The sequence below is a fragment of the Podarcis filfolensis genome, assembly GCF_964270895.1.
Source record: "Podarcis filfolensis genome assembly, chromosome: 12".
Lineage (NCBI taxonomy): Eukaryota > Metazoa > Chordata > Lepidosauria > Squamata > Lacertidae > Podarcis > Podarcis filfolensis.
The window spans coordinates 11,944,498-12,086,794 of record NC_139614.1 but is presented as its reverse complement, the minus strand read 5'-3'; the positions used below and the strand labels follow the sequence as shown (position 1 = coordinate 12,086,794).

The following is a 142,297-nucleotide window of genomic DNA, read 5'->3' as shown; positions in this document are numbered from 1 at the left end:
TCTCCCAAGTGACCTAGAAGCAGCCTGGCATTAAAACAACAACAACCAGCTCCACACAAGGCAAGGAAAATCCTGCTGCCCATGCAAACTCTAGCAGATGGCACTTCGAAATAGGTGAGCTCCAAAATCCCAGTTCTTTATTTAAAGCAATCTTTATTGTTGAAGTTTTATCAGGCAGAAGGGTTATTATTATTATTATTAATCCAATGCACAACAAGAAAATATTTAAGAAAATCATAATAGTGATAATAAAAGATTTCAGGCAGGATCTCTCCCAGTCCCACCAGGAGATGCTGGGGACTGAACCTGATGCCTTCTGCATGCTAAGCAGTTGTTCTACCACTGAGCTATGGCCCTAGCTCACAATATTGCTGTCAGGATAAAATGGAGAAGGTGGAGGCAGAAGTGTATATGCTCTGTGGAGGAAAGGTGGGATAGAAGTATAAGAAGGAATAAAGTATGTAAACTAGCCTATAAGTGAATAAACTACAGTATATTTTTAACTTACTCTCCTAATAATTTGTATATAAATTATAAAAGTGGCATATAAATTTTGTTAAATAAAAAAAGAGGAAATGTTCAGACTCTCAAACAGTATGTTATGCCTGAGCCTTCATTGCTGAAACTCCTAACAGCATTTTCATGCTCACAAACACCTGATGAAGGCTTAAGGAACCATTGTGACATAACCCATTCAAGCAGATTTAAGGGGCAACAGGCTGTCAACAGTGGCAGTAGTTGGGAGCTCCCCGCTATTGAAAAGCCACATAGAGACTTTTCATACTGCCTGAGGAATTAATTCCTTATTTAACGTTCCTAATTGCTGGATCGATTTAACAGGACTGGAGCTAACATCTGCTTGGATTTGGCCCCATTGATAGGGAACTGCCTGCTGCGTCCTCCGCTTTGAAGTCACCCTGGTCTTTGGGCCTCCAGCACCTTCTTCAGCATGTCCAACCCACCTAAGAGGCGTATGATACTGGTGTTCCACTGGGTTAGGAAGATGCCCCTGACAGAGGAGCTGTGCTCTACCATCTTGGCCAGACCTTCTGCCTCTGCACCGGCTTGCAACACTCCTCACATTTCACCCTACTTCACGAGGAGCAAGACACAACCCGCTCCGCTCCGGAGGTCCAGCAGGCGCAAGGTGCTGCGATTTCCAAATTTCAACGACACCAAGATTTTAAGATCTGTCATTGGCAGCGTTGGCCAGAAGAGAGCCCGCAGGCGTGGCAAGCCAAAGAAGACTCCAGCGTAAACAGGAAAAGGGGAAGCGGCCTACTAGAGTTGCATTGACAACCACTCTCAGCCTCCTTTTCCCCCTTCTGGCCCAGCATGCTTTGCGCGCACCCAACATGGCGGCGCCCAGCCCCAGCACGTCCCGACCGGCGCCTGCTTTCCCTTTCCCCTTCTCCGCCTCGACGGCCAGGGCTGAAAAACCCGCGGAGGGGCAGCCGAACCGAATAAGAAGAAGCCGCCCTATCGGGCCTGCATGGACTTCAGGAGTTGGAATATTGTCTAATATTGTCTTTATTACTGTTCTGTTTGTATTGTATTGTTTTTTCTTTTTTTTGAGTATCAATTAAATAAATAATAATAAAAAACAATACCCTGGACCAATCACCAATCCATGGCTTTGAAGGAGAGGAGGAGGGTGGATGCTGTCACAAAAAATAGTGGAGAGTAGTAAGAGAAAATTCTGCAAAGTGGCCTTTTCTCTTTTGGGGAGAGAAAATGAAAAATCTCAGGCATTTTCTTAGAAAAATTTCCTCTGAAAATCTAACCTTTGTTATCATGGTCAATGATCATCATTAAGAAACTGGGATAAAACAACTCTATTGTGCCTTTGATGTGTTTATTGATAAATACTAATTCTGCATCAGCACAGTACAATACCATTAGCTCCTTAGATTAAGTGTTCATTGAGCAAGAGAATGTTAAAAAGCTCAGATACATCACATTGCCAAAGCAGAGCCAACCATCAGTGGACCATGTTGACGTTAGCCTTTGGCAGAAACTGAACACGGAGTCAGAAGTGATGTTGACCAGGCAGTTTTAGTGCCTGACATGTAACAGATGGCTGGATGCAAATATTTATCTCACTAGTAAGGTATACATGGGGGTTGTGCACTAGACTGGGCTGAATCCTGAACTGAATGGGGCCTATTCTGGGGGATCCATGGTTCACCTCAATCAGATGGAGGCAGCCCCGGATTGCTGTGGGTCAGGTGAGGTGACCCAGAGAGATCCAGGACTGTCAGAGGGTGGGGTGTTGGATGAGCAGAGGCAGGAAGAAAGAGGTTGGGTAGCAAGAAGGAGAAGCAGTGAAAAGGCCTAGGAGGAGAGAAGATGGACGTACTGGGCTGACTGTATCTTCCCAGGAGAAGTTAGGGGTGGGGTGCCTTTGGGTGCAGGGTGCAAGCTGCTCCTTCTCAAAGTGGCTTTCCCTCCTGATCTCCCCTGCTGCCTGCCCACGCTCTGCAGCAGAACCCACACGAATGTCCTTTCCCACATGGAAGCCACTTGTTAAGAAATGACACACTGGACCAAACACCCCTGCTCTCGGCTGGAAGAGGGCAAGGAGACACAGCGTCTCCCAAGTGACCTAGAAGCAGCCGGGCATTAAAACAACAACAACCAGCTCCACACAAGGCAAGGAAAATCCTGCTGCCCATGCAAACTCTAGCAGATGGCACTTTGAAATAGGTGAACTCCAAAATCCCAGTTCTTTATTTAAAGCAATCTTTATTGTTGAAGTTTTATCAGACAGAAGGGTTATTATTATTATTATTATTATTATTATTATTATTATTATTAATCCAATGCAGAACAAGAAAATATTTAAAATAATAATAATAATAATAATAAAGATTTCAGGCAGGATCTCTCCCAGTCCCACAAGAAGATGCTGGGGACTGAACCTGATGCCTTCTGCATGCTAAGCAGTTGTTCTACCACTGAGCTATGGCCCTAGCTCACAATATTGCTGTCAGGATAAAATGGAGAAGGTGGAGGCAGAAGTGTATATGCTCTGTGGAGGAAAGGTGGGATAGAAGTATAAGAAGGAATAAAGTATGTAAACTAGCCTATAAGTGAATAAACTACAGTATATTTTTAACTTACTCTCCTAATAATTTGTATATAAATTATAAAAGTGGCAAATAAAAAAAGAGGAAATGTTCAGACTCTCAAACAGTATGTTATGCCTGAGCCTTCATTGCTGAAACTCCTAACAGCATTTTCATGCTCACAAACACCTGATGAAGGCTTAAGGAACCATTGTGACATAACCTATTCAAGCAGATTTAAGGGGCAACAGGCTGTCAACAGTGGCAGTAGTTGGGAGCTCCCCGCTATTGAAAAGCCACATAGAGTCTTTTCCTACTGCCTGAGGAATTAATTCCTTATTTAACGTTCCTAATTGCTGGATCGATTTAACAGGACTGGAGCTAACATCTGCTTGGATTTGGCCCCATTGATAGGGAAGTGCCTGCTGCGTCCTCCGCTTTGAAGTCACCCTGGTCTTTGGGCCTCCAGCACCTTCTTCAGCATGTCCAACCCATCTAAGAGACGTATGATACTGGTGTTCCACTGGGTTAGGAAGACGCCCCTGGCAGAGGAGCCGTGCTCTACCATCTCGGCCAGACCTTCTGCCTCTGCACCGGCTTGCAACACTCCTCACATTTCACCCTACTTCACGAGGAGCAAGACACAACCCGCTCCGCTCCGGAGGTCCAGCAGGCGCAAGGTGCTGCGATTTCCAAATCTCACCAACACCAAGATTTTAAGATCCGTCATTGGCAGCGTTGGCCGGAAGAGAGCCCGCAGGCGTGGCAAGCCAAAGAAGACTCCAGCGTAAACAGGAAAAGGGGAAGCGGCCTACTGGAGTTGCCATTGACAACCACTCTCAGCCTCCTTTTTCTCCCCCCTCGAAGGGGCGGGCCCCTTCTGGCCCAGCATGCTTTGCATGCATCCAACCTGGCGGCGCACAGCCCCAGCACGTCCCGACCGGCGCCCGCTTTCCCTTTCCCCTTCTCCGCCTCGACGGCCGGGGCTGAAAAACCTGCAGAGGGGCAGCCGAACCGAATAAGAAGAAGCCGCCCTATCGGGCCTGCATGGACTTCAGGAGTTGGAATATTGTCTAATATTGTCTTTATTACTGTTCTGTTTGTATTGTATTGTTTTTTCTTTTTTTTGAGTATCAATTAAATAAATAATAATAAAAAACAATACCCTGGACCAATCACCAATCCATGGCTTTGAAGGAGAGGAGGAGGGTGGATGCTGTCACAAAAAATAGTGGAGAGTAGTAAGAGAAAATTCTGCAAAGTGGCCTTTTCTCTTTTGGGGAGAGAAAATGAAAAATCTCAGGCATTTTCTTAGAAAAATTTCCTCTGAAAATCTAACCTTTGTTATCATGGTCAATCATCATCATTAAGAAACTGGGATAAAACAACTCTATTGTGCCTTTGATGTGTTTATTGATAAATAAAATACATTTGCTGAGGGAGCTGCATTGTGTTTTGATATGTTACTGAATGTAGTTCAAGGTTTTGCATTTAAAACTCTAAACAATTTGGAACCAGATTTCTTAAGGGACCACTTCTCCTATGACGACGACGACGACGACGATGATTTCTTTACCACCCTATACCCATAGGTCTGGCTGTCAACCACACTCCTCAGATGCAGCACTACTGATAGAACTGTATGCCCCAGAGATGTGCTCGGCTTTTACCAAAAACTGGGCTTTTAGTGTTGCAAAATTATTCATTACCAGCTGATATTAGGTTTGTGCAGCTCACCAATGCATCTCTTTGAGCTGTACTAGGCCATATAATAGGGACGTGGGTGGTTCTGTGGTTTAACTTGCCGATCAGAAGGTCGGCGGTTCGAATCCCCACGACAGGGTGAGCTCCCATTGCTCGGTCCCTGCTCCTGCCAACCTAGCAGTTCGAAAGCACGTCAAAGTGCAAGTAGATAAATAGGTACCGCTCCAGCGGGAAGGTAAACGGCGTTTCCGTGCGCTGCTCTGGTTCGCCAGAAGCGGCTTTGTCATGCTGGCCACATGACCCGGAAGCTGTACACCGGCTCCCTCGGCCAGTAAAGCGAGATGAGTGCCGCAACCCCAGAGTCAGCCACGACTGGACCTAATGGTCAGGGGTCCCTTTATCTTTACCTTTTAGGCCATATAATGCCCCTTTGGGATCAATGGAAGCTCGGTGGGACAGTATGGAGCCTTCATACTGGCAAGAGGATGCTTCTCTCCTTAGCTCCTTTTTGAGGTTTTTTAATTGCTTATTAGATTTTCTCTCTCTATATATAAAAAAAATCAGTATGTTATGCAAAATAACAATGTAGAAAACCATTAACAACCGTGTAGAGCATTTATTGTCCATGCAGGTAGGTAAAAAGATCCATCTCAATTATGCACATTTTAGTGAGAGGAAAATTCTTGAAGGGACCCACAATAAGTGTGCCTAATACGGCTGTAGAAGCAGGAAATCACACGCTAACCAGCTTGCCTCACCACAAAATGGTGTGTGTTGTTGGGGTTTTGGGTTGTGTGCTAGTCATGTTTAGGGAACATATGAAAGGGAACCGTATAATGTCAAAGGGGTTGTGTTTCATTGCCTGCCACCACCACCCCTGCTATGTACCCTCTGATGATGTGTTAAGTGTGACCCCACACTTTCTTAAACCCCCTTCATGAGAGGGGCTGGGGGAGGGAGACGACTTTCCTGTGCTGAGCGATCTCAAGTCTGGCCGCAGCTAACAGCCATGCTACCAATCTTTCATGGAGAAGAGTGGGGTTTAAACAGCTTTCAATGGCTAGGTGTGCCAATTCTGTATCTGGAGTGTGGGGCTGAGAGATCAGCTAATATTGATTGCTAAGGTCCCCATGGAGGACCTCAAGGTCCATAAACAGCAACACCCTAGTGGTCCCGGGCCCTAAGGAAGTTAGATTGGCCTCAACCAGAGCCAGGGCCTTTTCAACACTGGCTCCGGCCTGGTGGAACGCTCTGTCTCATGAGACCAGGGCCCTGCAGGATCTGATTTCTTTCCACAGGGCCTGTAAGACAGAGTTGTTCCGCCTGGCCTTTGGCTTGGAGCCAATTTGATTCCCTCCCCCTTTTTTTCCCCTTTCTCCTCCTGTGATAAGGCTGCATTTTAATGTTTTAATGTTGTATTTAACCTTGTTTTTTAAGTTGTATTTCAATCAACTTGTTTTTACTATTGGTTGTTAGCCCCCCTGAGCCCAGCCTTGGCTGGGGAGGGTGGGGTATAAATAAAATTTATTATTATTATTATATGCTACTTTCTCCCACCACATATGGAAAAATGTGCCCTTATAGCCACAAGCTCGTCAACATAGTGGTTAGTGGTGAAGCTATTTCTTCGCATATGCGATAGCCTCACGGAAGTCCAGTGCCAATGCAATAGAAGCTTGAGTGAAGCTTCTTGTGTAGATTCAGGCAGATTCATCTATTTGTATACCCAGATCACCCTCACAAGCTCCTCAGTGATGGTCCCACAGAGATGTTAAACAAATAACTTGTACAACAGGGATGCTGATATCTTCAGATGCTCAGATGACTGCATTCTCAAATATTCAAATGTTTGAGAATGAAGGTCCTTCCCCCTTGTCAGCAAAGCATTCATAGAAGATCTGACTTGAGTCATGGTTTCTAATTTATCACATCCCTCACACAGAACAGCCCTTGGGTTTCCTCTCCCTGTACTGGAGGTATCTATTGTCATCTCAGAACTGCAGGTGATCAAGAAAAGGAATGGGGGGGGAACCCCCAAGACTAGGTTTATTGTGCCAACTCCCCCACCTCTGAAAAGTCACTCTAAGAAACGGGTTATCAATTTTACGAATAGCTGCCCAGGAATGGTGCAAAAAGGGAAGTGATTGTAAGAACGGTATTAAGGAAGCTGAATCAAGCTGAACCCATGGGATTGAAGCAGTCCTGTTTATAATTAACATAAATTGCTTTAATTGAACTGCTTGAATTGAATGGAATGGAATTGCTTTAATTTAACCAAGTCCCCCTTGATCTATACACAGTTCAGTTATTTAAATAGTTCTTGCTTTCCCTCCATAGTGAAGCTACTTAGAAGCCTCTGTCCCTTGACCAAGCAGTTCTCAAGAATTGCCCCTGGCAGAACCTCACTGGCTTCTTGCATGTCCACGCTGGTTAATTACATGAGAAGAGCCCTGCCAGTTCTGGCCAAAAGTCCATGAAGTCCAGCATCCTGTTCTTTCTCACTGTGACCAACCAGAGTGCCTGCAAACAAGATATGAGTGCAACAGTGCTCTGCCCACTTCTGATTCTCAGGCATACTTTCTCCAAATGTGGAGTTAAGAGTACAGTTACATACTTAATTCGTTCCGGAGGTCCATTCTTAACCTGAAACTGTTCTTAACCTGAGGTACCGCTTTAGCTAATGGGGCCTCCTGCTGCCGCCGCACCGCCGAAGCACGATTTCTGTTCTCAACCTGAAGCAGGGGTCCTTTACCTTTACAAGTTATGTAAGCCAAGGTTGGTTATCCCCAGTGGCGTAGCGTGGGGGGTGCAGGGGGGGCCAGCCGCACCGGGCGCAACATCTGGGGGTTAGGGCAAATCTATGGGTTAGGGGGCGCAAATCCACGGGTTAGGGGGCGCAAATTACTTGCCTTGCCCCGGGTGCTGACAACCCACGCTACGCCACTGGTTATCCCTTCTTAAGGACCAGTACTTCCCTGCTGGGGTTTCTGTCCTGACCTGTGTTGCCCAGGCTTATTCTCATCCGTAGGCTGCCTTTCTGGCACAACACTATCTCAGCTCTCAACATCCCACCCCAGTGTTTTCTCTTCCACCCTTCCCCACATTGTGCTTTGCAGTTGAGACATCACCAGAACACTTCTGGTGGAGTTCGCAAAGGTCTCCCATACATCACAATATCCTGCATGTGTTTTGTAGATCTTTTGGAGGAGATTCCTCGCAGCAGCGGACTCCATTGTAGACGTCCAGCCTTTTCAAATACATCAGAAGCCTCCATAGACCATGTGGTAAAGAGCAGCATCTGGAAAAGGAGTGTTGCAATGACTCTTTGTCCGAATTACACAAGTGTGCAATTGCAAAACTCTGACTGGAGACCGGAGGTGAAAATAGTGATTTGGAAAGTAACAGATAAGCAAGTACATCCTAAAATATAGTAGCCCAGATGCTCTCACATTACTGTGTGCAAGAGGAAAGACAATGCATAAGATACAATGCAGCATCATGAGATGACACTGATCCTTCACCGAAGATATAAATTCATTGATCAGGACCAAAAGACATTTCTTAGATGAACTAAAATGGTCTTGAGTCCCAGTATAATTGTTGGCAACCCTTTTTAACAGCCCATGCCACGGCATAAATCCCTTTGAAAACCTGTTCAGCTTCGAATGTGGTTTTCTATCCTGTTGCCAGTGAGTCAAGAGTGAATGAAACTAACTCACACAGTTGTCTGGATTGTAATCAGAGAATCCAGAGTATTCAGGTGATAATTTCATAGTATTGATGTTATTGTTTCTGTCAGTCTGGTCATCGTAACGTTCATAAACCATTAGCTCATAAACCATTAGCTTAAAAAAAAAATTAGATCATGGGTTCAAGGAGAAAGGAGGAATGAGAAAGGTAACTGGGGAGAAGATAGCTGATGTTGTAGGTGAGCATATACCAAGATTGCAATCACTACTTCCTTTCTTCAGTCACCTGGGACATGTACAGGGAGGAAAAGGCATGGATAACCTAACGAAGAGAAGGATTCTAAATTTCATATGAAGTAATCTAACCGCATGTACCCTTGTAGACAGCAAGCTCTAGAAACAATCTAGATCGATACACTGGGCAATAGATGTAGGTCACAATACAGATTTTAACCTCTGAGGAAAACTCTGGGACAGTGGCGTAGCGTGGGGGGTGCAGGGGGGGCGGGCCGCACCGGGCGCAACATCTGGGGTTAGGGCAAATCCATGGGTTAGGGGGCGCAAATCCACGGGTTAGGGGGCGCAAATCCACGGGTTAGGGGGCGCAAATTACTTGCCTTGCCCCGGGTGCTGACAACCCACGCTACGCCACTGCTCTGGGAAAAGGTAATCTGAAGTTCACAGCATGTTATTATTTGAAGGAGATCTACTTGAAAATGATTTATAGATGGTATTTAACTCTGAGTAGGATTGGACAAATGTCGGCTCCCTCAGCCAGTAAAGCAAGATGAGTGCCGCAACCCGAGTCACTCGCGACTGGACTTAACTGTCAGGGGTTCTTTTAAAGAAAAAAAGGCTTGCTAAGGTGTATAAGACTGAATCAGATAAGTGCTGAAAATGCAAAGAGGTCGAGGGAAAGTTCTTTCATACATAGTGGGCTTGTAAAAGGGTAAAAGAGTATTTGGAAATGATCCATAATGAATTGGAAAAAATGTTTACAAGTATTTCCCCCCCCCCCCAAAAGCCAGAGTCCTTTCTGTTGGGGATAATTCAGATTGAAATTCCCAGGAGTCAAAAAAGGTTATTTATGTAAGCCAGTACTGTGGCCCGTGTTTTGTTAGCCCAATACGTTTAGAGAAGGTTGGAAACGTTTATTGAATATATGGGAAATAACTGTGTACAGCTGAAAATGCTGGCAGCATTAAGATAAATTCAACAGTGTAAATAAGTTATGATGGATGTAATAATGGAATGCTGAATGGTATAGTTTCTGTGGCACAAGGAGAAGGGGATGACAAAAGACGAGATGGTTGGACAGTGTTCTCAAAGCTACCAGCATGAGTTTGACCAAACTGCGTGATGCCAGTGTGGTGTAATGGTTAAGAGCGGTGCTTTGAGACTCCTTCGGGTAGTGATAAAGCGGGATATCAAATCCAAATCCAGTGGAAGACAGGAGTGCCTGGCGTGCTCCGGTCCATGGATTCACAAAGAGTTGGACACAACTAAATGACTAAACAACAACATAGTTTCTGTAAAATATCCAGGGATTTATGATATGTAAAATGAGCCATGGAAAGAGAAGGAGGGAAGTCACTGATATTTTAAGGATGTAAAAATGAGTGCTTTAAATTGTAAAACAGAAAAATTAATAAAATATATATATATAAAAATAGAATCAATCTAGATTGAAAGCAGAATGCTGGGGTCAAGCATGAACAATTCCAGATTGAAACAAACTGCATGTGTGCTACAAATGGGTCGGTGTTTATGCGGCCTGATATTGCAACACACCACCTCCTAGAGTTCTTGTGCAATACGGGCGAGCCAGGAAATGACACACTGCTATTTCACTGCTTGCCTATGATTTGGCAATGTTGATGGTGAACTTCTCCTGTTCATCTGCACCCATCCACAGGTCCTGAGCATGAAGTCTGCTCAAAAGATCGTTTTAATGCAGCTCAAACCCAGTCTTCCCAAAATCCTGACTCTGATCCAAAGGCTTCTTGTACATGTAATAATTTATATGCACATATAGAGTTCCCACACCACCAAGAGTTTACCATGCAATGCAATGTCACATCTGGGCAAGCATTTCCTTAATGCCATAACCCAATCCCATTCCTGTCACATGCTTTGCTATAGTGCAATGACATTTATTTCCCCTATAATCAATCATCATTCCTCTGGATCATTTCTTAGTGTGAAATTTGATTGGCAGGAGTAGGGATTGGGAGGGGGAGAGAGAAATTCAATTCAGTTGCATGCGAAGCCAAATCGATCTAGTTTGCACTTTCCGGAACAATATGAGAACCAAAACGCAGCCATCCTACGAAATTCTCACTTATTCGAACTTCGTGATAAAGTTCTCCAACCAATGTTTGCAAGATGTATATATTAGGGAAAGCGGGCGTAAGAAATGTATAGATTAGTGAAAATAACATATGAAAATGCACTATATAAGGGGGAGATGCTTGCAAAGATGTGTACATCCGTCAAAACTGCATACGAAAAGATGTTTATTAGGAAAAATCCACACTAAAATACTGGTGAATTTTCGTGAAGTTGTTGTTTAATGCAAGCTGCTGCAGACATGGAGAACTGGATTTAAGTTTGAAAGAATGAGAACTGAAATGGACAGATCCTTCCATCTTTTCTGCTTGCAGACACTTTGGGAAAGTTTCATTTCAGGACCTAAAGAAATAGAAGGGTGAGCAATCAATTGGGCAGGAGGCCATATTAAGTTGTAGAAACTCTATTTCCCTGATAGAGCTGTCGGGGCTCAAACTGGGAAATTTGGGTGCTGCGCAGTTGGCCCCTCAACTGCATGTTGCAGCATTGGCGTAGGCAGCTTATGATGTTTAGGCCCTGGACTGATATGTGAGTCATTAGTTACTCAATTGTCATTGGCTTCTCCTGGACAGGAAGAAGGCTTCCTTTTTCCTGTTGCTTGGGCAACAACAGCTCAACCTGAACCCACAACGGCAAAAATTTTGTAGAAGCTTGGGATGCATATTACTGGCCCCACCCACAAGGTCCCCTTTTGTACCAGGTGCACCCACTCCAACCCAACCTTCTCTTAAAAAAGGTAAAGGTACCCCTGCTCGTACGGGCCAGTCTTGCCAGACTCTAGGGTTGTGCGCTCATATCACTCTATAGGCCGGGAGCCAGCGCTGTCCGCAGACATTTCCGGGTCACGTGGCCAGCGTGACAAGCTGCATCTGGCGAGCCAGTGCAGCACACGGAACGCCGTTTACCTTCCCGCTGGTAAGCGGTCCCTATTTATCTACTTGCACCCGAAGGTGCTTTCGAACTGCTAGGTTGGCAGGCACTGGGACCGAACGACGGGAGCGCACCCCACCGCGGGGATTCGAACCACCGACCATGCGATCGGCAAGTCCTAGGCACTGAGGTTTTACCCACAGCGCCACCCGCGTCCCAACCTTCTCTTACTGAGTAGTAAATGCTGAAGGGGCCTTCTAAGTCCATCCTACGTAGGGTTACTGATTTGCTGAATGTGTTTGGAAATGTCCTTCACACCTCTGTGGTAAACGTATGAGGGCGTCAGGGTTCGCCCCCTGTGGGGATGTGGTGGGCAGGAACAGCACATACCCCACCTTACACAATTTTTGCCCTTGTGGGTTCAGGTTCACTAGCTGAAGGGGCCTAAGGTCTTCCTGAAGTCTGGCGTGTTCCTGTATCCTTTGGTTAGATGATGTCCAATGTTAGCATGCAAGAAGGGAAACAAAAAGGGAAACAAGCTCTGGTACAAGATTTATAGCTCTAGTATGGAGAGAAGAACAGTTTGCCTCACAACTTGTTCAAAGATGGTTCTTAAGTTCATATTTTTAGAGCAAGGTGCTTCTGTTTTTTGTTTTTTTTAAATCTTGCAATCTTTCCAAAGTCCTTGAGCAAGGAATATCTCATTTGTCTTGTGCCACTAGGCACCAGAGCCTCCCCACCCCTTTTTTGACATCCACTTTCAATGGATCTACTCTGAGTTTGACTTAGGCTCCATCCATATTATATATTTAAAGCAGTATCATGCCATTTTAAACAGTCATGGCTTCCCTCAAAGCACTGCAATTTTTAAAGAGTGCTGAGAGTTGTAGGAGATCCCTCACAGAATTCCTTGGGAAGATCGAACATTAAACCACCCCAGAAATTCCTGTGAGGGGAACAGAGGTCTTCTAGAAGAAGAAGAAGTTTGGATTTGATATCCCACTTTATCACTACCCGAAGGAGTCTCAAAGCAGCTAGCATTCTCCTTTCCCTTCCTCCCCCACAACAAACACCCTGTGTGGTGAGTGAGGCTGAGAGACTTCAAAGAAGTGTGACTAGCCCAAGGTCGCCCAGCAGCTGCATGTGGAGGAGTGGGGAATCAAACCTGGTTCACCAGATTACGAGACTACCGCTCTTAACCACTACACCACACTGGCTCTCTTCTAGCAATTCTCAGGACCCTTAACAGAATTATTTGGGGGAAGCCGTGACTGTTTAAAGGGGTATAATCCTGCTTCAACTCATTGGCATCTGTCTTGAGTCAAACCATTAGAGAAACACAGCGCCTGCTGTGGCTGCAGAGACAGGTAACCTTTCTGGGGTGCAAGCCTGGGCAGTGTGTATGGACATCCTGGGCTGCCTAGATGGCAAGACCCCCTTCTGGGCCTCGCTGATGTGGTCCAACGGAAAGCAGAGCAATACATTTGGCACCAACTTGAGTGTAAGAGTTGCTGGAAAGAGGTATGCAAGACACCATCCAACCGCCTTAAGGACTCCATTCTGGATTTGTGTAGGGTTTACTTCTTAGCCTTTTCTTCCCCCAAAGATGTCCCTCAACACAGCAAGTTAACTATATCGTGCAGATGGGGCCTTCGCTGGATGTCACCCGTCATCTTTCAGCCTTTGCTTCTGGTTTCGGTCCTGCCTGTTGATATAATAATAATAATAATAATAATAATAATAATAATAATAATTTATTTATACCCCACCCATCTGGCTGGGTTTCCCCAGCCACTCTGGGCGGCTTCCAACAAAACACTAAAATACAATAACCTATTAAACATTAAAAGCTTCCCTAAACAGGGCTGCCTTTAGATGTCTTCTAAAAGTTTGGTAGTTATTTTTCTCTTTGACATCTGGTGGGAGGGCGTTCCACAGAGCGGGCGCCACTACCGAGAAGGCCCTCTGCCTGGTTCCCTGTAACTTGGCTTCTCGCAGCGAGGGAACTGCCAGAAGGCCCTCGGTGCTGGACCTCAGTGTCCGGGCAGAACGATGGAGGTGGTGACACTCCCTCAGGTATACTGGGCTGCGGCCGTTTAGGGCTTTAAAGGTTAGCACCAACACTTTGAATTGTGCTCGGAAACGTACTGGGAGCCAGTGTAGGTCTTTCAAGACCGGTGTTATATGGTCTCGGCGGCCGCTCCCAATCACCAGTCTAGCTGCCACATTCTGGATTAGTTGTAGTTATTTCGTGCTGACTTGCTCCTTGATCCTGACTTCAGGCTTGCACCTCAATCCTGGCTTGCTTGTCAATCTTGACATCTGGCTTGCTTCTTGATTCTGCCTCCTGGTGTCGCCCTCAGTCCTGGCTTTCTCCCATAGCCCTTAGCTCACCTCAGTCTGCAGCTGACAGTCCAGCTGACAGTCCAGCTCTGACATTTACCAAAGAGAGTTTCGGTTACTAGCAGATTGCCAAACGTGTGGGTTCCATTCCGTGCCTGTGTGACTATTGCCCACAGTCTCCTCCAGTTCCCTTCTGAAAAGCATGTGATGGAATGTCAACACATCCATGAAAGGTTTCCCTGAGACTATTCCGTGTCATGGGCTGCTTCTTGTGCAGAAACTTTCCAAGTTGCTAACACAATGCAAATTGTACACCAGTACCTTGTGCTGGGAAGGGCAACTCAGCAGTATCAACTGATCTCCTGCCTTTCCTTTTCTCACTTGAAAGCCTCTCCAATTCTGAGCAGTTTTGAGTAGCTCCGAGAATGAAATTAACCCCATCTTTTCCCTATGCAATTTTCAGAATCTAAATTGCTCCCTGGAGCTGCTATGGCACTCCAATAGAATATATGTATACCGTATTTTTCGCCCTATAGGACGCACCGGCCCATAGGACGCACCTAGTTTTTTTTGGGGGGGGGGAATAAAGAAAAAAAAATTATTCACCCCCCCCCAGCTGCGGGAATTCCCGCGGGCTCCCCAGGCTGCGGATAGCTTCCCGAAGAGCGGGGCGCTCTGCTTCAGGGTGCCCCGCGCTCCGGCAAGCAGGCTGCTATGCGCAGCCTGGGGAGCCCTGTGGGACCTCCCGCGGGCTCCCCAGGCTTATGGATAGCTTCCTGAAGCCTGGAGAGAGAGAGAGGGGTCGTGCACACTGACCCCTCTCGCTCTCCAAGCTTCAGCAAATGCCTGCATTCGCCCCATAGGACGCACACACATTTCCCCTCCATTTTTGGAGGGGGAAAAGTGTGTCTTATAGGGTGAAAAATACGGTATATATATTGCTAGAATTTCATAACTAGACATTAGATTAGAAGCATTCCGATTCTGCTGCTTACAAACAACAGAGGGAGCAATGAGAAAGATCTCAGTTCCTGGCCCCCCCCCCCTCCAGCAAAACAGCCAGCATGTAGCAGTATCTGAACCTAATGAATGCTCCACACTGAATGCTCATCTCTCTTCTCTCAACAAGGACACCCAAGGGCTATTGTCTTTTAAACAGGCTTTTTGACAATGTTGCTATACCAATCTGCATTTAATTAGAGATCTGCGCTCTGTATACAGCTGTTTTAAATTCAATTTTGCTTTTATTAAAGTGTACTGGGTTTTGTTTTTAACGGCTACCTCTTAGTTGTTGTTTTTTGTAATTCTAAATGGATTGCTCTTATGAAATTGTTCAGTAATGATAGAGCCTTACAGCACAATCCTGTTTCCACGATGGTGGTGGGTGGGTGGGTGTGCATAGGTGGCATATAGGTGTCTCCTTGCCAGCCTCTACTGGTCAAGAGAATCACTGCTCATGGTGGTAGACCTCTGCATGTGGAAATCTACTGGTGGAACCTACACCAGAGAGCCCCAAAATGGAGCTAGACCCAAAACATCATGGTTCCTCAAAGGGGCCTGAAACTTGGGTTTCTCTGCTATGCTTGCCAAGAGCTGGTTCAGCAAAACAGGATGGGAAGGAGTCAGCCATCTCTATCCAGGGATGCATGAATCTGTCCATTTAATTTTTCTCAGTTTCTCCATATTTCCACATTAAAGGTAAAGGTAAAGGGACCCCTGACCATTAGGTCCAGTTGTGGCCGACTCTGGGGTTGCGGCGCTCATCTCGCTTTATTGGCCGAGGGAGCTGGCGTACAGCTTCCGGGTCATGTGGCCAGCATGACTAAGCCGCTTCTGGCAAACCAGAGCAGCGCACGGAAACGCCGTTTACCTTCCCGCCGGAGTGGTACCTATTTATCTACTTGCACTTTGACATGCTTTCAAACTGCTAGGTTGGCAGGAGCAGGGACCAAGCAACGGGAGCTCACCCCGTTGCAGGGATTTGAACTGCCAACCTTCTGATCAGCAAGTCCTAGGCTCTGTGGTTTAACCCACAGTGCCACCCGCGTCCCATTTCCACATTAGTTTGCTTTAAAAAAAAACAACAACACATCATGGAAAGTCATCAGTGTTCGGGACAGAATTTTCCCCAGTATACAAATCTTTCTATGCAATTTCCCCTAATATGCTTGTCTCTGCTTAGCAGTTTCCCTACTGTAATGCATTTTAATGCTAGTTCCATTTTCAGCATGTAGTATATGCATTCCTTTACACGTTACTTGACTAGAGAAGTACGCTGCAAAATTTGAAGAAGTGTGAGTTTTGACAGATGGCTGGGCTTTGGTTTGCATTCTGTTTTGGGAAGGGCAAATCAGATGACTTTGTCTTTATATATGAACTGAATCGAATTTCTCTTCCTCTCTTCAGACCCTACCCTGCCCCCCCCCCCCCAATCTTGCACCCTGCTTTTCAAGAGTGGCAGGTCTTTGGATCTGTCACTTTGCTCTAATGCTCCCGACTGAAAGATTGGTTTGCTCTGACAAATTATATTTTGTATTCATTAAGATATTGTAAGCCTCTTTGTGGAGGCTCACCTTAAAAAGCAGGGCATAATGTAAGTAAATGAATAAAATCAATAGGATGCAGAATTAAAATTGTGGTTCTGCATCATGACATGTAATAAAGTAATATAGTCACCCAAAAACCTTGCGGTCTCTCTCTCTGTGCTCAACATCACGAGTATGTTTACCCAGAAGTAAATGTTTGCTTCGGACTACAATTTTCATTCCACAAACCTCTCTGCTGGGCGAGAATAAAATGGTTTGTGCTTCTTATGATGAAGAGCAAAACTGAAACCAGTACTTTAGGTAGTCAGTTCCTGAAATAATTCCCCCCAGCTGCTGAAATTTCTCTGAAATGTGACTTTTCTGTATTTGTTTCCTTTTTGGAACAACAGCAAGCAAGACTGCCACTTGCTTGTTCTTTTTTTTTTTAAATCTCTTTCTTATTTTGAGTTTTGTGCTTTAGTGCAATATTTATTTTTAAAGGCAGTACTGTAAATAACTTCCTTGCTGTAGGAGCAGGGAACTGCATCTGACCAGAGGACTGGATCACCATCCCCCCCCCGATGTCCAGTGACAGGTGGGTTCGACAGGTGGGTGGGGCGGCTCTCCTGTCAGTCACATGACATCGCGTGATGTTGGGTGACTTGCTTTTACATAGTGCTGTGCAGAGATGCCTTGACCATCAGTAGGTAACTGGGGCTTCCAAAACGCTGACCAGGAAGCTTTGCAGTTCCTGCCACTTAGCTGATTGGCAGGGCCTGCAAACCCAATTTATGCCCAGCTGTGTCTTTACCTGCCCCATGCTTGACGTTGTATATGGGCAGGTGGGCACAGGTTGGCCAAACAACAGCCTTTGGGCCAAATGCCAGGGAGTGCAGGGGGTGGAAGGGCTGCGGAGCAAGACAGAGCAACCAGCAAATGCAGGGCAAGCATTTGCCCTCTTTTCCTTTGCCTCAGGCAGTAAATTGCCTTGGGGTGGTCCTCATAGGGGCATTGTGAAATCACTCCACAGACCAGCAGCGAAACAGCCATTTGCCAGTCAACACTGGATAGACTGCCCCTGCGACTGAGCTTCAAGTCTGTAAAAGACTAGTCAGGTCTTTAAAAATATGGGAGGCAACATGGAAAACAAATGTTGCATGAGTTCCTTTGTACCCTTAATGGCTCATTACCCCCAAGCTATCACCTCACAGCTAGACTGGTGACTGGGAGTGGCCGCTGAGACCATATAACACTGGTCCTGAAAGACCTACATTGGCTCCCATTACGTTTCCGAGCACAATTCAATGTGTTGGTGCTGACCTTTGAAGCCCTAAACGGCCTCGGCCCAGTATACCTGAAGGAGCGTCTCCACCCCCATCATTCAGCCAGGACACTGAGGTCCAGCTCTGAGGGCCTTCTGGCGGTTCCCTCATTGCGAGAAGTGAGGCTACAGGGAACCAGGCAGAGAACTTTCTTGGTAGTGGCGCCCGCCCTGTGGAACGCTCTCCCATCAGATGTCAAGAAAATAAACAACTATCCTACTTTTAGAAGACATATGAAGGCAGCCCTGTTTAGGGAAGTTTTTAATGTTTGATGTTTTATTGTGTTTTTAATATTCTGTTGGGAGCTGCCCAGAGTGGCTGGGGAAACCCAGCCAGATGGGTTGGGTATAAATAATAAATTACTATTATTATTATCACAGCATGAGGCTAATCCTAGCTTAATTAGCTTTTGACACACGCTTATCAGAAGCATCTTGTACACAGCTTAAATACACACAGCTCTAGCACAGTTTTGACGCTCTGATCTTAATTAAATTCTAGCGCCCACTGGTCCCAGGAGTTTAGGGCAAGTCTAGCACCCCCAACTCATAACATTATTATTACGACAAGGACTTTCTTTAAACAATCAGATGCACAACTAGATCTACACGTTTCTCCATCTCGTGGATGCATTGTATGTGCTGTATCTTGTTCCTTTCTATTTTCTGCGGTTATGTGGCTTGCTTTCTGTAACTTCTTCAATTCCTTTGAAACTGACTCATCTTGAAATCAGCTATCTTGGCCCTATCTATTTCATTGGTTTCTGTTCTTAACTTCTTCGGTTCTTTCTAAACTGACTCATGTGGAAATTACTTCTGCTTGTACCTACCTTCTGTTTTTGTAGTGCTGTTCCCCCTGGTCACCATGGTGGTGATTCTGATGCTCCATAGATCATGCCAGTTAATGCTTGAGCCTTTGGATAGTCTTTCTGGGGCCAAATGCCATGTTATGTCAGCAAGATTAGCAAAGTTAAAAACACACACACAAGCACAGGGGAGAGGGACCAGGGACCAGGCTCATTTGGTGGAGTGTGAGAATGGAGACCAAGGTTGGAGGTAGGCCAAAAAATGTGCATCACCAGCAGCAATTGCCTCTGGAAAGTGTTGCTCTTGGTTTGTTGTTGTTTAGTCATTCAGTCGTGTCCGACTCTTCGTGACCCCCTGGACCAGAGCATGCCAGGCACTCTTGTCTTCCACTGCCTCCCGCAGTTTGGTCAAACTCATACTGGTAGCTTCGAGAACTCTGTCCAACCATCTCGTCCTCTGTCGTCCCCTTCTCCTTGTGCCCTCCATCTTTCCCAACATCAGGGTCTTTTCCAGGGAGTCTTCTCTTCTCATGAGGTGGCCAAAGTATTGGAGCCTCTGCTTCAGGATCTGTCCAGTGAGCACTCAGGGCTGATTTCCTTCAGAATGGATAGGTTTGATCTTCTTGCAGTCCATGGGACTCTCAAAGGTCTCCTCCAGCACAAGAATTCAGAAGCATCAGTTCTTTGACGATCAGCCTTCTTCATGGTCCAGCTCTCACTTCCCCTTCATGGATCACTGCCTTGCTGTGGTGAAGGGGCTTAAATAACTCAGAGAAGCTATGAGCTATGCCGTGCAGGGCCACCCAAGATGGTCAGGTCATAGTGGAGAGTTTTGACCAAATGTGATCCACCTGGAGCAGGAACCGGCAAGCCACTCTAGTATCCCTGCCAAGAAAACTCCATGGACAAAAACAACAGGAACTCAGAGATAGCACCAGGCAATAATATCCTGAATTCTCAGGCAATTGCTGAAGCTTATGCATTCTAGGAGGGCTCCCTGGAATTGACATCTACTTTGTCTGTGCTCTGCCCCCTCCCAGGAGGTGCCACTCACCGGGGCTTCCAGTGTGGTCAGCACTATCCCCCCCCCCTACAATTTACACATTGCTTAATTATAGTCATCTCCATTGGGGCCTGGCCAACAGGCTTACTCAGAGACACAGCCGCTCCAGTTTTCACACATCTACTCTCAGGGCTGGTGAGGGCAGGGCAGTCTAATATCAGCTTAAACAGGGGAGCCAGCCCAGATTTGAAGCCGTATGGGAGCCCTGTCAACCTCTTAAGTCATCTGCAGAGCCAATAGCAGCAATGACGCCCTCTAGTCAGGGACACGAGGATGGCTCTGAAGTATACTGGAGACCAACCCATTAGCTTCATGCTCTGAAGGTGTCATGGTGGCATAGCGAGCAAGGTGCCAGGCAGCCCTGCTACCCCTGGGCCCAATCTGCACAACTGTGCAGAGGGAGAGCGAAGGATGCAGCTCATTCTCCTCACTCTTCATCTCTGCTTTCACACCTGGAGAGAACAGATGAAGAGGGCTGTGAGGCTCCAGGGGTTGGCAGTGTCCCCCTCCTGCAGGAGCACAGGATGGCCTCAAGGGTCAGAGTGGTTGGTCATCTGCCAAGGGCCCACACCACAGTAGGGGTCCCACTGGCAAGTGCCCACTTGGACCCGCTTCTCTTCTTCACCATTGCAACCTGCTTGGTCACTCACCTTTCCTGCTGACCCGGGCAATGATGCTGGTGAGAAGAAGAAGCAGTCAATGTCACTGTCTGCATGCTCATTGGCTCTTTGCCTAGCAAGACAGCAAGCAGGTGGCAGCAACAATGAGGAACAAGAGGAGCAACTGGAGACTATGATTGTGAGGGTGTCTTGCCCAAGAGATCTCCAAAACATGGAGCCAGCACCTCGGTAGCTTTTGCAGGGGCCTACCAAGAGCAAACGAAGATCATGGCCACTGGGCCCATCACCTCCTGGCAAACAGAAGGGGAAAGAATGGAGGCAGTGAGAGATTTTACTTTCTTGGGCTCCATGATCACTGCAGATGGTGACAGCAGTCACAAAATTAAAAGACGCCTGCTCCTTGGGAGAAAATCAATGACAAACCTAGACAGCATCTTAAAAAGCAGAGACATCACCTTGCCAACAAAGGTCCGTATAGTTAAAGCTATGGTTTTCCCAGTAGTGATCTATGGAAGTGAGAGCTGGACCATAAAGAAGGCTGATCGCTGAAGAATGGACAGTGGAAGACAGGAGTGCCATGGGGTCACGAAGAGTCGGACACGACTAAATGACTAAACAACAACAAAAATCTCTGAGTGGCATGGCTCCTTTGTAATAAAGGAGGAAATACATCACCAATGAGGATAAAGTAGTGCACCGAATCGCATAACATCTGCATCTGCTCATTTATATCAAGAGATGCAAATTTAGAAATAATTATTACAGTTCAAAAAGAAATATATAATAAAACTTATCATAATGGGGAAGATTGTGTGTCTGCTCTGTGTGCTTCCTATTTTATGGTTGATGAACAAGTTTAAGGGCTCTGCTCTCCCTTTTTTATTGATTTCTTTAGACTGGATTTGGCCTGGGCAGCCCTTCAAAAAGGAATTTATTTTGTAAAGTAGGGTGCATGGCCAGCCTACAATTAGGACAGAAGATAAGGAACCTAAGGCTGCAACAGGACGACTTCAGCCACTCTCCCGATAAATAGTAAAAGGGGTCCTTGACTTCTGAAGTGGAGCATGGTGGAACTTGTGTGGGAACTCCTTACTTATAGGGAAAGACATAATTTACTTCCAAGTTTCTTTAAACTTGAAGGGTGCTGTCACAAAGCAGTGATGAATTTGTGGGTGTCTCTTATGAATGACAGACTTGATATCTTGAGACTGATAACAGCGAGGAGAGAAAATGAAAACTTGCCCAATATTATTCTTTTTTTCCTCTTCACCAAACTTTTCTTAGGCATTGCAAGTATAGGCCATCGTAAAACATCCATATATATAAAAATTAAAATATATACAAATAAACATGTAAAATATGTAATAGTGAGGATTTTCATTGGAATTTCTTCCCGCTAAATAGTGCCATTCGTCACTCTGAGAGATACTATTGACAAAAACTCAGCCACCCTTGCAGTTACTACTGGGTTAATGTCAGACATATAGAATCTGATATTTTCATGGTGCTGTAATGTTAGACTACCCAAAACAAGGGATAGTATGCTTGCCCAATATTATTCATCTTCTTATTGAGGAATCCCTGCTAAGCTCCCAAAGAGTCCCAAATTTCCCTGAAATGCAATTTTAAAAGCATTGCTTTGAAATACTATGAAGGACATAAAGTATATACAGTGGTACCTTGGAACTCAAACAGCTTGACTCCCGAACGCCGCAAACCCGGATGTAAGTGTTCCGATTTATGGACGTTTTTCAGAAGCCGAGCGTCCGACACGGTTTCCGATTGAGTGCAGGAAGCTCCTGCAGCCAATCAGAAGCTGTGCCTTGGTTTTTGAATGGTTTTGGGAGTCGAACAGACTCCCAGAATGGATTAAGTTCGAGAACCAAGGTACCACTGTACTACAATAATAAATACAAACACTTTATTTACCACCACCACCATCCAGACTAATTTAAAAGAAGTATATTTAGTACAGCTAACTTGGTACAATAGCAGAACCGATTAAATTTCACTACCTGTTTTGAAGTTTGTATATTTGTTTCTGGTGTCCTGATTTCTTTTTCAGTTTTCCACTGACCACAGTGAAAGTTCCTTGCTTGGAGGGGTTTTTATCCACAGCTTCAGAAGTGGACAAGCCCACCCAGAAGATGGAACCGATGGACTATATGCTTGAGGCAACCCCAGATTATGATCCAGCAAATTATCCTTCAGTCGAGTCTAATGTGTGCGAGATGGGGTCTGTTTCCACAATTACGAATATGTTTACCAGCATCCTGTATTCGCTCATTTTTCTCTTCAGCCTGCTAGGAAATAGCCTTGTCTTGTGCGTCGTAATGAAATACGAAAGCCTCACCTCCTTAACAAACCTCTTCATCGTGAACCTTTGCATCACTGACTTGACTTTCTCTTGCACGCTCCCTTTCTGGATTGTGTACAATTATTATGGATGGATTTTTGGTGATTTCCTCTGCAAAGCTGTGGCTGCCATTTTCTCTATTAGCTACTATGGTGGTGTCATCTTCCTGACCATAATGACAGTCCTCCGGTACCTGGCTGTGGTGGATCCCTTGTCATCACTGAGAACTCAGACGAAAAGGTGCGGGAAACTGTTGAGTTTGGCCATTTGGGTGTGCAGCGTGTTAGTTGTGGTTCCTGAGATTATTTTTACCCGTGTAATACCTCACAATGGCGTACAGTACTGCGACTACGAAGGAGAATCTATTTGGAAGCTGGTGGAATTGGGCCAGCAATCTGCCTTCTTCTTATTTTCCTTCGTGATCATTGCATTTTGTTACATAAGGATGCTGAAGATCCTGCTTCGACAGCGCTCTCAAAGGAGGCACCGGACCGTAAGGCTCATATTTGCTATAGTGCTGGTCTTTTTCCTGAGCTGGGCACCTTATAATGTGCTTGGTTCTGTGTACGTTTTGTCCTTTCAGCAGTACATTGTCCTACCCTGCGAACAGTACAGGCAAGTTTTCTTTGCTTTCGACATCAGCCGCAAAATAGCCTATGGCCACTGCTGCCTAAACCCGGTGCTCTACGTCTTCGTCGGAGTGAAATTCAGAAGGCACCTGAAACTCCTGTACAAGCATTATTCCCCTTGCCACAGCAGGATCCCACCTTCCAGCCCCAGAGCTCATTCTTTTCACATGAGCCCCTACGAGGATGCATCAATGTACTGAAGCAAAGGCCGCCTGAAAAAGGGAGAGTCTAATTGACCCAGCCAGCCTAACAAATAGATGAATGGCCACAACAACAACTGTCAATTTGCAACATCTTCTTCTTCTTCTTCTCCAGAGGAGGGAAGAGAATATCATGCTTGGAATTGCTTCTGTTTTGCTAATAACATATATTGGGGATCAGTCTGTTCTCTGTCTTTACCTCTGCTAAAAATTTCAGAACTATAAATAAGAATCTGTTTCCATACAGGATAAATCGACCGTCTTTTTGTTTTCAAATAGTCAACTATTACTCTAATCCCTGAAATGTTTAAATGATCCAGGTATTGTGTGATAAATCAAAAATTGAGATATTAGTGGCAAGGTGTTTCCAGACAAGGGGGCGGGGCGGTTAATATTGTAAATATGTCGCTAAGATATTGAATGGGTGTTGCAGCAACATGTGTTGCTATTTTTTAACTAATTGGGGGGTTTTCTCAGAAAGGCTAAATCCAGGTGAAATAGTGGTGCGGAGGAGATGCAGGTTGCCATTTTGATGCCAAGGAACCTGCAAAAACTTGCATACACGAGGAGCTCCCATCCCACAATAAACAGCCATATGCAATTGCATATTTGACCCAACATAGCTACAAACACATGGAAACTCCCGGACATGAATTCAAATCTTGCATGCAGAAATTAGGTAGGAAGAGCAGAGTTTTGTCTATGTGCTGTTATACATGGACAAATTTGAAGGAAAAGTGCTATAGTTCAGTAGTAGAAGCAAATGTTTTACATGCAAAAGGTTTCATGTTCAGTCCCTGGCTTTTTCAGGCAGGGCTGGTAAGAAGACCACTGTCTGGAGAAGTCCTTTCTGTTAATGCAGACAAAGCTGAGCTAAAGAGAAAGACCAAATGTCCAACTCAGCATAAGGCAGTTTTTTGTTTTCCAAATGCAGGCTGAAGTTTTCATTCAGAGTTAAGATTAAGGGTAAGGCTTTGACCATTAAGAAAACCAACTACTAATTTGCAGCACAGTGGTTGAAATATGTCCCTCTTTGGGTTCACTTGAAATGGTGGCAAACCCTTCCACAATATAACCTCTCAAAACTTGTTTAGTTCTACAGTGATACAGCATATATAGAGTGGCTACGAAACCTTCATATATATATATATATATATATATATATATATATATATATATATTTAAAAGATCTGTACTTTTGCATTATGAATGTCTGATAATTGTAGAAAGCTGTTCAGTTCCGATTTAAGGCATTTTAACCTTCACAGTTTCCATAATTAAAAGGGTTTAAAATGCATACTCCATAAGTACAATGAACAAGTAAGGGAAAATAGCATTATTTTAAAAATTGCATTGTTTTGGTTTTTTTGCTGTTCCTAATAAAGTGTTTTTGAAAACTAAAGATGTGGTTTTTGAGCAGCATTTTATGCTTGGAGATGGGCTCTGGTCACAGCTACTGCCAGTCAACATGTCCCCAAATAGATTCAGGTAGGTAGCTGTGTTGGTCTGACGCAGTCGAAATAAAAATAAAAAATTGTCCAGTAGCACCTTATGGACCAGCTAAGTTTGTTCTGGTATAAGCTTTCGTGTGCATATGAAGAAGTGTGCATGCACACAAAAGCTTATGCCAGAACAAACTTAGTTGGTCTACAAGGTGTTACTGGACAATTTTTAATTTTTGTTATTTTTATGTCCCCAAATAGTGCTTCAGGTTAAGAACTTTTATGCCCAAGAAATAGTGCTTCAGGTTAAGAACTTTGCTTCAGGATGAGAACAGAAATCACGCTTCGGCGGCACGACAGCAGCAGGAGGCCCCATCAGCTAAAGTGGTGCTTCAGGTTAAGTATAGTTTCAGGTTAAGTACGGACCTCCGGAACGAATTAAGTACTTAACCTGAGGTACCACTGTATGTTAATAAAAACACCTTAAGCCTAGTTCAGTAGCAAACTTTCAGCCACTGCAGGTGTTTCCTCTCAGATGTTGCATGCATGGCCAGATGTCCCAGCTCGCTACTGTGTTCTGCACCACCTGCAGCCTCCAGGGTAACCTTAAGGGCGGCCCAACACACAGTGAATAACAGTAGTCAAACCTGGAGGTTATCAGTACATTGGTTACAGTGGCCAAGTCATTTCTTTCCAGGAATGAACATACCTGGTGTTCCAGCCCCTTCATGTCATGCACAGACACCCTTGACAGAGATGTAACTAGGTGTAAGTAACTAGCTCTGAGAAACAGAGCTGCCATCAGCTTCTTTATGACATCTCCCCCTAAATCTCCTCATTACCTCTAACAGTGCCTTCATATACTCCCAGTCCATAGATCTGATCCAGGAAGGTACCAATGGTATCAAAAGCCATTGTGAAATTGAGCAAGAGGATGAGGACCATACTCCCTGCTTATCTTTCCAATAAAGGTAGGCCAACTTTGGCAGGTGGGCAGGACCACCCATTTGTCAATCATCTGCCATCGTGGCAGGTGACTGATACGTGGGCGATCCTGCCCAGCTGTCAAAGTTAACAGCCCACCCCCAGTGGGGAAAGTGGTCTGCTTTCCTAGTGCATTCCCTACAGCAGCAGTACATGAAAAGAGTGTTATACAAGTTTTCTCCTTAAGCTCTGGATACACGTTTTAAACGCAGGAAAATACTAGTAAACGACCTGAGGATTGCTTCTGCTAGTTGAAAAGCAAAGCAAACGTCTGTGACTGCTCACCACAAGATGTTAAGATGGTCAAGGACATCCAGCATGTGTGGTGAGGGACCACAGTACATCTTATCAACTTGATACCGTATGGTTTCCGTTCCTAGTTTTCATAAACATTTTTCTTGAGAATCCACAGCCTCCCACAACCCAAGTGGATTTTAATGCTTATCACTTCTTTCCAAGCATATACTGTAGCAATGATACGAGAGAGATCTGTGACTGTTGGCTGAAATTTGCAAAACAAAATTATTCAGACTTTAAAAAGAACAAAGGTGGGTGCTAAAAATATACACCTCAAATGTCAAAAGCCGTATGTATATCTCAAGCTTCTTCAGCCTTCACTGAAAGCTTTGCAATGAAAGTAACCTTGGAAAAGGGCAGGGCTGTCCTACTAACTTGAGTAAGACACTCTGGAGGTGACGGGAGGGACTTATCCTCTTATCTTGGCCAAACAGCAGTAACAATAGCATCAAGTTTACCTGAAACTGCCATGACTGAAAGGGAGAAAAGAAAAAGAGAAGTCAAAAGAAAAGAAGAACTGGGCAGCCCACAACCCACACAACCCACACTGGACAACAAAAAGTGAGAATAAGTCACAGGAAGTGTTAGACAGGTTTTATTTTTTCTTGATGTGTTGTAAACAAAAATTGCCCTTTTCCCTTATGGGGTATCCAAGAGCCCATATAGAGTCCTTACATAGGTTCCCTATTGGTAGGAGAAGATAACAGAGGCCAACCAGAGAATATTGAGAAGCAAAGCAGCTAGTAAGCTTGATATTTATTGATCTGTTGCAACAGGGTGCTCCCTCACCCGCAGGAGAGAGGAGGAAGCCAGAACAATGGCACGCAAGGCCTTATAAAGACTTTTGAAATTCCTATCCTGTAGATCAAGACCACCCGCAGAAACATCATACATACATCACAGAAGGGGTGTAACCTAAGACCACCCCTCAGATACATCATACTTACATCACAGAAAAGGCGGTCTTAAAACAGAAATTTGAATGTTGTTTTACTCCTGTCCTTGTTTAGCTCCTGTCTGGCAGGTTACTTGATTGGATTGCCTGGGGAGCCTGGCCAGTCTTTTGTAATGATAAATACTTAGTTCCTGGGCCAGGTCACAGGCTCACACCTTATTCATATCTTAAATGTGCCCTTAAGACGTGATTTGTGAGGAAAGAGACAATGGGGAGGTTTCCCACTTTGACCTTGCAGAGAAAACATTTGCTCAGTTTAGGAATCAAAATGGTTCCAGGTTGGTCTTCCTGTGCTGATCTGTGTACGTGCTTGGTTAGTACATTTATGAACATTTCCATATATCTAAGACCTCAAAATTCCTATCACAGATGCATGGTTAAAAGAGAACAATCAAGACATGGAACTTGGTGCATTACTGGCCTATACTGAACTACATGTATGTTCCTCAGTCAGAGATGAATGAAATAAACTCTTTGTTTATTGGTATCATAGAAAAAACACACATCTTCCAAAGTTTTACCTGCAGATTACAATTTTACGTAACAACGCATAACACAAGCCAGTGTGTGCACGTTAGCCTGTCAAAACAGGAGACCCAAGTTCAAATCCCCAGTCGGCCACAATGTTCACCTTGGCCTAGTCAGAAGGTCTTAGTCCAACCTGCCTCACAGGGTTGTTGTGAAAATAAAACCAAGGGAAGGAAAGGTGGAATATAAATGTAACAATGTTCCTTTCGCATTCATGGACCATTTTCCCGCTCTTATCCAGCTCCTGTTTATTTCCAGTTTATTATCACTATCTTTAAAAATACTAAGCTTTTATCATTCTTTTTCTTTCAACATTTCCTCTGGTCATTCTCCCTCAGAGATTGAAGACCTTCCATGATCCGTCCCCCACTCCTTTTACTCATTTACTTTCTCCTTTTCCCACCCCAGGCTCTCCATTTCCCAGAGTGGCTGCCCAATGCAGCCCTAGTCCTTAATGGAACTAATGTTAGTGTTATGTACTGAGTTGAATAGGATCCAGAATGCAACAGTCTGATTGGTCCTAGAAAAATAGGATTCAGAATGCAGCAGTCTGATTGGTCCTAGAACAATAGGATTCAGAATGCAGCAGTCTGATTGGTCCTAGAACAATAGGACCCAGAATGCAGCAGTCTGATTGGTCCACAAGAGCCACCCAATCCAGCTCCAGGTGGAAGTGAATCTGCAACCTGATTGGCCTACAGGAGAATCCTGGAATTAGCCAATCACATGGGGCCCATTGTGTAAATAATGTATATAAAGCAGACATTCTGGGGGAAATTCCATTCCTCCTCACCACTATGAGCTGAATAAAGAGCATGAAATCCACTCTCGACTCGGAGTATATTTCAGTTAGTTAATGTTAATTAACATTAATTAGTTAATTAATGGGGTAACTGTGCCCCTAAAGGACCATGTGAGTCATTTTGGATTCACAGCTGTCCAAGCCTACCAGATACTTGCAAAGTCTAGGTAATTTTAATCTGTTTTAGTATTTTAACTTCTGTGTGTTTTAAAGTAAGACACTGGATTGTCTCCATTTTATCATTTCATATTGTAAAGTCCTTTGAGGTGTGTGCGGTTTTTTTAAAAAAAGTCAAGCAGCATATAAATTTTACAAAATAAATAAAAACAAAAACATTTTCAGTGGAGCTTTTGGCACAACCCCTCAGCCCCTGAAAGCCCCCAAGCTCAGAAATACAACCCCATAAGTCAGGGCTTACCAAACTTGGGTCTCCAGCAGTTTGGGGTTTTTTTTGGACTACAGTCCCCATCATCCCTGACCACTGCTCCTACTAGCTAGGGATGATGGGAGTTGTAGTCCAAAAGCAGCCCTAAGCCATCATAAAGGGAGCAAAGCCCTGCTGTACTCAAAAGTGGACTTGCTACTGAATAGAAACATTTAAGGCTGCACTGGCAAGCCTGTACTACTACAAAAAACAAATCCTTCCGTTGCCTTCTATACAGTCTCAAAAACTCTCGTCTGTGAGGGAAGGGCGGAGGGATATTAAACATCAGGGAATGCATTCACAAAATTTAATTTGCCATTCTTTTATTGATGGAATTCCCCCCCCCCCTTTCCAAATTTTTGCTATAAGCATCCTGGCAGCTGTCGTTGCATGAAGGAAAACTTTCCTTTGGTTGTCAGGTATATATAAAAATATATAAAAGGTTGTCAGAATATATAAATCTGGCAAGACTCATAGCATTCATAAGACAACAATCGGACCAGAAATTATTAAAAGAATGGTAAAATATACTAAAGAGTATATGAAAAAACATTGTTCTGGAGTAAGCATATCGGTATGTAATGAATGATGCTTTGCAAGGTTAAAGAAAAATGATGTAAAAAGTATAAAGATAGAGGCAATCTACACTAGACACAACAATTTAGAAAGAGTAAAAATTTTGAGGTCTTAGAACAAAGGAAGGAAGTCAATATGTGTATATGTATACAATGACTACATTAGAATGAAGATATGGTTTTATTTGTAGATGTCTGCTTTTTTCTGCTTTTTGTGTGTTTTCCTTTCTTTCTTTCTTGTTTGTATAGTTTTATTTCGGACTCAATGTTTGTAATTTTTGTTGTAATTTTGCATTGAAAATAAAAATTTAAAAAGTTAGAAAAAACAAACACCAGCGAATGCGGTGAAAGGGTTAAATTAAAAACAACAACAACAACAGGAGGGCAGCTGAGAGGCATCATGGGAGTTTGCGGGCCTCCGGGGAATCATGGGAGTTGTAGGAAAACGCCAAGGAGCGTCTCCCTATGTCATGGCCGCCTTACGTTCGAGGTAACGTACTTTGTTCTTTCGACAGGGTCGCGGTGCGCCTCTCCCCTTTCCCGGCTTTGCCCAGGCGGCCTTGGCTGCCCTTGTATTTCCGTCGTCTTGTCAGGAAAGCGGCTCTCAGGCCCACTGGGCAGCGCAGGAGTGTATATCTTTTATTTTGTGGGGTGGTGAGAGTAACTTTAAAACCAGAAACTTTTTATTTTTTATTTCCACTTGTTGCTTATGCTGCTCTTTTCCCAGCCTCCTGGAAAAGGGTGATGTCTCTTCTCCCCTAGCGAGAAAAGGATGTCACTTTGATAATAAGCTGAAGTGAAAAGGGAGAAAATAATAATCCAATAATTTCACGCCATCTCTTTTTATTTTATTTTTAATCTTAAAAGCAGCTGATCTGCCTTCCTGCCTTTTCTTTCACTTCGAGTTCCTGGGGTGTGTGTGGAAATAATAATAATAATAATAATCACAATCTTATTAGCGACGAAATCAATTCGATTGTGTTTTAACTCTCCCAAAGTGGGTCGGGGATGCAATGCCTTTTATTTATAACTCCTGTGGGAGAGCATCCAGTAGGTTGTGTAACAGGCGCAGCTGACGGGGGTTGAAAAATAAAAATGAGTGTTTTTCGTGTCTCGTTGAGATCTGTCATAGGAAACAGTAAACAAAGAGTGTGGGGCAGGGTGAGGTGCCTTTTTTGGCTTTTTGTTTTGCTTTTTGGCAGGGCAAACGAGAAGATGCAAACGAAAAGCATTCTCTGGCAGCCAGCCCACCCTGCTCCCCAGGCGTATAAAATACTCAGAATCAGCTGCTCATTCCTTTCTGTTGTGGGCTAACAGGCCCAAACCACAACTGGGGCGATAACCAAAATGTCCAAAAAATAATAATTAGCGAGTAAAACTGTCCAGATCTCCCGAACTGCCCCTCAGGGCAGGCTGGATGGTAATAGATCAACAGTAGAGGAATGACAACAGCAAACAAAACGGGCTTCATAATAATAATAGTAATAATTTTATTATTTATACCCCGCCCATCTGGCTGGGTTTCATGTTGATCCTGTGCACGAGTTTAACTCGGAAGTACGTCGAGAAGCTTAGTTGAGATTCCTGCATTGCGGGGGCGGTCGGGTTGGACTAGATGTCCCTCAGGATCCCCTTGCAACTCTGCGATTCCATGATTCTAAGCTTCACAGGGTCCAAATGGCAACTGTTCCCGCAAGATTTCTGCCTTTGTAAGCCTCCCATCGCTCACTGTCTCAGCAACCCCAATCTCATTTCCTTCCCAGCTGTTGTGTCGCACGTTAATTGCGTGAAGACAGCCACTTCAGAAACAAAAGTTCTGCTTTCTTTTTTTTTCTTTTTTTCATAAGATATTTATTAGAATTTTCCATTTTATACAAAGAAAAAATTAAAAAGAAAAAATAATAAAAACACATAAAGTTCATAACTTATTTTTCAATAACATATTTCCCTGACCTCCTCATGCCTCCCTTTCTTGTATTCCAGTTCAAATTGTTTATCCAGCAAATCCTTATCTCATAGCATTACAGCTAAAAAGCCCCTTATTTTCTACCCATCTTCTTAAATTATTGTAGCTTAAACTTTTACTTATATACAAAGAAAAAAGAACCATTTTTTCATATTCTTTTGTACCATTACAGCTAAAAACCACTTAATTTCAATCCAACATCACTCAACATTCATTAATATTGCAGTGTTTTTGTAAGTAATCCTTGAATTTCTTCCATTCTTCTTCTGCCGACTCTTCTCCCTGGTCACGGATTCTGCCAGTCATTCTGCCAGTTCTGCTTTCTTCCCCCATGTATTTGATTATCGTTACACTTATCTTCTGCCTTTTGCTCATGGAGTTTGGGCATATGATCCTCCCTTTATTCTTAACAATAACCCTGTGAGGAGGGTTAGGGTGAGAGGCAGGGGCTATAAACCCAACCTGGTTAGCTTTGTAACTTGAGTGGGGATTTGGTTCTGGTTCAAGTCCAGTGCTCTAACCATAACATCACACTGACTCTGTCTCGCTGTCATTCTGTTTCTTAGCAGCTGTATACCTTTAACTCCTAGTCATCGGATTATTTACTTTTTGGAGAAGTGCCAAAAAGTAGCAACTTTTTTATTTCCACTTAAATGTCTTCATTTCAAAGAAAGTTAGCTTTGATTTTTGCAATTAATTTGTTAGAAAGGACTTTGGGGAAGCTGCTGGTGAGTCTAAAAATGTGTTCCACCTTGTTAGATTTTAAAAATGCTGACATGTAAACATTCAGCGGCCTACTAATCCTGCCGGCCTAGTTTCTGCCAGATGACAGGGTGTTGCTAGCCTCTGCCAAAACAGTGAAGTTATTGTATAACTCCATGTATACCATTCTTATGATTCACGTCTGAAATACAGGTATAATAATTCCCTTCTGGAATTGTATCACCTGTTTGCTATGCAGTTTGCGTTCTTTTTTAAAAAATTCAGAAATCCCCAGCTAACTGCCTTTTATATGTAGCTGAATTTTGCTGCGGACTGAAGATGCAAAAGCGACCTTATTCCTATCTATCTGAGCAGTGCATATAAGGTCTTGATGCTGGGTTCAAGATGTTATTGCTCCTCTCGGTTTCAGGCTTTCCATTGTAACAGATGAAACATCCCATTTCCCAGGCTTCAAAAGTGAGCAGGGCTAATGGTGGTATGGAAGAGATGTCCCAGTTGGGTGCATTTTTTTAGGTTCAAGACAATCTCTCAGCAGAGGGGATGGAATAAAAATGTTGCTAATGTGTCAAAGGTTTAACAGTCAGGAGTTTATTCTCTCCTTAAACTAAAAAACGGTGCACCCTTCAGTAAAAATGAGTCAGATCCCCAGCTAGAGATACCATAAAAACACATTTTGTTGGTGATTTTGGAGGAAGCCAAGAAACACGCAGTGGTTGAGAATTTAACAAAGCTCTTTTTCCTGAGGAAAGTGATCACAGCAAGATAAAGTACCAGAAGCAGATCTTAAAATTACATTTCAAGCACGTTTCAACTAATTACTATATTGTGGTTGAAATAGTGTGATGTGAAACTCTGAGGGCAGTGTTACCCCTCTGTATGCAAGCAAGCTGTGAACCATGTGCCTTAAAGAAAGGAGTTTTGAGATTTATTTTGTTCATGAACTAGGCTGTGTTTTCATCTGCTACTTACACTGCCTGCTTATGATTTAGATTTTTTTTTAAATTACATTTTGCTTGATTGTCTTTAATTGCATTTAGGTTTACGACAACTTTGCTGGATGTAGGTTACTGTCACCCCATTTTACAAGTGGGGGGGGGGCTAAAGTAGAGAACTCCCCAAGAAACTTCATAGGGGAAGTGTCAGGCAGTCTCTATGCATCAATGAATACGGGTACCACGTTTATGTGGGCTGCTGCAAAATAAATAGATTGACCTTTCCTCGCTCAGGGCTGCTGCCCTGAAGTAAGTGAGGGAAGCAGTGGTCCTGAGTGACTTCCAGGCAGCAGCCCCAGTGAGTCACTTTCTCTCTCCTTCCCATGTGCTCTCCTTTTTAAAGTGGGGTGCTCCCACATCTCCCCCACTATCTTAAGAGTAACTGTGATTCTGTAGTAAGAGTTGGGGGAGAGATGCATTTAAATCTTGCTTCTGACAGATGGTGTTGTTTCTTCTATCTGCCACTTGTCTAAGGTCAGTTACACAGCACCTAGCTCCAGTGTTAGAAGCTGAGATTTGAAAGCTAGGAGCTAAATGGCACCTAAAACCGAGGTTACGGGCGCAACAAGAGACTGTCTAGGCACATTTTTTATAACAAGAATACAAAGCTGAAAATGAATGAATGCAGCTAAAATATTATGTTCATTTTTCACATGGTCTAGTCCTTCCGCTGCTCACCCCCCTAATATTCTTAAGAGGGACTCTTCTCCAGTCTTTAGCTGGAAGTGGGGAGGCAGAAAAGGGTCTTCCTTTCCTTCCACTCTGCAGTTTTACTCTGCCCAGGGCTCTGAAACTGCTCGCCTTAATGAAATTCCCTGTCGCAAAATGTGCCTAGAACAATGGGAGTTTCGAGCACTGCATATATCTTATCAATGTGAACCGCCCTGAAATCTGAGGGTATAGGGTGGTACATAAATTTTAACAACAACAATCAATGCCTCTGACAGTATTTTTATTTAATTATTTATTAAACTTAGTGGTTGCTGGGATGGTGGTCCGTAAAGTCTGAAACACATATTTATAGTTGTTGGCATTGATATATAGTTTTAAACAAAAAGTGCAAAGTTCTAATTTTAATCTGGCAGCTCCTGATGTGGCTATAACATTGCATGACTTATCATACTTCTGACTACTACCACTGCTCGCCATGTGAGCAGTCACCTGACTACTGTGGCCTTTTTGATTGTGTCGCAGGTGATGAACCTCACCTCTGGTGGATCACTGACTTTGGGAGCCCCCTGTGAAACCCAATTTTTCCATTATGAATGCAACCACTTTGAACACATTGAAGGCACATTCCAGGGAGTATGGGGGTGGGACACTGAAAACTACCATCGAATCTAAAAGTGAATGAGCTATGAGTTGTTTCTCTTTTGACGTTCACTTCTATGCAGTGGCTCAATTTAGATTTCCACTAAATGAACAGAGAAGGAAGAAAATTGTTCCACTTTAAGAAAAAAGAAAGGTATTGTTGATGATTTCAAAATCCATATGAGGGCACTACCTTTATTAGACCAACAAAAATGTTATAAAGTATAGTGCAGTAATCATGATTTAAAAATAAGAAATACCATAATAGCTGCCTGTAGCAGAATTTGTAAATACGAAATCTTTCTCTTCCCTTCCCTTGCAGATGCTGCAAAGACAACTAATCGCTGCTAACCAAATGCCCACCAACCATACAAATTTTGCCCTCTTTGCATAGCTGGCTGAGGAGTCGCGTGGTGCACCTTTGCTTTCAGCAATGGCCAGAAGTGGTGAAGAAAGTCAGCTGCAGAGGATCATTCGGGATTTGCAGGGTAAAATACTGCCTGGGTGTGATTGACTCATTCGTTGTATCGTGATGTGAATTTGTGCTTCTGTGGGAAAGAGAGAGACAGGAATGTTGTTGTGTTGGGACAGAGGCTACAAGAAACAGAGGGCAAGAATTGCTGTTGTTAAATGAATTGATTTATAGATAGCTACACAGCATAAAGCAATTGAAGCGGGGTAAATGATAAAAGCAGAATAAAACATAGAATCATGTGAAATTGTTTGCCATTCAAATTGGCTATTTTCTCCAGGCTACCACAAATGCTCCATTTCTTCCACCCTAGTTTTTTTAAATGTAGAGACAATTTGCACAGGGAGCTACTGCGCTCAGGTTTCAGCAGCCTGTGTGTGGTATCCAAAACGTTGCCATTTTTGTTAACTGCCTTGAGGCATGTGCAAAAGACAGGATATGCATCTCTGAAATAATAAATAACCCTGCCGATGATGTCTCAGGTGGCCCATTTCAGACCTGCTGAAGGGAACGTTTCAATGGGAACTTCTCACGCTCCCTGTTCAGCATTATAGCCTTAAACCAGAGCATAGGGAAAGTTACTTCTTAAAATGTAGGTACAATGTGATCTAGGTGAAATCAGTGGCTGTGTTTGGACATCGTAAGTTATCACAAGGGGAATGAACCAGAATGAAACTTGGGTTTGTGTCCTCACTCACTTCTCCTGTCCCATGGCTGGAAGGAGATTGGAAATGTTAATTTCTGCTTTTGGTTAGCTACAGCTTTGTTTGTCATCTGAACCAGGAGCTGTGGTTAAATACTTCTTTCTCCGAACCTTTATTAGGCAACTCTTGCAACTCTTGCCAAGTTCACACCAGTATTGCCCTGACCAATGTATTTTTTCCTCCATTTGTGGCATTTTATGTCGCTTGAACTCTTGACCCTGTGTAAGACGCTGTATGAAACATAAAATATATTGATGGACATAAAAGAGATTATCGTTTCGGTTATTCACATTGTTCCTGTTTAAATTCACAAATGGTGCTTTGTGTTTTTCTCCAAAGATGCTGTTACAGAACTGAACAAAGAATTTACAGAAGGAGGAGAACCAATCACAGATGACTCTATCAGTTTGCACAAATTTTCCTACAAGTTAGAATACCTTTTGCAAGTAAGTAGTGTTAGCATTTACAAGCGGACTATTTCCTGAGAGCTTTCCCTTAAAGTAGCTAAATGAAGTGGCTGATAACCAGAATAAATATTAAGAGTTGTTAACCAAGGAACTGGCCAATGAAAATCTACATATTAAAATGTGTTAAAAGGTCAAGGAACATAATTAATATTATTGGAATATTGTGTAACTTGTCTTTGAAAGTGCACCCTTTTGCCTTAGAACCATAACAATACATGTTGCTATGTATTCTAAATCTCGTTCATTAAAACAGAATAATTTACAGGATTAAGTATGTAAAAATAATTCCCTGGGTTCTCTTGCATTCTGCAATGACCAACAAAACCCGCAACCCTCCAGAATGGGGCTGTGCAAACTGGTTCAGACACAATTTGTGTTGTCTTTCATTGAATTCTGTGACACAAATGAACATCTTACGCTTGTTCAACTAAAACCAGTTCATGATGCTTGCCCATGATGTTCAAGTCAGGAGAATGACATGTAGTTTGGTCAGTGTGCTAATTTTACTAGTTGCTCAATCTGGGATAACCATTTTTAGGTCTAACAGCTTTGTTGCACTGTTTGTTTCCATAGTACAGTGGTACCTCGGGTTACATACGCTTCAGGTTACAGACTCCGCTAACCCAGAAATAGTACCTCGGGTTAAGAACTTTGCTTCAGGATGAGAACAGGAATCGTGCTCCGGTGGCGCGGCGGCAGCGGGAGGCCCCATTAGCTAAAGTGGTGCTTCAGGTTAAGAACAGTTTCAGGTTAAGAACAGACCTCTGGAATGAATAAAGTACTTAACCCAAGGTACCATTGTATTTATAAACATATGTTTCATATTGGCAGTGTTAGCCTATGTTAATTCATCCAGTGGCTTTTAGGTCTGTTCAGAAATCCCAGCGGTTATTGGTGGGAACACGCTTCACTTTTCTTTGAATGCTTACAAAGAGAGCAAGCGATGTTTTGGCAAATCATCCGTTTGAAGTTACCCTTTCCCCTTTTCTCTTCCAAAGTTTGACCAGAAAGAAAAGTCCAGCTTACTGGGCAATCGGAAAGACTACTGGGATTATTTCTGCGACTGTCTGGCAAAGGTTAAAGGAGCCAATGATGGAATACGCTTTGTGAAATCTATTTCAGAAGTAAGTGAAGTGCATGGATCTGTCATTGGGGCCATGCAGCATAACGTTCTGACAGGCCAGTCTAACTTGGATGGGTGATGCTGGAGCAGAAGCTGTATATCCCAGTGGTCCTGTTATCTAGGCTCCCTAATATGAAGCCTTCCACCAATTCCTGAAGATCCGTCCTTTTGCACAGGATATTTCAGTACTTGTGGTATGGTGCTCTAGGGCTACTACATCTCTCTCATATATATATATATATATATATATATATATATATATATATATATAAAATTTTTATTGATTTTTTGAAAAGATTTTATACATATAAAACAAAATGATCTCCAACATTTAAGATACAGAGTTCTTTCGAACCCTTAGACCTCCTTCCCTCCCTCCATGGGTTCCATCTTTAAGATTAAATTTACTGCATCTTTTACCCTTACCTATCTATTAAGGTAAAGGTAAAGGTAAAGGGACCCCTGACCATTAGGTCCAGTCGTGACCGACTCTGGGGTTGCGGCGCTCATCTCGCTTTATTGGCCAAGGGAGCCGGCGTACAGCTTCCGGGTTATGTGACCAGCATGACTAAGCCGCTTCTGGCGAACCAGAGCAGCACACGGAAATGCCGTTTACCTTCCTGCCAGAGCGGTACCTATTTATCTATTTGCACTTTGACGTGCTTTCGAACTGCTAGGTTGGCAGGAGCAGGGACCGAGCAACGGGAGCTCACCCTGTTACGGGCATTTGAACTGCCGACCTTCTGATCGGCAAGCCCTAGGCTCTGTGGTTTAACCCACAGCGCCACCCGTGTCCTTTCTATCTATTTATTATATAACCACAATTACCATAAAATTAAATTCCACATTACAAGTGTCTTTACGTCCCTGCCAAAGATTTTAACCGTTTACAGTGGTCTTTTAAATAAATTACAGATTTACTCCAGTCTTTCGAAAATATTTGATCTTCCTGGTTTCGAATCTTCCCAATATATCTTTCATAGCTGTTAATAAAATCATATGGGCTGACAACTTTTGAGTTGGGAAAATGACAAAGACTTATATCAACATATATATTTAAATGTAAATATGGTCTACATTTTGATAGTGTGCAACAAATGTATCTTCACCCCTCTCTCCTTTAGATTCCTGACCTTCATTCAGACTGCAGGCCAGGAAGGGCCAAGTCACATGATAGATTCATTTTCCTCATGTGATCAGTCCTGACCGTGGTATCTCCCCCTCCCACATTTGTCCTTCTGAGCATGTGCCCAAAGATGTTAAGAAGTGCTCTAATGAGCAGATGATCACATGGCAGCCAGCCCTTGTTGCTCACTTCTTGCAAGCTACAGAAACACAATGGGTTGTATGTCTTTCTTCCTCATATATTTTTATGGACTGGATCCTGCTATTGTACTCCTACCTGCACTGAACTTGCATCAGGTGCCAGGGTTTGTGGTTCCCCACCCCCGACTCATAACAAGCTTCCTTAAGTCAATCATAATGGTTGGAATTTCCCCGCCTTTTCAAACAGAATTAACGCAAACTAAAGAGCATTTCTTTAGAAGTGTTCACTGTAGTCCTTGGTTCAAAAATTAACATCTCCAAAGAATAAAGGGTAATTGGTTCTAGAGAAGCTTCAGGGTCTGCAAAAATGTAGGGGTGCAACTGACAGTCAACATGTTTTTATAGTGCTATCTGTGTGCTTGGTGCTTTACAAAATACCACAGGAGGAGTCCCTGCCCCAACCGTGTAACAGCTCAATTATGTGCAAATTAACAAATAACCTCAGGTAAGGCCCTGGAAATCATTGTTTCAGTTTCAGGTGCTCAATTGTCCCCTTATTCTTATTGCCACCAATATAAATTTGGTCCCTATCAATGACGCCCATGAGATTTTCCCTCCCAGCAGATATTCAGCATAAAATTAAGATGACCTTCCTCGTCGTTTGGCGAGCCGAGCCAGACATTTGCTGACAAGCTCTAGCATAGAAATTATACAACATAAATAAACATTACACAGATTCCATCTGTCTTAGGAAAGGGGAGCACCAGCAAATCTACTGCAAAGCATTTGAGGTGGCAACACTTTGAATCTGGTCAGAGTAAAAGGCCAATGGCTACATACAGAGCCTTAAAGTAAGCAGCTAATTGAAAAGGAGCATCATAAGACAGCGGTGTAGCATGGAGGGCTGTGGGAGGGCATGGCTCCAGGCGCTTTTATTTTATTTTTTTGAGGGTGTGCGATCAGACGCTTCCACAACAGGCTCCATCATCAGAGTCTGGCTCAGGTGCATGAGGGAGCTGCAGAGACAGTTTCCTTGCATGGCGGCCTAGTGCTGCCAGCTGCAGCTCCACTCCTAGGTCAAGCCCGACCTGTGGCAGAGAGAGGCTGCGGCACATGCCCCATTATATTATGCTCCGCTACGGGCATAAGAAATATCCAAGGAGCAAGGGAAGCAGGTTGCGCAGGAGTGAGCCAAAAGGCGTTGTAAGGAAACATCCCGGAGGCTTTTATTCACTGGGGCTAATGCAGAATCAAATCCAGTTTGAAGAAGGGACTAGGGTGTCGCAGTTCAGTGCAACAAGCTTTTTGAGGCAACAGACTTTGTCTACAGTGGCTATCCTCAGGTAAATACTTAGGCAGCCCTGCTACCATCTTAAAGATCTTAAGCCAAAGCTTTAAGACTGCTCACCAAGCTCTCAAAAGGGCACTGCCCTGCTTCTAAGAATATAACTAGGTATATGTAAAGAAACACATGAAAAAATAGCTTGGTTGCATTTTCAATTTGATGACACTCCCTTCTCAGCTCCTTTACGCAGCTGCTGTATGAGCACTGACAATGAATAGCCTCAGGAATATACTGACCCCCTTTGGTGTAAAAGAAACAATGTAGTAGAAAGACTGACTGAAGCCCAAGAATATCACCCCCAAATAGTGGAAATTTTAATTATTCTATAATTTAGTGGTTTAACACCCAACTACACTGCGAAAACTTCTTTTAAAATACTAAAATCTTTTATTGTCTAGCTGATCTTTGGACAATTGAGCTTGCAATAAGATGAAAACTTAAGACAATAGCTGCCTTATCCTGGGTCTGGAGTGGAAAGAATAACAGCGTCATTGGTATAAAGTAGAATACAAGCTTTCCTGTTGCTTGGTTTTGGTCATTTAAGACATTTTCAAGTTCATTTAAGAACAGATTAAGAAGCCTTGCTTAACTCCCTTTGACATGAGGATATCCTGGGTGAGCTGTCCGTGATTGCCACATCTAATCTGTAAAAGACTTACTATGCAAACATTCATGAGATAGAAAAGTCTTTTATCATCAGCACGAATGTTGTCCAGGTTCTGCCATCGCTTAACCCTGGAGATGGAACTCGGAAGCTACCTTTCGATCCACAAAGACAGTAAAAAGGACCCCTGCATATTTTTCAGCGTGATAAAACCCAAAATAATTATATTGAATTGAGCTGTTCTTTCTAAATGCCACTTGAGAGTCAGCGAGTAAATTCTTGAACTCAAAAAAATGAGTTCAGCATACCTAGTATATGGTGCCCCCATAATAGATAACAAGATAATGGATGTAAAGTTTCCTGGATCATTGACCTGGCCATTTCTGAAGATGGGTACTCTTGCTGCATTCTCCTAACTAGAAGAAATCATCCCAGAGCTTTGTTTGTAGCAAAAAGGGCAGCCAATAATGGTGATTTAGTTTAATAAGCTCAACAGGGCTACAATATATCCCTAGAGCCTTCCCAGTCGTAAGCTGATTTGCTTATAGAAATAACTTCTCTTTATAGTAACAAGGTTCCACTTTGGTATGCCTGCAGGTACAGCATCAGATGCAAGTCCATCTGGGGCCATAAAGATGGGTCTAAAATGTCCCTCCCAGACCTGTGCCAAAATATCATAGTTTGGAGCTTGAGATCAAGAGCACAGAGCTTCTGAAACCAGCTGCCAAAAGTTTCTTGAAACATTCTTGAGATAAGCATTTAGAAGCAGTGACTCCGAGTAAAGTTAGCTGTGACAGTTTTGAGCAAAACAGCAATGCCTTATAGTCTTCTTTGAGCTGAAAACAACTAGGGGGAGGATAACTTCATCTGGATAGGTAAAGGTAAAGGGACCCCTGACCATTAGGTCCAGTCGTGGCTGACTCTGGGTTGCGGCGCTCATCTCGCTTTATTGGCCAAGGGAGCCGGCATACAGCTTCCGGGTCATGTGGCCAGCATGACTAAGCCGCTTCTGGCGAACCAGAGCAGCGCACGGAAATGCCGTTTACCTTCCCGTCGGAGCGGTACCTATTTATCTACTTGCACTTTGACGTGCTTTCAAACTGCTAGGTTGGCAGGAGCAGGGACCGAGCAACGGGAGCTCACCCCATCGCGGGGATTCGAACCGCTGACCTTCTGATCGGCAAGTCCTAGGCTCTGTGGTTTAACCCACAGCGCCACCCGTGTCCCTCTTCATCTGGATGGCCTGTAGCAAATCTTAGTGCCCTTTTCACAGAGCAGCACTCTTCCTTGAACCATTGGGCACCCTCAGAATGATTTAAACTGAAACTCCTACAGGAAGGGTTTAAATCTAGTATTCTAACTAAATGTATTAGCTCCTCATTTGCCGCAATAACAGCAGGATAGTAATTGCTTAGGAAGTAATATAATATAAATGATGTTAAAAGATATTCTGTATTCTGTATTCTGCTCTGGTCAGACCTCACCTGGAGTACTGTGTCCAGTTCTGGGCACCACAGTTCAAGAAGGACACTGACAAACTGGAACGTGTCCAGAGGAGGGCAACCAAAATGGTCAAAGGCCTGGAAACGATGCCTTATGAGGAACGGCTAAGGGAGCTGGGCATGTTTAGCCTGGAGAAGAGGAGGTTAAGGGGTGATATGATAGCCATGTTCAAATATATAAAAGGATGTCACATAGAGGAGGGAGAAAGGTTGTTTTCTGCTGCTCCAGAGAAGCGGACACGGAGCAATGGATCCAAACTACAAGAAAGAAGATTCCACCTAAACATTAGGAAGAACTTCCTGACAGTAAGAGCTGTTCAACAGTGGAATTTGCTGCCAAGGAGTGTGGTGGAGTCTCCTTCTTTGGAGGTCTTTAAGCAGAGGCTTGACAACCATATGTCAGGAGTGCTCTGATGGTGTTTCCTGCTTGGCAGGGGGTTGGACTCGATGGCCCTTGTGGTCTCTTCCAACTCTATGATTCTATGATTCTATGATATTACGAGGTGGCCTGGCATCAATTTGATGGAGGCCTTTGGCAAGGTATCCTCCACCCACCCACCAGCTTATTACAGCAATGTTGATGTGTGTGGCCCTACTTTTTCAATAACCTTTAAAGCCCCGTTGCTGAAGCATAAGGCTGGACTGCTTCAGGTTTCTCTTTTCCTCCAAATTCCTCTCGGTCCTGCCCCCCAACAAAGTGCCCATTTGCAATGCAGTGCTGAACCACTGGCAGAAGCATTTGGGGAGAAATAGAGGTGGCTGCTATAGTTACTGGGCCTGACTCTTCTCAAGGATAGTTGACTGTCCTTATCTCCCCCCAGCAGGCTTACCTGGCAATAGGTAGCAAGGACATTGCAATGAATGGGACATTACAGCGGTTTCGTTAACAGAGGTAAAAGTAAAGGGACCCCTGACAATTAGGTCCAGTCATGACCGACTCTGGGGTTTCGGCGCTTATCTCGCTTTATTGGCCGAGGGAACAGAGGAGGACCCCCAAATTGTAGTTCAAGGGATAGTGATGTTATAGTTTAAATGAAGAACAAAAGATCAATAATCTATTCCAGGATTGTGCTGTCCAAAACATCTGGAGGGCAGAAGGTTGGCAGTGGCTGCCCTTGATAAAGCGAGCTTTCATGAATTTTCCTACCCTTTCTTTTTTCTGTATTGAAGGAGAATTATCTGTCTTGAACCATCCATTCAGTCTCCTGCAGTGCTTTACTTTCTCCATATTCTTATTGACAGCTTCCCACCTTCATTTAGGCAAGATTTTTTCCAAACTCAGTGCTTAGGCCTGTAGGTGGCATTATACACCCATCCCATATTAGTTAGTAGATTTCTATTCTGTTCTTCAGGCCTGAAGCCTACCAGAGCTAGGCTACTCTTTTGTTTCAGCTTAAAAGTTCCTCCATCTTTGCCATTTGAGAAGGATAGCAAGAATAAGTGGCAAGTCTATGGAGAGTCACCCACAGCTGCTTGCTGTAAAATGATAGATTAGATTAGTTAAGAGGATGCTTCTAAAGGGGTTTGAGATATGTTTGCTAAGTCTGCTAGTAAATCTTTGATTTAATGTATACAAACAGGAGTTGCAAGGTCCAATAGATGAATATCATGGTGAAACCAAGTTGAGAAGGGTTAAACGTAATGAGCTAGAGGAGCATAGTATTTAGAAGAATCTATTATTATTATTAATTCCATTTCTATGCTACTTTATAATTTTAAGGAAAAAATCTCAAAGTGGTTTACAACACATTCAAACATCAAATAAAACAATCCAGAATAGAACACTACTGAGGAAAGTCAAATATAAAATATACATTCAGAGCCACATAATTAACAGGAAACTAAAATTTTATCTTAAGATTTCATAATAAAACATTATGAAGGAGGTCAACTACAGGATGCACATTTAATGCAGCAAAATTTGTAAAATGCATGTTTACAATACTTCAAGGACCGCCTCTCCCAATATGAACCAACCCAAATTCTGTGATAATCATCTGAGGCCCTTCACTGTTTGCCTTCTCCGTGAGACGTCCAAAGGGCCACAGCACAAGAACGGGCCTTTTCTGTGGCGGCTCCCGCTGCACTAGTTGGACTCTTTGTGCTGGATCCTGCTCCCATGGCTGTTTAGTTGAATCTGGCCCAATAGCTCCTGAAAACCACCCCCAGCTTCACTAGAATCTCCCACTTCAATGGCAAAGGGAGAACTGCATGGAGATTGGTGTGGGATATGACTAATGTTTCCCCTGACCTTCTTGAGTAAAATGCAGAGGTGTTTAGATATGATCCATGTGGAGAATGGCGAAGTGTGAAAGTACTATGATTTCTACAGATAACATTTTCATCCATCTTCTCCAAGAATGAAGTTGCAGGGGGAGGTGAGAGAGAACCTTTTCAATATTCTGGGAAGGCTGAAGGCTGAATTTTCATTTGAGACCCCAGTGCTTTCTCTTCTCAGTTAGGTTTTGACAATGTTGATGTGGCCTAGACTTCAGGCAATCTCCCCACTTGCTTGCAAAAAAAATAAGGACCTAGTGTAAGGTTCGTGATTGTCTAACAACTCCAGCCCTATCAATGTAAGACTAGAGATTACTTTGCTGACTTCTGGTTTTTAATGCTAAACACTTGCTGGGTAGAATGTGGCCCCGGCCTGGTGTAACGCTCTCTCACAAGAGACCAGGGCCCTGCAAGTTTTGACATCCTTCTGCAGGGCCTGCAAGACGGAGCTGTTCCACCAGGCCTTTGGTCAGGGTTCAGTCTGACTCATTTTCTCTTTGTAGAAGAACAAGTGCAAAGGAGGTTTCCCAGCCCACTCACAGGTCCTTATAATATCAGTGGAAACAGTTGGTCCTGGCGAATATTAACCACTTGCAATTTTAACCTGAGGATTGTCATTTGTCCAGTTTTAACTTTAACTTTAACTTATTTGAATTAATTTTGGGATGCATTTTTAATTGATTGATTGCTTGTTTTTATGCATATTGTATTATGTATATGATGTTAGCTGCTCTGAGCTGGGCTCCTGCCGGGGAGGGTGGGGTACAAATGAAATTTTATTTTTATTTTTATTACTAATCATTATGTCCTAATAATCACTTTTTTCTGTGATTGTCTTTTCCACCCCCAGCTGAGAACATCCCTTGGTAAGGGCAGGGCATTTCTCCGTTACTCCTTAGTACACCAAAGGCTTGCAGACACTTTGCAGCAGTGTTTTATGAATACCAAAGTAACAAGGTAAATGTTGCTGTTGTTTTGTTCAACATTTATAGGATGTCTACCAAACGGTACAGCGGTTTTATAACAACTGTCTCTGTTAGTAGCTTTGCATTCTGCTAAGAAAACCGAGAAGGTGAAAAGAGGAATTGGGAATTGCAACGGTGGGAATGGGAAGTGGTGAACCATTAACAGGAACCACCAAGTGTGTGGTTTTAATTGGCCAGTGGCCAGGGACTTTTGAGAAAATCATTTGGTTATCTATTTTATTGTAGCAGTGATTACAGATGTGAGAATGACTTATTCCTCTAAATGCCTGCTTTAGAAAAGGATATAAAGTCTTTTTAAAATGCTACAAACTTTGGAGGCTGTGGTGATCACAAAGGGTCCCCGGACATTTAACGGTCTATTGATCCCTGTGCCACCACTGTGCTCTCTTCCCCGCTGCCATCAACCAGTTACTCTCTGGTAAAACACTGAGTCCAGACAGTTGTTAAAAGTGAACCAAACAAACAAGTTTATTTTATAAACATTAACAAGTTTATGGTTTCTCAGATATTATTTCTGTCAGTATCTTAACTTTAGTTTCTTTACCGGCCTATACCTTCCTAATACCTTCTGACTGATTATCTCAACTGTTTGACTGACTCCTCTTATCAAATTCTCTCACTCTCTCACATCAGACTAGCCAACCCACAGACTTAACCTCTCTGTCTCTTCTAACTCCAGACTGTCTTCTCAACCACCCTAACTCTTAACTCTAACTCCTCCCCTTGGGTTCCCATTGGTTAGTCATATTACAATTAGTTAACCCTTTGCTTATGAACCCAGCATGATGTCACACACCTAGGAGGGCAAACACCACAGAGGCCAACACCTATTACGTCAGGTGCATGAGGAAGTCATCGTGAACTAGATGAAATTGTCTCTAACATAACACAAGCCCTTCTGGATCTGACCCCCTATCTAGTCCAGGGTTCTGTGTCCCCCAGTGATGCTAGAGGGAGTGTACAGCCGTTTTGACAAATATGCATTGATAGCTTAGACCTTCATGAATTTGTCTACCCCCCCACCCTTTAGAGCTATTTAAGTTGCTGGCCATCATCACAACTTGCAAAAGTAAACAAACCTCATGACGCAATCCATTTTAGAACTGTCTCCTGCTTTAAAAAAATCTGAGCTTCACTCAACTGATTAATTTATTTAATTTGCATACAGAACAATGTTGTTTAGTTGTTTAGTCGTGTCTGACTCTTTGTGACCCCATGGACCAGAGCACGCCAGGCACTCCTGTCTTCCACTGCCTCCCGCAGTTTGGTCAAACTCATGCTGGTAGCTTCGAGAACACTATCCAACCATCTCGTCCTCTGTAGTCCCCTTCTGCTTGTGCCCTCCATCTTTCCCAACATCAGGGTCTTTTCCAGGGAGTCTTCTCTTCTCATGAGGTGGCCAAAGTATTGGAGCCTCAGCTTCAGGATCTGTCCTTCCAGGGAGAACTCAGGGCTAAAAGGGGTGTTCCTTTTTTGGTGATGTATTGCAGCAAGTGGGCACCATCTTATAAGTGACATTAAGACCGGTTAACAATTGTTTGTTTGTTTTTTAACGTGCTTCCCAATTTAAATTGATGACTCTAACTAGCCAGTTAATTGACTGAGAGTTGTTAGTTGTTTTCATATCGCACAGACTGGGGCATCTTTTTTGGTGTGAGCGTGTCGTTGGGGAGGTATTTCTTAATGGGTGGGGGGAGTAAAATTTGCATCTAGTTTTAAAGAGCTGATCTTGGACACATTCACTGCTCCTTTGCAACGGTGAAATGTCCTTCAAAACATCTGTTGCGGTTAGTTTTATAGCCCCTAGTAACTAAGGATGTCAATACTGAAAGGAATATTGATATCTCTCGAATATTGTTGCGGGATGCAAGGGAAAAAGACTGTCTCTGTGTTCCCTAAATGTCAGCCAGGGGAATGAAGTAAACAGAATGTGTGCAATATGTGAGGCGTGCAAGCAAGTGTGCTGCATACAGTCTAAATGTCTTCCATTAAGCCTGTGATGGGTCCTGGCTTGGTTGATCTTCAGCCAGCTTCCAGGTGTGCAGGAGGGTGACTCGCTGGTGGGATCCTTGTCAGTGGGAGCCAAAAGAAAACCCCCAAACACAACATTCCAAGGATGGGGTGGGGTTAAGCCAGGCCAGGATCTGCTGGTTCTGAGGCAGTCTCACTGCTGTTGTGCGATCCAGGACCAATCATACTGCTCCTGCCCCTTCTGCCATGAATGCAAGGGTTATAGATGCAGTCGTGGCCCCTCTGCTCCACAGAGTGGAGGGAGAAGTTAGGATTTCACCTGAAGTCTCCTCCATCCTTTTCACTGGGACTTCATTTCAACTTGTTTTGTAGAATTGTATGCTGTGTACTCATGCAAGGATTCCTTGTGGAGCAGCTCTTTCATTTGTGGTAGAACAGCTGCGATGAAAATGGAACCACGCAGCATTTTGGGGAAATACATAATCAACAATGCAGTAGTCCTGATATTCTCTTGCAACTTGTTGACGATTATCGATATGAGCTTTTTGCTTACCTACTGCAATCCTTGTTTCTTTAGTGACTGGTACTATGCAAGAAGTCCCTTCCTGAATTCAAAAATGAGCTCTGATATTGTCGGTCACCTCTACGAACTCACAGAGGTTCAATTTGATCTGGTGTCTAGAGGCTATGACTTAGACTCGGCATGGCCCACGTTTGCCAGGTAATACAAACCAGCTGCTAAGGTGGAAAAACATTTCTATAATTTGTATGCTTTTGTCAGGGGACTGCCATCGGAACAGGGAAGGGAGGCAGGGGGCCGTTGAGATACAGGGAACCTCCGAAAATCTTGCGAAGCAGTTCCTCTTCCTGCGGTGGAGAAAGCCATGCCTCCAGTGGGGAAGAGGGAAAGGGACCAGAGGATGCTGCTGGGAGCCCCAGCACCACCCCTGTCAGCCTGAGGGTGGGGAAAGCCACACCTCCAGGGTAAAGGAGGGGAAAGGGCTAGAGGATGCTTCTGGGAGCCTCAGCACCGCTCCTGGCCAAGTAGGCCAGGGGGGAAACACGCCTCTTCCGTCGCCCACCTTGCGCAGAGGGGCGAAACGCAAAAAAGGAAGGAAACGGCTGGGGGTGACTACGTTCTTATGTTGGGGGAGGATCCGGAAGGGACCACTCCCGGATTCTGCTAGCGATTGAGGCAGACATGAACTTGTGGTTCTGCACTGTAAATAGTTTTGCACCAAAATAAAACCTGTAAAAGACAGAGTCCTGCCTGGTTACTCACGAGCAACCACCATTGCCATCTGACAGCTTTAATAAAACATTTGGGGACTTTAGAATATATTAAAACTTCAGTATTTGATTCGTGGGTCAGATGAAACTTCACTGTGGTTATTATACTGATCCCCCTGCCACCCCATCAATGTTCTATGAAGTCCTTCTAATGTGTCATATCAGATGAGACCACCAGAAGGACAGCAGAAAATAGATTTGCTTCTAGACCTAATGATACTCTTTTTAATCATGGTTATGAATTTATACAACTTGGTGTGTTGCATCCAGCTCTTGCAGCGAGATAGCATCTTCTGCTCATGTCATCTGACTTGCGACAATTGAATAAGAGGTGCATTAATTCTGAGGGGCTTCCTGGGCAGTGAATAAATTCCTCTTAATGGAAATAAAGGTCACAACACATTTTCCCCATCATTTTTTCCCTTTTATTAATAGATAGCAAATCTGTTCAAACTTCATTATGCTGATGTTAATTTATTTTATCCAGTGGAAGAGATAACATGTCCCTCTTCGTTGCCATTTGCAGTGTATGGTCATAGCTCATAAGCATTATAAATAGCTCTGTGTACATGGGGTATAATTGATGTTCTGTCAATTGTATTGTCCTGCAAGTTGGAACAGCATCGTCACCAGCATCATTATTAACATTTAAGAAGTGCAAAAGCAAGAATAAAATAATCTAAAAAAGAAAAAAGAGCAGATCCAACTTAACCCCTCTAAAAGAAAAACGGGAGATTAATATGCAAAAGCCTGGAAGACCAAGAATGTTTTTGCATGGTGCCTCAAAACAGAGAATGATGATTCTAAGCATGCCTCCCTGGGAAAGCATTCCATAAATGAGGAGCCACCACTGGAAAAGCCCTGGCTGCTGAATTGTGCAGCAGCTGCAGTTTCCAAGATGTCTTCAAAGGCAGCCCCACATACAACACATTGCATCTTATTTATCTATATCAGGGATGGGAACCTCTGGTCTGCAGGTTGAATATGACTCTCCAGGCCACTCAGTTCTGCCCTTGGAGCTATCTCCAGGCCACAGTAATCACTGGCCCTGCTCTCTTCCCTCCTCAAGTGCTTTTGCCTGCCTGGGCTGTGTCCTTGAACTGCAGTAATGCCTTTTGCTTTCCTGGATGGCAGAGTGTGTGTATAGAAACTGCTGACTTTCACTTGGCCAGAATGTAGCCGCCTGTAAGAGTCACATGAGTTGCCCTACCTACCTTTTCCTACATTTCCACCCACCATTGGCACGAGGCCTCCAAATAGTCAACCACCAAGGAATCTGCACCTTTGGGATGAACCCTTATCAATATCTACTCTCAGTTTCTATGCCCCTATACACCAAGGACTTCAATTTAAAACCGCACCACAAAAATAGAATAAATTATCATGTAAACTCTGATTTCCCCAGCAGTTTGGAACCAGCAGCGCAAATGCAAATTATTACACTGCTTTTGAAGAGCATTCAGGCTCAGCTTTTGTAGAACTTTGAGGGTCAGCCCCTCTCTGTTCCATTATTGTATGTACAAAATTGATGCTTTGATGGTGTAGTCCAGGAAGTTTTCTTGTTTTGTTGGAACAGAGGGGAAGAAGGTCCATGTATAGTGCTGCTAGGCAGAAAGCAGCACCTCACATTGTAACCGGGGGTAATAATGCCAAGCCAGAGCAAACAGAGGGATGTGCTTTTAGTAGATAATTTCAGAGAGGAAGCTGTTCAAAATATGTGCATGGTGGCGGCGGTGGTTTCTTACTTTCTAAAATAATTAAAACCCTCTTCCATTTGCAGGAGAACATTGCCTTCATTTGGCTCCTCAGCTTACCAGTGGAGGCCTCCAAGCCGCACTTCAAGCATGAGTAGTTTGGTGAGCAGCTATTTGCAGGTAATTATATTGACAAATGACTACATGTGCAACTGTGGCGATCACACAGGGTCCCTGGACGTTTGATGGTCTATTGATCCCTGTGCCACCACTGTGATTGCCTCTTCGCTGCCACCAACCCATTTCTCTTGGGTACACACGGAGTCCAGACAGTTGTTAACATTAACAAATAATCAAGTTTATTTTTATAGGCATGAACAAGTTTATGGTTTCAGTTATTTTTTCTTGTCAGTTACTTAAATCTTAGTTCCTTTAATGTCCTATACATCCCTAACAACTTCAAACTGATTATCCCAACTAACTATCTGACTCCACCTAACAATTCCTCTCACTCCCACACAACACAACACAACACAACACAACTCGACTAACCCACAGACTTATCCTCCCTCTTCCTTCTCCAACTCCCCAACTCTCAACTAACTTCCACACAACACCGACTCTAACTCTAACTCCTCCTATCAGTTTCTCTCTCCCCAATCACATCACACTCATTTAACCCTTTCCTTATGACCCACCTAGGAGGCAAATACCACAGCAACATTTCCTTATAAGAGCAGCAATAGTGCTACTGTTAGTCTTCCTTATGTGTAATGACCCCTTACCATTAGATTGAACATACGAAGGGGAAATTACGGTAGAATCCACTTGATGTTATTTTTCTAATTGGTCACCCGAGAGGAACTCACTCTGTGTTCCTCATTTAGCTGCATGCCATTGTAAGTTGATGCAAATAATAGCCCTACTGTTCTGGTTTAATTGTATATTGTGATGATTTCCCAGCCAGAGGCTTCTTCATACTAATCTGAGGTGGATTCCAAATGCTGAATATACAATATATACCAAAGAGGCATCTCTTCTTCTAACTAAAACCATTTTTCTTCTGATTTTCTTAGACCCAAGAGATTCCCTCCAGCCCCAATGGGAATAGCTTTTTAACTGCTGAGCCTCTTGAGGGCCTTGATGAGCTACACGTGGAGCTGGACCAGGCAGAACTGCGGCAGAAAGAACTGCAGGATCGGATCCAGCATCTAGAAAAGGAAAACCAGGAGCTCCAGGCGGCCATCAGCTTTGAGAAGCAGCAAGCGCAAACAGAAAGAGAGAAGAGCAGGAATATCAGCGAGGAGAACTCCAGGCTAACGAAAATGCTGGGGGAGGTGGAGAAACAGCGTGAGATCTCCCACTGCACTCAGGACACCATTCAGGACCTCCAGAAGTGCCTGCAGACATTAGAACTGAATGCAGTTGAGAAGCAAAAAGAATACTGTGCAAGGCTGGAGGAACTGGAGTCTGGGAAAAAGGATTCTGACTCAAAGCTTCTTCTCTCGAACCAAGAGCTGGAAGCTGCAAGGGCTTTGGTGTCCACGAAGGATGTCCACATCAGTGAGCTTCTGGCCAAATTGCAGTCAGGAGAGCAGAAGAATGAAGAGCTTGTCGCCAAAGCCAATGCTCTAATGAATGAAAAGGCACAACAAGCCACCAGTCAGTTTGAGTCTGCACTGAAGATTGAGGATTTGCTGAAGAAGCTTAATGAAGCGGAAGAGGCAAAGGCCAATGCTGAGGAGTTAAATAATAAACACCTTTCTCTGCTTAAGATCGCAGAAGAGCAACTCCAGTTAAAGGAGGAGGCACAGAAAGAGTTTGAATCGAAACTGACGAACCTCACTGTCAACTGCAAGGAAGAATCTGAAAAACTTTGTGGTGATCTGGAAACTATGGCAACCAAAATGGCGGACCTTCAGAAGGCATTAACAGCAAAGGGCAATGAGGTGGCTGATCTTCAACTCCAGTTGAAAGGTTTGTTGGATTCCATAAAATCCTTGGAAAAAAGCCTTGAAGAGGAAAAGAAAGAGAAGACAAAACTTGAGGGTTTGGTCACGCTTACAAAAACAACAATGGAAGAAAAAGTAAAGAACACGATGGAGCAACTTGGGCTTAGGGAAATTCAGCTTTCAAAACTAAGTCAAACAGTGAAGAGCTTAGAAGAGCAAAAGAGAGAACTTATTTCTGAAAGAGAGCATCTCAGAAAAACAATAGAAAGAATGGAGGAACAGGCCACAGAACAAAGCTCCTCACTGAGAATGATCTCTGAAGGAAACGAGAAGCTCAAGTCTCAGAATGCAAAGCTGCAGCAAACCAATCAGAAGCTAGAAGCGAAGCAAAGAGAGTTGGATGCTTCTCAATCTTCTCTGGAGGCTGAGGTTGCCAGACTGAGAGCTTCCGAGAAACAGCTCCAAAGCCAGATTGAAGATTCTGTGGTGTCCGTGGATGAAAAGGAGAAGAAACTCCGGGGACAGAACAAGCTGCTGGATGAAAACCTGCAGAATGCCACAAGGCAAAACCAAGTTCTGGGAGAAAAGCTGGATGCCCTGCAGGCTGATTACCAAGAACTGAAAAAAAGTGAAGAAGCTGCCAAAGAATCCTTAACTGTGCTGCAGACAGAGCTCCAGAACACCAAAGAGCATGGCCTGCAGGTGGAAAAGAGCCTGTCCTCCTCAAGGGAATATGAAGGATCTCTGAAGTTGCAGCTCAAAGAGAAAGAGGAAGCATTACAAGACTTGGAGAGCCAGTGCAAGGAGCTACAAGGACAGTTGGAGTGGTGCAGGAAAAAGATGGAAGCCCTGGAGGCAGAAAAGGCAAAAGCAGAAAAAACCTGCCTCCATCAGACAAAGGTGATTGAGTCCCTTGTTTCTGAGAAGGCTTCTGTGGAGAATGCCCAGTTGGAACAGGCATCTTGTCAGGAGAGAGAAGCCAAAGAACTGGCTTCAAGACTGGCCCTTTCGGAGGAACAGTTGCGTCTCAACCAGGCAGAGGTGTTGAGACTTCAGGAGGAAATGGTGGACCTTCAAGCCAAGCTTCGACAGGCAGCAGCAGAGCAGCAGAAGCTGCAGGAAGAGTTGGATGTTGGAAGGGCTGTTCTGAGCGAGCAAAAGACCCTGGCCCAGCAACTGAAAGAGCAAGGCGAAGTCCTCAACAGAAAGCACGTGAAGGAAATGCTTCATTGTCGCCAACGAGAGGAAGTGCTGCAAAAGAAGAGGGACCAGGAAGCCCAGCAGAAGGTGGAGCTGGAGGAGAACATGCTGAGCCTCACAGAGGAGCTGTCCAAGGCCAAGCAGTATTTGGAAGCAGTTAATGCAGAAAATGTGGAGATCAAAGATCTCCTCCACAGGACCAACACAGACATGGCTGAGCTTGGCATTCAGATCTGCAGTCTGACATCTGAAAAGGCAGAGGCAGAAGAGAAACTGTCCCAGCTCATGGAGGAACTCAGAACTGCCAAGGAGAAAGCCACCAGAGAACGTGAGGAGCTTCAGCTTGATCTCTCAAGACTCACTCAGGAGAAACAGGAATTGGAAAGCAAACTGGAAGAGTCTAGGGTTTGCAACGCAGCTCTCCCTAGCCTGCAAACTCAGCTGGAGATGGCAGAGAAGCATCACCAGAAGCTGCAAGAGACCAGCAAAGAGGAGCTGTCTGCAGTCAAGTTTCAACTGAGCACAGAAATCATAAACCACCAAGCAAAACTTAAGGTAAATTAACGTAAACAAGTCCTCTTTGCTAAAATAAGACCCTGCACACACTTTCCTGAGAATGCATCCTGTTGATTTCAGAAGCACTTCTGATTAGACCTGTGTAATGGTTGTATTGGGATGCAGGTGGCGCTGTAGGTTAAACCACAGAGCCTAGGACTTGCTGATCAGAAGGTCGGCGGTTCAAATCCCCGCGATGGGGTGAGCTCCCGTTGCTCGGTCCCTGCTCCTGCCCACCTAGCAGTTCGAAAGCACGTCAAAGTGCAAGTAGATAAATAGGTACCGCTCCGGCGGGAAGATAAACGGTATTTCTGTGCTCTGGTTCTCCAGAAGCAGCTTAGTCATGCTAGCCACATGACCCGGAAGCTGAATGCCAGCTCCCTCAGCCAATAAAGCAAGATGAGCACCGCAACCCCAGAGTCGGCCACGACTGGACCTAATGGTCAGGGGTCCCTTTACCTATAATGGTTGTATTATAATGTCATGGTTAAGAGAATCCTCCTCAAATGAAGAATTAAAAGCATTGAAAACTTGCAATCCAAATTTGTTGCTGCCGCCGCCCAGGCTCTATGGGATGGCAGAGCTACTGCTGCATCTGTAGCCTGGCCACTCACAGCAGTTCAATTTGGGGTGGTAGGCAGATTGGGCTCAATCCCTGTGCCAGTTCCAAGCTGGCACAGCAACTGGGCCTGTGGTATGTAGAAAAGTGGGGAGGGGAAATGCTTCTCTCACCAGGTATCCCTGCATATTGGCCCCACCACCTCCACTCCTGGTGTCTGCACATTTAGCACGAAGGCCTGGAAAAGGACTTCACAACATGTTTTGGCTGAATCTGTCTAAACGCCTCCCCCGTTATCAACCCTTGTCTTCTCAGTGTTCCTGATCGCGACCTGGGTATCAAAGCATATTCAGCAGAGCATCCTTAGAAGCTCAGTTTGACACCCCCTCTAAAACACACACACACACATTCTTTTGAATACTTAAAAAGGGTGATAGTTAACCTCAGATTTATTAAAGCATGTGGCTTTAAGAAGGGGAGGAACCGTGTAACTCTTTGTTTTGACAAACGGATAACTTCTCTTTAAAAATAATAATAATCAACGCTGATGTGTGTTTTATGGGTCCTGCCAGGCTCTCAGTGAAGACTGCGAAAAATTAAAGCGGGAAGTTGAAGAGCAAAGCCAGCAAGCACATGTCGCAAAGGAAGCACTCAAAGAACTGCAGGTTGGTCCATGATCTGATTGAAATAAGAAACTCACGGAAGCAACTCTGTCTCTGAGGCTGACAGTGTGCTTCAATTGTGAATATGCACTGACACTTAACAGACAGGAACCTGAATACAGCAAAAGTGGGTAGGGTGAAACTACGGCCAAGATACAGAGATGCAAGCCAGCATGTTCTGTGCTTGCATACATATTTTTTAAAAACAAATAATATGCCCTTGAACCCTGTTTTCAAGCTGCATAAAACTTGGCATATCATCTCCCTTATGCATATAGATCACCCTGTAACATCATCAGGCTCCGATCTGGTGGAACGCTCTGCCACAAGAGACTAGGGCCCTGCGGGACTTGACATCTTTCCACAGGGCCTGCAAGACAGAGCTGTTCCGCTAGGCCTTTGGCCAGGGCACAGCCTGTCTCCCTCCTTTGGCAATCCTCACAGAACTCTACCCAATGGTTGCCATCAATTTGATTTGAAGTATTTTTTTAATGAAATGATTTTAAAATGTTGTCTTATTTTATTGTTGTTAGCCGCCCTGAGCCCGGCTTCGGCTGGGGAGGGCGGGATATAAATTATTATTATTATTATTATTATTATTATTATTATTATTATTATTATTATCACCCTGCCATGACCCCAGGGTCCAGCTGATTTCCTTTTGCCCTCTGGTTGAAACAGGTGCCCAGACACTGGAAAATCAGACTGGAAAATCAGACTGCAGCACGAATATAGCCATCTGGATTTTAGCTTTTCAAACTCAACCCATTGAGTTTTTAGTTTGTGTTTTAATTGTGTTTTGACTCTTTTTGTACACTTGATTGCAGCTAAAAGGGCAAAAAGCAACGTTTTTACAAGTGTGTTGTTGTTTTTAAGAATTGTTATAGTTTTTATCGTTTTATATTGTGTTGAATGTATTTTTAAAATTGCTTTATCAGTTCATAAAACTATAACAATTCTTTAAAAAAAACTTGGAAAAACATGTTGCTCTGTCATGGGGTGTCTATTAGTTTGCATTCTACCTATAGCCCTTGGATTACACAGCATTTCTGCTTCCACTGTTGGTGATTACTGAGCTGTGGTTACTTAGATATAGCTTTTGCTAGCCATTTGGGGAAAATACAGGAAAATTGTTACTTAGAAAATCTATAAGGCTTTGGTGATAACAAAAGGTTAACACTTAGAATATCCTCCAACCACATCCGTGCAGATCTCAGTTAGCAAATTTATTAAAGATTTTGAATGGAATCTGAAAAGCCTTCTGTACATCTCTTTGTTATTTACCTTTTTAAAAATCATCTTCCTAGGCTGTGAAAAGAGATCTGTGCACGGAATTGGACCTGGCCATGGATCAGGTGACAGAGTACAAAGCAGCCCAGCAAAAAAGAGATGAGGAGGTGACACAGCTTAAAGAAGACCTAAAAAGGTGGAAACTTTGTTTATCCTGTTGTTTTTTATATAAAAAGTTTTAAATGTTGCAAAGAGGGCTGATGTAGCGTAGTGACCAATAGGAGGCTAAGCTACAAATCAGAAAGTTCTCTGTTAAATCTTTTTGCCCTGAACTCGCTCAGTGGCCTTAGGCAAGCTGCTATTGCTTAACCTCATCAGTATGGGAGGATATTACCGTATTTTTCTGTGTATAACACGCCCCCCCCCTGTATAGCACAATCCCTATTTTGGGGGGCTACAATTTTAGAAAGTGGGGTGAGACAGCCAAGAGTTGTTGAGCTTTTTGGGGAGGAATGCCCACAATTTTTGAGGTCTTTGCGGGAGGGATGCCAAAAAACACTCACCCGGCTGATAAACGCTACCAAATGTGCAGAAGAAGCAACAGAGCGTCTGCTGGCAAGCTGAAAGCAGCCGGCATTCGCACGTCCAACTGCCGCAGCGCTAGCCAATCCACAGCAGCAGTCTCAGCAGACTCCATTCTCCCACCCAATCACAGCTAACAAGCTACGACTCATGCCTGCAACCAATCGCCAGCATCAGAAAAATCACTATCCATGTATAAGACTACCCACCCCCACCCCCAATTTTTATCCTTCTTTTACAGTTAAAAAAACCTTGTCTTTTTTATATATATAGATTTTTATTAGTTTTTTTAAACATCATTCTCAACAGTAATTGAACATACTTTTACATCTTATTCAAATTTTTGACTTCCATCAATCCTGTCTGAAAATTTTCCAATCTAATCTCTCAGTATGCATTTCTTATCTTCTCTATTACATTTCAAACACATAACCAATATCTCTATCTTTTTCTACTTTGTAACACTTTGTGTATTTCTCCTTACAAAACTTCTTGTAGTCCTACTAGCGTACTTTGTTGATTACCGTTGCTCTTCAAATAATTCATATACTTCTTCCAATCTTCTGTAAATCTCTGGTCCCGCAGGTTTCGAATCCTTCCTGTCATTTTGTCCAATTCTGCATAATCCATTAATTTCATCTGCCATTCTTCTTTCGTCAGAATTTCTTTTTGTTTCCATTTCTGGGCTAACAATACTCTTGCTGCAGTTGTTGCATATAAAAACAATTTAACATCTTGCCTATTAATGTCCTGACCTATAATACCAAGTAAAAATGCTTCTGGTTTTTTTTTAAACATGTATATTTCAACATCTTTTTCATCTCATTATATATCATTTCCCAGAAGTTCTTTACTTTTTTACATTCCCACTACATATGATAAAATGTTCCTTCTTTTTCTTTACATTTCCAGCATTAATTATTTGTCTTATACATTTTAGCTAACTTCACTGGTGTAATATACCATCTAAGAGACGCGGGTGGTGCTGTGGGTTAAACCACAGAGCCTAGGACTTGCCAATCAGAAGGTCGGCGGTTCAAATCCCCGCGACCGGGTGAGCTCCCGTTGCTCGGTCCCTGCTCCTGCCAACCTAGTAGTTCGAAAGCACGTCCAAGTGCAAGTAGATAAATAGGTATCGCTCCAGCGGGAAGGTAAACGGCGTATCCGTGCGCTGCTCTGGTTCGCCAGAAGCGGCTTAGTCATGCTGGCCACATGACCCGGAAGCTGTACGCCGGCTCTCTTGGCCAATAAAGCGAGAGGAGCGCCACAACCCCAGAGTCAGCCACTTCTGGACCTAACGGTCAGGGGTCACTTAACCTTTAATATACCATCTATACATTGTCTAATACACAGAAAAGTACGGAAATACCGATTTATCTTTCAGCATGGGTGGGCAACCTCTGACCCATGGGCCTAATTAGGTCCACCAGACATTTCCATTTGGCCCACCAGGCCATTTTGGTCAAGCCACGCTCACCTGCCCTACACCTGATGTCATAGCACTATGAGGCCCACCTATCAGCTGATTGTCAGGACTCCAAAGTGCAATGCAGGGCTCTCCATAAGCACCAACAAACAGCTGGCTGTTGGTGTTTGAGGAGACCTCAGCACAGCAACTGCTGTGATTTGCAGCACAAAGAATAAGACTCCAGATCTAAAAAGTCTAATAAATGAAAATTATTTTTTTTTCCCAGATGAAAAACAAGCTCTCTCCTCCACGGCTAGCATTATTATTTTTTTTAAAACCTGCCATAGTTCTAATGATTCATTATATGCGCTTGAGAATGAAGGAAAACTAGAAACAATGTTGTGATATAGCTGTGCTGTGTGGGAAAGACATTAATCATAGTACTAATTGAGGTATGACTGAGGTCAGGAATGGTTAAAGATTATAGATATATATATTTAAGGGCTCAAATGGAAGTCAACAAAGCAAATGAGCAAATTCAAGACTACTGCGAGAAACTCAGCAAGACGAGAGCAGACCGAGAAAGCAACGAAAGGAAATTACTGGCTGAACTCGATGACCTAACAAGAACAAAGCAGTTCCTTGAAGAACGGTTAATTGAACTTCTCAGGTTGGTAGCTTTATCGTTAAATATTTCTAACCTGGACAGAAAAATCTTGTCTTTTGATCCCTGGCACGTTCTGCAGCAGAAGTAAAGAAAAAAATTATAGTGTAAGCCTAAACAAGCAAAGTCAGAAGTAACTCCTACTAAGCTCAGTTGGGTTTACTCCTTTGCAAATGGTGTTTAGGATAATCATGATTATGGTCTTTTGTGGAATGCTGGAAGTGACAGACTTTCCAAACCCTTCCCCAAATGTAATACTTCAACCACAGCTCCAAGGAAGTAAGACGTTATTTAGGAATGGTCTTTGCCTCCTTGGGCCTGCAGTGGTTCAAATTCTTGACCTTCTCCATAACTCACTATGAAGACCCACTTGCTGGATCACAGCAGTTCCTGGCAGGGCAGGAAACGCTGTTACTGAGTAATGCCTTGCAGCCACAAGGCTGTTAAAGATATGGATATGATACTGTTCTACCTTTAGAAAGGCCAGAGTTGTTACTTGAGCCCTAGGTACTCAGGAGACATGGGGGCAGCAGCGCTGGGAGGAAGTATTCTCTGATAGGAAGTATTATCAAGATACTGCAGGTTGCACCCTTACTGAGGGTTGGCACCACTGTGTGGTCGAAGGCAGCAGTTAAGGGATCCAAAAACCCTTCAGGCAATTTGCTTTCGTGTTAGCAGAGAGAATATGTGTGTGTCCCCTTGGCTATTGCTGTTCAGTGCCTGATTTCCCCTTCCTTGGCTTGTCGTAATTGAAACTTGAGTTCCAGTGGAGGGAGGGACTTAAAAAAAAACATTGAAAGCAGCAATTTTGCCTTTAAACCACAAGGTGGCGCTCATGTCCCAACCTGTGGTCACCTGTTGATTGAAACCTCTTTCACATGTAGGATTTATTTGATTTAGTATTTTTTGACATAGAATTTTAAAAACCAAAGCTCCATGTGGTTCCAGTGTGAGTGTGAAATATTGTGCAGCAGGGGCTTACCCCGCTCTTTTCAAATGCTAGTGGATTATTTGCATGGAGCTCCTCATTCACATCAATGCCCTGTGGAGTTTTAGATCAACCAGTGTCTCTGATCCAGTGATCTTCTGCAGGCGATGGAAGCTCCCATGCTTCCAGTGCCCCCATTCACTCCAGTGGAAGGTGGGGGAAATACATGTGCTAAGTTCTTCGTCATTTCGCCATTAATATCAAAGGTGAAACTAACTCAGGAAATCAACATAAATTGCCTACCTTCATGCAAGCTGCTATTCAGTTTCCTGGCAAAATCCAGTGAAGATCAGCTCTCCAAAGCTGCTGTTTTCATTTCAGGGCAAGCTTCCCTTAGCAACAATGGGTGATCCCCTCGAAATGCAAACAGCAGCTTCAGAGAGGGGTTGTCGCAGGGAAGGATAGTTAAATGTCCCCCTCCACTCAGTCCTGAGGCTGCTCAAGCTTCTCTATGCCTGCACAAAAACAGTGCAAGTTAATTGTATTTGTGCAATCCTTAATAAGTAAGGGAAAAGGGACGCAGGTCTGAGCCTCTTGGGCTTGCCGATCCGAAGGTCGGCGGTTCAAATCTGCGCGATGGAGTGAGCTCCTGTTGCTTTATCCCAGCTCCTGCCAACCTAGCAGTTCAAAAGCATGCCAGTACAAGTAGATGAATAGGTACCACTGCAGCGGGAAGGTAAACAGCATTTCCATGCGCTCTGGTTTCCGTCACGGTGTTCCGTTGCGCCAGAAGCAGTTTGGTCATGCTGGCCACATGACCTGGAAAGCTGTCTGTGGGCAAACGTCATCTCCCTCAGCCTGAAAGTGAGATGAGCGCCGCAACCCCATAGTCGCCTTTGACTGGACTTAAACGTCCAGGGGTCCTTTACCTTTACCTTTTTTAATATGTAAGGAATCTTCTTAAGACTAAAGCTTCTCTGAAGCTATTTTTTGTTGTTATTTAAGGGGGGGAAATGAGTAAAAAATTGCACTAATGGTAGCTCATCTATGTACAATGGTACCTCCGCTTGTGGACGGTATCTGTTCCGGAGCTCTGGTCAGATTCCAAGGTTTTCGCAATAGAAGGTGCCTGTTCTGTGCATGCACACGGTGCGGTAGAGCGCTTCTGCACATGCGCATGGGGCGAAACCTGGAAAAACACTTCTGGGTTTGCCGCGTGCGTTTCCCGAAGTATACGTAAGCAGAGGTGCGCGTAAGTAGAGGTACCACTGTATTGTGAAGTGATACCTAGTGTTACATCTATACTAATTCAGCAGGAACAGTAGACCTCTGGCTCTTTGCAGCCTCTGCAAAAAATCTAGCAGTGACCATAGAAAATAGCAGTCTGGGCCATGGAAAATGCAAGCTGGAGAACCAAGCCCTAGTGCATGAGCCGCAAATCTGATCCAGCCAAATGGCTGGATCCAAAGCTCCCACAGACAACCCACAGGCCATTTTGAGAGGTGGTCGAGGCCCGCCCTCTGTCAATCACCCAGCATCACCACGACATCTGGTGACTCAGTTTCAAAGGAAAGGGTCAGGAGCACACTCTGAAGTGTACTCCTGATTTGTCCTTTGCATCAAAAAGTGACCCCTTTTTAAATTCAGCACTGCTGCAGCTTGAATTTTCCAGCCCCTGACATCATCCAGGAAAGATGGGGCTGGTTTGGAGGGGTCCAACTTCTGAGGACCATGGGCCCACCACTGCCCTAGTGTTTCGTGAAAAAAAATTGTGGGTTTCCTATTCTAATGGTGGAGCATATCTAAGACCACCTGCTCCTAAATCTTTGCGCTGGCCAATTTGCTTGTATCACTAGCTCAACACAGCTCCAGCACGAATATGACACCAGGGTTTGTGGTGAGGCCAATAGTGCACCCCATCTGAGAAACTTTACTCATTTATGTTCTCAGTTACTTTGCTGATGGCATTTAGAAGAACTGGCTACTTGCAAACTGAACCATCTTTCTTTCTGTTTCCTGTGCAACTGTGGTAGATTCTATGCAATGTAATGTTCTCTCGGCAGTGGCATCACACCTTGCTTCTTAATGGTACATCTTCACCACATATTTTGCAATTACTTCAGCACTTGTTAAGTCCTATGGTTTGTGGGTCACACTGACATTTTAAACCACAGAGAAATACATCCCCCCCAAACAATATCTAACACAGAAGGCCTAAAGACATTTGAGCAATGCATGTTTAATAAGTCTCCCTTTCATACATGTGTGTAGTTTTTGCTCATCTTTACAGGTTTACCCTCCCTGATTTATTCCCACTTTCCTGGAAATAAGTCCCATTGAAACTAGTGCGACTTGATTCCAAGTAAACATGCATGCGGTTGCACTTTTGTTGTTGTTGTTGTTAACAAAGGTCTGAAATGGTATAAAGATGGGAGATTTCGACCTTTTTGACATTTGTAATCACTACTCGATCATAGTTATGAGTCTACTTCACATGTTATCGGTACGTGTTACTAACATGCCCTGTGTTCCTACTAAAACTGTAACGTTTAAAACCATCTCACTGTAGGAACCATAATGGCCCTGGCTCTCTAGTGTTGTGGTTCATCTGTTTAAAAAAAAAAAAAAAAAAAAAAACACTTTAAGATAACGGATTCTCACCCCAACACCATTTCACAAACTGTTTCTGACACTCTTCTCAGTTTCCAAAACTGTTTGCCATGTGGCATAGGAGGCTCTTCTTGGTGGAAAAACAAGCCTTAACCTCCCTTCAGCTTCACAGATCCTAGCCAGAGTTTTTATTAAGTAAGCTTGCAAACAGAGGTTCACAAATGTTGGCTTGATCTGCTAGCCAGGCGATTATTTGTGGCTGCCAGTGCTACCCTCCCTCCTCCTTTCAGTTCTCTGGCAGACTTTCAGATTTTCTTCATGATAAAATGCAATAGATAACGTATTATTATTTAGATCTTATAAAAGTGAAAGATTGAAGCATAGCCAGCAACAGTAGAGGGAAATGGTCTTAAGAGGCTATGTTTTGTTTATGTGCACACATATGGGCTGTCTTCCTTTCGTACCCACGCGCATGGTCTTGCTCAATGTCATATATGGAATGCTTGCAAAAACACAAGCATGGCGTCCAACCAGAATTTTAGCTAAGAATCCATTGTATTTAAATGATATTTGCCTTAATAGGGGAGATTTGTTTTTCCTGTGATGGGCTGGGGTTAAATTATTAAAACCTAAACTCACAGATGATGAATTGTTCTTTATGCACACCTTTGAAAGAGACAAGGATGCCCTTTGGCAGAAGTCGGATGCTTTGGAATTCCAGCAGAAACTCACTGCAGCACAAAGATGGCTTGGTGATGCGGAAGTAAGCTGTTGCCTAGACTGTAAGAAAGAATTTGGCTGGATGAATCGCCGCCACCATTGCAGGTCAGTTTGTAGGGGTGACTTTTCTAAATAGTGCCATTGTAAATAGTGTCACTTGGAATTACAGCAAATTCTACCTTAATTGGCATTCATAATGCATTTGTGGTTTCTGCTTGAGAAGACTGTGGGACAAAAGCATTGTTTGTGTGGATATGGAGATCTTTCCAGACTTGACCCCATCTCAATCTGGAAAAAATGACAATCCAAATTATCACTGGTCTGCTCCCCGTTAATCTCTCTCCAAAGTTATATAAAGGAATTACTTTATAAAGGATTGTTGGTTTGGGGAATGGGTTGATATACCGTATTTTTCGCTCTATAAGACGCACCAGACCACAAGACGCACCTAGTTTTTCGAGGAGGAAAACAAACAAACAAAATATTCTGAATCTCAGAAGCCAGAACAGCAAGAGGGATCACTGCGCAGTGAAAGCAGCAATCCCTCTTGCTGTTCTGGCTTCTGGGATATCTGCGCAGCCTGCATTCACTCCATAAGACGCACACACATTTCCCCTTACTTTTTAGGAGGGAAAAAGTGAGTCTTATAGAGCAAAAAATACGGTAGTTGGCCTTTCAGGTGTATATTTAACTCAGCATCCAATTACGTTACACTCAGAGTAGACCCATCAAAATGAATGGGCCTAAATTAGTCATGTCTGTTAATTTCAATGGATTTACTCAATGTTGGATAAAACACAGTGTTCTTCCATTGACTTCAAAGGGAATCCAGATTGGCAATATTATGAAGAGTGTCGCTTTCTGCATGTTGAAGATTGTATCCCTTAAATGCCTTCATTTTGACATGAAGAACTCTTTTCTTTTCTCTTTTAAAATTCCATTATTTTTAGAATGTGTGGGCGCATTTTCTGCTACTACTGCTGCAACAACTATGCCATGTCAGAGCATACTGGCAAGAAGGAGCGCTGTTGCCGGGCTTGCTTTAAAAAGGCAAGTGCCGTCTCAGTTGATTCTGGATCAAACGCAAGCCAAGAAGAACCACCATCAAGCCTGCTAGCCTCACCATTGTCCCTGGTCCACAGAGTTATGGGTGAGTCCTTCCTGTGTATAAATGGGATTAAATTTCTTGGAAAAGAATCTGCTGTGGACTTCAGCTCATATTCTATCGTTGTGTCTGCTTTGGTACAGAATGCAGCGCTTGATGTCCAGAGAGCCAGTGTGGTGTAGCGGTTAAGAGCGATAGACTCGTAATCTGGGGAACCAGGTTCGCTTCCCCGCTCCTCCACATGCAGCTGCTGGGTGACCTTGGGCTAGTCACACTTCTCTGAAGTCTCTCAGCCCCACTCACCTCACAGAGTGTTTGTTGGGGAGGAGGAAGGGAAAGGAGAATGTTGGCCACTTTGAGACTCCTTAAAGGGAGTGAAAGGCGGGATATCAAATCCAAACGCTGCTTCTTCTTCTTCTTCTTCTTCTTCTTCTTCTTCTTCTTCTTCTTCTTCTTCAAGTCCCATAAGTCTATAATGAACACTGAGAAATTACATTGTCTTACTTTATATGCAGCATAATAACACTTTCTTGTTTTGTGTCCTTTGTTGTGGTACAGTTACAAATGAAGCCTCTAAACCCACAGATGATGCCGTGTTTGATATAATCACCGACGAGGAAGTGGGCCAGATAAAGGAAGACAACTCGGTTCACAATGAAAGCCAAACTGAAGAGGAATCTTTGGACCATGGTATAACCGATCTGTGAGTAAACATAATTTATACACATGTGTACACACACACACACACACACACACACACACACGATCTGTTCCAAAGTAGATTAGGCTTGTAAAGGGCAGTGGCGCAGCATGGATTTCTGGTGCCCAGGGCGAGTATCCTTGGCACCGCTCATCCGATAGGCTGGAATGAAGGGGCAATAGCTCAACCCATGCAGAGGGCGCCATAGCAATCAGCCATCACCCAAATCCTATCCTCAGTCTACCCATGCGAACATGGGGAGATTTTCTGTGTGAGGCGGAGGGTGCACTGTTTTTTATTTATTATTACTACTACAGTGGTACCTCGGGTTAAGTACTTAATTCATTCCGGAGGTCCGTTCTTAACCTGAAACTGTTCTTAACCTGGAGCACCACTTTAGCTAATGGGGCATCCTGCTGCTGCCGCGCCGCGCCGCGCCGCCGGAGGACGATTTCTGTTCTCATCCTGAAGCAAAGTTCTTAACCTGAAGCACTATTTCTGGGTTAGCAGAGTCTGTAACCTGAAGCGTATGTAACCTGAAGCGTATGTTACCTGAGGTAGCACTGTACTATTTTTTTTCTTTAAAATTTTGTGCCCCTAAGAGTTTTACACCCCCCAGTAACTGCCCCTGTGGCCCTGCCCATGCTATGCCACTGGTAAAGAGCCCTCTGTTGTCCATGGGAGAGTGTAGCTGGGGAAGGAAGGTTAACTCTTGCCTCCCTAGCTGCACTCTCGAGGAAGATCACCCAGCCAATTTTGTTTGGAAGAAAGTGAAAACACACTTGTTCAAGTCTAACCACTGGCAAGGAGGAATGTGCCTTTGGTGTCCACAGCAGTGTCCCCAGTTTGCAAATATGCCCATGGGTCCGGTCAAGGTTAGCAATCCCAGTTTTAAAGGTTTCCCTCCCCACAGTCAGGCTCATCAACTAGACCAGAGCTCAGCAAGGGGTGGGGAGGCTTGCGGGGGTGGCCGGGGGGGTAGCATTTGGAGGCAGGAATTGGCGTGTGTAATGCAGTCCCATTCCTTCTACCAAGGTAACGTCTAGTTTCACCCTACATATGGAAAATTAAACGTATAGCCCACAGAAGTATGAACTAGTATGGCTTATTGATTCCTTCAGGGTTTATAATCCTATGAACCAGGGTTGGGGAGCCAGTGGCTCTCCAGATGTTGGGCCCATCAGCTCTGCCAGCATGGCTAGTGGTCATGGATGATGGGAGTCATAGTCCCTGCTGTAAACACTGTTAATAATTCCTGTCCGCCTTGCTCACATCAGAACTGTATCAAAGTGCCCAGCATTGCAGTGGTTGTTCGTTTCCACGATGTGAAGCAGCCTGCTGAATGTCAGACAGGAAGCTTGCATGAGAATGCCACAGACACTTCGGTTAAGAGTGGCAAGGATTCAGGTTCGCCGTTTCATTTCCTGCCCAAAGTGTCTGCCTCACACAAACTTCCCTTCCCTTTTTTGCTTGCTCACACCAAAAGAGCAAAGTTTTGATGCCAGTGGCAAAACTGCTGACTTAATGAGTTTTGTGAGCAAAACAACCTTTTATCATACATGGTGGGGATGTAAAATTGTAAAAAAAAAAAAAAAGGAATGAGGTATATGAGGAACTGAAAAAACTATTTCAGATTTCGTTTATCAAAATGCCAGAGGCTTTTCTGTTAGGCCTAATATCTAATGACATCTCCAGAGATAAGAAAAATGTACAGTGGTACCTCGGGTTAAGTACTTAATTCGTTCCGGAGGTCCATACTTAACCTGAAACTGTTCTTAACCTGGAGCACCACTTTAGCTGATGGGGCCTCCTGCTGCTGCCGCGCCGCCAGAGCACAATTTCTGTTCTCATCCTGAAGCAAAGTTCTTAACCTGAAGCACTATTTCTGGGTTAGCGGAGTCTGTAACCTGAAGCATATGTAACCCGAGGTACCACTGTATTCCTTTATGCAACAGCAGCGGCCAGAATATTGATCGTGAAGAATTGGAAGGGGGAGAAAATATTATTATTTTGCCGTTATTAGAATGGCAAAGCAAGCTCTGTGAGTTTGTGGAAATGGCAAAATTGATGGCAATCATTAGAGGCCATTCAAAACAGAGAATAATTAAAGAGTGGGATGGAGTGAAGGAATACATGAAAAAATACGGTTCCGGAACTGGAATATTAATAGATAATGTGTAAAACGTGCAGGGGTAAGCAAGGAAATAATAAAAGAATTAATTGAATAATTATTAAGCTACAACAACACAACAAGATAGAAGAAGTTAAATATTGAGATCACAAATGGGTGAAGGGGAGAGGGGGTATAGGGGAATTTATAAAAAAATTATAATATAATATTTCTAATTGCGTTGCATTTATATATAGCAAAGGGAAGTCTATATATAACAAAGGGAAGGTATATTTTAATCTAGTCAAATATGTAATAGGCTTATGTTACAAAACGAATATGGATTTTGAATTTGATGTTTGTAATTCTTTTTTGGTTTTGGAATAAAGTTAAAAAAGAGAAAGTTTTGTGAGTTAAATAAAAAAGCAAAACTGGGCAGAGAAACCAAAAGAAGGGCAAACCTCAGACTGGTGGCTGGAGGGAAAATTAGTGGGTCTACTGTATTGTGGCTTGGATTCTAAGTTAAGTTCACTGAAGGTGAGCTTCCCTTCCCCGCAACTATTTTAGGCCCCTGGGAAAAAAACCTCTGGAAGGCTAGGAGATGCCTCCCAGTGTTGGCGGAGTTCAAGGAGCTGTGGGGGAAGAAGGGGACAGGAAGTTTTCCTCCCTTTAACTCATTGTTTCTCAAAACAGTAGACCTGGGGACTTTCCTGCTTGTTGCCTCATGAGTTGGCTATCCTTCCCTGCCCCATAGCTATGCTGTAGCCTTTTGGTTAGGCTGATGCCAACCCTAGCAACTCCTCCTAGGCTGCGTCAAGGTGCCCCGGAAACAGAGGAGTTTGTGGGAGGGGGAGAGGCCTCTCTGCACTGAGGGAAAAGGGCCAGAGAAGGTGCTGGAGGAGATTAGGAAGAGAGATTATAGCCTAATATTCTGAGGTGGTGATGATTAACTGGGCATAGAAAGGAAGGGGATTAGAGAGAAAAGCTATTTTAGGAGGAAGAGGTGAATGGAAAAGGACCTGGGAGGAAGGCTGAAAGAAGCTGTCAGTTGGAGAGGAGGGTGGGGTAAGGTACAAGTGAATTGTGGAAGGGGGGAGTGGAAGAAGAAATTGCAGGAAATGGGTAAAAAAATACTTTCAGAGTTCTGTGGGGAGTGGGAAAGGGGAAATATAGTATAAAAAGCCTTCTACACTTAAAGCCTCTGGGTGAGCAAGTTGTGCCTAAAATTGGGGGAGAGGGGGTTATGTCACAGTGCCTCCAGAGCAAATGTTTGTTCTTAGTTTGAGAAAGCTGAGCTATGGAACTCCTTGACACAAGAAAAGACAAGAGACACAAACACTGTGTATGTTTTTTGTTCTCCATGAACATCTATATTTATTTATTTATTTATTTATTTATTTATTTATATAAAAAAAAGATTCATATGGTGAGCCAAAGCAAGTAAAAGCATGATTTGCGAGTTCTTGCATGCCAACCACGTGAAAAGTGTGTCCGCCATTCATGCTTTTTCAAACTGTGCTTTCATGACCAGCTTTGAATTGCAAACTATCGTGATTAAACGTTCATAAAGTACTCAATGTTTTCTAAGCGCTGTACACGGGTTAAAAGATAGTCCCGGCCCACTGGCTCACAATCTAATAAGCATGATGCAAAAGGGGGGTGGGGAGAGACAGAGAGGGCAGAGTAAATGAAGCCTTTACCAGGGACAAGATGGCCATCTCCTTGCCAGTATATTCTTCCTGGGAAGCAGAGGGTGCAGCTTCCCACTGGGACTTCCTTAAAATAACGGTAAATGCTAAGTGACAACCTAAACTCCCATTCAGCATTTCTTCCATAGCTGCTGTATACCTTAACGCAATTAAGTCTTTTTGGAAAAGTTTTTATTATTAAAATAATTCAGCATTAATACACACATATTGCGAATATACAAGCATACAAACATACATTATCTGTGGGATTGAGTGTAGGTATGTTTGAACATTTTTAAGGATTGTATGAAATGTAATGCAATTGAGTCTTTTCTCATAAGATGCCTCTAGCATAAGAATCAGGGTGGCAAGGAGATTCTGCAAAGTTTGCTTGTAGGGAAGCTTTCACCAACTTTACAAACAGGATAGCTATGTTGAGGAGATTCTGCCTGTTGCTTTTGCTCGCACGAATGCCCAGGGTGACTAAAACTGAAGCTCTACAAAAGAGATGTTTTCAAGATCCTCTTACAACGGATACATGCTTGTTTCCTCTGCATTCTGTGTGGCGGTGCAGGATTTTGAGCAATCATCATCCGTAGTTTGGCATGGCTTCCTGGTTTGTTCATGTTTAGCACATCCAAGCTTTTTCAGAATTTTTATCAGGTTCCTCCTAAACTTCAAACCGATAAAGAAATAGAGAACAGGGTTGAGGCAGCTGTGGAAATAAGCAATGGCTTCCGTTACGATCAAAGCATATTCAAACCAGAATCCATTGTCCATCATGACGCTCTGGTCCGCGGCACGAATGAGTTTCAAGATGTTATAGGGCGTCTGTGTAAAAACGAACACCACGACAATGGCAAATATTATTTTTAAGGATTTCTGCTTGCGGAAGCCCTTCGCGTACAGTAAAGTTTTTGTGATGATTGAGTAGCAAAGAACCATGACCAGCAAAGGGCAGAAGTATCCAAGAGTCATTTGAATTGCTTCGGTGAACATCTGCAAAGAATTTGAAGGGTAGTCTGCAATGCATACCGTTTTGCTATACTCCTTCTGCGTGCTAAATAAAAACTGTGGCAAAGCAAATAGCAGGGAAAGCACCCAAACGAAAATGCAAACCGTTTTACCCCAGGCTGTTCTTTTGGCTTGGCTGATGTGTGCTTTGGTGGCTTGGACGATAGCAAAATACCTGTCAATAGTTAAGCAGGTGAGGGTTAGCATGGAACCGTACAGATTCAAGGTGTAGAGGCCTCGGATGATTTGACACGGCAAAGTGTAAAAGATCCACTCCTTAGCAGCAGAATAAGCCCAGAATGGCAAGGTGCAAAGAAAGCACAAGTCACCCACAGCCAAGCTCACCAGAAATACATCCGTCAACACCTTTACTTTTTCATAGAAGATAAAAATGATAAGAACCAAAGTGTTCCCTGAGACTCCAAAGATACAGGCAAATGAATACATGCAGACCAGGAAGACACTGCTAAACGCTGTAAACGTCTTATGTGCGCTTTCATCGTTCTGAAATGTGGTGTTGGGGTAGTCGGCAAAATAATCATCATCGGTAGCCATGTAGCCGGCTTTCTCAAATACCTGTAAAACATACACATTTGAAAAATGGTCTCAGTAGGTGGGTTGTAATGTCTCTCTACATTGCTGCAAAACTCTTAAATTTAACTTGCTCTGTGATGAAACCACATAATCATTGACAAGGGACATGATATAAGCCCTGATTATGTACTGCATATACCCCCATCTACGGTTGTGTTTGCCTTATCTACCACTGAGTGGGGAGGAAGCCCATATAAGCTAACTTTTGAGATGTAAGATGTAGATTGGTAGATTCAAGCCAGTGTTGCTTGGGCTGAGTTTCAAACTCTTGGAAGTGTTTGTACAGTGGTACCTTGGTTCTCAAACTTAATCCGTTCTGAAAGTCCGTTCCAAAACCAAAGCGTTCCAAAACCAAAGCGTTCCAAAACCAAGACTTTCCCATAGAAAGTAATGCAAAATGGATTAATCTGTTCCAGATGTTTAAAAACAACCCTTAAAAAAAATTAAAATAAATTTTACTATCTAACAAGACCATGGATCCTTAAAGTGAAAGCAATAAACTGCAGTCACACAATCAATCAATGAATAGCTGAACTGGGTTCCACACAGTCACAAAAACAAAAAAGAGAGTTGCAAAAACACAAAATAAATAGCAAGAACAGACAGACCTCAGCGTAACACTCAAAATGGAAGTGTGGTACTCAAATCGGAAGCATAACACTCAAAACGGAGCACATCTGGCTTCCAAAAAAAGTTTGCAAACTGGAACACTTCCAGGTTTGCAGTGTTTGGGTTCCTAGTTGTTTGAGTAGCAAGGTGTTTGAGAACCAAGGTACCACTGTATTAAGCATTGTGCACAGTCTATTGCAAACCGTCATTAGCAACAACAGTAAGATTCAGGCAGACAGCTTGTTTTCCGCACTCTGGTTATCTTGAGGTAGCAGCCCCTGAGCTGCTTTAAACCTCTGTTTTGTAATATACTTGTTCAAGGGCTAAATTCAACATTTTAAATTAATTTAAGAAGGTCGCAAGACCTGGCAAGGTAGGGGGATTTTAAAAAAATCTCTTCCATCCCAAGAAATGTGATCATGTAAACCAGGAGTGGGGAACCTCTGGTTTGTGGACATCATTGATGAGCAGGGATCAAAGCCTTTTTCAAAAACGCTGTTTGAAGCAACTCGTTCTTTTTATTTGAGCAGGCAGGTTGTGGCATCAGTGGTATTGTGGGCGGGAGGAAGAGTAGTCTCACCCACCCACCCTGCTGTCACCAACACAGAAATGTAAGCTGCTTCGAACAATACTTTTGCAAAGCACATGAAGGCAGCCCCCATGCTTCCATTTCTGTCTCCAAGGCTGCTTTAAAGTGTTTTGCAAAAGCACTGTTTGAAGCAGCTGCCACTCTTCTCATTTAAAGGTGAAAGGGTCTGTTTCAAAGAGCACTTTTGCAAATGGCTTTAAGGCAGTCCCCACACTGCCATTTCAGTCTGAAACAGGAGCACAGGGACTATCGTAAAGCCTTTGCCAGCCTCCCCACACTCCCCTTTTAAACCTCTGAGATTAGGAGTTGACAGAGAGAGCAGGAGGCAAACTTGCAAAGTTGCACAAAGGATTTTGACAGGTGGGCAGGGATAAATGAACATCATTCTGCACTAAAAACTTTTTAAGACCCAGCCATAATTATACACCAATGAAACCCACATCCAAGCAAGACTGTATAAAGTGTGCACATTTGTACATACTGCTTATTTTTCAAAATGTACTGCCAGCAGCCTCAGGGAGATATCACTGATATGTAAGAAAGAGAAATTCTGCCTTTTGTGGGCTGGAACTCTCAGCCATGCATCCCATTTCCCAGTATCCTTTTAATCTACTTTAAAAAAAAAAAAAACATGCAGAGGTTCTTAGGATGCCGAATTCTGCACATGATTCCATATTATGATCTTGCACAGCACCGGTGCAAAATTGCAGAACATACACTGCACTGATAATAAAATTCTTGGGGCAGCATGCTTAATTTACTGGGGATCAAGTATTGGACTGGACCAAGGTACATTACTTGGGTTCAAATCCCCACTCAGCCCCAAAGCTCACTGGTGTTCTAGGACCACTCCGTATCTCTCAGCCTTACCTAACTCACAGGGTTGTGAAGATAAAATTCAGAGGGGGGAAACAACATATGCCACCCTGAGTTCCTTGGAGGAGAGGCAGGCTCTAAATGGAATAAATAAAAAAATTAATTGAGTCAAGCCGTAGGCCACTTAAGTTGCATGGAGTCTTTGTCTCTTCCCCTTCATTTTTATCACAATTGTCCCTGCACTTTTAGCTGCTCTTTCTTTGACTCCCCAACATCTTACTCTAGCTACTGTTCTCCATATGATGTCACATTCAGTATCACAAGGGAGTTTGGAATTGGGTTGCCAGAATCCCCTCCTGCCAAGCAGGAGTGGCAAGTCAATACGTAAACTGGCCATCCCCACCATTTGAATGGAAATATTTAATTCAGGAACAGGCATTCCATGGTCTTCCAGACATGGCTGGACTGCAACTCCCATTATCCCCTGACCATTGGCTGGGGCTGATGAGAGTTGAAGCCAATCAACACCTGGAGGGCCACAGGTTCCACATTCCTGATTTAACTGGTAGTGTGTCAGGAACGAGCTGGCAGTAAATCACACTATGCAAGTTGGAGCTAACTCTTTATTAGCCAGGACATGATCTGAACAAACTTGGTGGAGTCTCAGGCCTGATGAGAACAGCAGCTCATCCCTGGAAGGTCTTGCCCCATGGATCTGTTGCCGAGATGGAAAGTCCCTACCTCCTCACAGCTGTCTTAAATTCCCTCCTCTTCAGGGTTTTCCCCATAGCAATCAGAGCCTGTGCCAACTTCTCTGCCCCTTTCTTGCCTCATCTGGTTCTGGGAGGAGGACAGCTTGTCGCAGCAAGAGGGGCTCTTCAGCAGCCCAACTCATCTCTCCCTCTTGGCCTCCCTCCTTCTCTGCTTCAGCTTCTGCCTTTGATTCTGGACTCCTCTCTGTCACAGACTCTCCCAGCTCACTAAGCCTTGTTAGCTCTTCAGCTTCTGACACCACCTCCTCCCAGTCTTCTCCCTCTGACCACTCATTGCCGCCCCACCACCAATCCCCAGGCTCTGAGTCTTCTTCCCTTGGGAACTGGTTCCTCCCACCATTCCTTTGCATCCAACCGCTCCGTGACACAGTGCCCCAGATAATTATTCTAATTTGTATTTGTTGATGAGGCATTTGGGATACCAGTGAGTTAATGATAAACGAATACATTTCAATGTTAGCTTCTCTTTACTTGCATGTCACTTTCCTGAAGTTGATGGTATAGGTGACAGGCAATAAATTACCAGAGATAGGATCTCATTGCAAGACTAGGCTTTAGAGTTTCATTTCTTTCATAGCACAGTGCTTTTCAAACAGCTTTTCAAACGCTAGTAATAGCAAAACCACAAAGTTATCTGTGACTAAATAATACCAGAAAGTATACTCATGAAAAGGCAGCTGCAGCCACCAGTCCCATATCAGTACTGAGTGAAAGGAGTTAAAGAGCCGTACTTCACAATCTGGCTGTACTTCACAAGCTGTGTTTTCACGATAACGAAGTTGGCCCGAACCCTGAAAGAAACAGCATTTCCCAAATCGAGCTAGAATATGACTCATCAACAGAAAAGAATATTCATATTAAAAGAGTAAAACTAGCAATCTAACGTAGCAGAGCCAAACAATCCTACGGAAAGAATTTAGTGGGTTTTTTTGGGAAACAGTGGCAATTTTGTGTTGTTTTGTGCGGTGATGGTTCTTCCTTATTGTGTCACATGGCTAACAGGAAGCTATCTAATAGGTCAGACTATCTACTGTCCAAAAAGTAAGAACACATCATTTTCCATTCCACTCTGTTTTTGCTGCATGCAACACTGTTTCCCTTTTGCTGCAGTTCGTCTTTTGCCAAAAACAACATTATTTGTCTCGCTGTTCATTGTGGCAAAAGGAATTAACTTACATAATTTGCACAAAGCCATTACATTATTCCACCCCATTCATTTCAATGCAAAGGAAACATAAGAAGAGACTTCTGGATCAGGCCAGTAGCCCATCTATTCCAGCATCCTGTTCTCACAGTGGCCAACTACATGCCTGTGGGAAACCTGCAAGCAGGATTTGAGCACATAAGCCACTCTCCCCTCCTGTGGTTTCCAGCAGATGCAAAGGAGGTGGAAATGTAATCAGTTACATATCATTTGCAGGCTGAAAACAATGACAGTGAATGTACCAACAATATTTGGATTTGTTTGTGCCTATCTCTGGTTGAGAGTCCCATGGACTGCAAGAAGATCAAACCTCTCCATTCTTAAGGAAATCAGCCCTGAGTGCTCACTGGAAGGACAGATCCTGAAGCTGAGGCTCCAATACTTTGGCCACCGCATGAGAAGAGAAGACTCCCTGGAAGAGACCCTGATGTTGGGAAAGATGGAGGGCACAAGGAGAAGGGGACGACAGAGGACGAGATGGTTGGATAGTGTTCTCAAAGCTACCAGCATGAGTTTGACCAAACTGCGGGAGGCAGTGGAAGACAGGAGTGCCTGGTGTGCTCTGGTCCATGGGGTCACGAAGAGTCGGTCACGACTAAACAACAACAAATCTCTGGTAGATGGGAAAACTCGAATAATAATATATGCCCCCAGAAGATAGTGCAAGTGCCCTATTGTCTTAACCTGACTCTGTTTAAGTAAATAAGATAAATATATTTTTTTTGCAGCAAAACCTCTTGGTAAAGAAAATTAACCTATTTGTAACTTGAAAGCTACTTAAGTTAGCTTTCAAGGGGTTTATTAGAGGAACCAACTGGGCCCCGCCACAGCCTAATGTTTACAAAGATGGGATAGCTTTCTGTCTGAGGCAAGAAGAGATAGCTACATACCTTCCAGCAGTCAGTGCAAGAGATGAGACTCAAATTCAGATGTCAGCTCGAGGTAGTGGTGGTTATGCGTATTTATTAGAGCTGCTGCCTCTGGAGTTTCCTTTCAGTGATTTCTTCATTTTATACATCAGACAAAACCACAAAGCAGTGTAGAAGAGAGGGCATTGCCTATGCTGCCAGGCTAGGGGTGAAAATAAAGCTAATATGTAGATCTATATGCCAAAATATGTGCAACCAGGGCTGACCAGTGCATGGTTAGTTGATGTTACTTTGGCACCTGAGGCAAAATAAAAATAAAAATCCCACAATTATTTTGTCCCCTGCCTGGCAGTAAAAATAAAATAATAAATAACTAAGCATCTGCTGCCCTTTCATGACGCCCAAAATCACCTGCCTGAGGTGGCTGCCTCCCTCTGTCTCTTTATTGCAGTCAGTGAGCTGTATTCAGAAAGAAACTCTTCGCAAATATATAAAAAATAATGCAAAATAATGCCAAACAAAATAGAGAACTGTAGCAATAAAATTACTAGTGCTGTAGAATGCCAGACGTAGAGGATAAAATTATGAGTTTGCTCAAATTAGCCCCCGGCAAGTTTTACATGAAGCAGCGCAATATTTCGCCATCCTGAAAGTGTCAACTGCGTCAGGTTTTCAGTGCTTGCTTAGAACTTCCTCACACTGGCTTTTCCTGAAGTGTGACCCTAGCTACTGATTAGTTTATTTGATTTTTGATTTTTGATTTATTGTTTGTGGTTCATCATATTTTAATGTACGCTGCCAAGGTATTCTCATATACCGTCTTTTTCGTTCTACAGGACACACTGGACCATAGGACGCACCGGACCATAGGAGGGGGAGAACGGGGGGGGGGGAATCTCCCCCTCTCTGCTCAGCGTCCCTTCAGCGAAGCGGCAGGAGAAACGGAGCCCCTTCCATTTCTTCTCCCGCTTTGCTGAAGGAGCGCTGCGCAGAGAGGGAAAACTGTGCAGCGCCTCTCCAGTGAAGCGTAGCCTGGAGAGCAAGAGGCATCAGTGTGCACTGACCCCTCTCACTCTCCAGGAGTTCCCGCTGCGCTCCGAAGGCTTGCGGATAGCCGCCTGAAGCCAACGGAGTGCAGCCTTTGAAGCCTCCGCAGAGCAGCGGGGTGAAGGCACCCCGCTGCCCTGCGGAGGCTTTGCGCAGCCATCCCCAAGCTAGAACAGTGAGACGGAGCACTGCACAGCGCTCTGCCTCTCTGTTCTGGCTTCGGGGACGGCCATTGAAGCCTCCGCAGGGCAGCAGGGTGCCTTCACCCCACTGCCCTGTGGAGGCTTTGCGCAGCTAACCCCAAGCTAGAACAGCGAGACGGAGCACTGTGCGGCGCTCCTTCTCCCTGTTCTGGCTTTGGGCTTAGCTGCGCAGCCTGCATTCACTCTATAGGACGCACACACATTTCCCCTTAATTTTTGGAGGGGAAAAGGTGCATCCTATAGAGCGAAAAATACGGTAAATAAATGAATGAATAAAGGTACAGCTGAATGAGTAAAGGGACATGGGTGGCGCTGTGGGTTAAACCACAGAGCCTAGGACTTGCCGATCAGAAGGTCAGTGGTTTGAATCCCCGCAACGACGGGGTGAGCTCCCGTTGCTCGGTCCCTGCTCCTGCCCACCTAGCAGTTCGAAAGCATGCCAGTGCAAGTAGATAAATAGGTACCACTCCGGCGGGAAGGTAAACAGCGTTTCCGTGCGCTGCTCTGGTTCACCAGAAGTGGTTTAGTCATGCTGGCCACATGTACGCTGGCTCCCTCAGCCAATAAAGCGAGATGAGCACCGCAATCCCAGAGTCTGTCACGACTGGACCTAATGGTCAGGGGTCCCTTTTGTTAGGATATTTCCGTTCCACCTTAAAAGGGAGCAGGATGTTTGTGTCACAGCCTGCGCATTTCCTGTTCACAGGATGTTTATGTTTTCTGTTGCTTTCGTTTCTCTCTTGGTGCCGAGACACTGAAGCAGGCAGTCATGTTTTTTTTTGTTCTGATCAACGCTGAATAAAACTTGTAAATAATGCTCTCCTGAGTGCGACTTTTGCTGTGCATTATCTGCTGATAGAGTGTGCATGAGCTCCGGAATGTGGCAAGCTAGTTCTGCAAGCTCATGTCGCTAATTGCTGATACTGTATCTACGGGAGATCGGTGGACGTCCGGAGTCGACGTGGAGGCAGTGATGGCCTTTGTCTCCCTGGCAGTATCCCAACAATAGGTTTCGGGCCCAGATTCACGGCACTTACAGGAGAGTAAGACTGCGACAGACTGCTGAGAGGTATGTGGATGAAAAGCGAAAGTGAGGCTTTTCGTTTGCCGCGGCAAGAGTCTCTGATGTCCGGCTGGCCTAATTGGCCTGGGAGCCGAGCCAAGCAGGCTTCGTGATTAATGGGAGCCAATATAAGGAGTCTCTGAAGTGAAAAAGACTCACGGCTCAAGTAAAAAGCTGAGATGGATCTTTTACAATCCTCAGAAGCTGCTCCGTCTCCACCAAAGCTAAATGGCCACAACTATCAGACCTGGGCAAGGTACTGTGAGGGCCAGATGAGAAGGCTTGGAGTGTGGAATACCATTTCTGAGGACCCCCCAGCCCCTGTGACAGATGATTGGAGGGCACAGGACTCAAGAGCCATGGGGATAATTTTGCTCTCAGTAGCTCCTGAAGAGTTAATCACCCTGGCTGGCAAGGCCAGTGCCCGTGAGATGTGGGACGGGCTTAGAGCCTGTCATCTCCGACAAGAGGCTGGGTCTGTGTTGCTTTATTTCAGAAAGCTGCACAGGAAGCGTTTGGAGCCAGGGGAAGACCTTAGAGCCCACGTTTTACATTTGCAGCATCTCAGACAGGAATTGACTCAGAGAGGTTTCAATATGCCTGAGTCACTGTTTGCAATTCTCATCCTGGACTCCCTGGATGAAAGCTACCATGCCGTGGCAAGTCAGCTGGCGACCCTCCCTGCGCAAGACCTCACTGCTACAAAGGTCTTGGCGACTTTGCAAAACGAATATGATAGGAGAAATGCAGCTGAGTCGGCTTGTGCGCTTCAGGGGGAGCAATGTGGGACAGCATTCCAGCCTCCAGGGGGAGCCAAAGCGTTGGCAGCTGTGAAGTGCTGGAACTGTGGGACCCAAGGTCACACTCAGAAGTTTTGTCCAAAGACTGGAAATAAACAAAGGAAGAAGCCAGCAGATGGCCAGAGGCAGGGGGGGTGGAAAGCCCAAGCCAGGGAAAAACAAGGCTTTGTTTGCTGGCACAGCTTCACCAAAGGCTAAAGGCAAGTTTGATGGCCAGGAGCAGGGGGGCAAGCAGCAAAAGCCCACGCCGGTGGAAAACAAGGTTTTGCTTGCTGGAAAAGCTGCTCCAAAGGCCAAGGCCAGATTTATTGTGGACTCTGGTGCGAGCCGCCATTTGTCAAAAGATAAGCACCTGTTTATCTCCTTCACACCTCAAGACGGAGAGATCCACCTGGCTGATGGAAGGACGTTGCAAAGTGCAGGAGTAGGGACTGTGAAACTTGCAAGTCTGCACACTACCATCAGAGATCTACTTTTTGTTCCAGGTGCTGCGGACAATTTGCTTAGTGTCCCACAGCTGACTAGGCGTGGTTTTGAGATTTCCTTCAAGAGGAGCGTCTGTGTCATCAGGAAAGGCAAAGAGGACATTTTGCATGCAAAGTTTATGGATGGCTTATTCTGTATAACTTATGATGACAATGCTATTATGTCTAATGTTGATTCTTGTTGTGTTGCACAAACTAACAAGGTTCTTCATGCAGGATGTATTCATGATCAACATCGAAGATTTTGTCACATGTCTTGGCAGGCGCTGGCCAAGATGCCTGAGTTGGTTGAAGGTTTGAACATCAAACCCTGTAAGTTTCACATGAAATGTGTATCTTGTGCAGAGAACAAGGTGAAGGTTGCTCCAAAAGGCAAGGAGTCTAGCAGGCAGGCTTCCAAACCCTACCAGCTGGTTCACGCAGACCTGGTTGGTCCACTTGCGCCCTCTTTGGGTGGAGCAAGGTACTTCATGGTTCTAATTGATTCTTTTTCTAGGTACATTCATGTGTTTATGCTTGAGCAGAAATCGCAAGCGTTTCCTAGGTTCAAGGCATTCTGTGCTTGGTTGGAGAATGTTCACAGTAAATGTATCGGCTGTCTCTTTACTAATCGGGGCGGGGAGTTCACTTCTCAGCAGTTTGAAGCTTTCCTGACTGAGAAGGGAATCCAGCATGACTTGTCAACGCCTAGAACGCCATGGATGAATGGACTTGCGGAGCGCGCAAATCAGACTTTGCTTCAAGGCCTGAAAACCTTGTTGCATGATGCCAACCTCCCTGAGAAGTTTTGGGGGGAAGCTCTGTCAACGTTTGTTTATTCCTATAATCGCAGACTGTCATCACCTATTGGTTGTACTCCCTATGAGAAGATGTTTGGTAAGAAACCGAACGTCAAGCACATGAGAATCTTTGGTTCTGACATGTGGGTACACACCCCACAGAGCAAGAAGCTTGGGAAGCGTGGGGCACATGGTTTGTTCATGGGGTACGAAAAAGGTGCATAGAGTATGGATGACTAACTCTAAGTCCATTAAGTTCACAAAGAGTGTTGAGTACAATCCTAAGTGGGGGGAAAATGTGGGAATTTTCCAGAGTTACCCAGAGGAGGATGAAGGTGATGTGAAAAAGGCAGATAATGTTGAGAAAGCTGAGGAGGATGAGGATGAGGATGATGGTGATGATGATCAGAGTTCGGATTCCAGTTCAGTGGGCGGCGCTGCTGCTGGTGTCAGCGACAGTGATGACACAGCAGACTACAAGAGCGCAAAAGCCTCAGTCAGACCATCTGATGCGTCTGACAATGAACTGGAAGAACCACTGTTCACCATTGGTCACTTTTCTCCTAAGAAGGAGGAGATGAGTCCAGAAGACTTGCGTCTAGTTCGCAGGTCTGAAAGGGCAACCAAAGGCAGACCTCCAAAGAGATTTGCTGATGAGTTTGCTAAGACGGCAACTGCTGTTCTTAGTAGCTCAGAGAAGGTGTGGGAACCTTCAAGCTTCAAAGAGGTTCAGGAGTTAACCTCTAAAGATGCTGAGCCTTGGCTTAATGCCATGAAGGCTGAAGTTGATTCCTTGAACAGGAACCAAACTTGGGAGCTGGTATCGGTAGTCCCAGGAATGAGACTGGTTGGCAGCAAATGGGTCTTCAAGGCCAAGACAGACCAGAATGGCAAGGTTGTCAGACACAAAGCCAGATTGGTTGCCAGAGGTTTTTCACAGGTACCAGGACAGGATTACCACAAGACCTACTCGCCCACCGTCAAATATGAGAGCATTCGGCTGATGCTCAAAATCGCTGCAGAGGAGAAACTGCATGTTTCCCATCATGACATTAATACAGCTTTTTTGTACGGGATTTTGGGGGAGGAGCTGTACATGCTTCCACCTGATGGAATGCAGATACAGAAGGGAATGGTCTGTAAACTGCGGAAATCCTTATATGGTCTCAAGCAGAGTGCCAGGTGTTGGAACACAAAACTCACTGAGACGTTGCTTTCTCTAGGTTTTCACCAGGGCAAAGCTGATCCATGTGTGTTTGTCAAGGAGGAGGGGCAAAACAAACTGTATTGTTTATGTTTTGTTGATGATCTTCTGATGTTTTGGAAGAATCAGGCTTTGTACCAAAGCACCCTAGCTCAGCTGAAGGAGCACTTTGACATGAAGGATCTTGGTGAGGTATCCAACTATCTTTCTCTGCAGGTGGAGAGGGACCAAGCAGGTAATTTTCTGGTACACCAAACACAGAAAATTGCTGATGTATTAACCAGGTTGAATTTGGTTGATGCAAACCCAGCAGACACACCGATGGTGACAGGTTACCAGGTAGATAGTACTGCTGAAGCGTTTTCTGACACTACGCTGTACAGATGCATTCTAGGCAAGTTGAATTTCATTGCTAGATGTTCAAGACCTGACATAGCTGTAAGCACTAACCTGCTTAGCAGACATGCTAATAATCCTACTGTTCAGGATTGGAAAGCTCTGAAGCGCATAGCCCGCTATTTGAAAGGGACTATGTACTACAGGCTGAGGTTCACCAGTCAGAAGACTGGAGGTCTTGAAATCTTTGCAGATGCAAGTTTTGGAAGTGACACCACGGATGGTACAAGCACTTCTGGAGTATGTTACATGTACAACCACTGCCTGTTTGACTGGTTGTGCAAAAAGCAGATGACAGTGAGCCTAAGTTCCTGTGAAGCAGAACTCAATGCTCTGTCATTTTCACTCATGGATTGTGAATGGTTGATGCAACTGTTTAAGGACATCGGAGTTTCTGTGAAATGTCCTATACAAGTGTATCAAGACAATAGATCCTGTTTGGCTTTGCTGAACTCAGAGAGTTGCAAGCAAAGAACCAAGTACTTGCAGATTAAGCTACATCGTGCAAGAGAGTGTATTCAGAAAGGACTCATTTAGGTGTCCTACATGGCAGGAAATGAAATTCCTGCTGATCTGTTGTCTAAGGTTGTTAACAGAGAACAACTTAAGGTTTACGTACAAAGGTTGCAATTGGGTTGAACCACAGGTACTACAGGTTACACGGAAAGGGGGAGGATGTTAGGATATTTCCGTTCCACCTTAAAAGGGAGCAGGATGTTTGTGTCACAGCCTACGCATTTCCTGTTCACAGGATGTTTATGTTTTCTGTTGCTTTCGTTTCTCTCTTGGTGCCGAGACACTGAAGCAGGCAGTCATGTTTTTTTTGTTCTGATCAACGCTGAATAAAACTTGTAAATAATGCTCTCCTGAGTGCGACTTTTGCTGTGCATTATCTGCTGATAGAGTGTGCATGAGCTCCGGAATGTGGCAAGCTAGTTCTGCAAGCTCATGTCGCTAATTGCTGATACTGTATCTACGGGAGATCGGTGGACGTCCGGAGTCGACGTGGAGGCAGTGATGGCCTTTGTCTCCCTGGCAGTATCCCAACACCTTTACCTTTAATTCTCTCTCCATTCAGTAGAGATTACAGCCATGCCATTTCAGATACAAGCGTGTAAGGGCCCTTTCAGAAGAGCTATCCATCTGTAAACTGCATTTACTCATGAACGCATGAAAGAGGCAGTCATTGTTTTATGATGACAGCATGTAGGAGCTGAGGCAAGATCCCTGTAATGTATGCTCAGTACTTCTTATTTATTTTATTCCAAGGATTTACAGTCTATACCGCTTCTTAGCAGAAAAAGATCACAGAGTTGTTTATGGTACATATGTGGCTGAAACAATATATATTGTAGGAAAACTGTAGCTGTACATGATAGATAGAGAGACTGATCAGAGAGATAATTTGTCACATCCTTTTCAATGGAATGGAAAACTGAACTAAATGATGCACATGGTTGGATGAACAAGATATCCTGTGGACTTGCTTATGAATGGGTTTTTTGTGGGGTGGTGGTGGATGAATTTATAAGATCAAAGCCTGTGAGAGAACCTAAACAGAGTTGGGAAAGCACCACAGGAAAATTGAAATGTTTAACGCTTTATTCCCAGGCAGGTTTTCCTGTTTAAATCTCCACCTGGCAGGGTTACTATTTGTCCCACAGGTTTTTCTCAGCAGAGCAAATAGCAGGGGTTTTTTTTTAGATGGGTGGGGTTAAGATTGGGAAAATAACATTGATTAAACACCCTGTCCCACACCACTTACCATTCGTTCCCTGGTCCTTTAGGGATCCTCCACCCTGCTTTGATCTAAATAATAATAATCTACGATCTGTTTATGACTCTCCAGACATCCCAAAAATATAACTGCATGTAGCTTGCTTTCAAAATGCTGGCGTGTTTTAGGGGTTCGTTTTGGCAGAAGTTAATGTATTGCTGGTTATGTTTTCATTGGTATTTTGAAAAGGATTCCAGTGTGTCCCGCTCCTCAAAATGACTGGATCAGGCTTTAAAGGACTTTCAGCTACCTCTTGAAGCATTCGTTGAGGCGTTTGCTCCTGATGAACCATCTTTCTGCTCAAAAGGCGCTGAGATCAGCCTGGGCAAGTTGTTAAAATCACTTTTGTCCCTGTTGATTTTGTCTTCTCCTTATTTTAGGGGCAAGGCTGCATGCTTACACTACCCAGTCGTCTTTGTCCATGCAGTACAAGAGCTGTTGTAGTGTAATGGCTAGCAGTGCAGTCTTATACACATTTTATTTGATCCTTTCTGATGGAAAAAGCGGTAGAGGCAACTCCCCATTTAAAGGTAAAGGTAAAGGGACCCCTGACCGTTAGGTCCAGTTGTGACCAACTCTGCGGTTGCGGCGCTCATCTCGCTTTATTGGCCGAGGGAGCCGGCGTACAGCTTCTGGGTCATGTGGCCAGCATGACTAAGCTGCTTCTGGCGAACCAGAGCAACGCACGGAAACGCCGTTTACCTTCCCACCAGAGCAGTACCTATTTATCTACTTGCACTTTGACATGCTTTCGAACTGTTAGGTTGGCAGAAGCTGGGACCGAGCAACGGGAGCTCACCCCGTCGCGGGGATTCAAACTGCCGACCTTCTGATCGGCAAGTCCTAGGCTCTGTGGTTTAACCCACAGTGCCACCCGCGTCCCACAACTCCCCATTTACGCACGTCCAATTGATGCCTGGTTGCGCCAAACCTGAGAGTGAATTTAAAAATTGCAAAAATGGCCCTAGTAGAGCCCAGAAAGGGCAAAAAAAATTGTGGGAAAACAACGCCTAACAATCACATGAACCTTTGCAAGTGCAATCCCTGCCCTTGCACTGACCATTGAGGCCTATGGAGAGTTGACGTTTGAGCAAGGAGGTTTAGAGGGTAGAGCAGACCCCCCCCCAAGTGCCCCTATTTTCCAGGGACGGTCCTGGATTTACAGAAGCTGTTCTGGTTTCTGATTTTATTCCGAAATGGCCCACTTTTACTTAGGGGGTCCTTATTTTTATGTTGGAGGGTATGGAGTTATGCGACTCCTGAGCCAAGGAGATAAGTAACTATACAACCTTTAGAAGGCATCTGAAAGTAGCCCTGTATAGGGAAGTTTCTTAATGTTTCTTAATGTTTTTACATATGTTGGAAGCCACCCAGAGTGACTGGGGCAACCCAGTCAGATGGGCAGGATATTAATAATAGAATTATGATGATGATGATTATGGAATAGGATTTCCCTATTTATCGGAGAAATGTGGGAGGGTATGTGGAGTTTGGCATCTGGTAACTGCTGCTGTTTTTTAAAGGTGTTTTCAGGGGTTTCCAGATATTTATAGGGTGTTTGCAGGCTTAGCCAATGGTTTTTCAAACATATGTGATTTCCCTCACACATGCAGTACGTCAGAACATAACCCCCACATAAATTGGGAGTTGCCTGTGTATTAAAGACATGATAAAGAAATGCATAGAACATATTTTTGTATGGAGCAGCGTTCAGTTATTCCAAGCTATTTGAACTCTAAAGTTATACAGCCCAGACAAAGGTTTGCTACCTCAAGCAGGATTAGGCCTAAGATAAACCATAGTGCTGACCTACTTTTCTGCAGTGAAACATATCACATTTGATCTGTTTCCTTTGACACAGCTGGCTTTTTAAATGTAAAAGCCACAAAAAACCCACAGACTAAGATGATTGTTATCTGTTCTAAATTGTTTCAGTCTTGACATTTGAAACTTGCTTTTTTTAGCTAAGGTGTGCAAAATGACCTTGAAGGCCTTACTAGTTAAAAAAAAAAAAAAAAAAAAAAAAGGTAAAGTACCCCTGAATGGTGAAGTCCAGTCAAAGGCAACTATGGGGTTGCGGTGCTCATTTCGCTTTCAGGCCAAGGGAGCCGGCGTTTGTCCGCAGGCAGCTTTCTGGGTCATGTGGCCAGCAGGACTAAACTGCTACTGGCACAATGGAACTCCGTGACAGAAACTAGAGCGCATGGAAACGCCGTTTACCTTCCCGTCGCAGCCGTACCTATTTATCTACTTGCACTGGCATGCTTCTGAACTGCTATGTTGGCAGGAGCTGGAACAGAGCAACAGGAGCTCATCCCATCATGGGGATTCGAACCGCCGTCCTTCCGATTAGGAAGCCCAAGAGGCTCAGTGTTTTGGACCACAGCACCACCCACGTCCCTGTCTTACTAGTATTCATTCCCCAAAGATCTGTCAGTATCAAGCACAGTATGAGTACATCATGCAGATTATCTGATTAAGGCAGACAGAGGGAAATATTGCCAAGAATTGACTCATGTCAGCTGTCATGTACTGACATGCCAGCTACATGTGAAAAATGTGAGTGCACTGCAAACTAGCTGTCAAACATTGACTGCTACTGCATTCTTTACAGATATCAAATACTGATGCTCAATATCAAAAACTCACTGAATCTTTGCACATCCAGAGACTATATAGAGCAGTATTTCCCAAAGGGTGTAAATCAATGCTCAAGTATGAGGGCAGAAAACTTTAACCCTTTATCCCATGTGAGGGTCCCAATCCAGACTGGGTACCCCCTATACTGGCAATCTGCATGTAAAAATAATCTCCCATTCAATGGGAGCTTTTTCCTGTACAAATTGCTAGCACGAGGTGTGTGATCCAGATTAGGACCACAGCGAAGTCATTAAAGCCCCAAAATGCCCACATGTATGTGTTTGCTCATAGAGGTCTTCTCCCCGCTGCCAGGATCCGCTCCCCCTGCCAAAATTAGGCTAGAAGAAAGCATTTTATTGTAGTTTGTAGAATAGGTTGCAGTGTGGGCTTCATTTGTAAATGGACCAGTTAATCTATGTGAAGCTGTTCTGACAGCTATATAAAGTGCCATGCAACACAATACATTGACTGTCTTGAAGGACGTCTGTTTTTCGTTCGAACCGGAAAGCCTAGTTTATTAAAGATTTTAATGAAGATTACTTTGTGTGGGTTCTGCAGCCTTGTAAGGGCATATGCTGCAGCAAACAAATGATGATGGGGAGATATTCATCCCCAAACATTCAGGAACACACTAGGGAGATGTGGTTGGGAGCCAGAATTGGTTCCACAGTGTATAAGACTGCCTCAGAGCAAGCAGCCATCTAACAGCAAGAAGTGTGTGAATATCAGTGTGCAAACTAAGGCACCTTAGTAATCCACTGCCATCTAGTGATGCTACAGCTAATCTGCTTTTTAAGTCAAATGGGTTAAAATATATTGAAGCAGATTGTTTTATGCAGTGTTCCCCCCCCCCCAAGAAATGGATTTATTTCACAAACGTTCTTACGAATATTCAAAATAGTAGTGACCAAACACAATAGTTTGATTACTGCAGACACTGGTGGACAAGAACCAACACAAATTACCACCACACTGTAAGTTCCCGTGGCCCTTTTGCGATAAAAAGCTTTTATGGGATATCAGAAAAACTCAAGTTGTCCTATGCAAGGAGTACAGTATTCCTGGGACTAACAAGTCATGTTCCTTCCTATTCGTTACACAGCCAATATAGATCAACTGTGTTGCAAAAAAAGAATTTAGTCTTAGAACTTGACTCCATAGTTTTTTGTCTATGAGAGTATGTTTTATGCAGTGTTAATTAAGGAGTTTGCATTACTATAGTGAATGTTATCAGGGTGCTTCCACACTGTGTGTAGGGGAGAGGGGTGGAGTGGGGATGGATTGCAGCATCAGTTTTTCCAGTGTGGACAGGCAAAGCCCTATTAAGATGATTCTGGCTTCCTGTGCCTTTAAACTGAACGCTTCCTTTTTGCAAATTCAGACCATTATTGTATTCTGTTGATCCAGGCTGCAGCAATTACTGATGGAAAAACTGCTCTTTGTCCCTTAAATAATCAGTTTCTCTTTCCCCCTGGGGGGGTGGGGGTGAGGTTTTACTGCTTATTTCCTTTCATTAGGATTTCCCCAGAGAAACTAGTCAGCCCTGTAGTCTAGCTAACAAAGAAACTCTGGTTTGATCCACTCTTTTTATGGATGCAATCCTATACATGTGGGAGTAAACTACACTGGATTCAGTGGACCTACTTTTCAGTAGACTTGTACAGTAGGATTGTACTGTTGAGTTCTAGCCATCCTTTCTACCAGATGGGGTCTACGTCAGTTTAAGAAAGTCATAAAATTCAGTTGTGAAAGCTGGATATATTTTGGAGCTATGGAATTTCCTCCTTAGAGAGATTCAACTTGGCTCAGCTGTTGCTACATTCTGCCATTGCCATTTTCTTGTGTGTTTTTTTAGGTTTGTCATTTGATACATTTTTAATTCAACTTGGTTTTGTGCTTTGAAAATATTTATTGTAATCTACTGCATATTTGAGTCCGGGCATAAATATTTTAAATAAACATTAAAGATTGCTCTGTACCATTTTGAAGAATGTTTAATGATCCCCTTTATCCCTTTGCCTCAGAAACAGCACCTATAATTCCTCAACTTTTGATGAGACCGATGACTTGCAAATGGCCCAGGATGCAGAGATATGCTTGCTGAAGTCAGGAGAACTGATGTAAGCAAAATCCATTGTTTAGTCTTTAATTATTATTTTTTTAAATCAGCGGTGCAGTCCTATACATTCTGCTCAAACGTAAGGCACATTGAATTCAGCGGTGTTCACTCCAAGCAGGTGAGCAAAGCTCATATATGTGTCAGAGATTTTGGCTGCATGGAGTCCCCTCTTTCCTTTCTATTTCTTTCTCTTTTTGAAGAAAAAGCCAACGGAGAGATGAATTGGATATGAGGTAAAAAAATTATTCTGAGGTGAAAAAATCTGAAACTCTAAAGGGAGTTCCCTTATTGCTGTCGCTCATGTGGTGTTTTTTAAAAAAAAAATCTAAAAAAAGAGCCTTAGCCCCATACCTGAACCGCACAGAGGCACAAAGTTTCCCTTTTTGGGAGCAGGGCTCACAGACTCGCAAGTTTCTTAATGCTGCTCTGTGGAGGTATAGATCCCATGGATTGTATATCCCATCAATTAATTTCAGTGGGTCTTCTCTGAGTAAGTTGAATTCAACCCAATATTTGTAACTGCACAGAGACCATGAAGAACAATTATGTTTTCCTTTCACATCATGTGGGACTCACTGAGAAAACATGAAGGAAACACGCAATGGGTTCCCTTAGATTTGTATATTGTAAAAGTGGCCTTGAGTCTGAGATTCACAGTGCACAAATGTTTCTGCAGGAAAGAATGTACAAAAGGGACGTATACACTCAGAGCCCATGTGTCATGTGCGTCATCAATCAGATACAGTTCTGTCATGTGTTCGTTTGTTTTCTTCAGGCTAAGGCTACCTCTAACCATAGAGGAAATTCTAAAGTTTGGAGAAGCTAACAGAGAACTGTTCATTAAGTCAAATACTTACAGCGTTATTCCCATCACTGTGGAGGAAAGTGGCCTTACAATAAGTTGGGTATTTTCATCAGACCCCAAAAGCATATCGTTCAGCGTGGTGTACCAAGAATCAGAAGATGCTCCTCTGGATCAGTGTAAAGTAAGGCAACTTCTTCATAGGGGTGATGTCAAATGTGAAATTGCTAACAAAATTTCTAACAAAAATATGTAACTTGCCCCTCAGATCAGCTTTCATACCTAAAACGTAGCCAATGTAACACCAATTTTTACAATGGGAACTGGGGGAGGGAGACAGTCCTGGAAGTTACAAGCTGGTTAGCTTAACTTCTGTCCCAGGAAAACTGGTGGGAAGTATTGTTAAATGTAAAATAACCAAGCATATAGAAAAACACGCTTTGCTGGAGCATGAGACAGGTCTTATGAACCTGTTAGGAGTTCTTTGATAGTGTTAACAGATAGAGGTGAAGCAACTGGCATAGCGTACGTGGACTTTCAAAAAGCTTTTTAACTTGTTCATAAACCATCTAGAGTTAGGGGTTTCCTCCATTCAAGGGTCTCAAAAGACTTCCTTTATCAAGTTGCTGCAAAATATACACATAATCTGTTAATTATTAACTTAATTGATACAAACCATGCCCTTTAAAGAGATCTTTATTCATTTGACCATGGCAAAGTTCCTGTAGACAAATTTTGTTCCGGTGTGTCTCTTGCAGGTTCTTATTCCCATGATCCGGTGCAATTCCCATAAGGAAACCATCAGAGGGCAGGTGAAAGTCAGAAATACTGGTATCTACATCCTCATATTTGACAACACTTTTTCTAGGTAGGTGCGGCTGGAGTATATGAAGTGGAATGAGCAGTCGTTTGTCTCCTGTAGCATTTTGTGTGTTCTGTTTCTGAAGGGGATGCAAAAGGCACGCTCCTTATTCTCTCTGAACCCTTGTGGTTCAAATTCAGCGCCGAATGCAATCCCCACATCTTTCAGCTGGAATTGGATCACGGCACTCCTGAGTGGAACCAATCTCAGTGGCGCCTGCATTCAGCACCAGATTTTAAACAGTGCCAAATTCATGTCCCACTGCAAAGGGACAACCAGGAGTGCACTCATGACATCATGATATGACATCAGGTGAGTGACTGCGGGGTGGGGGTGGCCAGCCAAAAACTGCCAAAGGGGCCAAATTGGACAGCCTGCCTTCTTCTTCTTTATTTCACAAATAGAGCCCAATTTAAACTTGACTTTCCACACCTAGCACATGTATGTACTGTCCTTGCAAGCACACCCTATCTTCCATCTGCATTAGTTGACAGAGCATAATAGAAAGCTACCTGGTATCCTTCTACTGCTCCCTCCCGCTGTTTTCCCCAAAATGCAGTGCTTCCTCTCACTGGATGCCTCATAAAGTTTGAGCATGCTCATAGGTATACGTTTTCTTCATCTGCATACACATGCACACAGTTTAGGCTCAGCTAATGTTTCGGCTATTGCTTTTTCCCAACAGGTTTATCTCAAAAAACGTCTTTTATCACTTATCTGTTCAGCGCCCAGTGATCTACGATGGAAGCGATTTTCCAGATCCTTGAATGTAATATTTATATACTGTATGTTTTCAATTTATATTTTTAAGAGACACTATTATTTATATACACATAAGCACTAAAATCAAAGATGTGTTGGGAGCCCTCATAAGAGTCATGCAATAATTCTAAAACCACGATTACATGTAAGCGTAGATATAAAGGAACGTAACTTTCATAGGAACACTAATGATTCTGGACTGTAGGTGCTTGTTCAAAAGCCATTTTGTTTATTTAAACAACCTAAGCTATGCAATGCTGCATTTGATGCAAAATTGTTCATAATCCGGATACGCATTGTAAAAAGGGCTAAGAAACAGGACATCTTCTTTTGATTTATTCAGGGCCAACCAAGATGTGATGTTTCTTATATAGTTTGGCTCCCTATTGTGTTTTCTTTACTTTAACCAATAGGTAGTGGTGAGAGCAAGGGAGACAGATCAGGACCATGGAATGGGGGAGGGTAAGGTTTAACCCTTTGTTTTCACTGTGGTCCCAATAAGAATCACCACACACACATATGTGCTAGCTATTTTCATAATGAGAAGAAAACCTACGCTGGAAGCGTATATATATAACTATTTTTATATGTCGCTGCTTCTGCGTCTCATTTTTTTAAAAAAATGCTGCAAAAGGAATGAAATTAAAATTCAATTCTGCAAAATCATAGTATATTTTATCATGGACATATTTACTCCAGTCAACCTTTCTATGCAGGAAGAAAGTGATTAGACAGATTTTGTTGCTGTTTGGTCACATACTACACATGGCAGGAAAATGACTCTAGATGACGTGCCTATTTAACTTGTTTGCAGTCTTCATAAAAGTCTGCTTACATTAATCTGTGCCTTAATGAGGAAATTCACCTGCTTGATCTTGGTCCTTTATGGTAAAGGTCATTTTGTAACTTCATTGGTACTTGAAGCCTAAATGTGTCGTGTGGAAGTGACTTGCATTGATTTCAGTGAGATAAACTATTTCTCACTGATGCATGTAGCAGAAGCCAGCTTTGGAATTAGTAAAAGGAAACCTTTATTTTTAAACTGCAGCATATTCACAAGGGGTTTCTTTTCCTAAATTCATTTTACCATTTCATAATTTAGTAAAAATCTATCCAGTAATAGTGCATAATATGGCCATGAAAATCATATCTGCAGAATATTTCCTTAAAGCACTTGTTTTGATAGACACAATTTTTAGTTTCTATTTTTTAAGTGAAGAATAAAAACAAGACTCAACATGACTACCTCCCATACTGACAAAACTTTGTGTAATATTACCAAGAGGGGGGACAACAAACACTACCTTAGCTAATTCTAAAACTATGAATGCTTAAAATCAACAAACACAAAAGTTGCACAAGCGTTTTATTTTGCCACTGCTGGCCAAATACACTGATGAAAATTATTAGGACTGGCGTATATGACAGCAATAGAGTGAGGAATATGAACCATAGGGATACAAGATGTGTAGTAATAATTTCACATAACTGCAAGAGTAGAAGGAAGTATTGGGGTGAATGCTTTAAGATATGCCACTACAAATAAAATTGGTCAGACATGGAAATCACTGAAATAACAGCCAGTTAATTATTTCAACTATTCTTGCATCAGGAGCAGTTGAAATAGGAACTGCTGATACAAAAGACAAAAAATGCCTGAGTTTGAATCCTAGATAAATCTACTGAAAAAGTAAGTTCTATTGATTTAATGGTGCTTATTCCCAGGTGAGTATAGGATTGCAGTTTACAAATATTTTGTGTCTGAAAATAAGTGAGAATAACTTGAGACTTTAAAAATTGCTTTATTTCATAGATATTTTCAGGGAAACACAAAATGCTTTCCTTCTATTTTGGTAAGAAGCAAGCTACTCCCCACCCCATTTTCCCCCAAAGTAATTTTTTTGGAAACTTTTTCTGGCAAGAATTATCATAGGAATGAAGGCATTCCTGCCATAGATAATCAGTATTGAAGAATTTATTATTGCCCACAATAGACATTGAGAAATTTGGACACTTCCTTCTGAACACTATTAAACTGCAGTGCCAAGGTCAATGTTTCTATGACAGTAGGGGAACTATGGATATGAAATGAAATTTGTGAAAAAACTAAGTAGAGGAGGTACTTTATTAAGCAATTATTTGTATGATCTAGAGAAGACCTTCTACGTTACAACAGCCAGGATATTTAGGACAGGGTCCTACTTGAGATTGCCTAACACGTCTGTTAAGCCTAGTATCTCTTCCCCATGCTGAAACTTTTAAGAAAGTGTGCAATATGTGCTGTAGGAAAGACTTAAGCTGTTTTACTCTCTAGATTCCTTCAATTAAGAGAGCAACCAATTAAAAAAAAGGTTTTTGCATCTGTAAATGTTTTGGCATCCTGTCTAGTCCTTTTAAAAAAAAGGAATGAATTCAGACCAAGTTACTTGCACTTGCTTCCAACTGAAATCAGTGGAACTTAAGTCATTACTAACTTTTCACACTGTTTTCAATTAGACGTATGTGCAACTAATTTAGATCGAATCCAACTCAATGATTCATGGTGGGGAAAGGAGAAAGGAGCTAAATTGTCCGGGGATGAAAGTTACTATAGCACAGCTATAGTAGCTTGGCTCCATCCATATGTTTTAGCCGAGTACATATCACATTGCCAGCTATTCTCCTACTTCACATCTTTACTATCCCCTTATGTACAGTACAGTATTTGTTCTGTCAGTTAAGGCTGTGTGATACAGGAATAGCGGCTTAGTTAAATTGTATGACAACATTATGCAAATACTTGTGCAGATTTGGGTGGGGGCTATATCAGCGCCACAGAGAAGCAGTGGTTGTGTTCATTATACAACTCCCCTCCTCCCATGTATATTGCTGGTATAGTTACATACAGATCTGCGCAATGCCCGACACAGTTGAGATGAAATTGTAGAAGGAAATGAAGAAGTAGAAGCAATATAGTATATATTGTGCATTTGCCATTTCATTATTGAATGGTGTTATTATTTAAGGGCTAGGGGTGTATTGTTTTGAATTGAGAAGCATTGCGAATTTAATGTTAAAAGTTGAAATGCTGTTTGCCATGGACTGTGCAATATAAAATGGATTTTGAACTGAAATCCACTTAATATTTTAGCTCTGGTTTTCCATTCTATTTTGCTGTGGTTTGGGGATAGAATGCTTTTTTTAATGTTCTTTGTATTTTAAATTAATATGAAAGGGATACTGTCAAATGCTATATTTCAGATTTATGACTTTGAATATACATAATTGTTTGAACAACAAGACATCTGTTATTTGTATTTACTTTATAGCTTTGGTTTCCAGTTACTATGTTTTTCAACAGAGGGTTGAATCCAGAGAACCTTGCCCCTACAGAGGACCTTTCTCCCTCTGAGAAACTTGATTCCTTCAACAGAAGAAACTTCTCTGGATTCAAACCCAAGAATATTTGTTCCGTGGGGCTCACTGAAAGCTCATCAGCATAAATGAGAACACATACTTACTGCATTTCATTTCAGCTTGTTCCTCATACCAATACTAGGCTTTACACATTTCTCTGACCCATTGCAAGCTCAGTTATGTCTCCCCAACCCTTAACATTGCACTTACACACATGCATGAATGCATCCCAATAGGAGCTTTGATGTGGTACCGCAAACCGAACATGAGATGATGTCATGTCCAAGCTTCTATAAGGTCAGAAAGAACTCTCAGCTCAGAGTATTGGAAGCCTCATTAGAGGTGAAGCCTAAAATTGTCCCCAGGCCCCAGACAGCAGTATCACCTTTGGATCACGAGCAGAGAGGCCTTTCCAGATGCTGATGCTGCCGCCTCCAGAGTTTTGGCAAAAGGGAATGAAGTCGTTCACAGTTCTATTTAAACTTTTCGAAATAGAACTTTACAGTTCATCTCACCATCTCTAGGCTGAGCATAGGCAAAATACATAAAACAGAAAGTAAATTATGTAGCTGCACTATCATACGTAAAGGTTATCCCCCAAAAACCATAGCCCAAACAATTCACAATGAATCACTTCGTGAAGGTAAAGATGCTGAAAATGGAAGCTACACAATAGTTCAGTTCATCACCCCGGGCAAACATTGTGGCTGATGAATAACTGGTTGTTATTTATGCATATCCATCATAAATCTTAGCAATCCATTTTTATTTATTAGTGGCAATGCTCATTTACTGTGTTGCAGTATCGCTAATAACAAACCACATTTCAGCTATTCACAAGTCTCTTTAGGTATGGTCCTGGAAATAAAGTTTTAATACTATGCACGCTTACCAAGGAGTAAGCCACACTGAACAGAATGGAACTTGAGTAAACATGCAGAGGACTGTACACCAAATATTGTATCTCTTTAGTAATATATTTGCTTGCATAGTAGGATCTACCACACTAACAAGGTTTGCAGAGGAAGGTTTACCTGCACAAAGAACAAAACAGAATTTAGCTGGGGTTTGGTTTTCAAAAATTTTGTCCATTTGTGTTTCTCTACTTATTATTGAAGATTGGTTTATTAACCTGAAAGCCACTATGTCAAAAAAGAGAGAGGGAGAGAGGCTCCGTAAAGAAAGCAAAATTGACCAGCGACAGCATTCAGTTTGATATTTTGTTTTGCAATTGAAATCAGTGTGGTTTTATTTATTTTTAAAAATTAACAGGAAATTTTGTACCTGCAAAAATATATTGCACACTGGAATGACACCAAACCTCAACTGATCTAACACAGGCCAAAAAAACCCCCCAATGTCTGTACATTTTATGTCTGTACATTTGTATGGATGCAGATGGTTTTTGTACTAGAATGTCTCTTGATGCCTTTTATGCTCAGGAACTAAATAAAATATCTGTCATTTAAAGTGAATGACATTTTACAAAATTAGTAATCAGTTATATGTAGGGTTGCAGGATCTCCAGAGTCACAGCGAACAAAGCCTGGAAGCTAAAGGAAAGAGGCCACTGGGCTGGGACAGAGTAGTCAAAGGAAGGGCCCAGGAATTGGTGCCTTAGGGTGCAGGGTGAGGGGTATGGAAGGGAGGGCCAAGCGGGAAAAACCTCTCAGGCATAGGTAAACCCCTACCCCCTTTCCCTCCAGCTGCCCATTTTGAGATTTTACTCTTCCCATGCTCCTTGAGAAATAGGCCAATATTCTGAAAGTTCAGGACAAAGATCTGGCAGTCCTAGCAATATCACCAACAGGGAAATTTGGAATGCTAATGAATCTGGTTATCTCACTAGACTGTAGTTTAAAAATGAAATACAATTTTATCAAGGTGATTTTGTTTTTAATGGTTCAAATGTTCGCTGTATGACCTATTTATTTAATATTTACATATTGCAATAATGTGTGCATACTGCACGTATTGCAATGTGTGCATACTGTATTTATATTATACAATTACATACCTATGCAACCTTGAAAACTGGAACAGATCTGCTGCCCACCTCTTTCCCTGGTTTGCGCCTTGTGATGGCATAATAAACAGGACAGTATGATTTGTGAGGGTATGTTTGCCTTTCCAAGTGTTTGGTTTTTGTAACCCAGACATAATTCAATTAAGGGACCTAAAGGCAAGGGGCAAAAGGCTTCCCTCTCTCGCAAATACATACAGTGGCAGCTGAATTTTACTCCAGCGTCCTCCGGATGAAGGGCCGAATAATAATAATAATAATAATAAATTTTATTTATACCCCGCCCTCCCCAGCCAAGGTCGGGCTCAGGGCGGCTAACAACCAATAATAAAAACAAGTTGAATGAATACAACTTAAAAATAAGATTTAAAAAATTAATTAATAATAATACAAATTTAATTAATAATAACGGTATTTACGCAGAGAGAGAGAGAATAAAGGAGATGCTTACACTAAATAAAACCTGAATTAGATCATGCATCCCTCTTGTTTTTATTTTTTAAAAGGGGGGGCTACAGCCGCCCAGAAATAAAAGTCACGTTAAAACCCCGGATTTCTCCCCCGCCCTAGGGGAGAAATAAGCAAGAAGGCAGCCCAGTCTCTAACATTAGAGCCGTCCTTCGAACGTTCCGCGCTGCCTTTCAACTGCTCCGCCCCCGGCCGGACGTTCAAATCCTAACGGCCGTTCCGCGCGCCTCAACTTCCGGCCTCGCGACGGTTTCCTCCCCCCCTCCTCTTCCGCCAACGGCATTCCGAAGGAGGGGGTCGCGAGCCTCCTGGCTCCGTCGCTATGGCAACCGCCGCGCTGTAAACCGTCGCCGCTTTGCCTCAGGGGCCGCCGCCGGTTCGTCATGGTGAGCAACCGGCGCGCTACCTCAGCCTCGCCCCGCTTCTTCTTCTTCTGCCCCCTCACGCAACGCTTAGCTACCCTCAAGCTTCCCGAGAAGGGAGAGACGAGGCCGTGGCGTCTCCCCACCCCTCAAGTGTGGCGCCTCCTTCGCCTGAGAGAGGCCTAACCAGCCTGGGTTTTTCCTCGCTCCTCACCCCCAACGCACCCACCCACCCGGGTTTAGAAATTGGGGGTTCATCCTGACTGAGGGAGCCTGAGCCTCCCTCCGTGATTCGCGGTCCCCAAAACCACGCCGGCCTTGATCCTTCAGCCGCCGCCTCCTCACCCCGCCCCCTTTCGTGTAGGACGGCGGGACTTCAACATAATTTAGGACAAAACAAAAAAAAATTTTTTCCCTTCCAGTAGCACCTTAAAGACCAACTAAGTTAGTTCTTGGTATGAGCTTTCGTGTGTATCTGAAGAAGTGTGCATGCACACGAAAGCTCATACCAAGAACTAACTTAGTTGGTCTTTAAGGTGCTACTGGAAGGAAAAAAAAATTTTTTGTTTTGACTATGGCAGACCAACACGGCTACCTATCTGTAACTGGAATAATTTAGGACATGTCTTTTTATGCTCGTTTGTTTTGGCCTACCCACACACACAACCCCGCGCCCGCCTTCTCCCAATAGTTCGTTGCCACAAATAGAGCTCCTCTTTTAATGTACAATGTTTTCTGATGTTTTTATATACATCATATGCATCATACATTTATATACATTATTTTATATATCTTTTTTGGGGGGTGTTATTGGGTTATTATTCTTATTTTGATTTTGTATATTGTGATCTTTTCTGTGAACCGCCCTGAGACCTCTGGGTATAGGGCGGTATATAAATTCAATAAATAAATATACATTGGGAGCCACTCAGAGTGGCTGGGGCAACCCAGTCAGATGGGCAGGGTATCAACAACCACCTTGGTATAACAACCAGGTATAACAACCACCTTGCAGGATGGATAGGGGAGGAATGTATTTCTGCACAGCTTTTAAGTGGGAGAGAGGCCCACTGAGTTGAGCTTGCTTTAGCATGTATTTTTTTTATTATTAAAGCTTTTCATAGTACACTGCGATATAGAAAACTAATGTAAATAAAAAACAGAAACAGCTACAAAAAAATACAAATAGAATAAATAATATACGGAGTCCTCTCACCATGGAAAACCCAACATTTCCTTGCCTCCAACCCAGGGTCCTCCATCAACCATCTACCACCCATGAGGGCGTACTTTCAAATAAATGCACATAAGAGATTGTAGGGTCATGAGGGTGAGAATTGGGGACCAAGACCCAATGACTTGTTGCTATGTGTTTTGGGTGTTTCCTTGGTTGGTTGGTTGGTTGTATCTGTCTCTACCCCTGAACCTCTGTAGTGCAATGGGTCAGTGTGTCTGGCTCTTAACTGGAAGATTGGTGGTTCATACCCACCAGCACTATGGAATGACTGTGGGTAGGATTCCTGTGTTGTAGGGGGTTGGACTAGATGACCCTCAGGATCCCATCCAACCCCATTATTCTATTATTATTCTTGTTTCTTTCTCAACAATGTATGGGACCTTCTACTGTCACCTGTACAATAGCTCTGGCTCTGAGTTTTAATCAATTCATTAGCAGGAAATCCAAATACGATACTTTATTGATATGAGCTTCATTGCTGTTTTTATTCTCATTGCAGGCAGAGCTGGGTCTGAATGAGCAACACCAGAATGAAGTTATCAACTACATGCGATTTGCACGCTCCAAGCGTGGCCAGCGTCTTAAGACGGTAGACTCTTGTTTTCAGGACCTGAAGGAAAGCAGGTACCATGAGGATGGAATACCTGTAATACAAATGTAAACACAAATGAAACCAATATTAGGAGTCATTCCTTAACAAACTATGGGAAGTGACATATTCCAGATGTCAGGCAGCCATGTTTGCTTGCTGATACTTATGTAGAAAGCAGGATGAAGACGCTTTTGGGACGATGGGCATAATTTGGAAGTGCTCAGTCTAGTGATGGGCTATAGCATTTGACTAGTTTGCCAATCATCTTACTAGAAAAATAAATAGTCATATAATATTTCAAGGTCTTGTAATACTGCTGATGCTTTGGGTTGTTAGCACGGTTATTTTTTTTAATTCTGTTTTGTGGGCTTTTCTGTTTAGGCTGGTGGAAGACACATATACTATTGATGAAGTGACAGATATACTGGATGGCTTGCAGACTGTGGTGCACAGTGAGGTGGAGTCAGAACTTATTAACACAGCCTATACCAATGTATTACTTCTGCGCCAGATTTTTTTCCAAGCAGAGAAGTGGTATCTTAAACTGCAGACTGACATTTCTGAGCTGGAAAATAGGTAAAATACTATAAAGAGAATTTTGTATCCACTTAAAATGTATCCTTACTAATAATGTCTTTCCCACCACAGTAGTTTCATAAAGGGCAGATTATAGCATAATACTGTTCATTCAGAAATATCAGTGAATTCATTGGAGGTTACTGCCTAGTAAGTTTGCAGCCTTAGTCTCAAAATGATTGGTTGTTTTTTTTAATCTAAGAAATGATTGTTTTGTCTTAATTAAAGGTTCTGTCTTGGCACAGTTTTTCCATGTAAGACTAAAGGGCTAATTCTTTCATTTTCTAACTTTTCATTGCTTTATGAATTATAGAATATAACTTGGTGTTCAGTAGAATTGCTTGACTAAAATATTTTCTATTCTTTTTCAAGAGACTTACTAGAGCAAGTTGCAGAGTTTGAAAAGTCAGAATTTACATCTTCAAATAAGAAGGTATGTGTCTGTTTCTAAAACTCACCAGATTTATTGTGAAATGGGGCTGTGAGGGTTTTGTGTGTGGTTCTTGTTTAAGGGGAAAGGTAACAGTAAAGAAAGTTCTTGCAGCTAGTGAGCACCCCTGCTGAACACAACATGTGAGTCCTTTGCCCTGAGTCAGGGAAGGAAGATTTTCTCATGCCGTTCTGTTCATGGAGCAAGCATAAGCTCTGAGAGAGTTTAGTACTGCTTTTGCCTGCTCCAAAGCTTGATGTCCTGTGGAGGTCACTGTCAGTCAGCTCTTCAGGGTGCAGAGAGTGGACAGGCTGACCCAGTTACCCAGCAAGCTAAGGAAAAAGCAGTGACAGCCCAGTTGTGGATGGGATGGAGAGGAAGGGGTTCTTTTCATGACTGGAAGACCAGCTGAGGCAATGTCAGCCCAAGATAGCAGACTTTTTAGGAGTGTAGGAATCCCCTTTTTGATCGCTACACCCCTCTTCTCTGATTACTCTAGCATGCACAGAGTATATGATTAAGGGCTCAGTGACAATCACAATTTTTAAAAGACATTTGAAGGCAACTGTGTGATTTTAAAAAGGCATCTGAAGGCAGCCCTGTTCAGGGAAGGTTTTAGTGTTGGTGCTGTATTGTTTTTTTACTATTTTTGTTGGGAGTCGCCCAGAGTGTCAGGGGCAACCCAGTCAGAATAAAGATGTTGTGGACTACAGTGCCCATCATCCCTAAACATTGGCTGCACTGGGTGGGGCTGATGGGAGTTGTAGTTCAAAACATCTGGAGGGCACCATATTTGCTACAATATGATTAGTCTTTCGGCCAAAGTATGGAAAGGCTGGAGCAATAATTGCTATTATAATACTTGTTAGAAAGAAAATGTTTAATTGAGTACTTTGTAACATTTTTGTGCCTACTGTAGCCTAATCCAGAGTTGGTGAAGCCTAAACTTACTCCATTGCATGAAGGAGCATCAGAATTATTGAACAAGGTAAAATTTGGTTTTTGTGATATTTATGGTGGTTCATTGTTGGTTCAACTGAACCTGTTTTATATTATTTCAAACTGTTTAGAAGTTACTGTAATTCCCATAACCTCTTCTTAGCTTCATAAGGTGTATGTGTCAGTGGAGTGAAATGGTGTGTGTAATCAAAAGAAACATGAGGGAGGGGACAGGAAAATATATTTAAAGGCGAAGCTTCTGTCAGAAAAGAGCTTGAAGCTATGTCTTCAGAAATGGAAGCTGAGAACTAGAGGATGTGCATAGAGCAGTCAAGATTAATGCATTTCTATCCCAAATTAAAGTGAGAACATTTCCCTGCCACCATCAGCCTTTAATGATTCCTTTAGATTGTTACTTTCATCGTTCCTCATTCTGTGGTGCCTCAACAGCTGCCTGGGGAAACAGGAATGTTAATTAGATGTGGATCCCACTTTTCATCCTAGTTTAATTTTCTGTACAGCTTCTATTTTTCAAATAAAGCAGGAACAAAGAACAGTATGCCAAATCCTAGTAACTTTCTTGGTCTCACGTAGGCATACATTTTTTTTTCTAGTCTGAAAAACACTTCTATGTGCTAGGCATGATGTATTTAGGGTTTGGTCAAGAGCAAGCTAATTTTTTTATTGTTCACAGGAAATAGCAAGACTCCAAGAAGAAAATGAAAAATTGAAGACTAGATTAAAGACCATAGAAGGGCATGTAAGTTTGCTTGAGATGTTGGTATATGTGTATCAAAAGAGTAGTAATTCTATTACTTTTCTAAAAAATATGTTCTGAATGTTGTTTTCAATCTTTTCCAGGCTACAAGTGCACTGGATGAAAAATCAAAGTTAGAGAAGGCTCTACGTGAGCTACAAATTGCCCAGGGAGATCAAAAGGTTTTCACATCATTTCTATTGAATATTGGTGTTTTGATAAAATTACTCCCATGTAGATTATTTTAGTAAATTTTCAGAGATCTTCTTGTTAATCTTATTTATCCAGATGTGATCATATGTAACACTGTTTTAAAACCAAATTTGAAGAATAATACCAATAAAAGAGGTTTGGCATTGCAAAATAAGAATTTCTCTTTGAGTAAGGTAACATCCTAAATTTGAGGCAGGCTTTAAATTTTCTTTCATACACCTTTTTCATTGTTATAATTCACATTTCCTGTTTTGTTTTGCTTTGCTTTCTAATATGGTTTGTGGTATGTATTTGATTTCTCATTTCTAAGCATTTCAGCACTTTGCTCCAGGGTTTACACTTATACTAAACTGTGGTGCATCTGCTACTGTCAATTTAAAAGTGTTTTCATCAATTCTCTAATTCTGAAAGTCCTTTCCATGTTTACTCAAAAGTACCCATTGATTTCAGACAGGCTTTATGTAAGTTTTCAGTAAGTTCAGAAAAATTATATGCATGCTTCCTTGGAAGAACATCGCCTTCCCAAAGTCCAGTGTCTCTTTTACCTGGCTATGGGAAGGCAGTGCAAGGGCTGGGTGGGGGTATCAAATTTTGGTCTCACCCCCCTCTACCCCACGCAACAAGGCAGTGTGTGACTCATGGGTTCTATGTCGAACTACTCTTGTGGCCCACTTGATATGAAAAGTTGGGTCACCCTGAGCTATGTTATTAAAATAAACAGAGTACTCATATATAATCAAGTGTCCAGGCACTCTTTTAAGTCACCCTGACAAGAAGGGACTTGTTTTTAGGCAACATTGTACATATTAAGTATACCATTATTTTCTACATTGCTTTCCAGAATTAAGATTGTACTATGCCTACTATGTCAGCTCCACTTCAGAGTTCTATCTTTGATTTTTAAGTAAAGACATAAAGTTACTGCTTTTATCATCCTCCTGTTCTGGAAAAAACGAGGCTGAGTTGATGTCTGAACTAGAATGCCTCCAGCTGATCATTAGAAGAACTCTATAATTAAGAAATACTGCCATGAATTTTCTTTTTTTCCTCCTCCCTTCTGTTCCCTTTTTCTTTTGTGCTCAAGGGCAGTTACTTTCATACATTTGTAAGATGCTTTGGGAACCTTTTTGCTTAATAATTGAAATAGAGAAATAAGCTCATTGTATATATTTTTATAATTTGAAACTTCAGATTTTTAGAGAGAACAATTGTTTACTCTTGTAACCAATGGTCATGCATTTATTTAATTAAATCATGAATATATATTTTCTTTTTTCAGTTTAACCCAACTCAGGATATTAGTGAGTTAGAAAATACTATGGCTGATCTGAAGTGCAAGCTTGAAAAGACTTTGCAAGACAGTACTGCAAGCCAAAAATCATTGGAAGAGAATTTGGTAACAACAAAGCATGACCTTCTTAAGGTTCAGGACCAGTTGGCTATGGCTGAAAAGGTTAGTTTTTATTCTGTTGAATAGTTATAGTCATTACCACCTTCCTTAACGCCTGTAACATAAGGCATTGATAAAAGTGCACCAGCTTTTTCTGAAGCAGAATATTGTTATGGCACATATACACAGGGGCAGTAACTCAGATCCAGTGTTTCTGTGCATGCAATTGACACATGTTTTTTTCAGCACCATATTAATTGGTGTTCTGCTTGCCATCAACACCTGTGGGCACAGCTTGACAGAAAATACCTCAAATGTGAGTTTTTCAACCCTCTTCCCCCAGTTTGCTTGCAGGGTTAAACTGCAGTTTGCTTGCTTTTTAAAAAAATACATATTTTTGTGCAATTCTGACTTACAGAATTGTAAAAGATCTGTAGATCTGTAAATAAAAACAAACTAGGACTGCTTAGTGCTCTGAGTGTACAGTGTGCTTGTGCAACATCTGAGAGCAAGAGGCGGCAGGGTGCCTTCCTGCTGCAAAGGAAACACTGGCTGTTTTGTTTTTCAATCTCTGAGAGCTCCATGCAGCAGGAAGACTGTTGGAGCGGTTTGAAAATACAGTGAAAGGAGGCTCAGGGTTGATTTGATTCCTTTCCCCACCCCTCAACAACACAATCAGATCCTGGATGCTTTATGCTGAAGCTGAATATCAATTGGAGAAGGCTGGGGAAGAGGAATTATATTAGTTTACAGATGTTTGGCACACATGTACATGTTCCACTCAAAGCATTGAGCAATCCCAAATATTTATTTTTGTTTTTGCAGGTTTTTTGTAGGTTGCTCCTGTAAGGAGCAACAAGAAGTAGAGGCAATAGAGGTCACCTGCTAAAATGTCACTACCCATGTGACATACCACTCAGCCAGCCAAACAAATGCTTTAAGGGGTTTTTAAGTGAGAGTTGTTAAATACACAAACAGTGTCTATTTCACTTTTAAAAATAACAAAGTAATTTCAAATTAACAGGAATTGGAAAAGAAGTTCCAACAAACAACTGCCTACCGCAATATGAAAGAGATTCTCTCCAAGAAGAATGAACAGATAAAGGAATTACGAAAGAAGCTTTCAAAGTAAGCAGTGCTCGTTCATTTGTCCTCTCAGCATGCGGTTTGTATGGTAATGTTTGCTTTTGCAAAACTTTTAAGAGCTAGATACTTCCATTATCTGAAAACAGGCTGTCCAGTGAGCTTGCTTCTGATGCACTTGAACACTTGGGACGAGCTCAGTAAAAATTTATTCCTTTTTCTTTAAAATGCTGACCTTCATGCCATAGTACAAATGACATCAGAAACCCCAACATTTTCCAAACCTGTTTGCCAGTCAACACAAATTACTGCTGTGTCCGAAACGCAAGTGTAAAGCTGCCTTGGACATTCAGATCTAGCTGCAGAGTTCTTTGGATCGCAGCCTGAGCTCCTGATGTTCTTTCTACAACTTAGGCAATGAGAACCCATAAACATGCACACCACAAGAGGTGGTCCTTACTGAAGTGCTGCAGAAAGGAGACGAGTAGCTCCTTCTGTTGACAAGATACAATGGTGGCAGATTACACTTCAAAAAATTAGTAAGAATACACTAATAGACAGTGGAGGTGGACACTCGCCTGGCTTCTGGTCACCTGTATTGCTGCTGCGTACTGAAACACGGTTATGTGAGGGCAGCATGGTGCCAATGTGTTCATATCTCACTGTCATGTTCCCTTTCATTTCCCTGGTATGTAGCAGCAGTGAGGCAACCAAAGGTCAGATGGGTGCTGTCTCCCCACCCCACTATCCACTGCTGCAATACACTTTTCATCTTCCTCCAAATGTGTATAGAGAGCTAAGTAACCCTAGTGTATATCTAGTCACTTAGATCTTTAGAGTGTCCATCTGTTTCAGTACTGTTTCATTGAAATTGCACTGCAGAACTGGAATGGAATGGCTCAAATGGAGCTTTCAAATTCATAGGGTTTTGAGCTGCTTGGATAAGGTTTATAAATTCTAGGGTTATGTATTAAGATGGTAAATTATCAGTTTATTTTGTAATTCAAAATAAATTAGATTATTGGCAACGTCTTATGTGATTATTTAATCATTACCTTCCTATCTTGCCTGTTTATTTAAAAAAATATATTTTAATCTGTTTTCTTATTTCTTTTTCTTTTAGATACGAACCAGATGATTAAGGTCTGAAGAGCATTTGCTGTGTTAAACTGCCACAAAAAGAAAATGCATAGGATTTTAAATATATGAAATCTATTTTCCCCAATATGTTGGGATTTATGCTTTCTAAGGAGTTTATTGTTTTCTTTTTCTGAAAAAAAAGTTTATTGATAGGAAGCCGTAATAGAATTGAGAGCAAAGAAAAGGCATAGTCTTTATTTCTGTACTTCATGTCTTTGGAATAGCTATCTTGTGGATTGCCTGGAAAACTACAAACATGGAGGTATTAATTCTTGTGAAGTAGAAAGATTTATTTTAAACAAAACCAAAAGTTCAAATTCCAGTTCTTTTCATACCTATAAGGTACAGACCCAAAGAGTTAAATTCCTGTAATTTACATGCTTCTCAAACATGGCCTTTCTTTTACAATTGTACTAGGAGCAGTGATTCTCTAAGTAACTTGTTAATTCATACCTGCTATTTATTTTAAAAATTATTAGCTCAGTAGTTTCAAAAGAGCTTCTGCACTAAAGGGAGAAAAACAATCTGTTTGTTATGTGTAGGAAGTGGAAAAGCTGGTGCTCAAATGTTAACTAACTAGTAAAAATATATTTTTTGTTTTACACATCTAATTGAACTTACGCTATCTTAAATTTCGTTATTATATCACAAATGTAAGGAATCCCATCTCCAATACACCTTCCATTCATTTCTCTGATGGTTTGCACAGAAACTCTGGATACTCCACACTGAAATCAATAGCTTATATGCAGCAAACAGCCTTTCTGGAATCTGTCCATATATCCCAGGAAATATATATCACATTCTAGAGGTAAATGTTCAATAGTAGAACAGAAAGTAGAAGTTTTTTTCCCCAAATCTGCTAAGTTGGCAACAGACTAGATGAAACTATTGTTACTTTTGGGAGTGACAGGTCAACCAGTCTTCATCATGCAAGTATTCCAACCTTTTGGGTTCTGTGTATTTGCCAACCATATATTGCTATATATTTTGTCTTTGTTATATATGTTATTAAATTCCTAATTTAATTAAATTCCTAATTAAGGCTAATGAAACTTCTTGCCTCCCAAATGCTGGGTCTGAAGATTCCTTTCCTCTGTCAGAGAAAGCAACCCTTTGGCTCTAGCCCCATGAATTTCTCCTTTAAAACCTTTAAAGGCTTTTCTAAGAAGGTGACAGGTTCTAGTGACAGAGCCTATAAATTACATATTTTACCGATACTTTACCATAGTGTGTATTTGTGTCTTGCATACCTGCTGCTTCGGGATTGCAAAGAAGCTCCTAAATACTTGTGGATATAAATTACCAAAAAAAACCCTCAAAAATATAAAATTGAATGATTCCTTTCCTCAGGCAGCATATACTAGCATTAATCCCACACTCATTTTTAATAAAATAGATTTTGTTCCCTGGCTGTACCTCAAAATTTGAATCGGATGCATTTACAGTAATAGGAGGTTGCAAAAAATAACTTTTTTTTTCCAATGTGCTTTTGTGCTTATGAAATGAAGCATGTTTTCTGTCAGTCAAAATTTAAGCTGTTTCACATTGCCATGACAGAATAAACAGCTTGCATAGCAGGGAAGCGGCTGAATTCAGTAGCTGGTCACTAATTGACTTGGAAGTGGTTCAAAATGGTAATACTTTAACTGTTCAGTATGTTTCATATGTTTTGACTGCATTTGTCTAAAAATTAGTGTAAACCAGTATACTTAAAAACATACCCATTTTCTTTGATGTGTCATAAAGAAAAAACAAGGGTCATACAGTCCTTACTGAAATAGCTCTCATGACATTTGGGGGCAAATGGTAGATTGTTGGATGTGGGGTATAATTTAGACTGGAGGAAATAGCCCTAACACAGCAGCCTCAATCCAAATCACAAACACACTGTGTGGCTGCTCAGATTTCCCAATATCTTGTCTCATCTGGCCCTCAAAAGAACTACTAACAGCAAATAAGCATAACAGAACAAGCAACTATACTTTGTTGCTTGTTTTAAGGCAGGCTACTTTCTGTGTTCCTGGTTTAAGTCATGAGGACCTCTAGTTTGGGACTAAGGCACTTTACATGACTAACAATGCAGTCCCTAACCATATCTACTCAGAGGAAAGTCCTACTCGCAGGTCAGTCGGGTTAGGGTTGCAGCCTTACTCTAAGGGTACTTCTATAGGTGGGCTTCATTTGTAAATGGGTCCGAATTTACTGGATAGCCTACTTGACATTCCCCAGATTAAATGTGGTGAGCAGCAGGGAATACCAGCTAACATTCTGATATCAGTAATATTGTGTGGATGCTGGGGGGAGGGGCGTTATCCCTGCAAGCATAAACGGTACTAAACATCCATCTGGAAGTACCCCTAATCTGATGTTGCAGCAGTGATACTTAGAATCATAGAATCATAGAGTTGGAAGAGACCACAAGGGCCATCGAGTCCAACCCCCTGCCAAGCAGGAAACACCATCAGAGCACTCCTGACATATGGTTGTCAAGCCTCTGCTACCTTGGTGCTACCTTTTAGACTCTTACATAAAAACACTGAGAAGTTTTGTTAATTTAACGCCACAGTCTAAATTAAAATATAAAATATTGTGAAAGTGGGTCAAAGACTGAATGATTTCAGTCAGTCTTTCCCTATGATCTTCATTACTGCGCTTAGTGCACATTTATCATGCCATAAATTGGTTATTAGGAAGGTGACCCAAGCTATTTTACATGTATGAACACATAGGTGTTTAATAAAGTGACCACTCTGGAGCCCTTGTCCTTAAATAATTTCTATGCACCATATCTTGTTTATTTTATCCTATCAGATCTCTTCAGCTCACTCATTTTTTCCATGATACTCCTCCCAAACTCATCATATAATTACGACTGCAATCCACTACAACTTTCCCTGGACATGCCCAAAATAGTGCTGTTAATCTATATTACACGGTGATATTCCCAGCCAAGGAAAATGTTTCATTCAAATTATTATCTGGTGCTTTATCTGATGTTCCATTCAAGCAGAAATCTGGCTATGAGCAAGCAGGTTTGCACTCTACTTATCTTTCAGATTGCCCATCATTTATTAACTTGTCATAAGAAGCTGATGTTTGACAGAATTGCCATTACGTATTTTTACAAGGAAGGTCAATCACTGATCAGTTAGATACCAAGAGGAGTCAACAGCAAGGCTTCCTGCTCCTCCTCTGGAGTGTATGCGTCCCAGTTAGACTTACAGGAAATGCCCTACATATATGCATCTCCCACTCCTGTGGCATCACTGACTTTCTCCCAGTCGCATCATGGAATCGTAGGGCTCTTCCTACACAGGTTCCTTGTAAACAATCGGGAGGTATATCAATTTTGTTAAAATGAATACATTCCCATTGGGTTCACAGAGTTTTCTGCATTAATAGCACACAGGCCTATCCATGAACCTCATATGAGTTATAGAATCCCCTCTTCCACTGCCAGAGTCAGGGGACTTTCCCCCTAGGTGCGGAGCCGGGGGGGGCGGAGCGAAAAATGCAAATGTTGCCTTCATATAGTTTCTAAACACTAGGCTAGTTTCTAAACACTCACACCCCACTTTTATTTGGAGTGTTAGGGGAGGAGTATGACCTCTGGTGGGGGACACGTTCTTCTGGGGTAGTTTGTCTATCTTTGGTCCCCATCATGCACTCGGTTCTCACCTGTGGCTTCTAGAAGCTGTCAGCATGACAGTGCCACACCCAGAAAATGGCTTTGACTGACCAGCTAAACCAGGTGAAGGTAGCCCATGGGTCTCAAGCCCTTGGAGAGTTAGGGACTCGCTGGAGAGTTAGGGACAGGCTCCAGCAGATTGAGCAGATGAGACTAGTAGTGGTTCCAAAGGTCAAGAAGGCAGTTTCTGTACGTACTGTGGAAGGAAGTGAGGGACAAATGGGGCTCGTCCACCTGGCAAGGTAGACCATTTAGGGGAAGGAAAGCTCTGATCCTAAACTTCCACTGCCTTGTGGGATATCTTCGGGAAAAGAAAAGGCTAAGGAGCGAACCCTACACAACTCTGGAGTGGAGTCCTTAAGACGGGTGCATGGCACCTTCTATGTCTCCTTCCAGCAACTCCTGCAGCCAAGCGGGTGCCAAACATACTGCTCTGCTTTCCTTCAGACCACACCAGCGAGGTTTAGAGAAGGGGTCTTGTCTGGGCAGCCCAGGATTCCCATGATGTTATGAACTGGCATGACGACAGGGATGCCGGTGAGGGGTGTAGTTGGGACTGGGACACACCAGGGCAAGCAGGAGACAGGGAAAGTAGTATTCACTGGGTGATGGAGGATGGGGAGGGGATGGGGTCAGTACACAAGAACCAGAGTAGCAGGACCCATCACCAGAGCCAGAAGGACCCCTGTCTCCACAAACACAGGTGTAGGGAGCAGTGAGAGGGACATTCCAGGAGACTGAGGCAGCCAAGGGCCCACAGCCCAGCTCCCTGGCTGACCAGGTGAGGCTCACTAGATCTGGGAGGTGTGTGATTCCTCTGCTGGATTAGGTTTGGGACAGGTGAGGGTCACAGGCCTTATCAAGCCCAGATGCTGCAATCAGCAAGCAAAGTGTAAAAGGGAAGCAGAGCTGAGGTGCTGTGTCTGCTCTAACACCCATGTTGGGGGACCTCGACTTGGATGTACCTGGACCTCTATGGGACTGGACTTCGGATCTATGGATTGACCCCTGGTCTTTGGACTTTGACATACGGACTTGTGACCAGGTAGGCCAGGGTTTCAGGACACACACACTGCCCAGGCTTGTGCCCCAAAGAGGTCACTTGCTGCTAACACAGCAGTTTGACCTCCAGAGGCTATATTCTGATCCTGATACCAGACTTGTACGTGATTTCTACTGTGAGTGAGACTCTTTTGTGAGCCTCTCAGGGCCAAAAAGCAGAATATAAACCAAATAAGTAAATTTTGTGAGTTTTTTTGGGGGGCGGCAGCAGTTAGGCTGTAAGCTGAGACCCTTTCTGGATCCAGGAAATGTTAAAATCTAAGCAAGGGTTCAAATTCCTACAATAGCCAGGCTAGCTTCCTGGTGAGGCAATGGCTTAATTATGGGTTGTTAACAAAGTGAAATATACTCAGAGTCGCAAAGTGATTTCATGCTCTTTATTCAGCTCATAGTGGTGAGGAGGAATGAATGAAAGTCCCCTCAAAGTATCTGCTTTATATACATTATTTACACAATGGGCTGCACATGATTGGCTAATTCCGGAATTCTACTGTAAGCCAATCAGGTTGTGGATTCACTTCTATCTGGAGCATGATTGGGTGGTTCCTGCCAACCAATCATACTGCTGCATTGTTCTAGGACCAATCAGACTGCTGCATTCTGAATCCTATTGTTCTAGGACCAATCAGACTGCTGCAGTTTGGATCCTATTCAACTCAGTACATAACACAAAGGCAGTGGTTCTGTGCCAGAGGACAAATAGGTGGGCCATCCTTTCTCAGCTGTTTGGAGGTCAGAGTCGAGAGTTGGGTTATGTGAACTAGAAGTTGGAACTTGTCAAGGCTGCAGGCCGGGCATCTGGAAGACAGAGCCATGCCTGATTTCTGTTGGAATCCACAGCTGTGGTAATGGGAGAAGCCAGACCCTCTTGGGGTGATTCTTTATTCTGCTTCAGGATAATATATCAGATATTTGCTTTACCAGACTATGAGCAATTCCAGACTGTCGCTATTTTCCAGTGGGAGTCAACTGCATGCTGACAAGTTCAGTTTGTACAATTAAAGTTGATTTGGAGTCCTTGTGCAACAAACAAGCTCCTCTTGCTTTGCTCACCCCCCCCCCCCCAAAATTAACTTTTTGCGATAAGAAAGTGAGGGGGGAATGCACTGAGAGTGTGGGAGAACATTTGCTGGTTGCAACATCTTCTAACCTCCCTGCAAGCATAGCGGAATGAATGCTCAATAAATTGGTGATGTCTTCTAAGCTCCTTGCAAACTTTGTGCTAACTAATCAGGATTAATCCTCAATAAACAGGCTGCCTGGAAGCAGCAAGACTAGACTTCCCACTCCCCGTCATTTGTGATGTGCATTTGTGATGATTTGTGCTTGTGGTTATGTGATTCTGCTGTCAGTATAGTTTGCACCTGCAAAAGACATGAACAAGCCTGCTGCATGTGGTGTGGTGTTGTGTAGTTGTTGGAGTGTTGGACTAGGACAGTGTGTCTCAAACTTAGGTCTCCAGATGTTGGGCTAAAACTCCCTTCACCCCTAGCTATCGGGACCAGTGGTTGTATTCCAACAACAGCTGAAGACCCAAGTTTGAGAAACACTGGACTGGGACCTGGTACTAGGACCTAGGTGCTGGGAGACCAGGGTTCAAAGCCAAGAGGGCATGTTAACGATAATAGGCCACAAATCTGCCTCAAAACGTTCATGATACGTACTCCATCGAGCATACATCATTGTCCCAGAGCATTCACCACAGTGATAGATGGGATATAAATTACCCATCTGGCTGGGTTTCCCCAGCCCCTCTGGGCGGCTTCCAACAAAGATTAAAAATACATTAAAAATCACACATTAAAAACAGGGCTGCCTTCAGATGTCTTCTAAATGTCAGGTGGTTGTTTGTTTCCTTGACATCTGATGGGAGGGCGTTCCACAGGGCGGGCGCCACTACCGAGAAGGCCCTCTGCCTGGTTCCCTGTAGCTTTGCTTCTCACAGTGAGGGAACCGCCAGAAGGCCCTCGGAGGCTGAACGATGGGGGTGGAGATGCTCCTTCAGGTATACTGGGCCGAGGCTGTTTAGAGCTTTAAAGGTCAACACCAACACTTTGAATTGTGTTCGGAAAGGAAAATATCCTTTCTTTAAACTCCTCTGTAAACATTGGTCGTGCCCACAACATATATTAAAAAATTCAGCATCTCCCCCCCCCCCGCAAAGAATCATGGTAACTGTAGTTTTCCCTTCAAAGAGATTTACATGGCATCTACCTCAGTATCTCGGAGAACCAAGCTGATTCAGAAACAGCTTGTCCTCCTAACCTAAGTTGAACAATGTGATGTGTGAAAAATATTTCTGTGATTTACCCCATCTAGCCTCCTGTGTTTTCCATTTTATAATCCTTTTTCTGAGCAAAAGCCCCGCGTGGTTGTTTTCGATATGTGAGGAGAACCTTTCCCCCTGCCCCACCCCAGGCATCTGTGAGGTAATTTGCAAATGAAATGGAATGTTTTGAAGGCGGCGAGTGCCGTAACCCAAACCCATACTGTGTGGTATGTTTCCCCCTACAAATAATTAAACACAAGATGTTGACAGGTGCAAATAGTTCCCAAAGCCCCGTGGGCCTGTCACAGTGTAATCCTGTGCAACCCCAAATGTTTTTTGACATTAAGACCAGCATGGGGCGAAACCAAACAACCGCATTTCAGATCTTTCCCAGAAATGCTGAGTTGAAAACCAAACATTATTTGCTGGTTTTTACAGCTTGCTTTCCACCTCCCTATTTACCTAACTGGCATTCCCACTTCACAAAGTGCCTGTTAATAAGATTAGCAATTAAAAAGCTTGGCTGGCAATTGGCAAGCATGTTCTCCTCGGAGTTGGTTGGAGGCGCTTGCGTGTGTCTCCAGCAGGGCTTGAGGAGCACCTGAAGGAGGGAAGGCAAAGGCACGCTCCGCCGTACGCAACCCAGCACCACAGAGCAGAAATGGAGAAAGCCCGGCCGTTATGGGACAACCCCTTGCAGTTTGTCTTTGCCTGCATTTCTTACGCAGTGGGACTAGGGAATGTATGGCGCTTTCCCTATTTATGCCAGATGCACGGAGGAGGTAAGCGTGAGTTCCTGGAGTTTACTCTGAGCATAGAATCGGCGTTCAAGCACCCTGGCTTGCAAAGCCGGGTTGTCTTTTTCAGAAGAGTGTTGGATGCTGGATAGGATTCCCCAGGTTGAGAAAGAAATAAGATGTTATGTTTTAAGGTGGGTCAAGAGCAATAGCCAAAGGTCTCAGCATCCTCTGATGTTCACCGGCTCTCCTATCCACATGCTCTTTCCGTCCTCAGTTGAGTTCCAGAGTCGGACTTAAAACTGTAAGTCAGTAGTCAAGGTTTTGTTCCTTTAAACTTTAACCTGGTGCCTGAGGTATATTCTCGTTATGCTATCAGTTCTGACAGAGTCTCTTGTCCTAACTGAGGTGAGCTGAACAGCTGCATGCTCCTGAAGTCATGGGTGGTTTTTACATGCCAGTGGAGAGCCACTTCGCTTTCTTACAGATGCATGTCATCGCATGGGTTCCTAGTGTGGCACATGCGCCCAGAGAGGCCTTCCTTGGCATCTATGGAGTCCTGTACCTATCAACTACTCGCCACAGAAATTAGGATTGACAGAAACCCATCTGTTGACGTCAATATACAGTGGTACCTCAGGTTACAGACACTTCAGGTTACAGGCGCTTCAGGTTACAGACTCCTCTAACCCAGAAATAATACCTCGGGTTAATAACTTTGCTTCAGGATGAGAACAGAAATCACGCAGCGGTGGCATGGCAGCAGCGGGAGGCCCCATTAGCTAAAGTGGTACCTCAGGTTAAGAACAGTTTCAGGTTAAGAACCCGAGGTACCACTGTAATAGCCTAGTTTCATCAAAGGAGTGGCAATTTGAGGGGTTGCACCTAGGAGCCCCCTTCTCCCCTGACAATTAGACTTGGAATAAAGTTCTACTGCCATCCCAGCTGTCCTCTCCCAGAAGATCTCTCTCTGTGTCTCCCGCTCACACACACAACTTGGGGCGGAGGGGAAGCAAAAATACAGTTTTTCAAGACTAGTTGCAGGCAGGGGGAGAACCTAGACTGCGGTTGCAATGTGTGCCCAGTGCCCAATTTATCTGGTCTGCATATGCCCCAGAAAGTTGGTGGTCCCTGACATAGGGAACAAGAAGACACATTGCAGCAGAATCCCGTTATTCATGACGAACAAGGGATGGAAGCCAATCACTCGTTCTATACATGACTAGAGAAAGGCCTGTGAAACTTATCAAGTATGGTTCTCATGCCCCTTCTCTGTAGGCCTTTCTGTTCATCCCATTCTGCATTGCTTCCTTCCCCTGCAGGCCACCAAATCGGGTCCTGAAGGTTATGAAGGAGAAGGGGCATCGCTGAGCTGTACTGTCTTAGGTTGTGGGCAGATGTCCCCAAATGCAGGACTTTTACACAGGATAGAATAGCAGTCAGTCATACTAACATGGGGGAAACTGCTGAGGGCCAAACCATGTATGATGATTGTATGAGAGAGCTATGATCAGAACTGACTTTTTTTTTACTTCAAAGTGGGGAGGGGACGATGACCCATTTTCACTTCAAGGGCAGCATTTCCTTCTGGGAAGATTTCTGGTGGGCCATCAGAGGCAAAAATGGGCCAAACAATGAATGCGAATTTTGCCTTTGTACACACACTAAGATGCCCCTCTCTCTGTCCAATGGTATATTCCAGCCAGGCAAAAACACTCAATGAGGATGCAAAGCAGGACCAACCAAGAGGGGGCATGGCCTGGCGAGAGTCCTGAGGGGTACATTGGCCTGGAGGACCACCTTTGTGCTCCCCGCCCCCCAGTGTGAGATTCCCCATCACTGCTTTAAGACTTCCATTGGGGTCTCCATTTTGAACAAAGCTGTGACACCACAGGAGGAATAGTTAACCTTTTCACTTGACATTGCTGCTCTGAACTGCCCAATAAGAGCAGCAAGCACCTGTGTTGGTTTCTTCTGTTGGAGTGCACCGAGGGGGAAACAGCATGAAAGTCCACTCCCCCACTGTCCCTGATCCAAGCAAAAAAAAAATGGGCTGTGTCGAGATCATGAATCATTTCGCCCTGAGAATCACTTGCTCCTGTCTGTATCCTGAGTTTTGATTCTTTTGTCATTGTTGAATTTCAGTGAATATGGCTGTATGCTGGGAACCTTAAAAAAAAAAAATCTTTGGAATGATGGCAGACCCTCCAATTGCCCCAATTTTCCAGGGACAGCTCTGGATTTACAGGAGCCCTCTCGGCTTCTGATTTGAGCCGAGAATGTCCCACTTTTCCTTAGTATGTCCCTAGTTTGAGCAGAGAAATGTTGGAGGGTATGGTGTTATGTGACCCCCGAGCCAAGGAGAAAAGTAACTATACAACCTTTAGAAGACATCTGAAGGCAGCCCTGTATAGGGAAGTTTTTAAATGTTTTCTTATGTGTGTATATATATATATATATATATATATATATATATATATATATATATTATAATATATATATATATATATATATAATATAATATATATATATATGGGACGCGGGTGGCGCTGTGGGTTAAACCACAGAGCCTAAAACTTGCTGATCAGAAGGTTGGCGGTTCAAATCCCCACAACGGGGTGAGCTCCCATTGCTGGGTCCCTGCTCCTGCCAACCTAGCAGTTCGAAAGGACATCAAAGTACAAGTAGATAAATAGGTACTGCTCCAGCGGGAAGGTAAGCGGCGTTTCCGTGCACTGCTCTGGTTCGCCAGAAGCGGCTTAGTCATGCTGGCCACATGATCCGGAAGCTGTACGCCGGCTCCATCGGCCAATAAAGCGAGATGAGCGCCGCAGCCCCAGAGTCGGTCACGACTGGACCTAATGGTCAGGGGTCTCTTTACCTTTACCTTTATGTTTTTATATATGTTGGAAGCCGCCCAGAGTGGCTGGGGCAACCCAATCAGATGGGCAGGGTATAAGCAGTAACATCATCATCATTATTATTATTATTATTATTATTATTATTATTATTATTAATGAATAGGGTGTCCCTATTTTCATCGGAGAAATGTTGGAGGGTATGTGATGACAAGGAGAGCAATGCATCTTCCACCTGCATTCAGGGACAACATTCCCACTAGTATAGATTGCCCTTAAACAGTGTCTGTTGGTGGACTGTGACATCTTGTGTCAGCTTTGAGTGATTGCTTCATCCACTCTTGTGATCTGGATTGCATCAAGTTACAACATCCCACCAGGAGGCTTTGTTTTCCACGGATGCTGGGGGTGAGCTACATCTTTGCTGGGCCAACACAGCCATCCTGTCCAGCCCAGTACTCCAAGCACACCAGATCACAGCCCTGACCTGCTGAAGCAAAGCTTCAAAGGCATCCAACTTGTACTCTGCAAGGAAGAAAAAATACCAAACATGTTGTCGGAGATGCGATGCATCCTGCTGTGTGCAAGTCCAAGGGACGAGGGGGAAATTCAGTTCACTTTGGGTTTTAATGCAAACCTACATGATTTGCATTTAAACTGTGCATTTCAAAAATTGTATATGTTCATGAAAATAACATAGCAAATCATTACATTGGGGGTATTGCTTGCAAATAATTGTGTATCAGGCAAAATTGCATACAAAAGTATTTGCTAAACTGCTGATGAGTTTTCATTAGGACTTTGGGGTTTTTTTAAATGCAAACGGTTGCAGAAATGTTGAGAACGGAGCTTAGAACTGGAAAAATTATAAATCAGGACAGATTTGCCCATCTGAAGGCAGCCCTGCAACACCAGACTGAGGTGTCATAACAGCCATTTGTTCTGTACGTTGCCTTACAAAGTCAGGGTACGGCAATAGTGGAGCAGATCCAGGTGCTCTTGGAGGAAACTGATTTTCTAGATGCATTTCTATCAGGGTTTAGTCCCGGCTTTGGCCCAGAAACTGCTTTGGTCACCCTGTATAAAGGCCTTTTTCAGGAGATGGACAAGGAAAATGTGTCCCTTAATTCTCTGCAACCTCTCAGTGGCTTTTGATACAATCAAGCATGGTATCCTTCTGGAGCAGCTGTCCAAGTGACAGGTGGGTGGCACCAATTTGCGGTGGTTCCTGTCCTACTTGGACGGTCCTTCCCAGAGGGTGATGCTTGGGGAGTACTTTTCAGCCCCATGAAGCCTTCAATGTGGAGTTCCTCAGGGCTCAATTTTAACCCCTATGCTATTTAAACATCTACACAAAACCACTGAGGTCCAGTATAACTGAAGGAGCATCTCCACCCCCATCGTTCAGCCCAGACACTGAGATCCAGCGCCGAGAGCCTTCTGGCGGTTCCCTTCCTGTGAGAAGTGAGGTTACAGGGAACCAGACAGAGGGCCTTCTTGGTAGTGGAATGCTCTCCCACCAGATGTCAAAGAGAAAAACAACTACCAGACTTTTAGAAGACATCTGAAGGCAGCCCTGTTTAGGGAAGCTTTTAATGTTTAATAGACTATTGTATTTTAATATTCTGTTGGAAGCCTCCCAGAGTGGCTGGGGAAACCCAGCCAGATGGGCGGGGTATAAATAATATTTTTTTATTATTATTCCAGAGTTTTGGAGTATGTTGTCAGCAATATGCTGATGACACACAACTTGACTTCTCTTTTACACACAACTTGACTTCTCTTGCCTCAGTAATGGACTGGATGAGGGCCAACAAACTGAAGCTCAATCCAGATAAGACTGGGGCACTGTTAGTAGGTGGTTCCCTAGACCAGATGGCTGGGAGGTGACCTGCTCTTGATGGGGTTACATTCCCTCTGAAGGAGCAGGTACAGCGTGTGGATCCTTTGCTGTTGCTTGAGGCTCATGGGGCCTCAGTGGTATGGAGTGCCTTCCATCAGCTTCAGTTGGAGGTCCAGGTGCTCCTCTGTCTGTACAGGGATACCCTAACTTCTGTCATCTATGCTCTGGTAACCTCAAGGTTAGATTACTATGGGGCTGCCTCTGAAGATGGTTCGGAAACTTCAGCTGGTGCAGAATTCAGCGGCCAGGTTGCTCATCAGGGCAAGATGGTTTGAACATATTACACTGATTCTGGCCCAACTGCACTGGCTACCAAATAGTTCTGGGGCCCAATTCCAAGTGCTAGTTTTTACCTACAAAGCCTTAAATGACTCTGGGCTAAAAGGACCCACAGATGGGGTTGTGTCTCGGTGACAGAGTATCTGTCTTGCATGCAGAACATCCCAGGTTTAATCCCTAGGATACCAAGTAGAATAATAGAATTGTAGTTGGAAGGGACCCCAAGGGTCATCTAATCCAGCCCCTGCAATGCAGGAATTTCAACTAAAGCATCCATGACAGATGGTCATGCAGCTCTGATTAAAAACCTCCAAGGAAAGGGAGTCCACCACCTTCTGAGGGAGACCATTCCACTATCAAAGCCTTACTGTCAGAAAGTTCTTCCTGATGTTTAGTTGGAATCTCCTTTCTTATAATTTGAAGCTGTTGGTGCTAGACTCTGGAGCAGGAGAAAACAAGCTTGTTCCATCTTCTATTTGACAGCCCTCCAGATTATTTGAAGATGGCTATCATAACTCCCAGGTAGGGTTGGAAGAAACCTCTGCCTGAATCCCTGGAGAGCCATTGCCAATCAGGGTTGACCAGTGTTTCCCAAACTTGGGTCTTCAGCTCCTTTTGGACTACAACTCCCATCATCCCTATCTAGCCAGACCAGTGATCAGGGATGATGGGAATTGTAGTCCAAAAGCAGTTGGAGACCCAACTTTGCGAAACACTGGTGTAGACTGAACTAGATGGTCTGAAACAGCTTCTGGTCTTTCCTACCTGAAAGCTTTCCTGACTGGGGCAAACAGCAGCTTCAGCTTCAATTTGCATTGGGAAAGCAGTATGGTGCGAAGGTTAGCCTCCTCTCCTAGCTCTGTAATCCAAGTCCAGATGGGGAGAGGGTCCATGATTTCTTTTTAACAAGAGAGGCTGAGCATAACCCGTCGCTGATCTCCAAAGTTTTGAAGCTGATAACCCTCTCCAAATTCTTAGTTCGTTCTTTTAGGCTCCTGCAATTATAAAAGGGCTCTGCTACAATGCCGAGGCTCTTAGACGCCTGAGAATTCCCTTTGCAAGGAAGAAGTTACCTAAGTTTTAAACAAAGGGGCTGTTAATAAAAAGGCACAAGCAGTGCAAATATTAATTCCCTGAAATAAAACGGATTATGGCTGAGCATTCACCTCACTTTCTCCGTCGGCTGCTATGCAGATTGCATTCATTTCTATTGCTCAACAATCCCCCCGCTTCAAGGAATGTTAATGCTGGAGATTAAACACCAAATAATAGATATTTACAGAAATACTTTGGCCTGCTCTGAAAAGAAAACTGGGGAAACCTTTTTATACAACCTCCCACCCAGCAAAAACAACCACAACCCTGTTTTGTTTTGTTTTGTTTTGTTTTTTGGTCAGACATGGTGACTCCAAGTCAAACACAGAAAGCTTGGACTAGAGGTTTTCTGAGAGGTTATGCTGCATGTTAGCTATGCTGTGGGAGTGTTGTTCAAAATGGCATCTCTGCGGTGAGTTCTCCCCGTAAAATGTAGGAAAGCATACACCTGGTGAGTTTGCCTATCACTTCAGGCAAACCCACCTAATTTATACTTTCCAGAACAATACAGGAAGCGAAACACTGATGTTAATTGACCAAGTAAATTTTATGGGAAAATAGTTTTGGAAAACTGTTACAATGATTTATACGGAAACTCAGCCAGGGGGATTTGAAGAAGTCACCTAACAATGTTAACAAAAGTGGAATTATTATAATCAGGATAAATGTTTGTTGGTTGGTTTGTTTTTCTTTTTCTTATCTGTTTGTTATAAATTTGGAAAATTAATAAAAAAAATTGAAGGGGAAAAAAAGAAGTGAAACATTGCTGGTCTTCGAAATTCACACCTCTCTAAATTTTGCAATGCAATTCTCCAGCCCAGTAATGTGTACAAAACTGGATACGCCAGGGTGAAGCATGCATATACATGAAACTACGGCTGAAAATAACATACAATAATGCATTATATTGGGGGGAAATTGCTTTGCAAAAAAAAAGTTGTACAGTATATTGAGCAAAATTGCATGTGAACGTGAGCCTATCAGGATAAATTTGCACTGAAGTGCCAGTGAATTTACATCACAAACTGATGTGGGAAATCTGGTTAAATGAGTTTAGGACTGGAAACTGAAAATGACAGGTTGGCCCATCCCTACAAGTCAGATCCATTGATTTAAAGGAGAAACTTCCTTTGGAAGTTTTAGTTGACTTCTAAATGCCACCGTACTCTTGATCTTTTTTCTCTTCCCTCGGTTAAATTTTAATGCTTTTTAAAGCAATTAGTTATCCTTTAACAGTCACAAGTCTGGGCTGTGTGAAAGATTTTCCATAATCACATCTGGAGTACAAATTTGTTTACAGGAAATGATTCTGGCATTAGCGACCAAGACAGGCTGTGGGAGATATCATCATCGCCTAAAATGTCTGAGGTGCTGTTCAAAATAATAATACCTTTAATAAACAATCCATAGACTTATAATCTAACAGACAAAAGAAAAATGAGATGAGAAAAGAAAAGAAAAAGCAATTCAGACACCAATTCTTACATAAACTTACACAACTTAGGCTAGAGTCATTTTCCTAGGAATAAGTCCCATAAAACTCATTAGGGTTTCCATGTATCAGATTGCACTTTAATGTTATAATTGCATGGGACCTGAAATATAGTAGGAATTGGAATTTTGTTCATTTGGAGTGTGTATACCCTCACACGTTATGTTACTAATGCAGCAATGGTTTGGATGAAATCGCTTCTTTGTATTTCCTTCCATTTATGTTCAGTATTCCTGTATTCCTCTCTATATAGTGTGGTAAGACCCTTTGTCTGGGTTTTAAACCAGAAAGCAGTTTATTCTGGGGGTGGTGAAAGCATAAGGGAGCTTCTTCTCTTTAAAAGACATCTGAAGGCAGCCCTGTTTAGGGAAGTTTTTAATATTTAATGCTGTATTGTTTTTAACACTTGATTGGAAGCCGCCCAGAGTGGCTGGGGAAACCCAGCCAGATGGGTGGAGTACAAATAAATAAATTATTAATAATAATAATAATAATAATAATAATAATAATAATAATAATAATTTATTATTTTAAATGTGGCGGGAATGTGAAAGTGTACAAAACGATTGGTGCGATATATTAGACCTGTCTGGTTGTATCGCAAGCACCGCTAATTAAAATATTTGTGAGCACATTCTGAAACCCATTTGTTTAATAAATATAACCTTTTGTTCCTCTTACAGGTGGATTTCTAATCCCCTACCTGATCATGTTAATTGTAGAAGGCATGCCCCTATTGTACCTGGAGTTGGCAGTGGGACAGCACATGCGACAAGGGAGCATTGGGGCATGGAAAGCGATAAGTCCTTACCTTTGTGGGGTTGGTGCGTTGTTGTTTTTTAAAATCTATGCAACTATTTTTCCTATCCCCCTGTTAAATTATTATTGCTTATTTGATGTGCTACAAAGACGACCTCTTCATGACATGCACACAACTTGTCAGATCTTTTTAAAGAATATTGAGAGACCTCCTAACAACAAAGGGACACGGTAAAGGGATGGTATCCACAATATACTACTCCAAAATCCCACAAAACAAAAAGCAATGGGAGGATGACATAGGCTATGATATTAACCCCATTCAATGGACCAGAACGTGGTCTAACCCCCCCCCTTTAAATCTGTATCAACGAAAAGAAAAGAACTCACTCTGAAACTCATCTACAAGTGATACCTAACACCAAGAAAACTAGCGCTAATACGCCCAGGAACCTCACCAAAATGCTGGAGAGGGTGCACCTCCATAGGCACATACCTCCACATGCAGTGGGAGTGCCCTAAAATCCAACTATTCTGGACAACAGCCATACGAGAAATATGTAAAATAACTAAGCAAGCATTAGAAATCACCCCAGAATTGGCCCTACTAAACATCTTCCAAGACAATAATGCCCATTTACACCACAAATAACTCATAACCCACCTACTTTCAGCAGCCAGAAACACCATAACCAGACACTGGAGAGACCTGTCAGAAGTAAGCATGGACCAATGGTACCAAATAGTATGGGAAACAGCCCTACTAGAAAAATTAACCAATAAACTGAAACTGACACGGGGACAAATAGAAGAAGACGCCTTCACCCCGGTATGGCTCCCCTTTATCACATACACAGCCCAACAAGACAATGACAAGAATCCACCAACAACATACAAATCAATATGGCTAACCTGATCCAAAACACCCACCCACCTCACTCACACACGAAAACAAAGATCACCACAGACAACCACAAATGAACAACCACACCCTAGGCCAACCCCACCTCTCTCATCACCAAAGAAACACAAGTGAATAGCAGAGAACCTGCACAAGCAACGCTGACACAAACCCCCACATATATTAAGTAAAATAGAAACATTGCCACCCCACCCCCACCCACCTTTCCCCCCTCCACCTCTTCCCCCCTTTTCTTCCTAATGTCTCAAGAAATGAAACGGATCTGTAAAAAATGTTACTTGAAAAAAGAGAGACATTGCACATACTTTTGTAAACCAAGAAAATCTTTAATAAAAATACATTAAAAAAAAAGAATATTGAGAGACCAGAATGTTTTTAAGAATATTGATTTCCCCCCTTCTACTCAGTTCACCCTGTGTTGGTGCCATTTACCCCCTCTGGTGAAAGAAAACTAAATATGCATATGATTCTTTCAAAACCATCTATATTAGAGATCGGAAGCAGTGTTTTAAGCTTCCATGTCTCTAAAATTGAAAGACAGAAAAAGTATGTTTGATTCACTTGCAGTATGGTGTGTCACATTCACACCCTGCTTTTGAAACACATAGATTCTCTCTGATGGGGGGAAACGTCACCAATCCACTTCAAATTCTTTAAGTGCAATGCTTCAGCAGTCAGCCATTTATTAGGAAATGCGTGTGGAGTGTTTATTCCTTTATTGTAAATGGAGCCTGACACGGTCTACTGAGAAGTAAGTCCCACTGTATTCAATGGAACTTACTCCCAGGTAACTGGGTCAAGACTGTGCAGCCCTCGCACTGCAATCCTAAGCATTTTTACTCAGAACTAAGTCCCACTGAGTTCCAAAGGATTTAAACTCTGCTATGTTCCTGAGCATCCTTCCTGATGTAGAATAGGATGTCCCTATTTTCATGAGATAAATGTTGGGGAGTAAAATATAAACCTAGATGAGATGATGTGAGGACATAGTGTAATATGTGTGGACCTTCCTTAGGTTAATTAGTTGGTTCTGATGCAGGAAGATATAGCTGCAGAAATGATGCCCATTTCCATAGCTCTCTTGTTTTCCTTTTATTTTTAGGAATTGCCAGTGTCGTCGTTTCATTTTTCCTCTCTATGTACTACAACGTTATAAACGCCTGGGCATTCTGGTACCTCTTCCATTCATTTCAGGTGGGTAAGAAAATGCTTTCAGCAGTAGAGTGCTGCACACAGTGGTTTCCCTCCCCTCCAGGATTGCGAAAATTCCACCAATCTGTCTGGCAGCTGTCATTGCAGAAGCCTTGGCTGAAAACGAAACCCATTTTATGATCAGCAGGGCAGAATATCGATGCATCTTCTTGTAAAAGCTTTTCTAATTGGGGGCAATCATGGAGTTAAAGTGTTCTCAGATTATTTTACCTGGAATCACACATTGGATTTTGCTCGTATGATAAGGAGCACGTTTTATGATGTTCCTGAGGCAGTCTAGTTGCACAGTGTCACTGAACTTGGAAATTTCATGGTACAATAATGTACAACAGCAATGTCCAAGCCAGCAGTCGATTTGCTTTTGACATTGGTGCTTCAATCACCCGGGCAGCAGAGGCATCTATTAACACCTAGAAGACATCTGAGTTGATGCTATACTTTTACAATTTGCTCTGTGTACCAGAAATGCATAGCAATAATTCAATGGTACCTTGGTTCCCAGACTTAATCCGTTCCGGAAGCCTTTTCCAAAACCAAAGCGTTCTAAAACCGAGGCGTGCTTTCCCATAGAAAGTAATGCAAAATGGATTAATCCGTTCCAGACTTTTAAAAACAACCCCTAAAACAGCAATTTAACATGAGTTTTACTATCTAACGAAACCATTGATCCATAAAATGAAAGCAATAATCAATGGACTGTATTATAAAATAAATAAGACAGTATTGCAGATGATAAAAATTAAACTTAGTTGTTTTTTTCTTACGTGCATTTCTGCAGTCACACAATCAATCAATCAGTAGCTGAACTGGGTTCCACACAGACACAAAAACAAGTCACAGAAATGAAGTCACAAGTCACAGTCACAATTCAGTCCCATAAAACGAAGAACAAGTCAGTAAAAAAAGCGAAAAAGCCACACAAACAAAAATGAAAAAATAGCAAAAGCTCCAAATATCACCTCGCACCTTGTGTGGGTGCTAGGGACTCCACAGCCGACAGACTCAACAGGAAGCCTCTGATTAGCAGTGGGGGCCTCAATTTATAAATGGAACACACTCAACAGGAAGCGGAACAAGTTCAGCTTCCAAGGCAAAGTTCACAAACCAGAACACCTACTTCCAGGTTTGCAGCGTTCTGTTTCCAAGCTGTTCATAAACTAAGCTGTTCTAAAAACAAGGTACCACTGTATAGGAAATAGGAATACATTGCCAGTCAGCTTGACTCCAGAGTTTATTTTTTATTTAAGTTCTTTTTTCTCTTCCATTGTGAGGTTTTTTCCTCAATAATTTAGTTTTTTGGTAGTTTATTTTCAGCCCCATTACTTCCCCATATTTTCTAATTAAATCTACAGCAGCTGGTAAACTTTGCTTCGGGTCTTGGGTTGTTACTATCAAATCATCAGCAAATGCTCTAACTTTATAGACTTTCTCCCCAATCTTTCTCCCCCTTATGTTTTCATCCTTTCTGATGTTGTGAAGGAGTGCTTCTATCGCTAATACAAATAACAAGGATGACAGAGTTTAACCCCAGAGTTTAAAGTAAAGGAGGTGGTTATTTTTGGAAGATGTGGTTTTGTATGAATGTAAAAGTCAGAAAGAGCTGGAGATTTCAAACGCGGGTGGCGCTGTGGGTAAAACCTCAGTGCCTAGGACTTGCCGATCGTATGGTCGGCGGTTCGAATCCCCGCGGCGGGGTGAGCTCCCGTCGTTCGGTCCCAGCTCCTGCCCACCTAGCAGTTCGAAAGCACCCCTAAGTGCAAGTAGATAAATAGGTACCGCTTTATAGCGGGAAGGTAAACGGCGTTTCCGTGCACTGCGCTGGTGCTGGCTCGCCAGAGCAGCTTCGTCACGCTGGCCACGTGACCCGGAAGTGTCTTCGGACAGCGCTGGCTCCCGGCCTCTTAAGCGAGATGAGCACGCAACCCCAGAGTCGGTCACGACTGGCCCGTACGGGCAGGGGTACCTTTACCTTTACCTTTAAGAGTCAGAAAGAGCTGAAGATTTCAAAGAGCTGATTAGGCCACTGTCTAATTGAACTAGTTGCAGGTTAGTTTGCTTTCCATTTCCTTAAGAAGGCTAGTTTTCCTGAAACACTGACATTTTCCTGCACCATCAGAAGTTGATCTAGTATCGAATGGCATCTTACTCATGTTATAGTTCAAACACTATTAGAACATATTATAAAACATGTCGCTCATCCTGTCTTTCATAATTATATTGGAAAACTGCATTACAGGAAGTTTGCTCAATGAGAAAGAGATTTATGGTTTAATGCTCCGCTCCCCACAATAACCTCACATTGCTGTGGAGCATTGCACAAAGTTTTATGCCACCTTAACCCACAGGCAGGGAAACTGTTGCCCGTCAGAAGTTGTTGGACTACAGTTCCCATAATCCCTGATTGCTGGCCATGCAGGCTGGGAACTTTGGTCCAGCATCACCTTCCCCATCAGTGACCTGACCTTTTCACGATCTGACTCATGGTACTTGGGAAATTAAATGTACAGAATAATGTCTGCTTCACATCCAAAGGATCCTTTGCCGTGGGCAAACTGTCCACTCAATCTTAACCACACGGATTACGTGGAAGAGTGCGAGAAGGCAACACCCACACAGTATTTTTGGTACCGAAAAACCCTCAACATCTCTCCATCCATCGAGGAGAGTGGGAGCATCCAGTGGGAGCAAGCAGCCTGTCTGGTCCTGGCTTGGCTGGTGGTCTATCTGTGTATTCTAAGAGGAACAGAACACACAGGCAAGGTAAGAGGATTATTGCTGCTATTCTTGAAGAAATAAGCTTTACTGAGTAAAAAGTGATGGAAGAGAAGCATCTGTAAAAAACCTTTCAAACTAGCTTTGGGTTTAATTCCCCTCAGATGAAAAAACATTGCTTTTCAGCTGGCGAGATGTGACTCTATACGAGTGTATTTGTGTACAGTACATGGATACACAGATTGTGTACTTGTTGAATGTAACGTGAGCACCCCTAAAGTCTAAAGCTTAAGTGTGTCACACAGCTCTACTAAATGAAGCCTTTTGTTGTTCATTTGCAGGTTGTTTACGTGACGGCTACTCTGCCTTATGTAGTCCTCATCATATACTTAATCAGAGGCTTAACTCTCCATGGAGCTGCGAATGGGCTGACCTACATGTTTACACCCAAGGTACCTATGCCCTAAATGGCTATAGACAAATGTTTATACAAACTGAGGCAGGTTCTTCACAAATGTGTATTTTCACCATGGAAGTTTAGGCCTACAAAGAGCCCGAATAAAACAGTGTACATGTGAATATGATCTACAACAGGGTTTCTCAAACTTGGGTCTCCAGCTGTTTTCGGACTACAACGCCCATCATCCCAAGCTAGCAGGAGCAGTGGTCAGGGATGATGGGCATTGTAGTCCAAAAACAGCTAGAGACCTAAGTTTGGGGAAACCCTGATCTATACAGAACACAAGCTAGATAGTAATACAGGCAACTCCACTTTTATCTATATTGTATTGTATTTTGTTATTATAGTAATTAATTCCGTTACTCCAGATACATGAGATCAGCTATTTGACATCTATTGGAGATTAGCTTTGTGTTACACTTTGAAATATAATTCTCTTGAAAGATAAATGCACACAGGGAAACTTATGCAACTGGTAGCACGACACATAACCTCTCCTTGGTGCAGTGGTGTAGCGTGGGTTGTCAGCACCCGGGGCAAGGCAAGTAATTTGCGCCCCCTAACCTGTGGATTTGCGCCCCCTAACCCGTGGATTTGCGCCCCCCCTAACCCATGGATTTGCCCTAACCCCAGATGTTGCGCCCGGTGCGGCCCGCCCCCCCTGCACCCCCCACGCTACGCCACTGCCTTGGTGTAAGTCAGAGGCAGCTCTGTTGACATGAAAATTAGAATCAGAGTAACATTAATTACAAAAGATTATACAACAGGGAGATCCAATCTGGTGGCTTCCAGATGTTTTGGGACTAAAACTGCTCCAGTCCTACCTCTCTGATGAGAGCTAAAGTCCTACATCACCTGGAAAACATAACATTGGCTCTATGACAACTGATTTGTATTAAATATTATTGATTGGTAATGACAGAAGCAAAAAGGTCCTCAGGAAAGTTTACAGATCTGGACTGTTTACTGCCCACCATGCTCAGATATCTGGGACCAGCCTAATTATATTGGCCTTATGGCTGCAATCTTAACCTTACTTTGCAGTAAGTCCCATTGAACCCAGCAGACCAACAGGCCTTATATTTAAAGAACTGGATTTCTTTCTTTTTTTACGCTCAATCTCTGCTTTTCTGCTTAAAAGCAAATTCAAATGGCATTGTTTGTTTCATCACTGTATTTTTTATAATTTGCTTATGAAATAGAAATAATAGGAAAAGGTGTGAAAACGAAGAGGGAGAAAGATCAGCACCAATTAATGCTGCTGGGACAAATTTGATCAACCATTCCCATTCAGTTTGTTGCATTGTAAGCTTGCATTTCATTAGATTCCTTCCCCATTTTCTTCTGTACGTTGGCTGTAATAGTTCTCTTTTTACTTCAGGTGGAGTTAAACACATTTTAGCAATTGATTTTCCTTGGCCCATTTGCAGCAAACATTTTCAATTGGACTTATGTTAATGGCTGTTTGGCTATGTGTCTTGGCTGGAAACACTGAGAAAATGGAAGGCGTGTCTGATTCACCAGAGGTGTTGCCTGATCATAACACATAATACATAAAAGTAACAGGATATAACTGGATAGGATGGAATCTTTCTCCGTTCCACCTTGTGTCATAACATTCCACCTTGCAGGCATCTTAGTAAGATGAATAAAAGTCTAAAAATGCTACACAGTTCATCTTCTTGGTTTATGACTTGCAGCTAGAGCAACTAGCAAATCCCAAAACCTGGATTAATGCAGCTACTCAGATCTTTTTCTCCCTTGGACTTGGTTTTGGCAGCTTGATAGCATTTGCCAGCTACAATGATCCAAAAAACAACTGTGAACGACATGCCATCATCGTTTCATTGATAAACAGCACCACCTCGATATTTGCCAGTATTGTGACTTTCTCCATTTATGGCTTTAAGGCAACTTTCAACTATGAAAAGTGCATGAGCAAGTAAGTGTGGAGTCTGATTCAATTACCTTCTTTTATTTGTACCTGAAAATGCATTGTAGTCAACACATTTTTAGTTTTTTTACTCCAGGATTTTCTTTTTAACAGTTACTAGACATGACTGGCATTCATCTGAAATCTTTTTTGTGAATGGGTTCATCCCACATGATTTTTGAGTTTTGTCTGACTGGGGGGGGGGGTGATGGGAGAGCCCTCGGATGGTTCAGGATCCCATGCAGAAGATCTTTCAGTTTCACTGTTTAGTAAATGTTATAATAACGGTGCTAACAGAAACAATTGCCTGCTTAGACACCACTCAATTGATAATTGCTTTACAATTTATTAGTCTCAGTTCAGATCTGGCCCCAATGTCTTTAAAATTAATTTAGGAAGTATCTGGTTTCAACTAGTATCACATTTCCTTCAAATTTTGTGTTTCTTAAAATGCACTTTTTTAAAAAAAGCCTATTTCCCCCATCTGCCAGAAATTACTATTGGAAAATATTAATATGTTTTTGTTGTTGTTGTTCAAAATATTGTTGCTTTATTTAAAATAACTGTATTTCATTCTATTGCGCAGGGTGATATTGATGCTGACAAATTTTTTCGACCTGGAAGAAGGATCATTAACAATGGAAAATCTTGAAGATATGAAGAATTTCCTGGCATCCACTCACCCCAGTGAATATGCAGAACTGTTGCCGCAGATTAAGAACTGCAGTTTGGAAGCAGAATTAGACACAGTGAGCTGCAACTTTTAAAAAAATAGTTTGACTCGGTACATATTTTGAGAACCGAGGGACACAATGAAAGAACCTTGTGGTCAGTGCTTGAATGGTGTAGTGGTTAGTGTGGAACCAGGTGTGGCATTTGTATGGAGCCCCCGGTCGTCTCACAGACTATTGACCTGTACACCACTAATCTGCTGCCACCAACCAGATCCTCCCCGGTAAATCACTTAGTCTCAGTCAGGTTCTCAAGTTAACAAAGAAGAGTGTAGTTTATTGCAGACACAAACTTTAACTGCATTCCAAACGTTGTTACTCTTTACCTTCTTAGTCTTATTTTATCCTGTCTCTATCACTTCTACCTCCCCTCACACAAGAACCAACTGCACTAACTGTCTCTCTATTTCCAACTGCCTGCCAACTGCTTTTCCAAACCAACCAACCCACTAAAACCAACCAACTACCCACACCCAAACTTCAGCTAAGCCCTTTTATAAACAAGTAGGCTCCGCCTCTGGCTTTCCTATTGGTCTACATTTTAGCCCTCTCTCCCCTCTGTACACACATTTTGAAACGAATGGGCAAATGCCACACCAGGTCTGGACAGGAGTCTGGAGTTCAAATCCTCACTTAGGCAAAATGTTCATTGGGTGGCCTGTCACTTCTCAGGGTAGCCTACTTCACAAGGTGGAACATACATGCCACCTTGAGGTGTTTGGAGGAAAGATGCAAATATAACAAATAAAAATGAATACCTAGGAAATCTACGTATGCCTTCTTTCATTCTGTGGAAGAAATGAAGGACATAAATATTACACACACACACACACACACACAGAGCGAGCCTCTGGTGAAAATTGTGTATGGCATGCACCATTTAATTTTGCTGCCCGTTGAAGCAATAGCTTAAAAATCTGCCCATAGATTCTTCCACATATGACAACCTGGGACCTAGCTGCAGCAAATGTTCCTACAGCTGCGAGTGCTGACCGCAGAAGTGCCAAGCCATTTTTGTTTAGCAACAACCTACACAGCTATTTTGCTTACATGTCATAATGTTCAAAGGCCTGTTGAATGAGAATGCAAGGGATTCCCATTATCGGGCTGCACATGTAACAGGACTGGATAAGAGTTATCCAACACTTAGTGGCAACTCAGTTCCATAGAAATCAATGGTTAACAAGGTATGTGTTGTATGCCTAAGTAGTTAAGTTCGACTGGTTGCAGTTGGGGCTAACTTGCCACCAAATTTGCACTGGAATGTGTCGTTGTCAGAGTTGCACATATGGAAGCAAGCTGATGTTCTGCATTTAGAGTGAATGACAAACCTGGAAGTGAATTGGAAGCTATTGTAACTGAAACAAGTGTGGTGAAATGACACAAAAACTCCCCAACTGGGATGGATAGCTGGATCTCTCCCAATGCGATACCCATCTGTCTACTCCTGTACCTATTACCCGCATGGCCAGAGCTTCAGAAATCTTGATTTGCGATGAACTTGTGTACAAGCCATTGATGGGAATGACGGAAAGCAGTGGTTGACACAGCAAGGAATTATATGCTCCCTTTTTGTGTGCGCCATTTGTTTTCTGCATGGCAATGCATTCCCCGCAAGTCTGGTTATTTTCTGTTTTCTCTCTCCAACAGGCTGTTCAGGGTACCGGACTGGCATTCATAGTGTACTCTGAAGCAATAAAGAACATGGAAGTCTCGCAGCTGTACTCAGTGCTGTATTTCTTTATGCTGCTGATGTTGGGAATAGGCAGCATGCTGGGGAACACAGCAGCCATTCTTACTCCTTTGACTGACAGCAAGTTCATTACCTCCCATGTGCCTAGAGAGATGATATCAGGTGATTACCACTTAAGTGCACCCAATGGACTTCAAGGGAGTCAACCAAGGTGATGGAAAGGTAAATCTGCAGTTGCAAAAGAACAATGTTCCTTTGCAGCTATGGCTTTGCCTTTGGCACTGTTCCCTGTTGTGCTTTCAGAAGGGATTGGGAGTGCCCAAGTACAGTACTGTATATCAGATTCCCTTCAAAAGCAGCGAGAGATGCTAAAATTCATACTGTACGCAGCTTGAATCTGAAGACTAGCATGTGCCTGACTCAGTAGCAGAAATGGCCACTTGGTCCTAATGAGGGAATGTAAAATTAGGCCTATGAACAAGCGACTGTGCTGCAGTAAAGTCAGCCTAAAATTAGCTGATCTCAAAAGCACAAATCCATGCCTTATTTAATTTACAGCCTAAACTCAAACTACGTTTTTCTTACAGGAGGTGTATGCATCATCAACTTTTTAGTTGGCTTAGCATTCACCCTGGAAGCTGGAAACTACTGGTTTGATATCTTCAATGACTATGCAGCTACTCTCTCCTTGCTACTTATAGTACTGGTGGAAACCATGGCTGTCTGTTACGTATATGGACTCAGAAGGTAAGAACTTGGGAACATCCGATCACATTTTATTGCCATAACTTACCCAGTAGACTCAGCAGCTGTTACCTCAAACTTGTGCAACACTTTGTGCACACCAGAACCATATTCCTTCTACATTATTTCAACAATCTTCACCACAGAACTTGGTTTTCTTTGGCAGTTGCAATTTCGATCCAAAACAATGTATCGTTAAAAAAAATGAACCAATTAAGTGTGTGCTTTTCTTTCTTTGACAGATTTTCTAAAGACCTTTCTGTGATGAGCGGACATAAACCAAGTTGGTACTGGAAGATTATGTGGGCTTTCGTTAGTCCTGTGTTGATTGTAAGCCTCTTTATATTTTACATCACAGACTACATCAGAACAGGGACATTGCAATACCAAGCCTGGGATGCAACAGAGGTATTTTACTCATTGCAATTTTTACCCACTCGTAGCTAGAAGTACAGGTAGGAGGTGGGAGGAATGCACTTCTAATTGGTGACTTAAAAAAAAATCAACTGCTGCATTTAACTATGTTTAGGGTATAAATTTCATGGCAAGCGTTAAATAATCAGAATTCCAAAATGGTTTCTTACGGTATTAACAAGGTTAGAAAACTACCCTTTATAATAGGTCTCAATAGGCTTTAGTCATGTTAAGTTTTAATCACCCTATTAGACCCAGAGTATGAGTATGAGACACATGCTGAATACTTGTCAAGTTAAATAATCACAATCTACAGAAAGCAGTGTTCTAGCTATCTTTAGACCATACCGCAGCTGTTTTCATGTCCTCTTGCAGAAAAGATATATATATTAGCAGCCAGGGTTCTGGAATGGCTTACACCACAGCCACTTTGAGCATTGATAAAAACAGGCCCAGTAAGCTTCAAAGCAGCTGAACATGTAGAATAAAATACAATTTGAAGGTCCCCTCCCCCCCCCCGCTGAAACAATTCACAGCATACATATGTTCAGGTTCAATGATTACAATTCAAATCTCCATCTGAAGTTTTACAAAACGAGCAAAGCTATAATTTGACAGAGCTGGTTTGCATGTCATTGGCTTAATCATGAACATGATTAAGCCAATCTGCGCAACTTTCCATCCTCCCATGTGATTCAAACAAACCATGCTATGGCTTGTCAAGTCAACCAAACCTGGATCAGGATTCATTTCTTTCAATGAAAAGTCAGTACTGGTTAGGAATAAATAACAAGCCATACTTTTTGTCTGAGCTGTCTCTGGGAGGGAGGAGGAGAGAAGATGCAATAAGACCTGCACAGCATGGGCAAGAAGACATGTTCAGGACTGAACCATAGTTTAAGACAAACTAGGTTTGTCATGAGATATTAACCAAATCAAGTTTTTGAAGTTAATATGTAATTTGTTGCAACATCTCTACAGAAATGTAATTTTTAAGTTTTAGTTTTAAAAAATCAGAACACAGCTGTACATACGAAACGTATGTTACAGAAGCTGTTTGACATGTTGCATATTAGAGAACAGTGGTCATTATCAAGTTGTTGTTTTTCAAATGCAGTGGTCAGATGAAACGAATTTCAGTTTTAAGTATTTCTGCTAGGAAGCATCAAAGATGAGGTGCTCACTTTGAAAGCAATGCAGGGTAAGCTCTGAAAAAAGTGCCTCCCACTAATTTGCACAGTAGCACACATCTGCATTAACAGACTTTTGTTTTACATCTGGTCCTCTCTCTCTTGCAGGGTCAGCTGGTTACAAAAGATTATCCAAGTGGGGCCCTAGCAGTTATTGGGCTCCTTGTCGCAGCCTCCACTTTGTGCATACCACTGGGAGCGTTAGTGACTTTTATAATGAAAAGAACAAATCCTTAGCTCTGGACTTATGAGAACGCCATCAACAGCTGCAACCTTTGCAAACCACCTTGAAGACTACAGCAGCAATAACTTGCAACCATTAACAAGCATGCAGAATTTTACTACTGTCTTACCAATGAATGGTCAAGAGAACTGTCCTATAGCAGATGGAAGATTTAAGATTGTCTCTGAGGGGTATGAATGCAACATGGTGGCTTACAAACACCTTGGACTGTGCACAGTATATATTGATCAATTCACTCTGCCTTCTTCTGAGCAATCTTCACTTTAGTAGAAGTGTATTCCTACTCCATCTGAAGTACAGGAAGAAAGGGTTGCACTGCAAGAAAGCTGCAACGTGCACAAATAATTTTTCCATGTATAATGCAGTGTGACCATGTTATTTGTATTATTCATGGGATCTATATTTTAGTAGGTGCTTGAAGGCTTCTTTAGAAGCGATATAAGCTCAGTAATCAGCTAGCATTGTTTATATGCAATGTAAAGAGCAGTTTCCAAGATGTATCACCCAACTGAATTTCCCCACTTTTCTAGAGATGCCTTAAAGTAGAGTGGGGTTGGGCTGTTAAAAGTAAGGAAGAGCTACGCTGGAGCTGTTTCATGAGCTGGGGAACTCAAGACTGGACATTTTAGTTATAGCAAGGTAATGTGTGCACTAATGTTCTCAGTAGCACATAGTGCCACATTATTCAGTATTTTTAACATTACCTTCAACCATAGGATAAACATGAGTCCAGACAAGCCACAAGAGATTTAAAAAGTCAGGTGTTCTTTTTACTGAATTTCTTTTCCTGAACCATGATCAAGTGTTGACAAAGTTTTAATCTCTAAAAGAGTAAAAGCTGAACATTTTTAAAAACGAAAGTGGATGTTCTCAGGCTTCTAACAAATGCTTGTAGGTTACGCATAGATCATCTATGTATTTATCAGCAAGGCTGAAAAAGTACTTCGTATTCAAAAAGCTATTGGTGTGAAATTTAGAAGTTCCCGGAAGTTATAGGTTTTTCCATTAGTAATGCAGTTTCTATGCCAAACTCCTTTCAATTAAATTCACCAGTGTATGTAAATGCTGATTTAATATTTAACAGCCTACATCCATTCTTCCAGGCAAAAACTTAAAAGAAATATACTCAAAATATTAGTTGAAACTGAAGGTGTATGTAATTTCAAGCAACGTTGAAAACACAAAAAATGCAAGGTCTTTCGTTATAACAGATTATGTGGCGGGAATAAGGACTACACCACAATGAGCACATTCCATATCTTTATGGGAATTTTGAATAAATTTTAGTATATACCAATTTAAGGAAGTTAAAGTTTGGGTTGAACAGTACTAGAGGTTACAAAGGCATGTATAATCAAAATTCCAGCAAGATTGAAGTATATAACTTGACCTTAACTGACACAACATTTCCCACATTTGTTTATTAAAAATGGACAATGAAACAAAACCTGTACAAAAAATATCCAAAGTCGCCCGACATTTTTAGTGGCTATAAAGAAATTATCGTCTTGGACCTCCTCTCCCCCTGCCACGTGCTCTGCCTCTCCCACGTCCTCTGCCACGTCCTCTCCCTGCAACTGAACACAAAGACAAAAAACTTCCTTCAGAAACATGGAATCGCAGTATATAAAGGTCATGCCAGATTTTGGACTCAAAACATCTATCATTTAACTTTTTATTGAAGTAATCTTAGTAACTTGGTTGCAAAATGGTATACAGCTACTGTTCTGTTTCCCACTTTGGATAACAAATCAATTCATTAAAGAACTCAGAAAGATGTGTTACGTGTTGTGAGCGCCACTACAAGTAGGCAGGTTACTGCTGCAGTTTTTGTCAAAGCCCAAATAAATACGCTAAGCAGGAATAAAGTCTGTAAATTCCACATCTCCTTTTGGGGACAAGGATAGATTCCAGAACAGATTAGTTCCTCCAGTAGATTTCATTGTTTAAAGAGCAACAGAATTAAGAATTTTGCCTACAGGAAACTGGTGGCTTCTGAGTGTAATATGAACAACTCTATTGTTCAACATGAAAATTTTCATATCCCTCCCTACCAAATAATTTTAAACCTGGCAATATGAAACGGGTAACATCTGGATTTGTTGGTGCCACAAAAGATCAGAGTTAGATCCAGTCATATGCTTGTCTAACAAGGCTTTCCTGGCTCCCTCCTGCACAACAAGCCACTGCCGCCCCCCCCCCCAAGCCCCTCATTAGAATTCATATTGCAATTAAGGGCAAATTGAAGTGCTCATGTATAGACAGCAAATACATTCTTGGTGGTTTGAAATCAAATCACTAACCTGCTTCCCTTTTCTTGGATTTGACTTTTGGTTCAACATCCACCAGCAAAGTATCCAGAGGCAAACTATCTGGCAGAATGAAATACCTAATATTGTTGCCTCGAATACTTAACGTCTCCAGCTGGACAGGTTCTCTGTTCTTCAGAGTCATCTTTACAGCTTTAAGATGTGTATTCATACTGACATCCACTCCTGAAACAAAGAACAGGAAGCTTCTTCTACACTGTTTTCAAAGAGACTTATATTAATAATTACAGAGTTCCTAAATGGAGAGTAGCATAAGGTATTGTACTACATTTCCCATGCCATCTAAGAGACATTAAGTGCTTTACAGCGGGAAAGCAAAATGAATGTCCTACATGTGTAGTCACCATAGCACAGCTGTAGAAAAAGTGATACTCAAAACCAGAAGAAAAATACACTTCCTAAACAGCTAATTATATTTAAATCATTTTATCTGCATTGCCTAGACATCCAGACCCTTTTAGTATTCAGTCAGTGCAGAGGTAATTCACTATTACCTCTGACCACTGCAACAGTACTTAGATATAACTAACGCATGCACTCATAGTTCAAAGCATTATCCCTTTCCCTTATTCTGGTGATGATATAAGTGAAGATGTCAATATATACAGACAGATGCCACCTAGGCAAGTTACAAGTCATTAAACAACCACCTCTCACCCCCCCATCACTTAGCTCTATTTAACATCAGCCATGCAACCATTATAGCAGAGCAAAAAATGCATACTCTAAGAGCCAGTGTGATATAGTTTCAATGCACTGGATTTCAATAAGGAAAAACCTCCCCTCTGGTGTGCTATGAAACCCAGTAGAGTAGCCTTCATTAACCTAACCTGATTCACAGATTTTGGGTAAGAAGATGGGATGGTGCACCTAAGCATATCTGAATTTCTTGAGAAAAGTGGACTAATCAAACATTTAAATGAATGACTAGAACTGCCTAATGTTTCACAAAAGGAATTGAACATTTAAGATATCCCAAATCCCATACCTGTGATCGTTCCATGTACTTGGGTTCCGTTCTTCAGTTCTATGGTTACAGTTTCATGACTAAGTTTCATTAGAAACCTGCAATGCATAAATGAAACAATAACATTTCCAGCTCAATGCGCTGGTATGAACAAGTGCTAAAATTATAGAGACCTTTGTCTGCTACATTTTAAAAATGCACAATTATTTCTGGAGCACCCCACCAGCCAGTGGATAACTTAATGACAGGCAATCAGCTCCTCATATTAGTCCCAATGAGACCTATCTGTCGAAATTAGGGATTCTCCAGTCCAGCAATTAAAGTTAAGTGAATATGGTTTAAAAAAGGAGAGGCAGTTGTGGAAGTTTATGAGAGCACAGAGCATCTAAACTCTCATATCCAATGCTGACTCCATGGTACGTCAAATCAGGACGACTGTTTTGATATCCATGTTTCAAGGGGCCCTGCATACAGTCAGGGCAATGCACTGCACACCCATCGCTGGTTTACTTTTGTTTTCCTACTGGTAATGCAGAGGCAGCAGTGGCAATCCCGCCCCCCTGCTCTCAAGAAGGGGGTCCTTCCCCTGAATCACTTCATCCAGAACGTCCTGCCCTGAAAAAGGACTCACCACTTCCTTGGAGAGAAAGCTGCAACAGAACAATTTTAAGTAAAGAGGGGTGTGCCATTAAGAGGAGGGGCAGAAGCAGGTGCTCTGGAGAGCAGTGCAACAAGTGCAATTTGTCCTCCCCTATGGATAGGGGACGCGGGTGGCGCTGTGGGTAAAACCTCAGCGCCTAGGACTTGCCGATCGCATGGTCGGCGGTTCGAATCCCTGCGGCGGGGTGCACTCCCGTCGTTCGGTCCCAGCGCCTGCCAACCTAGCAATTCGAAAGCACCTCCGGGTGCAAGTAGATAAATAGGGACCGCTTACTAGCGGGAAGGTAAACGGCGATCCGTGTGCTGCTCTGGCTCGCCAGATGCAGCTTGTCACGTTGGCCACGTGACCCGGAAGTGTCTGTGGACAGCGCTGGCTCTCGGCCTCTAGAGTGAGATGAGCGCACAACCCTAGAGTATGTCAAGACTGGTCCGTACGGGCAGGGGTACCTTTACCTTTATGGATAGCCTGGCCCACCCCCCCACAAGTCCATCAACTGGCCTTTCTCCAAATGTCCCCTCATAAAGCAGCCTAGAAGACAAGTTACAAGTGGGATGGATGGCCTTTCTTGCAGTGCCCCCACCTATGGAATATTCCCCCTGGAAAGGCTTACCTCGGCTCCTATCAGCACCAGGCAGGGATTTAATATTCTCCCAGGCCTTTAAAAATACCTATTTTGTTATCAGCAGTATTTTATTAGTCTCTGCAAAACTACAGCAACCTGGCCAGTTTTGGCTTATCATTAGCAGGTTCTTGTTGTTGTGCTAACTGGATCAATTGCTGAAGATTGATTTGTGCCTGTCCACAACTAATTTTATTCTTGCGCCACTGCTGGCTGGACATGATTAATTTACAATTTCCTTCTTCCTCCTCCTTTCCAGTTTACTAAACAGAGAATCCTAAAATCACAGAATTGGGAGGGACTCTTGAGGGTCACCTAGTCCAACCCGCTGTGATGCAGGAATCTCAACACATAGGGATTCCCCCTTCCCACCTGAAACCATGCAGGATCCTGCTTAGTGCTAGCCGTTTTACTGCTGCCCAGAGAACAGTTTCTATTAGGCAACTCGTTGATTATTATTACAGTATTTACTAAATTTGTACAGTGCCCTTCATCCATACGTCTCACGGAGGTTCATAACCTAAAGCTGCAAAGGGGGGAGGAAGCACTGCAAATTATCATTTATTCATTTGGGGCTAGGGGTCCCAACTTTCAACCCCACCTCCAGACCCTCCAAATTGCCCCTATTTTTCAGCAACAGTCCTGGATTTACAGAAGCCGTTCTGGTTTCTAATTTGATCCCATAATGTCCCAGTTTTCCTTAGGATGCCCCTATTTTGATCGGAGGAATGTTGGAGGGTATGGAGTTATGCGACTGCTGTCCTGAGTCAAGGAGAAAAGTAACTAAACCTTTAGAATACATTTGAGGACAACCCTGTATAAGGAAGTTTTTTAAATTCTAATGTTTTATTATGGTTCCCCCCCACACACATTTTGGAAGCCGCCCAGAGCAGCTGGGACAACTCAGTCAGATGGGCAGGGTATAAGTAATAAAATTATTATTTCTCTTATTATTATGGAACAGAATGTCCCTATTTTCATGGGATAAATATTGAAGGGCATGGAGTTGTGCATCCCCCTAGCCAAAGAAATAAGTAGCTATACAACCTTCAGAAGACATCCCTGCATAGGTAAAGTGTTATTTTTTTTAAAGGAAGCTTCCCAGAGCGGCGGGGGCAACTGCAAGTCATATGCGTAGGGTATAAATAATGAAATTATTACAGTGGATGCTCGGGTTGTGAACGTGATCCGTGCGCACACGCAGGTTGCGATTCGGTGCTTCTGCGCATGCACAAAGCACGATTTACGGCTTCTGTGCATGCGCCACCTCCGAAACCTGAAAGTAACCTGTTCTGGTACTTCCGGGTTTTGGAGCGGCCGTAACCTGGAAAAATGCAACCTGAAGTGTCTGTAACCTGAGGTATGACTGTATTACCATGACTATTATTATTACGGAATAGGACGTCCCAGATTGATATTTGGACTGGAGCGTAATTGAAATTTATAAGATTCTGGAATGCAGAAACAAAGATTTTGGAACACAGAAACAAAGAAAATAATCAAACTCTTAATTCCAGCACGTGGGGGGGGGCACCTAAATTGTTTTAATTTGCCATCTCAGTGATTGGTATTATTAATTGTATTATGATTTGGCATTGTTATGATGGGGCTATTACAGTGGTACCTCGGGTTAAGAACTTAATTTGTTCTGGATGTCTGTTCTTAACCTGAAACTGTTCTTAACCTGAGGTGCCACTTTAGCTAATGGGGCCTCCTGCTGCCGCTGCTGCATGATTTCTGTTCTCATCCTGAAGCAAAGTTCTTAACCCGAGGTACTATTTCTGGGTTAGTGGAGTCTATAACCCGAGGTACCACTGTATTGGATTGTTGTAATGGAAAACTAAAAAAAAAAATTAAAAAAGGAATAGGACGTCCCTATGTTTATCGGGTTAGTGTTGGAGGCTAAGCACCTCACCCCTAAAAAACAACCAAAGCAAGCAACACCCCACCGTCCACACCTGCTATATGACAAAGGCCAGAGGCGGGAAAAAGGCAGAGTGGCGCGGGGGGGGGAAGAGACCGTTGCCTGAGGTGATGCTGGGGGGGGGGGCGTAGCAGCAGCAGCAGAGGGGGGCGCAAGGGCGCCTGGGAGGAGACGCCGGCCGCGCGAGCTCCGACGACGCGCCCAGGCCCGAGCCGCCTCTGCCCAACGTCTTTTCCCGCCCCTTCTTCCCTCCCCGGCCACGCGCTCGCCCTTTTACCTCACGAGCTTCATGGCGGCGAAGGCGTCGGGCGCGAACCTGAGGCCGCAGCTTCCCCCGGGGCGAAGGCGAAAAGGAGAGCGGGGAACGGAAGGGAACCGAGCGCGGAGGAGGAGCAGCCACAGGCAGCAGGCAGCCGAAAACTAGGCCGCTCCCGACGCTGCCGAAGAGAAACCCCGAGTGGCGTTTCCCTCAGGAGCGCGCTGTGAATGGCCGGAAGCCCCGCCCCTTTCTCGGTTCTATGCCCCGGAAGTGGAAAGCACATGGGCGGGAAGGGGAAAGGTTGTCGGGAGCGAGCGCCACCTTCAGGCTCGGAGGAGTCGCGAGTGGAAGGAAAGGATGCGCAGGAGGAATTTAAAGAAAAAGTAGACTTTTGGATCTGAAGAGGGAGACGGAGTAGCCGCCTGCCTTCACGACTAGGGCAAGTTTTGAACCTCACCGGTTTGTCCCCCCGCATGACAGATGCGTTATTAAATAAAGGAGTAAACAGTCACTAGAATAAACTTGGTACTGAACCTTGAGCAATCTTTGGATTCGACTTATTGATTTTAAAAAAACCTGTGCCACCTAATTTTCCAAAGAAACACAAACGCTAATAAATGAACAGCAAAATGAGTTAAAACAAATGAACCACCCGTCCAAATTAAACTCACTTGCACAATCAAAATACTAACTAAAAACAAACTGCATTTCCAAACAGCCATCAACATAAAACCAAGCCTTAAAAAAGTATTATTTCTAATGAACATTGTAGATGACATATCATTATTACTGGTAGTACAGTGGTACCTCGGGTTAAGTACTTAATCCGCTCCGGAGATCCGTTCTTAACCTGAAACTGTTCTTAACCTGAAGCACCACTTTAGCTAATGGGACCTCCTGCTGGAGCACAATTTCTTTTCTCACCCTGAAGCAAAGTTCTTAACCTGAAGCACTATTTCTGGGTTAGCGGAGTCTGTAACCTGAAGCGTATGTAACCTGAAGCGTATGTAACCCGAGGTACCGCTGTAGTAGTAGTAGTAGTAGTACCCCATCCATCTCTGGTTGATCTCCTTCAGTTCAACCAGTTGAATTTGCTTACTACTATCCTTCTAAGGAGTGAAAGCTGACATAATAGGTCCACAGTGAGGGCAACAAACTGTTCAGCTGTGGGAGCTAACCCATAAAATAGATGTCAACAGAACTCTTATTACAGTACAGGGAAAGAAAGTTACCTATAACAGGAATGGCTTTCATTTTGTCCACTGTAACTTTGTGGCGGTAGTCAGTGGCTTGCAAAGTGCACACACTGCACGTCTTCTGACGATTCCCTGCATGGGAATTTCACTGATAGGTTTGCACTAATAAACATGCATGCCATACAGACATAAGCAGAAATACAAGACGCTCATGTCACTTGCAGCATCTGCTCACTGTTGGTCCCAAACATTCATCAAGGGTAACCTGTGTAAGGTGAGTACAACTTGATGCTATTTTGAGGCTCCTTGGCCACCTATGCCCAAAGCTCCCTTTTCAGGATCCTGCAGTCTCTCCTGGGACAACATGGGCTCCTCTTGTGGTTGTCACTGTTGCTGCTGCTCACCATTCTCATGGTCCCTGTACTGTGTGTACAAAGGTGCAACAAGGTGGGAGGGGGAGGGGTGGTTCATTGTTTATAAATTGCTGTCAAAGCAAGCCCTAATGGCATTTTCACTTTGCACACAGTGCACTTCTGCTAAGAGGAACACCCTTTTGCAAAAAAAACACACACACCATTGCAGCAACCACTAGCAAACATTGCGCAAAGAAAACTGCAATGGCTGTTGTGCAAACAGGCCCTGGCTAAAAAGCCCTCGAGCTTTCTGAGGGTTGGTTTTTCATCTGTATGGAGGTAGTACCTTGGCCTCTGAGCCAGTGACCTGCTCCCAGCCTCCAGTCTGCCCTAGTTAAACCAGCTCAGCTTCAAGTGGTTTCCACTTGGATCTTCTCTGCAGTATACTCTGCACAAAACTCTATCTGTGTTTCTCCATCTATATCTGAGCTGTGTATCTTAGGACCTCTTATGAGCTACTGCTTATTAACAGTGAACTCCAGGCGTTCTGCAAGCATTTGATCAAGGGCACCCACAAAGCTATGGGTGCTGTGAGAGATTTTTGTGGGGAGTGTCCAGAAAATCTTCAGGCCTTTGGGTGTGCTCTGCATGGGACATCC

The 142,297-nt window shown here is 43.1% G+C and overlaps 6 protein-coding genes and 1 long non-coding RNA gene across 16 annotated transcripts; 4 read left to right on the top strand and 3 right to left on the bottom strand.

Annotated features, from left to right (window-relative positions):
• Window positions 1-22,118: 22,118 nt before the first annotated feature.
• Window positions 22,119-24,693, top strand: XCR1 (X-C motif chemokine receptor 1). Its single transcript, XM_083578224.1, has one exon. It carries the CDS (start codon window positions 22,506-22,508, stop codon window positions 23,541-23,543), a length of 1,038 nt encoding a protein of 345 aa, XP_083434350.1. The 5' UTR covers window positions 22,119-22,505; the 3' UTR covers window positions 23,544-24,693.
• A 5,212-nt stretch (window positions 24,694-29,905) lies between these two features.
• On the top strand, window positions 29,906-92,582 carry FYCO1 (FYVE and coiled-coil domain autophagy adaptor 1). 2 transcript variants are annotated; one of them, XM_083577621.1, is made up of 18 exons: window positions 29,906-30,040; window positions 34,865-35,030; window positions 36,058-36,164; window positions 37,184-37,309; window positions 45,153-45,259; window positions 47,837-47,980; window positions 50,330-50,423; window positions 51,320-53,950; window positions 55,082-55,174; window positions 56,479-56,597; window positions 58,894-59,061; window positions 63,269-63,418; window positions 64,264-64,463; window positions 65,004-65,121; window positions 87,803-87,898; window positions 88,673-88,883; window positions 89,458-89,567; window positions 90,247-92,582. In XM_083577621.1, the coding sequence occupies exons 2-18, from the start codon at window positions 34,976-34,978 to the stop codon at window positions 90,326-90,328; spliced, it is 4,611 nt and encodes a 1,536-aa protein (XP_083433747.1). In that variant the 5' UTR covers window positions 29,906-30,040; window positions 34,865-34,975; the 3' UTR covers window positions 90,329-92,582. The 2 variants fall into 2 exon arrangements, with proteins under 2 accessions (XP_083433747.1, XP_083433746.1); XM_083577620.1 differs by having other exon boundaries at window positions 64,977-65,121.
• Window positions 69,094-76,109, bottom strand: CXCR6 (C-X-C motif chemokine receptor 6). 4 transcript variants are annotated; one of them, XM_083578191.1, is made up of 4 exons: window positions 75,406-76,109; window positions 73,963-74,102; window positions 72,593-72,675; window positions 69,094-70,506 (listed from the first exon to the last, which is right to left on the bottom strand). In XM_083578191.1, the coding sequence occupies exon 4, from the start codon at window positions 70,483-70,485 to the stop codon at window positions 69,442-69,444; it is 1,044 nt and encodes a 347-aa protein (XP_083434317.1). In that variant the 5' UTR covers window positions 70,486-70,506; window positions 72,593-72,675; window positions 73,963-74,102; window positions 75,406-76,109; the 3' UTR covers window positions 69,094-69,441. The 4 variants fall into 4 exon arrangements, with proteins under 4 accessions (XP_083434317.1, XP_083434316.1, XP_083434318.1 ...); XM_083578190.1 differs by having other exon boundaries at window positions 74,043-74,102; XM_083578192.1 differs by lacking the exon at window positions 72,593-72,675 and having other exon boundaries at window positions 74,043-74,102.
• Window positions 90,245-96,298, bottom strand: LOC310745669. Its single transcript, XR_014540298.1, has 2 exons — window positions 96,194-96,298; window positions 90,245-94,244 (listed from the first exon to the last, which is right to left on the bottom strand). It is a non-coding gene; the product is annotated as an uncharacterized lncRNA (long non-coding RNA).
• Window positions 96,299-96,452: 154 nt separating this feature from the next.
• On the top strand, window positions 96,453-105,984 carry LZTFL1 (leucine zipper transcription factor like 1). Of its 2 annotated transcripts, none has more exons than XM_083578252.1 (10): window positions 96,453-96,596; window positions 98,309-98,433; window positions 98,783-98,977; window positions 99,350-99,410; window positions 100,327-100,395; window positions 101,041-101,106; window positions 101,208-101,285; window positions 102,596-102,769; window positions 103,731-103,834; window positions 104,913-105,984. In XM_083578252.1, the coding sequence occupies exons 1-10, from the start codon at window positions 96,594-96,596 to the stop codon at window positions 104,929-104,931; spliced, it is 894 nt and encodes a 297-aa protein (XP_083434378.1). In that variant the 5' UTR covers window positions 96,453-96,593; the 3' UTR covers window positions 104,932-105,984. The 2 variants fall into 2 exon arrangements, with proteins under 2 accessions (XP_083434378.1, XP_083434379.1); XM_083578253.1 differs by lacking the exon at window positions 96,453-96,596 and adding an exon at window positions 96,856-96,932.
• Window positions 105,985-109,425: 3,441 nt separating this feature from the next.
• Window positions 109,426-135,106, top strand: SLC6A20 (solute carrier family 6 member 20). 4 transcript variants are annotated; one of them, XM_083578048.1, is made up of 11 exons: window positions 109,426-109,665; window positions 120,999-121,139; window positions 123,099-123,190; window positions 125,741-125,968; window positions 126,262-126,372; window positions 128,081-128,322; window positions 128,900-129,062; window positions 130,695-130,899; window positions 131,325-131,484; window positions 131,724-131,889; window positions 133,194-135,106. In XM_083578048.1, the coding sequence occupies exons 2-11, from the start codon at window positions 121,025-121,027 to the stop codon at window positions 133,320-133,322; spliced, it is 1,611 nt and encodes a 536-aa protein (XP_083434174.1). In that variant the 5' UTR covers window positions 109,426-109,665; window positions 120,999-121,024; the 3' UTR covers window positions 133,323-135,106. The 4 variants fall into 4 exon arrangements, with proteins under 4 accessions (XP_083434174.1, XP_083434172.1, XP_083434175.1 ...); XM_083578046.1 differs by lacking the exon at window positions 109,426-109,665 and adding an exon at window positions 111,892-112,733; XM_083578047.1 differs by lacking the exon at window positions 109,426-109,665 and adding an exon at window positions 119,175-119,235.
• Window positions 134,464-140,461, bottom strand: SNRPD1 (small nuclear ribonucleoprotein D1 polypeptide). Of its 2 annotated transcripts, none has more exons than XM_083578384.1 (4): window positions 140,108-140,461; window positions 136,648-136,724; window positions 135,633-135,824; window positions 134,464-134,906 (listed from the first exon to the last, which is right to left on the bottom strand). In XM_083578384.1, exons 1-4 carry the CDS (start codon window positions 140,119-140,121, stop codon window positions 134,830-134,832), a joined length of 360 nt encoding a protein of 119 aa, XP_083434510.1. In that variant the 5' UTR covers window positions 140,122-140,461; the 3' UTR covers window positions 134,464-134,829. The 2 variants fall into 2 exon arrangements, with proteins under 2 accessions (XP_083434510.1, XP_083434511.1); XM_083578385.1 differs by lacking the exon at window positions 140,108-140,461 and adding an exon at window positions 139,865-140,027.
• Window positions 140,462-142,297: the final 1,836 nt, after the last annotated feature.

Bases quoted from the DNA above. Each gene is read 5' to 3' on its own strand.
- XCR1 (XM_083578224.1), top strand. From the start codon at position 22,506: ATGGAACCGATGGACTATATGCTTGAGGCAACCCCAGATTATGATCCA.
- SNRPD1 (XM_083578384.1), bottom strand. The intron at 135,825-136,647 runs GTATGGGATTTG...TCTTTGTTTCAG, and splicing joins AGTACATGGAACGATCACAG to GAGTGGATGTCAGTATGAAT. The intron at 134,907-135,632 runs GTTAGTGATTTG...CTTTGTGTTCAG, and splicing joins ATCCAAGAAAAGGGAAGCAG to TTGCAGGGAGAGGACGTGGC.
- CXCR6 (XM_083578189.1), bottom strand. From the start codon at position 74,147: ATGAGTCATATTCTAGCTCGATTTGGGAAATGCTGTTTCTTTCAGGGT. The intron at 70,507-74,042 runs GTACGGCTCTTT...TATGTTTTACAG, and splicing joins AAGTACAGCCAGATTGTGAA to GTATTTGAGAAAGCCGGCTA.
- SLC6A20 (XM_083578046.1), top strand. From the start codon at position 112,613: ATGGAGAAAGCCCGGCCGTTATGGGACAACCCCTTGCAGTTTGTCTTT. The intron at 123,191-125,740 runs GTGGGTAAGAAA...TCACATCCAAAG, and splicing joins ACCTCTTCCATTCATTTCAG to GATCCTTTGCCGTGGGCAAA. The intron at 125,969-126,261 runs GTAAGAGGATTA...GTTCATTTGCAG, and splicing joins GAACAGAACACACAGGCAAG to GTTGTTTACGTGACGGCTAC.
- LZTFL1 (XM_083578252.1), top strand. The intron at 98,434-98,782 runs GTACCATGAGGA...TTTTCTGTTTAG, and splicing joins CAGGACCTGAAGGAAAGCAG to GCTGGTGGAAGACACATATA. The intron at 101,286-102,595 runs GTTTTCACATCA...TTCTTTTTTCAG, and splicing joins TTGCCCAGGGAGATCAAAAG to TTTAACCCAACTCAGGATAT.
- FYCO1 (XM_083577620.1), top strand. From the start codon at position 34,976: ATGGCCAGAAGTGGTGAAGAAAGTCAGCTGCAGAGGATCATTCGGGAT. The intron at 50,424-51,319 runs GTAATTATATTG...TGATTTTCTTAG, and splicing joins TGGTGAGCAGCTATTTGCAG to ACCCAAGAGATTCCCTCCAG. The intron at 88,884-89,457 runs GTAAGGCAACTT...TGTCTCTTGCAG, and splicing joins CTCCTCTGGATCAGTGTAAA to GTTCTTATTCCCATGATCCG.